This window comes from Pseudorasbora parva, chromosome 12 (assembly GCF_024679245.1).
Source record: "Pseudorasbora parva isolate DD20220531a chromosome 12, ASM2467924v1, whole genome shotgun sequence".
NCBI lineage: Eukaryota > Metazoa > Chordata > Actinopteri > Cypriniformes > Gobionidae > Pseudorasbora > Pseudorasbora parva.
In genome coordinates this window covers 34,745,966-34,862,631 of record NC_090183.1, presented here as the reverse complement: position 1 = coordinate 34,862,631, position 116,666 = coordinate 34,745,966, and the positions used below count along the sequence as shown (strand labels likewise).

At 37.3% G+C, this 116,666-nt stretch overlaps 1 protein-coding gene across 2 annotated transcripts; it reads right to left on the bottom strand.

The window, feature by feature from the left end:
* Positions 1-28,575: 28,575 nt before the first annotated feature.
* On the bottom strand, positions 28,576-101,639 carry atp10a (ATPase phospholipid transporting 10A). Of its 2 annotated transcripts, none has more exons than XM_067459968.1 (21): positions 101,026-101,639; positions 78,179-78,383; positions 73,214-73,299; positions 66,956-67,062; positions 65,279-65,410; positions 64,543-64,673; positions 64,067-64,319; positions 62,214-62,431; positions 61,925-62,119; positions 57,574-58,135; positions 51,024-51,127; positions 49,523-49,649; positions 48,535-48,719; positions 44,702-45,041; positions 40,025-40,101; positions 38,059-38,184; positions 36,038-36,238; positions 35,383-35,463; positions 34,726-34,830; positions 31,182-31,369; positions 28,576-30,188 (listed from the first exon to the last, which is right to left on the bottom strand). In XM_067459968.1, exons 1-21 carry the CDS (start codon positions 101,451-101,453, stop codon positions 29,453-29,455), a joined length of 4,587 nt encoding a protein of 1,528 aa, XP_067316069.1. In that variant the 5' UTR covers positions 101,454-101,639; the 3' UTR covers positions 28,576-29,452. The 2 variants fall into 2 exon arrangements, with proteins under 2 accessions (XP_067316069.1, XP_067316070.1); XM_067459969.1 differs by having other exon boundaries at positions 64,067-64,247.
* Between the last annotated feature and the right edge of the window lie 15,027 nt (positions 101,640-116,666).

Genomic DNA, 116,666 nt, shown 5'->3' with positions numbered 1-116,666 from the left:
TTTATGTAGTTGATGTTTTTGTAGTGATGAAAGAAAATGTTCAAAGAAGCAACATGGAACGTCCTCATGAGCTATTGTTTTTTTAAACGGTCTTTTAATGAGTCATTGAATCATTTACATCATGTGTTATGAGTTTCTGAATCATTTGCTCAACTGATTTATTAAAAAAACACATTTGCACATTCACAAGAGAAATAAGTCTTTGCGTATTTACAAATCTACTGAGAGGCTTTAGGTTCTTAATAACTGTCAATGTTTGTACTGCGCATCAGCTAGAAAAAAAATCGTACTGAAAGTGATTCTAAAAATATTGTTCCTTTGTTCCTTTGTGTCTTTATCTTTATAGTTGTGGACTTCCCTGTTCTCAATCTTTTTAATGATTATTTTAACATCATTACTGTTATAATCATCATCCTTGGTGTAAGGTCAATGGAATATTCTCAGAATTTAATTTATACACCATATTGCCAAAAGTATTAGGACACCCCTCCAAATCATTGAATTCAGGTGTTCCAATCACTTCAATGGCCACAGGTGTATAAAATCAAGCACTAGGCATGCAGACTGCTTCAAACATTTATGAAAGAATGGGTCGCTCTCAGGAGCTCAGTGAATTTAAGTGTGATACTGTGATAGGTTGCCAGCCACCTGTGCAATAATTCATTCATGAAATATACTCACTACTAAATATTTAATGATAAACTTTAAATATATGATACTACATAAAATCACAGAGCAGGGTCAGCGCATGCTGAGGCACACAGTGTGCAAAAGTCACCAACTTTCTGCAGAGTCAATAGCTACAGACCTCCAAACTTTGTGTGACCTTCAGATTAGCTCAATAACAATGTGTAGAGAGCTTAATGGAATGGGTTTCCATGGCCGAGCAGTTGTATCCAATGTTTACATCACCAAGTGCAATTGAATGCGTCGGATGCGGTGGTGTAAAGCATGCCACACTAGACTTCAGAGCAGAGGCCACGTGTTCTTTGGAGTGACAAATAACGATTTTCTGTCTGGGTTTGGCGGTTGCCAGAAGAACGGTACTTGCCTGACTGCAATGTTCCAAGTGTAAAGTTTGGTGGAGGGGGGGGGGGATAATTGTGTGTGGGTTGTTTTTTCAGGGGTTTGACTTGGCCTCTTAGTTCTAGTGAAAGGAACTCTTAATGCTTCAGCATACCAAGACATTTTGTGCAAGTAAAGGCAGGCGTTCCAAAATGTTTGGCAATATAGTGTGTGTAGCCTACAGAGTTCGGAAGATTACTTTTAAAATGCATTTCACTACAGATTACAAAATGCATACTTTAAAAAGTAACTTGAAATGTATTTTGTTAGATTACACAAGTTTTGTAACTTAATCTACTTCAGAATACTAATAAGGCAATGTAAAGTCAAGTCAATTTAATTTATATAGCGCTTTTTACAATACAGATTGTTTCAAAGCAGCTTCATAGTGCTAACAGGAAAATAAACAACAGAATTTGATTCGGCTGTACAGCCATTCTGGAGAAAACGGTGATGTCATCAGCTCATTTCAATTATCATACAGTGACAATGTAACACAAAGGGACCACCAAACATAAAACTTAGTTTTCCACTGCATATTATTTTAATCAACATTCATTGTCAGTATTTATTGAAGCAAAAAGAGCAAAGAAAAAGTACTGAATGAATGCTCTCTGCATATTATAGTATAAATTCATAAAATACTTTCACCTCAAACCCACTAAATCCCAGCCTCAGCCCATTCAGAAGTACCAGTACTTAAAAACCTATATAGAAGCCTGACAACAATTCTTTTTTAAAAGAAAAAACGTCAGACGGACTTAGAGGCTTTTTTAGTCTTTATTATGTGAAATAGCTTATTCAGTACTAAAACAAAGTAACATGCAATTTTTTATTTTGTTAAAAGTATTTCTATTTTGCATATTCTGCAAGGGCTATGAAACTTATGAGCAGAAATGTAGCTTAGAATATTTGCTTGCCAGTTACAGTTTAAATGAATGTTTAAAAGTAATCACTTCGGTAATCTAAAATACTTATTTTGATTACCACCCTTTTAAAATGTAACTGTAATGAATTACATTTATTGAAATTTTGTATTTTAAATAGGAAACTAAGTTACGTGTATTTTGTTACTCCCCAACTTGCCTATATTATTGAAATGGATCAAATTACATAAAGTTTGAATAGTCTACATGTTGGTTCAGGCTGCATTTAGTGATTTAGAAGAAGAAGAAAAAAACCTAACTAGAATGTTTAAGGATGAATAAAACATTTCCTTGCAAGCACTGTAATAGAAGCTGTAAATAACCCAGTTTGAATAAAGGAAGCACAAACTGAATAGCTTCCTATATTTACTGCTTTCCATAAGACTGTCTGTTCCTGTATTGACAACCTATCACGTCACTAGACCCTGTTCACATCTATAGCCTTTTACAGCTGCAAGAAGCGGCAGCAGCTGCGAAAGACTTCATTACCATTTATTGATCTGGACTTTTGTTCTTCATCTAACGCTGTAACACTGATTTATCAATTTGCTCAGACATTTCTTAACAAAAAATCACAAAGCATGTAAGCCGTCACTGAATGCAAGATCCGTGTATCACAATAACACGACGGAACGACTGCAGTACTCAGAATTTTATTTTAGAGTCAGCACAGTTCTACATGGAGAAATGATTAGATATTGGAACTTCTAACTCTTATCCCAAGCTATTCATCACTGTAAAATGCATGAACATCACCCGTTAGATTACACATGCAACCCACTGTGTGTTTTGCTTATCTCACAGACTTACAAGAAAAGCACTTTTTTTCTCTCCCCGAAAAGAAACAAGAGGCATCCTGTAAAGTCAGAGGAAGCTCTTGTAGGCTTGAATAATGGAAAAGGTTAGTGTTTATGATGCTGCAGCTGCGGAGAGTGAGGATCTCATGAATATAGACAGCTGTTTAGCCTGGAGTCAACATGGTTGGAGATCCCACCCCACTCATACAAATCTGCCGAAGCATTATGAGATGGAAAGACTGAACTAATCTAAAGAGTGCCGTTGTTGTGCTGCATTTCTATGGAAGACAAGACAACAGGAGAAAACGATTTACATCTTCATATGTTCTTGAGATGCCCTAAAGCACTGAAATATTTTGGCCTCAATTAAAAGAAAAATTATATTTACGTTTAGTGTAGTCTGCAAAATATACTTAAAATGTAAACACAGTAAAACCGTAATATTGTGAGATACTACAATTTAAAATTACTTTTTGCTATTTTAACATATTTTGTGATATCTTTTTTTACTGCGATGACAAAGATGAATTTTCAGTATCTTAAAGGGATAGTTTCCCCAAAATTTAAAATTACCCCATGATTTACTCACCCTCGTATCATCTTAGGTGACAAATGCAATCTGAGTTATATTAAATAATATCCTGGCTATGGCTCCAAGCTTTATGGGAGTGAACAATTTTAAGACCAAAAAAGTGCATCCATCCATTATAAAAGTAATCTAATTACAAAATGATCTTCTGCCGAACCGCCTTCCATATTTAACTTAAGAAACACCTCTCACAGGAAATGCTTACGCTATGTCCAACGGCATCGTCTCTCCAGTTTTGTAATTTACAAATCCCATCGATTCGCTTCAGAAGGCCTTTATTAACCCCCCAGATCCTTGCAAATTATTTTTTATAATGGATGGATGTACTTTTTTTGGGCTTCAGATTTTATATTTAGAATGGCTTATCCAAGCTTGGATTAGCCAGGACATTTAAAAAAAAATATATAACTCTGATTGTATTTGTCTGAAAGAAGAATATGATAGACTTGAGGGTGAATGAATCGTGTGTAAATTTTCATGTTTATTTTAAATGTGGGTACTATTCAACAGATAGCTTTCTATTCATAAAAGAATCCTTAGAAATGTTTACAAAGGTGTTTTTCAACATTGATGTTGATAAGAAATGTTTCTTGAGCACTAAATCAGCATATTAGAATGATTTCTGAAAGATGTGACTCTGGCTGGCGTAATGATGAAAATGTAGGAATAGATGACATTATATATGATGTTAAAATAGCAAACAGTTATTTTATTAGTGAGCATAAGAGACTTTTTTTCTAAAACATTTAAAAAAAGTTTCCAAACTTAAACTATTTCTGAAGTTAGCAACTTCGAGGGGACATTGTAAGGTGGAGGCTGTTTTTTCACCACAAGCCTTTGGCCAGGTTGGCCACGTCAAGCGAAAGCCCATGGGATAAAGATGAAACCCAGAGCATTTCAGGCCCTTTTGTGAGATTAAAAAGTGCCAAAGCCTTGGGAAACTCACTGCAGAACATAAACAAGCTATACCAGTGAAAGAGATGGTCGTTATTTGACACACACAAATAGTCCATTTCACATGCTATCTAAGGGTTCATTTCAGCCGAGAGTAAGCACACAGAGCTCCACAGGGACTGCTGTGAAATACTCTCACACAGCTGACATGCAGTCAAGGTCTCTCTGACGTTGTGTTCACTTTCTAGACTGATGGTTAGGATTTAGGGCATGGGGTGATGAAGCACTGTTCAACGCATTGATTTGTGGGGTTGGAAATGCAAGATCACAATCATTTGACAGATTTAATTTTAAACCAGATTTATAATGCATTCACACATTAATATATATACTGTATTCTTGAATATTTTGAAAAGCTGATCTCATCAGAATGTTTGTCTTCACACTGAAGAAAATTGTCCTTTATCCATTCATTTAATTTTCATTCCTGCAGCCTTTTTAAATACCAGAGGTCTAAAAAATGAATGACTGAAGAATCCGATTTTTAAATGTGAGAATGTTGGGGGGGGGGGGGGGGGGGGGATTCTGATTCTGTGGAGAGAAAAAAAGGCCATCATACAATTAATGGCTACATACCTTGAATGATTCCATTTCAAGGAAAAATAGACATTATATAGCTCCCACAAACCAATAAACAAACAGTAAGTGAATTGTCAATGTCTGAGGAGTCCTTTCCTTTCCCTGTCCATGTGTGCAAATAGCATCAATCTTCCGAGCTGTACCCTTGAGCCACACAAAGACTGAGAACAAACAGGATTTGCAGCAAGTGTGATAACCGAACAAATGGAAGCAAACATTGTGGTCACAGTTGAGGTGATTTCACCATCAATTTGTCAAAAGATAAGATCTCTTCTTTGTGAAATGGAACAGTATAGGCACAATACTGTATTTAAGTAATAACCGGTTAGACAGATATTTATGGTAATATAATGGATTTTTTTTCAGATGAAAATATGTATTCAGGCTATATTATAGGATGTTTTCTATCAAATGAAAGATGAAATTGTCTATAACATGGCTTACCCCAAATGTGCCCTGTCAAGAGGTAAGTTGAATAGGGAACATGTGAAAATGTAACATTTTAAATAATAATAAACAATTTATGAATGCCCAAACTCTTATTTTGATGTGTATTATTGCCATTTTTTTATTATTTACTCAGGAAAAGGCTCAATATTCAGAAAATGCAGTAAGTAATAATTTTAGGCCTAATTCCTTTGATCTTTTTCTTTATTTTTTATTACTAATATATTTTATTTCAATTAATTTATAATCAATTATTATTATTATTATTTGTTTGGCTAGCAATACTGTAATATAATATGTGACCCTAGACCCAAATTTTTATTATTATTTTTTAAATTGAGATTTATACATGCAAAAAAATCTAAATATTGAGAAAATATTACCTTTAAAGTTGTCCAAATGAAGTCCTTAGCAATGCATATTACTACTACTAATATTTTTTAAATATATTTTTACAAAATAAATTTACAAATTATCTTAACGGAACATGACAATTTTTGATAATCGATAATTTTGACCAATACAATGTATTGTTGGCTATTGTTATTGGCCAATATAATATAATATAATATAATATAATATAATATAATATAATATAATATAATATAATATAATATAATATAATATAATATAATATAATATAATATAATATAATATAATATAATATAATATAATATTAGAGAATGAATGTGGATATATTAATAGTTTTATATTACTATTAATAGCTTTATTAAGATTTGTGTATTATTGTAAAGGAAAAACTTATGCGTAGCTATAAATAGTACGAGTGTGCAATGTCGTATACGCCAAAACTCATTTTGGCGTGCATATGATACGCTGTTTTTCGCGTGCATAATGATACGCACTTTTATGGCGTATATATGACACGCTCTCTTGGGTAGGTTTAGGGTAGTGGGGTGGGGGGTTTGTATGTATAATATGCCATAAAGTGCGTATCATATGCACGCAAAAAACAATGGCGTATACATTCCACGACATTGCACACTCGTACTATTTATATGCATTTTTCTTGAGTTAAATGGGTATATAAAATCAAACCAATCATTCAGGCTATTGTATTGGCTGGCCAGATGTGTAGGACCAGCTGGCATGTGTTGAGAGAGAGAGGACAATATGTTACATAATTCTGATTGAAAAACATCTCACTTCCACTGACCATTTAGAAAGTCCCCATGGGGCTCAATCTTCATCTCATGTTTAAAATGCATAAGGAATATATTCCCGTTGACCTTTGGAAGAGCAAGGAGGTCCAGTTATTTTGTAATATAACTGTCCCCTGATCGCCTGGCTCCCTGTGACCTTTTCAACAGGTCTGTTTAACAGGATGATAAACTGCAGCTTTAGTAGCAATGCTAGCTGCTATAGTGAAATCATTTTGAAATGATAAAGAGCAGATAGAAAGGGTTCTGGAAAATGTTGCTGTATTTTCTTCAGTGTGGCAACTAGAAAATAAAATAAAATAAAAATTCCTCCTCTATTTTTCTCTTTTCCCTCTCTATTCTAGCTTTTGTTACTCTTTTTGTTAGCTTTTGCACTTTTTGCGTTTATTCGCCTCTTAATGACAGATTCCTGTACTTCTCAGTTGTAAGTCGCTTTGGATAAAAGTGTCTGCTAAATGCATAAATGTAAATTCTGATGTATTGCCTTACTTGTACACATAAAAATCAATGCTAAAAAAAGAGATACACCTATAAACTTATTTCCACTCAGCTGTTCTTAATGGCATTGTGAAATTTACATACAGTGCATCTGGAAAGCGCTTTACTTTTTCACATTTTATTCCAAAATGGATTAAATTCCTTATTTTCCTAAAAAATCTACAAGCAATACCCCATAATGACAGCATGAAAGAATTTAGTTTGAGATCTTTGCAAATGTATATATAATAAAATAAAAATACATAGCCTTTGCCATGACACTCAAAATTGAGCTCAGGTGCTGTTTCCACTGATCGTCCTTGAGATGTTTCTACAACATGATTGAAGTCCACCTGTATTATATTCAGTTGATTGGACATGATTTGGAAAGGCACACACCTGTCTATATAAGGTCCCACAGTTAACACTGCAGGTCAAGTCAGAGCACAAACCTAGCCATGAAGACAGAGGAATTGTCTATAAACCTCCAAGACAGGATTGTATCAACGCACAGATCTGGGGAATGGCACAGAAAAAATTCTGCAGCATTGAAGGTCCCAATGAGCACAGTGGCGTCCATCATTTATAAATGGAAAAGGTTTGGAACCACCAGGGCTCTAGAGCTGGCCAGGCGGAGTAAGCTGAACTGAGCAATCATACCTACAGTGAAGTATGGTGGTGGCAGCATCATGCTGTGGAACTGTGAGACTATTCAGGATCGAGGGAAAGATGAATGCTGCAATGCACAGAGACATCCTTAATGTAAACCTGCTCTAGAGCACTCTGGATCTCAGACTGGGGTGAAGGTTTATCTTCCAACAGATCAACGACCTTAAGCACACAGCCAAGATAACAAAGGAGTGGCTACAGGACAACTCTGGGAATGTCCTTGAGTGGCCCAGACTTAAACCCGATTAAACATCTCTGGAGATATCTGAAAATAGCTGTGCACAGATGCTCCCCATTCAACCCGATGGAGCTTGAGAGGTCCTGCAAAGAAGAACGGGAGAAATTGTCTCAAAAAATTGTTGTGCTAAGCTTGTAGCATCATACTCAAAAAGACTTGAGGCTGTAATTGGTGCCAAGGGTGCTTAAACAAAGCATTGAGACAAGGGTGTGAATACTTTTGTACATTTGATTTTTTTCATTTTTTAATATTTTTGCAAATATTTCAAACAAACTTCTTTCACAATGTCATTATGGGGTATTGTTTGTAGAATTTAAAGGAAAATTATGAATTTAATCCCTTTTGGAATAAAGCTATAACATAACAAAAGGTGGAAAAAGTGAAACGCTGTGAATACTTTCTGGATGCATTGGTCATTCATTTTCACACAAAAAAACAAGCAAAATGAAAATGTCAGAATGAGGCATTTTATGTATTGACATTCAGCAAGCATGTATCAACAACAAACCCTTCTTGTCTTTTTTGTGAGAGCAAAGACATTACTTCAGGTTTACTGTTTTAAAGCAGCCAGTGCTTTTGCTATAATTTAAATGGATTTTGTCTTCCTGAGAAAATCCATAAATAAGTATTCCTGATTAGGTTGTAATTGCTTCTTCTAAAATGACCAGTAGAAAGCATTCGCTTGAGTGATTTTAGCAAAAACACATTTTATCCAGTCTCAGAAAAGATGTACTTGTAGACATCATCATAATTCATATGGAGGGATACTAAAAGGTGCTTTATAGTGTTCTCAGCGTGCTTAATTGACATTTGATACCAGCACATGACAAATTAGGCATGAACAACATCTGTCCTCTCTTCCCCTGCTTTAATCTTAAAAAAGAAGCACTTCAAGTCAACATGAAATAGAAGCTGCAATAGCCTTTTCTTCTATATGACATACAGGGGTTGGACAATGAAACTAAAACACTTGCCAATAAAGTGTTGGAGGTTTCATATGCGCGGCCTGGTGGCCATTCTTCACTGACTTTAAATTCCATCAGTAAGAGCAGAGTGTGAAGGTTGAATTAGCAGAGCACAGCTACATAAAATATTGTAATCCACAAAACATAATGGGAGACATATCAGTTCAAAATAGGACATTGTTGGTGTGCGTCACGCTGGTTTATCTGTGACTAGGACAGCAAGTCTGCTGGATCTGAATCCTACCTCGCCCCCCCGATGGATCTCATGTATGCCCAATTTAATGCAAACCTCGACTCTCCTGTTTCCCCAAAACTGTTAGTTGGGAGCTCCACAGAGTTAATATTCATGTTCGAGCTGCTATAGCCAAAGCTTTGGTTACTCGTTCCAATTCCAAATGTCAGTTTCATTGTGGATGATGTGAAACGTGTTGTTCTCTGATAAGTCAAACATCTGGGAGAGTTACGGTATGGAGAAGCTGCAAAGAGGCTTAAAGGGGTGGTTCCGTGTTTTTTTTTCTAGGCTTGGTTGTGTTTATGGGGCGCAATATAACATGTCTTAATACTTCTTCTTTTTTTAAATGCCGTTTTTTTCTTATATTTGACCTTTATTCCACACCGCTGTCTCCCCTGTCCTTTGAACAACGTGTTTGCTTCCTGCTTCTATGAAGTCCATCCCTCCGAAAAACGCAATGGTCTTAGATTGGTTAGATGGCCAAATGTAGTTTCATGTATTTTTATTGGCTGAAGTGCCAAGCACATGTTGTCCGGAAACGCCACGCCCCTTACCATTACGGGCAGAAGTCACATCTGGGGCAGTGTTATGTTAATATCAAGGGTTTATGATGTCACCAACCCAGGAAGAAGCTTGTTGTAGTCCAAACCGGACGTTTTTGTAGACCATAAACTGCCATAAGTTTAAAAGACAATATCTCTGTTTGCATTGAACTTTCAGTGCTGTAACTTTGCATATACTGTTTAGGCTCAAGCAGCAACATTACACAACAACAAAGTTAAAAAATTGAAATCACATGCAACCACCCCTTTAACACCCAGACTGTTGTGTGCCCAGAGTGAAGCACAAGGGTGTGTCAGTGATGATTTGGGCTGCAATATCATGGTATTTCAAACTATGTTTGATGGGCGAGTCACTTCCATCGACTACCGAACCAATCTGAAGGACCGTGTGCACCGAATGGTTCAAACATTGTCCCCTGAAGGGGGTGCCGTGTATCAGCACGGTAATTCACCAGTACACACAGCAAGACTTGTGACAGGATGGTTTGATGAACACGAAAGTGAAGTTGAACAACCTGCACAGTCACCAGATCTAAATATTTTTGAGGCACTTTGGGGTATCTTTCAGGAGCAAGCAATGGCATAGTGATCGGGCCCCTGTTCTGGAAGAGGAATGGCTCACAATCCCTCGGGCCACCGTGGAGGACTTGTAGTTGTATCTGTCATTCCCAAGACAGACTGATGCTGTATTGGCCGCAAAAGGAGGCCCTACACCATACTAATTACTTATTGTGTTCTAAATCCAGGTGTTTCAGTTTTTTATATCCTGTATATCCGAGTTAAGAAGCTTCTCAAACAAGAAAAATGTGGGACTTAATTTTGTCCATCGCGAGTGGTTGGATGGTTGTGGTTTGCTGTTGCTGTGATCATATGTGAGTGACAGGTTTTCCCAACCTCACATTATAAATAATTTATAATAAATACCGCAATTTAAAAAAAAAAAAAAAATTCCATTAAAAAAATATATATTGTTCATTTTGACTTTATGTGGACTCTGAAGGTTAAAATGTAACAGATTGAAGAGTTCTAATCATTGGAGTAATAAGTTAATTAATGGCTCTTGTTCAAGCAAAAGCGGCGAGGAGCTGTTTAACAGCAGCAGTGTTCAGATCAGCACATGATAGTTCATCGCTCAGTGCTTTCCTTCTCATCAGCTTTAGAATCTGGTTAAATGGCACTGACGAAGAAACGCTCATCAATCAGCCAGCCCCTGAGCCTTTCTCTCTTAATTCATTTTAATCTTGGACGGAAGCCATCAAAGTCACTCTCTCAAAGGCCTAATGGGCAAACAACTTTGCTAAGATCAGCACAAGACCCTTTTCAAAGGCAGAATGATACTGTTGTTGTAATCAACTGACTGAGAAGAAAAAGAACCACAGAAAGTGTTGATTCTTCATGTGTCTCTTGTCTGTGTTAATACAGGGGAGAGTAGGGTAAGCAGTGAGACTTTTTACTTAAATTATCCTCTAGGCAAGGAGAAATGAGGTAAAACTAATGTGTTTAATTACAGAATGCCTGCTATACAGCTATAAATAAAATGAGAAGAAGTCTATAACACAGACCCAGGGTAAGCTGTGCCATGTCAAGAAGAAAGTTGAATCATTGACATATTCAGTGATTCAGCTTGCTTCTTGACATGGCACAGCTTAACAGTTAACACTTTTGGTTTCTCAGAAGTGGAAGTCTTCATAGCGGTGATGAATGAGAGAGATTTCTTTTGTGTTCAAATTTGCTCAAATAACAGCAGAAAAACTCCACAATACTGTTTTCACAACTTTCAAGAGGGATTGATAATGGCAGCATGAAGAGAGAAATATGCCAATTTTAGCAGCAGATGTAGTTTGTTGAGAGATGGGCACACTGCTAATGCTTAAATGCTAATTCTAAATTCATGGATAATATTTAGCCAAATTATTTATAAGTTGTCAACACAGACAAATTCACTTTCAAAACTAAACGTATACCCTGAGAAACATTCACTGATGTTCGTGGGCTGCATACTAATACATTTGTGAATCCGAACTGTACCAATGCCAGATAAATCACATTCATTCAATGTATTACATTCTGAATTTTGTTTATCATCTCATGTAAGAACATATCAACTTGAGTCTGGCTTTAAAGTATATATATATATTAAATAATGTTTGGTTTCTTCTAGCTGATATATACACATTTACCATGTGGCCTTGAGAGTGTCATTATTCTGTAATTGTATTGAATTGGAAATAGAGTCGTAGATTCACTGCGCCGTTTGGTTTAGGCAGATGTCATTGGTATTTGTGGCTGAAATGCTGCAGACTCTAAATCAAAGACAGAAATCATAAGATTTGAGTTATATATTACAGAAGCGGGACTGCTGAACCCTGGTGTGGGCCTCAGCTCATACACATGTTCAAAGACAAATATCTTCATCAAAAAAGAAGCAGACTAACAGCATGGTATATTAAATCACGTATAGATGAATTATTGCTGGCCGCTGCTGTGATCTATGGCCACAACTGAATTTAAAATGAATAGTTATACAGGCAAGTTGAATGCAATGTGCTTGAGAAGGGAAGTGATGCCTTTGCATATTTCATCAAACTGCAGAACGCTGGTGTTTCTGCTATTACTCAGTTGAACACTGGGAGTCTCTGTAATCTCACTCATGCCTTATAATGCCTACATTCCTTTACTCAGTGTCTGCTTGAGAGTCATTGTGCTCCTTTAAAATTGACAGAGAGAGAGAGAGAGAGAGAGAGAGAGAGAGAGAGAGAGAGAGAGAGAGAGAGAGAGAGAGAGAGAGAGAGAGAGAGAGAGAGAGAGAGAGAGAGAGAGAGAGAGAGAGAGAGAGAGAGAGAGAGAGAGAGAGAGAGAGAGAGAGAGAGAGAGAACATTGTGGCTTTAATTAAATGTATCTATACGTGTTTGTTTCAGCTATTGCTTATATATTTTTACATATTGAGTTGTGAAAATGTACTTGATATTGTGTATCTTAAGTCGATGTAGCATTTGCAGAAACGTGACTGCTTTTGTAAGGAAAGAAATTAAACAAAAATAATATAAAATATAACTAAATGAATAAATATAATATAATACATATAATTGATATAATATAATTAATATATAATAATACAAATAATTCATAAAATAAATAAATAAAATAAAAGCATGACAAAAATGGGCAATTTAGCATTTTTAACAGATTTTTCATGAACCATCTGATATAAAGTGAGTAAGCAAATGGAAGCTTGTCCTATAAAACAACTCATGGGACTCGCAAGGGCAAAAAAATGCTAAACTACAGTTAAATGGTCAGCAAATAACGGCGGTACATTTTATATGCTGCCCTTGAAAACTTTGATTCTAGCATTTAAGGTTTACAATGAATGTGGAGTGTGTGTTTAGTGCAGAATTTATATATATATATATATATATATATATATATATATATATATATATATATATATATATATATATATATATATATATATATATATATGCTATATATATAAAATAAATAATCGGTAGGCCTATATTATTAACATTATTTACTGTGATTATTTTCTCATCCAGTTTTTTGAGCCCCTGTAACCAACATCATGTAGCTAAGGTTTTATTGATTTAAAATATGTCATGAAAATGTGATTATATAGGTGCTGTATACAAGGATTGAAAATAGCTGCCTGAGTGCGTTCCCAAGATGGCCACATATACAAAAGGACATTTTACTATCCCATGAGAGAATTCGTAAATGTACAATTTTATTAGTGTAGGCAGCAGGGTTAGGGGATTATATTTGTTATAGCATAGACCGACTGGTTCGGAGAAGAGAAAAAAACAAACAGACAACAACAACAACAGACCTATAGCTTTGTACTAAGAGCTGCTGTGTAAAACTCTTCAACCACTAATCAGTATACTGTTCTTCATAGTAGAGGCACCGACTAATCGACTAATCGACTAGTCGACCTAAATGCTCTGTCATGACGCTTTAAGCTTGGCGTCGACTAGTCGCTGGCCTATAGAGGGCGCAAAAGGATAAACAATTTCCTGACACGCAGGCTCTGTTTTGAACAGTTAAAAATGACAAATAAAAGCATACTCCGAGAGCTCTCCACAAGACATGTTTGATTATACCATCTGGATGCTCAAAATTGATCGGGAGAATGCACGCTTATGTAAGTTAATCATCGCGCTAAACTGCGTGCTGCATTGCAACTTACACACATAGCCTGATCACGCCGAGATTGTGCACCTTACACAAAACCATTCAGTAGCGCAGAAATGTATTGTCAACACTGTTCTGTGATGTATCAATAAAATAGCTTAGAAACTGAAAAGTTCTAGCATATATTTCTTGATAACTAAAATTTACAGCTTCACTCACTATTAATAGAGAGACGCTGGCAGGTAGAATTAATTCACACACAATCACTAATGCATTCATATACATGTAATCTTTATTGTGCTACTTTATCTGTATCTTATTCAGAACTATGGAGCAGAAATCTGTGAGAAATATAACGATCATAAGACAAAAGAACTGATACAAAAGCTGTTATGCAGTAGGACTAATAACTTTATGGGCAGCGCTGTGTCATATGCCATAACGTTAGCTGTCCTGTGCACAAGTAGAGCTGAGTTCGCGTCTCAGCTCGAGGCTCAGTCTTATTTGTTCATTAATGATGTCATCAGTGACTAGTCGAAGTCGACTTGACTTTCATTACATAAATGTCGACTTCGTTCAACCACTAAGATGTATGTTCTGCTTCCATGATCCTCTTCTGCAGGAATATAATGTTCTCCTTCCTTTTGGTTAAAACACTGACATGAAACCTATCAGGGATGTACCAACTGACTTAAACCCTCTTTAAGAGTTTCATCAGAGATTATCTCGCAAAGTCCTCCTCTTCAGCCAGATGTGTTTCTCCAGGGTTGATCTGTGTCCATTTAATGATTTACAGTTTTCCATCATTTCCTTTGTAAGATCTCCTGCAGTCTTATAAACATTCTGCTCAACGGGACAGACAGTCTCACCAAAAAGCAGCTGAGGTTGCTCCATGAAACACTCTCTTCTCCAGGATCATTGACTTCCATGAACTATGTTTGTCACTGATCATTGTGTTTGCCCTCTTACAGATGAAAAACACCAAACCATGAAGAATTAATTCTTGAACATGTATTTCACTGGTCCTTTCTGATGTTCTTGTTCTTTTGTTTTGCTGAGCAACATGTGACAAAGTTTTTATTTGGGCTTCATCTGTGGAGACAAAGCTTGAGTGCATCCAGATGAGTTCTTTACAGCCTTTTTAAACTCCTTTTTGAAAATAAAAAGGAACCAACAAGTATTTGTGTCTACCTTGATACATGTTAAAGGTATTGCAGTAAGATCACTGAGAGAAGTCAAAATAGCTGAACACATGACGACAGACAACAGGGAGGACAACACAAGCAGACACCCGAACGACTTAGTTAAGTCTCAACATATTTCCTGCTACTTGTCTGGTATTTTTTTGTACAACCATTTGCTGCAACAACATTCAAATCACTTTTCATTTCATACTGGTCTCATCTTGTTGTATAGTTTTTTAAGAATAAAGGCACAATATGTAATTTTCACCACTAGAGGTCGCTCATTCAAAACAGGTGTAGCTTGATGACGCAGAATAATGGGAGTTGTTGTCTTCCCCTCTACACCCAGTGGAAAGAATCTGTCGAGGGACAGAAATCATATTCATGGATGAGGTAATCTAATGTATTAAAGGTTTATTAATGTTTCTGAAGGATGAAGCAGGGTGGGGCTGAAACAAGGCTTCTGCAGCGACCGCTAATGAGAGACAAGCGCGACACATAGCTCGAGAGCAGTGGAGCTTTTATTATGCCACAGACGACCACTTCCGCTTCGTCCAGGTGTCCCAATCACTTCCATGGCCACAGATGTATAAAATCAAGCACTAGCATGCAGACTGCTTCAAACATTTGTGAAAGAAATCGTTCTCAGGAGCTCAATAAATTCAAGCGTGGTACTGTGATAGGTTTTCTCACTAATAAATATTCCGCTGTCAACTGTTAGTGGTATTACAACAAAGTGGAAGCAATTGGGAACAACAGCAGATAGGCCATGTAAAATAACAGAGCGGGTCAGCACATGCTGAGGTGCACAGTGTGCAGAAGTCGCCAACTTTCTGCAGAGTCAATAGCTACAGACCATCAAACTTCATGTGGCCTTCAGATTAGCTCGAGAATAGTGCATAGAGAGCTTCATGGAATGGGTTTCCATGGCCGAGCAGCTACATCCAAGCCTGAGCAGAGACTACGAGCCAGGCCTTCTCGTCCGACATCACTGCCAGATCTCACAAATGCACTTCTAAAAGAATGGTAAAAAAGTCCCATTAACACACTCCTAAACTGTGTGGAAAGCCTTCCCAGAAGAGTTTAAGCTGTTATAGCTACAAAGAGTGGACCAACTCCATATTAAACCCTACAGATTAGAAATGGGATTAAGAATCATTAAAATTCGTGTGCATGTAAAGGCAGACGTCCCAAAACATTTGGCAATAGTGTGTTATAATGCTACTCTGTGCGTTCGGTCAGCGGCTACTACGAGACACTTGATGCACACTGCAGTAAGCTAGATCAGGAGTAGCATGGTAAAACATGGTACTCGTGGTAAATCAAGAAAACAAAAGATTTAAAGTTTTTAAGATTGAAAGATTTGGACCCACTTTATATTAGGCGGCCATAACTACTATGTACTAACATTGTAATCAATAATTTGATACAATGCACTTATTGTGTATATACATGTTTTTACACTGTACTTACATTTAAAAAAATACCTGCATGTAATTACGTCTGTAATTAATTTCTGTAATTACACAGTTGGCACTTCCTCTTACACCTAACCCTACTCTTAAACTTACCCATCCCACCACACCTGTCCCTAACTCTACCCGTATCCCACCTCAATATCAGCAAAGGTGTTTTGCAATACATTTTGAACACAGTAACTACATTGTACTTATTTTTTCGCTGGGAAGATGAATCTGTATTTAAACTGGGTCATCAATGAAGTAGAAATGTGAAATTATTTTTGAATTTGGTGCCTTCTAGACTGAGAAAAGACTTTTGTCTCATGGGGATGAAAGACTACAATTCCCAGAATGCTTCGCTGCCCTGTGAGGCCATTCCCAAAGACACCTACTGAATTACTGTGACTGATTTGGAGAAGACACTACAATTAAAAACTGAACGTGTCTGTTCAATATAATGAGTGAGTCATCGCGCGAGTATCACAGCACTGAGCACTAACTGCAGGAGTGAGATAAATGAGCTGATGAGCTCTCGTGATGACAGCTGAGGTAATCGCGACTACACTCGCGGCATACATTCACAACGCGAGTCCAGTCTGACGCATTTCAGTTCATGCCTTTGCAAGCTTAACTTTCATAGAAATTAATTTGAGAAGTTAAAAGACTTACATTGCTCACCATAGCTCCGTTTAAATGAGTGCCTGTAGCTGCCAGCTGAGCTCTGAGTGTGATCTCCATCCCCCATGCGCAAGTTCAAAACATGTGGAAATGGCTCCCTCTGCTGGCTGTAGTCTTTAGCCTTTGGCCAAACATTCCTCCTATGATGCAAATATCGTCAATTTGCATCATAGGAGGAATTTTTCCAGAAATAAAATGCAATAATCTCTTGTCTCAGGGGGATATGAGGGGGGAAAGCACAATCATTTGAATATACTCCAGGGTTTCTACTGATACAAAGCCTTATGCTAATCGCTGAAGTAACCCTTTATGGCCACCTAATACAAAGTGGGGCCAAAGATTTAAAGACTGTGTTGAGCTATATATGATTTGTTTTCTGTCGATGAATGTATCCTAACAGTTGCTCACCTGTCTAATAAAACACATAATATATTAATGCGTCTTTGGTGTTTCCATGGTTTCTACAAGATAAAACCGTAAATTGAGGTTAACACAGGTATGTTGTCATTCATAGGCGATGGTCCATTTGTGGTTAAACTTTCTTGGAAACATTTGGGATAATGTAAGTACACACGTCAAAAAATATATAAGATTGGTCTAGTGGTTTGTGGATATTTTAATCGAAAAATCTTACATATTGTGCCTTTAAACAACAACAAAAACACTTATTGGTTGCTTTACATGTTGGTCAAATTTCCTCTCCTGACTAAGTGGGTGGCTCGTGACCAGATGAAGTTGCAATGTGGACCAGACCTTGTCGTTTAGTCAAAGGCCTGTCACAAGCTCTGCTCTTTGTGCACAGATACGCTTAGGTTTGTTTCTCAGTCATACAATAAGCTGATTTCACAGGCATTGATGAATGACTGTACCGCACTGATACCGTGGCTGATTTACGGAGGTCTTTAGCAAGGCTGCTTGATTTGTAGCGTGCAAGGGCATTCCACAACAGTAAAGGCGAGCACAAACCTTTCAAAACACTACATTCATGCATTATTTAAGGATAATGTCCAACACCTATCACACAATCTGATGTCCTGACCTCCCATACGCAGGATGCACATTAAACACCAAGGAGCCAAATGTCCCTGCATGGTTGTAATGAATATTCATGTGCCTGCCCATCATGCCCCACCCCCAGGGGTGGGGTGGGACAGGGGAGTGTTAATGAAGGTTGCTGAATGGGCTCAGGAAATATTAAGAGCTCTGATCATTAAGTGAATTTTGGAAAGGTGCCACAGTTACAGTGAAAGAGGGTGTGTGTGTGTGTGGTGAGGGACAAAAAGGCAATTAGGAGAGTGTCAGCGTGTGTCATGGTCTTAATAAAACCTTCCCTTCCACATACCTGAGGCAGGCTGTCACTCAGCAGGTGTCCTGTCTCATTTGTTTAATTGCAATCACATTTTAAGCTTACAAACATGCTCAATGTCACGTTCCAAGACAATTCTTTGGGGATTGGACTCTCACACTCTTAAGTTAGAATGTAATGCAGTTTAGTCTTGAGCGGCCATTAGAGTCAGTTCCAATTCCTATTTTTTTTTATTTTATGAAATATTGCATTAATGAATATTTATTATGAATTATTCATCCATGCACATCATTATTTAAACTCATGTGCTCTCGTCATCTTTTCTCTTATGAAGTGTTTTTTGGCTTGAGGGCGCCGTGTCACATGACATAACAGCAATAGCAAATCACAGCCATCCAAAAATCCAAATGAATTCCCGATTGATAAAATCAAGTTCTGCCCTACATTTCTTCTTGTCAGAGAAGCCGCTTCACTTGCGTCTGACTGGTGGAGAGGAGAACGAGTGACGAAGCCAATCAGTATATGGGGATGCAAACATGGGCTTTTAGTATGAATATTTTAGCCTTACTGTTATCTATAAACTAGTGTGCTCCAAAACAATGACAACATTTGCATTTAGAAGATATAAGCCTTCAAATCTAAGGCCCCCGTTTACACGATGAGAAAACACAGATATTTCCCTGCGTTTTGGAATGTCATTTACACATTGTTGTGTGTTGTATGCCTTCTTTTTTGTATGGTTCTGTTATCAGCAATAAAAAAAATAAAATTAAAATAAACATTATTTTCAGAATGTTACATCACTCCGGCGCGCAAGGGTGAGCAATTTCACCATAACTGGATATAGTTTTAACTCCATGACAGTGGGTGGCGCCGGAGAGCCGTCTGTCACCCGTATCCGTTTAAGACGGTGACTAAAACAGGCTTTTATGTTTTTAAAATAATCCATCGATATATCAAAAACAGATCGATCGCCCTTGTGAAACGGATACGCGTCAAAACTACTTTTGATAAAGGATATCATACGGGTTTAAGAGCTGTTAGCAATGTAGCATGCGCTGCTAAGCTAAACCACATTTTTATCCTAGAAAACGATTATTTCTAAAAACTCCGGCCAAAGTGGAGATTTCTGAAAACGCCGGTTATGTGTTGCCGTGTGAACTAGAAGAAACAGGGTTTTAGGTCCTCAAACGTCACATATGTGCCAGAAAACGCTTACGTCATGTTAACCCCCTATTTTAGAGTTTGTTTGATCATGGACGCAGTTAAGGTTGTACTCATTTACACTTTTGTGCACACACCTTTAACTCCACTTCGCTGTCTAACCACACAAAGAAACCTTGCGTCATGTCTGTTGTTTCGAAAGGAACAGGAAGTCGCTAGTGCTATTCGTTGTTGTCGATTTTGAGGTTTCTGATCTTCTCCCTACACTGCCGCCCATAGGTTTGGCATAGTTATGATGGCGTATTTATGCGGGTTGATGTAAACGACAACTTTTTGAAAACGGGAGGGGAGGAAATATTCATTTCTCTACATACCCAGCTGGCCAAAGTCTCTTACTTCCGCAAATTGGATCAATGATTTTGATGACATCACTCTGTACTTCTCATCAGAATTCCTGTCCAATCAAATGCTCTCTAAAAAGAGTCCCACCCCTAGATTATAAACAGATGCTGCGCACACTGTCTTTTCCAGTCCAGAGACACGATAGCACAGAGCAGATCTAGGCACACAGACCACAATTATCGGACCCATTAAAATCCTGCACAGTATATTTTAAATCGATATGGACAAGATTAGCAGGAGGAAACTGCAGCTTTAACAAGCTCAACAGTCGAGCTGTGATAAAAAAAATAAATATGCTATTGGCTATTTTTTAAAAGGGGAAGAGCTGTTCATGTCCCGCCCTGTCTTCCTGTTTCAGTGGAAATTACGTCAACATGTTGAATAATGCGGCGCCTTTCAAGGCACTTCAGTGGGCCTTTAAAGGTATAGTTCACCCCAAACATTTAAATTCTGTCATCATTTACTCACCCTTAAAGGGTTAGTTCACCCAAAAATTTTAATTCTGTCATTAATTACTTGCCTTTATGTCGTTTGACACCCATAAGACCTCCGTTCATCTCCGGAACTAAGATATTTTGAAATCCGATGGCTCAGAAAGGCCTTCATTGACACCAATATAATTTCCTCTCTCAAGATAAAAGGCACTAAAGACGTCGATACAAAATCCATTTCACTACAGCGGCTCTACAATAATTTTATAAAGAAACGAGAATAGTTTTTGTGCGCATAAAAGAACAACTAAGTAACGACATATAGTGATGGGCCGATTTCAAAACAAAAGATTCAAACCCTTATGAATCAGTTTATTGATTCAGGATTCGGATCGCCAATGTCACATGATTTCAGCAGTTTGGCGGTTTGACATGCGAATCAACTTATCGATTCATGATTCGGCAATCATGAATCGATAAGTTGATTCATAACTGTTTGAAGCTTTGTTTTGAAATCGGCCCATCAATATACAAGTTATTTAGTTTTTTTTGCACACAAAAACTATTCTCGTCTGCTAAAAAAATTATTGTAGAACCATGTAGTGAGATGGACTTTGTATCGACCTCTTTAGTGCCTTTTAGGGGTCTTGAGAGAGGAAATGACATTGGTGTCATTGAAGGCCTTTCTGAGCAGACCGTAAAGTCAGAGCCATTGGATTTTAAAGGTCCCGTTCTTCGCAATTCCATCTTTCAAACTTTAGTTAGTGTGTAATGTTGCTGTTAAAGCATAAATAATACCTGTAAAATTATAAAGCTCAAAGTTCAATGCCAAGCGAGATATTTTATTTAACAGAAGTTCCCTTTCAAAGCCTACAGCGAACGGCCGGTTTGGACTACACCGCTGCACTTCCTTCAGGAATGATGTCACTAGAACCGTTGACTAACCCTCCGCCCACAAGAACACGCAAAATAGGGTCAACTGTTTGGTTACTGACATTCTTCGAAATATTTCTGTGCTCAGCAGAAGAAAGAAATTCATACAGGTTTGAAACAACTTGCAGATTAGTAAATGATGAGAGGTTTCATAAGGTTACTTTTATACTGAGTTACTAAAAAAGTAATTGTTACCTGGTTACTTTTTTATGGAAAGTAATATGTTGCATTACTTTTATGTTTCACCTGCGGGCTTGCTTGTTTGTTTAAAAAAAAAAAAAGTTCTAGTTTGGCAAATCCTTGCTACATAATGTAAATTTCTAATAAAAAAAAAAAAAGAAGTTTTGCAGGCATATATAAATATTTGACAACTGAAGCCACAGTCAAGTATCCCAGAGACATAATATGGATTGTTAATGGATATCGATGATTTCTACATTCTTCTACATTTTGCATGGTAAATATTATATTCATAAACAAAAATTTGCCAAATGCATCCCTAAATGTAATTTATTTTTTAAAAGAGATGGAATCGCTGACCAAGTCATTATATAGATGAATTCTTTATATTGTAATGTCCCCACTATGTTTAACAAATTATATGAATCTTGAATTTGTCAATAAGAAAAAGGAAGAAATATTTGTCTTTATTGTTATTATAAATTTTTTTCTTCTTCTTTTTCTTGTTAATCTCGCTGACAATATGTAACTACTGTCCTGTGAAGCTTTGTTGTTGTATGTTGAATTCAATGTTGTGAATCATTTGTTTTGTTAATAAAAAAAAACAAAAAACAAAAAAAAACATTCTGTTTATAAATGCACTGCACATTATTCCGATCATGTCAGTTTTCTCTTATAGGCTACCAGAAACTCTTTCTATTTTGCTTCAAAAACTTCCATCTTCACAAACACAACTAAAAAGGTAATGAAAAAAAAAGATGAAGCAGATAGATGGTGCAGTTCTTCTGGAGGTTCGCTGTGAGATTTGGAATGTGAGATTTAAATGCAACGCGAATCATTATTCATCTCTTTTACAGGTGTGTATCTTCAATTTCTTATGCAGCCTTGTAAAACAAGCTACTGCGGCATTTGTCTTCTTCACAGTTTCGCTTCAGGCTGCCTGTGAGAATCTTTCACTTGGGAGCACATATAGGACTCATCCCGAGTTCACGGTCAGAGCTTCACTTTAATAACCTGCAGAACGGCTCTGGAAAAGTTGCTAATCATTTCATGAAATTTCACTTGATCGTTGTCATTTTTCACCACTTTTTCAATTTATTTTTAGTAGCCTACTTGCTAAGTAATTCATCATCTTTTTGCATGGAGCCTGGAGGCTGAAATCTTCTAAAATTCCTAATACTTTACAATGAAATAGTCGCCATTTATACGTTTTATATTTGCTTGCAAAAGTTGCAATGCACTGATACTTTTTGATATGTGTAATGGGTAACTTCAAAGGATTAAATTCTATTTTAAAATATATATGAAAATTCATTATTTTATTTAGAAATACATTTTTTATTATTTTGTTATAATTACAGTTATTATTATATTCAATGGCTAGGCCTACATGCATCTATCACTCTACTCACATCTTATACTAGGCCTATCAAATCATATCAATATTTCATGTCCATTAATTCTGTTTGGCAAGTAATGATAAAAGCATTAAAGCCCAGTCAGCTGGTCATTACTGCAAAATAAACCCCTTTAGGACAATAAGAGACACCCGGGTCATCACATCGGGGTCCTGATTTGCCTGTTGGGGTTTATTTTGCAATAACCATCAGCTGACTGGACATTATTTCTTACTTAAGAGTTTAGTGGCCGTTTATGACGAACTGCGTGAACCCCTTCAGTCCAGATTTCACAGCTGGTCTCTGAGGGACAAATAATAGTGGTGCAACGGCAAAACAAACTTCATCACCACGAATAGACCGTCAAGAAGAACCCAGTGCACAAGAGAGAACGAAGTAAAAACAGAAAGGGAAAGATAGTGGTAAGATCTCTAGTGTGCTGTGCTAACCTCTGAAAAGAGACAACGTTAGCAAGTAAAGGAAGATCATTATCTCCCTGTCTGGATGACGGAAGTTGATTTTGAAAAGTGCAAAGAAGGCGGCCAGTAATTTGCTAGTGGCAGGAGCCGGAGGGAAACTGTACGGCAGCATCAGCATCAGCACAACCTCCCCCCTCCATCGCTCTTTAAAGGAAATTCATTAATAACCTCTTTCCTGCCTCCTGAAGAGGGACCACAGATGCTAAATGTACCACCCAATGACCAGAAAGAGCAGATATCATCCATCTTCCATCTACACTTTCTAAAGGCCTTGCCAAATCCTGCTGAGGATAAAATTGTACAGTATTTCCTCCACAAGTCTTGATTCAGGAGAGAAAAGTTGATCCAGCAAAAAACAGAGAATAAAATTAAGTTGTTTTGGACAGCTGGGCAAGTTTGTAATCATACTTTGGAGGAACACACACACACACACACACACACACACACACACACACACACACACACACACACACACACACGTTAATTTTTTGGAAAGGTAAAAGGACGCAGGTGATTCATTCTCTGCATTATTAATTATTACTTACTCGATTTTTAGATATGTATATTATATGATATGATAATTTATGAGTAAATGAGCAAATCCAATATTCATTCTTGAAATGCATATACACAAGGCTAAATTATCAATCCAACATTTGTCAATTAATTACTATCCGTGTTTTGGACAAAATTAAATGTATTAAAACCTTATTTATAAATATGAACAACTAATTAACTATATCACATTTTTATTAATCTAAAAGTTGACTCAAAATATTTTTTTAACGGTTTTTATCTTCTTTTTTTTTACAGTATGGCTGATATAAATTATAAATGATATTGCTGAAACACTCAAAAAATGAGATACATTGGATCTTGTCCATCAAGACTTGATAAGCTGGATGAACATTAAGTGTCAACTCAGCCATTTTGTAACACTAGTAAAAGGGCATTAGAAAACAAAAAACAAAAAAAAAAATACTAACAAAACACCATCATGCCTTTGGGTGACCAAGCACTTATTGAGCTGACAGATGCTTCCAGCCACTGCTAGTTGTGTATATCATTCCCAAGAGAAATGGCTCCAGCTGTGCCCTGAGGTGAGTGCATCCACTCAGCTGTCATGTCCAATAGCCATTCTAAAGATCCTATTGCGAGGGAGCAATTACAATGCGCTGGAATACTTGTGCCTTCCTGTAGAGTTGAAAAAAAAGGAAGTCTCTGAGGTGCACTACAGGGCAAGAGGCTTAGAGGAATAGCTCAACCAAAAAAAAAAAAAAAAAAAAAAAAAAAAAAAAAAATTCATCATTTACCCTCACACCGTTCCAAACCCATGACTTATTTTGTAGAATCGAGCACCAAAACCGATCCATTACCATGATTATATTCTATTGAACATGCTGCATCAAAATGCATAACACACCAAGATGGATGTCAATGAGCCTCATGAGAATCATAAATCTGCCTCGACACACCATTCGAACGAATGAATGCACGCGCGCACACACGACCAAATTTGGCGGTTTAACCAGAAGGGAAAACTTTTCTGTGAATAATGACTAAGTTCCTCAAAGAAAAGCTCAATAAAACTTTGAATATAAGCCGTACGGACCTATTTTATAACGCATTTGTACTTTTGGAGTGTTCACGGAAGAAAAACAGAATGAGAGCACAAGAAAAATTAGCTCAGCATTTATTTTACTTTTATGACATAAAGAGTTGTTCTTGTCAAGAAACAAACACAGAACGAGTGAACAATTTAACCCCCCTCCACTTGAAACAGGTGTTTTTATGAATTAAGGGCTGACAATGTAGCGAGTCTTCAGTGAGAACATGCTGAACCTTTGTGTAACACCAATTACAGTACAATGAGCCAGAAAAAGTCAAGGCAGCGACAGTGACAAAAGTCATGCAAAAAAACAAAAAACAAAGTCCACCTAATGTGTGTTACGACAAACTCTGGAGGACGGCATTCCTGCTGGTGATCTGCCCTGAAGTTAAGGAAAGGCTCTGGAATGCAGCCGTGAATGGATTCTATTACAGCATGTGATGCTCGGCCAACAACTTGACAGACTTGAAACCTGGGATCCAAGTACTGGCACTTTCCAATCTAAAAACAACAAAACAGAGTATGGAAGAAAAAATACAGCATATTCTCTTAAATTCCTTAAAAACCAGAGGTTTTTCTTTTATTAAACCTCATTCATAAACCTCAACTCCAAACAACTTTACACATAGGCTAGCCTAATGCACGTATATAAAATTCACTGCATGTATTTCCGTCTACATATGTGTTTTCCAGTGTTAAGGCACGTAACATATTCAATTTTTCTTGCATATATACTAAAGCACTTCAAGCACATACAAAAGTCGCTACGGTAATGGCAAAGTCCAGGTTGCAATAAACATTACAATTTTAACGAGACAAAAATATTGCTCAAAAGCAGCAAATGCTGAACCTGAGCAGTGCAGAAGAGAAACCCAAGAGGCAAAGTACTTGTGTGCTTCATATTAGCTTCATTAGGGTTTTACTATAGTATGCAGACAGTCAGTCATTTTCTCCCAATCGCACCCAGCTTAATACTGCATCGCCCTTTATATGCAACCCTACGTTTATTAAACAGGAAAGTATGATCCGAGGAGCTTTCAAATAAAGCACCCTTGTTTTTTTGGTCCGAGCGCATTCTGTTCACACCATTCATTGTGTAATGAGCACAATAGATCTCATAATCCTCCTGGTAGGCTGTTCATAAATCAGCGGTTTTGATAGCGACCGCCCGAATGAGATCCCGAACGAACAGATTGGCGAGGCCTCGAGGTTATGCGAGCACAGCGTGACAAATCATCTCATAAAAACTATTTTAGCATCTCTCTGGGGACTCTTTGATACGCCACACCCCTGACATTTGCAGAATCGTGCAATATTCTATTGCGGAACAAAAGCATAACCGTCCATGCGCTCGCCGGCTCCGTCCATTACACATATTACAGCTTTAAAATAATGAGAAGTCACACGGTCACAGTCTAGTCCATTAGTTCCCTTAGAACAGACTGATCAAAACGGAAGGTTTCATGAATAGATGCTGGCGGTTCCTGAGGGCTAGCAAGTCACGAGTGGATACAATACACAGCGCTTCCTGTAATTAACAAATAGGACCAGTTTGGGGCCGTTAGGGCACAGATATAGGGATAGCTCCACCACACATGACAATCCTGTCATCATTCACTCACTCTCATGCTTTTCCAAACCCATTGAAATCCATGCAATGAAAGTAAGTGTGATCCAATATTGTTTTGGACAACATTGACTTTTATTGCATGGACAAAAAAAAAAAAAAAGTTAAAAATGTAAAAAGAAAAATCATTTTGTGTTCCACAGAAGACGGTCAGACAGGTTTGAAACAAAATGCGGATGAATAATTGATGGCAGAATTGTCAGTTTGGCTGAAATTTAAGAAAGGAGAAGCAACCCTGAGCTGATTAAAATCTCTAAATGATACGCTGATCAGCCAGATCTACCAGTTACAGTACAACAACTCCAGCGGTCATGTGCTTCTTGTATCTTTGGTCAAGGATCATGTACAGAGGAAACAGCAGAAAAATACAATCATAGCAGAAGATGCATATATGAACCGATAAGGCTGTAAAAGCAAACAGTAAAGTGGCATTATCAGCACATTCTTCTGTTTGCACATGCACTGAATCATATCTTCTAAGGCCGCCTGCCAAGATTCTTTGCTGTCAATAAAGACTTAGTAGCTTTATGCGTCGGCCTGTATTTCCTAAAGCACTTTGCACCATGACTGAATGAATATAACTATATATATATATATATGAAAAGGTGAAATACCCTATCCTGCAGGAAAATGTGAAGAAACAAAAGCAGCAGCAAAAAATGAACAAAAAACATATAACAAATACTTGAGATGGAACCTGCCACAAGCACCATCTGTATATGTATGAAAAGCAGGAAAGTGTTCCGTGATGATGCTCGTGTGCGAGTTACTGATATTTTAATGTCTGGTAGATGTCTAAGAACCTCGATAATGGAATGTGATCGAGTAAAAGTATCAAACATACTCCACCTAACAGCAAAAACATAACATCTCAACAAATGTAGAGTGAATCTCTGCATTCGCTAAAATGGTTACGCTTGTCACCAGACCCCTTGTGCGACGAGGAATTTCGCCAACACGTTACAAATAGGGTACATAAATCATGTAATAATACTTGAACAAACCTTTCTTTGAAATGAACTATTGGTGAATGAACTAATCAAGCTAGCACGAGCTACGACTGGAGTCAGAGCGAGTCATGTGAATAATGGCCACCTTAACTACATGTTTAAACAAGTTTGATAGTCATTTGATTGGCTGCACAAAGTATTTTACCCTAATCTTTAGACTTAAATAAATGCGAGAGAATGACAATTTGACAAACTATTAAACAATGTTCTTAACAAACCGGCAGATGTGAACGTAAAGCAAATGTTGTGAAGGCACTATTATGATTTCAAATCATGCCTGATTAGTTTATTTAAAGTCGGTGGAGGGTTTGGCCCATTACATTCTTTGTAAAAGAAATAACCTGATTTCATTTATCGGAAAGTCTTAAAGGGATAGTTGACCCCAAAATGAAAATTGAATGTTTATCTGCTTACCCCCAGTGCATTCAACCTGTAGGTGTGTTTGTTTCTTCAGTAGAACACAAATGAAGATTTTTAACTTCAACCGTTGCTGTGGGCCAGTCATTTAATGCTTGTGAATGGGTAACAATTCTATGAGAGCAAAAAAAAACATGTTAGACAACATGTACAAAGAGCCCTGTGGGTCATCATGACACATTGATAACTTAAGACACAAAAGAATCAGTTTGTGTGTGAAATTGAGCCGTATTTATATATTTTTTTTTACCTCAAATACAACGCTATATCCACCAGTCTGGAGTGCGCTTCACTTCAGGTAAGGTCAATATGCACGCTCTGGCGTTGTGTACGAGATTCACTTCTGGCGTTGACGTAAACTACACCAGATCACGTATACCGGAAGTGATGTCTTTACACATACACGACACCAGAGTGTGTATATTGACCTTATCGGAAGTGACACGCGCTCCAGGCGTTTGGATATAGTGTTGTATTTGATCACAATCATCAAATCTGATCGTTTTGTGTCTTAAGATATCGATGTGTCATTATGAGCACAATCTTTGTGCATAATCTTTGGGCTCTTTGTGCATGTTGTCTAAGCATGTTTTTTTTGCCATTTACATGCATTATATAATTGGCCCACAGCAACGGTTGGAGTTAAAAATCTCCATTTGTGTTCTACTAAAGAAACAAACACACCTACATATTGGATGCACTGGGGGTAAGCAGATAAACATCACATTTTCACTTTTGGGTGAACTATCCCTTTAAAACATGAACTAACATACTACAACACTAAAAAACTCCAGTCACAGCTAAGAACATTGCTAGTTTTTGATTAGATCATAGCTATTCAAAAGTAAGTATTAGTTCAGGTATTAGTAAATGATTTCTTATGGCAAAGTATTGCCGGAATTTCTTTAGCTACTGACAGTGAAGGGTACCATGAACTCTTAAGAGTGGGATGGGAAATACAAGAGTAGTGCTATCAGTAGTGTCTGATGCTAGAAGAAGAAGGTTCTTTAAAGTGCGCCAGAACATCCAGGTTCAAATAAACAGATTAAGGAATGTGTCTGCACTGCGTCTGCCTCTAGAAACAAACCTCCTCTGCTTTTGAGATGGTTTAGAAAAAAACAAATCCAAAAAGTAAAAAATAAGCATACAGTTTGCATATGCTGGCCACTCTCTCTCTCTCAATAAAAAAACAAACAAACTCTAAACTTTATACATCTAATATATATATATATAATATATGTGTAGTACCAACTTATATCTTCATAAAATGATCATGAATATATAATAACATTTCTTAAAGCTAACGTGCAAATTTCAATCAGCGTAACAGGTAGAAAGCATCATAGAAAAGTTGTTTTGAGCGAATGTTCTTGTAGGCAGCTAGATGACTGGGTGTGATCCACCTCCCCGGCCTGTTTCAGCAGGGACTTTTGGTTTGAATGGTCCTCATCGTCTAGGTTTTGTCCCAAAAAACAACTTCTGGGTGGCGACATGAGCTGCATAGTCTCGCTTTGAGGAAGCAACGGAGTGGAGGTGAGCAACCCAACCCGACAGAGGTCCATCGGGCTCAGCGGGGCCTCCAAGCCTGTGCTATCTAAAATAGTCCTGGAGCCAGGAGTGTCTTTGGAGTATGGCAAAGTGCCTGTAATGGGACTTAAAGGTTCCTTTGCGCAGTGCAAGTTCTCAGGTAGGGGGCCATCTGAGCCCTGTCTGCAGGACTGAGCGTTTTCCTGCATTCTGAAGTTGAGTGTGATTTGGTTGTCAGAGTTCTTTGAGCTTAAAGGTGTGTCCGGCATCTCCATGCTCTTTGATGGGATGGGGTTGGCTATAGCTTTCTCCTTCTGTTCGGTGCCACTCATGTGGGCTTTCTTTACCCTGGGCCTGTAATCTTTCTGGAAAGGCCTGCAGAGAGGGAAAAATGGGATGCGGGAGGCAAACAGTGACCCGAGTGAGCCCAGCTTCATCTGGCTTTGACTCAGGAACAGCCTACGCATGTCCACCGGCAGTTTGTCCAGTTGTCTTCCCACTTGGACAGGGCTTGGGAATAGAGTTCCCTGACAAGCTCTATAACAGTATCTGAAAAATTAACACAGTTAAGAGTTAACAAAGTAAACAAGTATACAGTAACAAAGCACTTACAAATCATTTGCAAAGTATTAGTAAATAGTTAATGGTTTATAAACTGTATATAGTCTTTTAATTTATTTACTACAAAAGGGAGTTCTTTATTCATTGTCACTGTAATTAACAAAGTGTTATTGTTAAATTAGCTCATATGTAAAGAGTTATACAAGTTAAATTAACCATAAATAGTTTTCCTTTAAGATTAGGTCACAGAAAATCAGAAAATGTCATTAAGTACTTTAAGCCAACCTTTATTAGACATTCACTGCATTCATATTCAGTGTTCCTTAAAATTAACACCAAAAAATTAAACACACACTCTGGATTGGACACGTTGGGTTTCCATGTTTTATGGGGGCTATCCATAGAAATGATGATTTTTATACTGTACAAACTGTACATTCTGTCCCCTACCCCTAACTGATGTATTTTAACAATCTTATCTAATGAGTATTTGTATTAATTTCATATTGACACCATTATGTTATTTAATTGTTTAAGTGGTTTTGTTTAGTTTTGGGGATAGGCTTTATGTATGGCATAACATTTGAATAAACTCTAAATACTAATGCAATTAATGTCCAAAAAAAGGTTTGCTTAAAGCACTTAATGACATTTTCAGATATTCTGTGACGTAATCTAAAGTGAGAACTATTAATAAGTTGTTAAAGCATTATCTAACTCTTTATATATGAGCTAATTAAACAATAATAATTAGTTAATTACAGTGACAATGAATGAAGAACTCACTGTTTGTATATGGTCTATTAATGTATTAACTACGAATTATTAATTAACTATAAACTAGTAGTTTGAAAATAACTATTACTGTATACTTAATATATCTGTCATCAGCATAAACACAATTAAACTTAAATGGTTAGCTCAAATAATTTGAATTAGATCAAAATACTAACAACAGGGCATATTTGTGTTGAGAAATACCTGGGAAGAAGAGCGGCAACAGGTGTGACAACACACAGCAGGTAGAATGTAGGATCTCCCAGCAGCCTCTGCATGGTCCAGTATGTGTTGGAAGGAGAGAAACAGGTAGGGCAGGAGGCGTTGTAGCACAGGACTACAGTGAAGAAGAGAGCTATACTGAAGCCAATCGATACCCAGTTCATCCATGTCTGTGAAATAATTAAAGACAATCAAGGCTTAGTTAACCAAGAGCTGCTAAATTGCTTATATATTGTACCGCGACTCAAAATGAGAACCAATCTAAAAACGTTTCATACATTATTCACATTGTTATTAGTGAGGATGAAGAAATGCAAGAACACCGGATCAAATGGGTTTCTGGTTATTTCGATGACACGATTCAGTCTCTACACCATGTACTGCAGATAACAGGAAACATTTTTTGACAAAATTAAAACATGTAGTGTGCATGGTGCTTGGTGTAGCAAGAGTAAAGCTGGTTGTTTCAAATCATGAAATGCATCACGTTACGGAACTAAAAAGCAAAAATCCACATGCAACGACCTTCTGATGAGTACATGGCTTCCACACTGACCTCACCTCAAATGACCTGAAAGGAGTTTCACTCACGCTCTCTAGTACATGTGTTTATTTCCCCAGGCAGCATGTGGAACGATGAACCTGCCAGACCGACTATTGGAAACGTTTACTCTCTACTTGAGCCATTTACTGTGAAGAACGGCCTCTTTCACACCAGAAGCCATCATCGTGTCCGGAAAGACAGTGAAGCTGCAGAGGACATTTTTCACGCACCGAAACTTGTCAGCTAAAAATTTACAGCTCCGGTGTAATGGAAAAAGCTCTAATCCAATTCGCTCTCATAAATCTAAAACAGCGACTCGTGAATAGAGGGGAAAATAGAGGAGAAGCAGGTATGGGCTGCACACATATATAAATGCAGTTCGCAATACACCAGAGGACATGCATCGGTAAAATCAACTATTAGCTTTGGCCACCCTGTGTGTGTCGGCCATGTATACGCCACCGTGGTGAGCGAGAGAGACGAGCACAGCGGGCTGAACTCAGGCTGCCTGCATGGGCTGTCAGGCTGATGTATGGCCCCTGATGGTGCAGTATCTCCCGGTTCAAACCAATCATGGAGGCTCCCTGCATAAATGTCTCTGGCCGTGTCAGCATCATCCTGGTCTTCCTTGCTACGGTGTTCGGCCTCATTTCATACTCAGAAAAAGTAAGAAAAGCCTTGCTTTCTCTTACCCCTCGGACATGTGCGCGGGATGGGTTTTTGATTTCAAAAGCTGAAGCACTTTATCATTTCCAATCCCTCAGGTGGATCGTACACAAGACAAATATATACTCATACATATAGTGGCACCCTAATGGATTGTTTTAGACTAAGTTTAAAGGGATAGTTCAACAAAAAATGAAAATTTGATGTTTATCTGCATCCAAGATGTAGGTGTCTTTGTTTCTTTAGTAGAACACAAACAAAGATTTTTGTGTATTTCTATGAGAGTAAAAAACACACAGACATACAAATCCATATTCAACCCTGTGCCTTGTGGCACATTGATGTCTTAAGACACGAAACAATCGGTTTCTGCGAAAACCCGAACAGTATTTATGGCATTTTTTCACCTCATATCAGATGAATATCATCTAATATTCCCAACCCCATTACTTCCATCCATCCATCCAGATGGATTATACATATACATATATATATATATATATATATATATACACATATACACATATACATATATATATACACATATACATATACATATATATATATATACACATATACATATACATATATATATATATATATATATATATATATATTCCTCATTAGTGCCTGCACAGATAGGTTGAATGAGTTGAATCTATGTAAATATATCTATGAAAAAACACCATAAATACTGTTCGGCTTCTCGCAGAAACCGATTGTTTCATGTCTTAAGACATCAATGTATCATCACGAGCCACAGTGTTTAATATGGATTCGTATGTGCTTTTTACTCTCATAGTGGCTCTCATAGAAAACACCCCATGGATATGCATTATACAAGCAATGGCTGGAGTTAAGTCTTCATTTGTGTTCTACTGAAGAAACAAACAAACCTACATCTTGGATGCCCTGGGGGTAAGCAGATAAACATCACATTTTCCTTTTTGGGTGAACGATCCCTTTAAGCAACAATGACAAATATGAAAATGACAAATTCAGTAAATTCAGTATTAGCTACTGTTTTGCCTATTAAATCAAATGCATTAAAGTTGAGGATCTTTTGAACAAATTAAATAAAAACGGTATGTCCAAAAAAAAAAAAAAAAAAAAAAAAAAAAAAAAAAAAAGTACAATAAAATAAGGCTGGGAAATGTACATCAATATACGAAAAAACAACATTTACCTACTTGCATGCAGGGACTTCGATTCTAACTGACTGCATACCGGTAAACAACCTGTTTCCCAACGTTTTTTCAGTCATGGCACCCTTTTTAACAATTTTAACAATTTTGTGGCACCCCCTCGCATACGTTACACTAGAGGTGTAATGGTACAGATGGCTCACGGGTCGGTTTGTATAACGTTTTAGGTTCACGGTTTCAGTACGGTTCGGTATTTGCTATGTTCAGAGAATAAAGGACTAATAAAAATAAAGAAAATAAGAACAAATAACTTGAATACAAGCAGCAGCACGAATAAATACTATTGAGCAAAGATACTGATAAAATGAACAATGTTTTTCAGGTTTTTTAAAGTAGGTCTAACATTAGCTTTTAGGTAGAGAAATTGAATAAATAATCAAATGTAAAATAACTGCATATTTAACTGTTTAAATTAAAGATTAATCCTTATTAGACTTACACAAGCTATTCAATCAAAAGCAGTGAGTGATGTCCTTATCTTTTCTTTGACATTAAAAAGAGGAAAGTTTGCTGCCCCTTTAAGACCTAATATAGGGATATGCGTCGTCTTTCTGTGAGTGCAGAGACAGATCTACACACAGTGCGCGTGCTCTCATTCGTGTCTTCTGGCGAATATATCCCGGGTGATGACGGCGAAATGACTGGTCATACAGCAGCAATCGCATGCATTAAACGTAGTTTATAAAAAGAGATCGTTTTGCCCGTTTTTCTTTTATTATCGCTGTTGCAGGCCTATCACTGAGGAGCCATATTAAAGATGCGTCATCATCAGATGTGAGATGAACCGCGGTGCAAGTGCGTACTGACACCTTTTAGACGGCACCCCCGCTCATGTCAGACGGCACCCCGGTTGGGAAACGCTGAAATAGACATTGATATGATTGACAACAGACTTCACTACTCTTATCTGCATTCTTGCAAATGATGTTTAGGATTAGAAACAGAATAAACAGGCTTAACCAGAGACACTCAAAAATCTAAACTAGCCAACAACCATCTTTACACTGCAAAAAGTGTACAGAAAAACCATGAAGACTGAGTGAGCTTCAAGGTTTTAGCCACTGGATTACACCATCCAATTACATTTTAGATTTTATTAAAAATCACTTACCCAGGTTTTGGTTTCAATGCCCAAGTGCAGCAAAATGGTGAAGAGTGCCAAGGTGGTGATGGGAGTTCCCCACGTAAACAAATCCACATCAGAGTCAACGTAAGCCTGCAAAAATATGACATTCAGACAACACTGTTACTTACTTGTAGACTTGATTTTAAATATTTTAACATCATAATCTGGATTGCATTTAAAATCCAGCACTTCAATTTTAAATACTGTACTAGAATGTTTGGTAACACTTAAAGCTTTAATGTATAATGCACAAAAGCAGTCATCATAATCTACATTGTAATGCATTCTACCTTTTCATAAATAATTGTAACCAAAATTAAAAATGCATTATAATATTTGCAGATTACTTGTTACATCTGGAATTGGTTGCTTGCAATGTGTTTTAATACATTATACTTTCTAGAGGTGTACCAATGAATAGATAAGCATTATAATTGTGATTACAATTATTCATGAGATCTTACAATGCACACAAGGCGCATTACAAGGAATAATTAATGTTTTACATTTTTTTTTATAATGCATTATAAATAAAGGCTTTAGCATTACCAATCTCAAGCAAGGAGTTGGCATGGACATGTTGGCAAAGGCACTAAATAATCAAAACTTGATTATTTAGTGCATTTGATACACAAAACTTACAAAGTAAGGGATGAAGAAACATATGAGGCTTTGGTAGAAGGCATCAATCATGTTCATCCAGAACATGTAGGGTTTATATTCCTGTAAAAGAAATGGGAGACAATCAGGTGCGGGCAAAAACTATTCCACGATTCCAGACGACTGAGTTTTATTGTAATGTTATTAGATGCTCCACTAATGGAGTCATAGAACGTAAAGAAATGGTTTGTGAATAAATCTAAATAAAGGAAGACCTCTGCAGAGGCATATTGTTAGCAAAGCAGAGGCAACCGCAGCAGTTTAATCTTCCCAGGTTGCACAATTTCAGCACTCTGAGGATGATTAGTGGTTTTTTATAAAATGTTTGCTCTTGCTCGTGCTGTTTTCCCCCTCATGAAACTCGGCACAGAATAAAAGACCCATTTTGAAACGGGTCAGCAAAAAACAATCAAAGCAATAACTGTGGCAACCGTTGCATGGGTAATATACTTCATCTGCTTATAGAGGAACTGCTGATGCTGCAAACCGGGGGCAACTCATGTGTGAATACATGTGGCAAAACGCTGTTCATGGGTTTTTATTTACCATTTACATTACACTTTCAATAGTCTCTTCAGTCGCAATTATAATTCCATTTATGCTATTCACGGATGGTGTAATTATATTCCGGCGGTACCTCTGAGTTCTGTCCATTCATGTAGAGCTGCGGCAACTCCTGCAGGGTTTCTGCTGACACATCTTTGTCCAGGGTGCCGGTGATGAGCTGAGGGAAGGCGGAGAACATCAGGTTGAAGAAGATCAGATACCACTGATCAACCATGGCTGACCCAGAGAACCCACAGTAGAACTGATACCAGAAGATGAGGGCAACAAACATCTAGAGAGAGAAAGAGACAATAGAGGAGAAACAGGGTAAGAAAAAGACAAAAAAGGTCTGCAGCTGTTGCCTCATTACAAGTCATGCATCTTCATTACGTCAGGGACGTTTCTAGGACCTTTCCAAGAATAGATCTTCATTAATCAAAGGTTATATGAAGAACAGACAACAACATTTAAGAGCTCCTTATGAATCTCCTGATATGTTTTCCTCTGTCTCAATTCATGCCGTTCGACCGCGTGACGTCACATGGTCAGAGACCCCTCCCACGACTGTTGATTGACAGCAGTGCCCTGAGCAGGCTCATCACAGTCCGCCATTTTTAATACGCTAGAGAATAATGGCATCTAAGCGATTGTGGTGTTCTGTTCTTGGGTGTAATAATGAACACAGCGGTCATTCTGATGTTCCTAAACCCGAACCGCTGAAGACGCAGTGGCTGAGTTTTGTTTTCGAAGGGAACATTACCCTGATCAATGTCAATGCTTTCATGTTTGCGCCACGCAAATCATTTCTCACCAGAATACTTTATAACCGAGGGTTAGTATAAAGCAGGTTTTGCTAAGAAGCTGCTCCTGAACAAAGATCTGTACCAGCTCTTCGTGTTCCTGCTGCACCTCCAGAAGAAGTAAGTGTAGTTTGAAACGAGTGAACGTTTCACAATGAATGCAGATCAAGTTTACAGGGTAAGTTAAACTATGGCATGCTTTCTATGTATGACATTCTCAATATAATTCATAATCCCACATTTATAATGAACAACGCGTTATGGTTATTGTTTTATTACAAACTGTGTACGCTGGTTTTAAAGTTGACATGGACGTGGTAACACTAAGCTTAATTATGTAGATGATTTATAACGGGTGTCTGATACTGTCGTGTTGTAACAGTAATTACAATGCATAGATAATGTTACGCATCACTGACAAACCGACATTAACAGAAAAAAAAACTTTTGTTTTGGCATTAGCTGTAACATCAATCTGTCAATGAACTAACGTATACATCAGTAAACACATAGCATTTGTATCTCAGTATGCTAACTTTTTCCCTCTACTGTTGTCTAGGCAACGCGCCCACGCGGCCCACAGAACAGAGGGGCGGGGTGAGCCAAGCTCATTATCATTTAAAGCCGTATGCACTCAAATGACTTGGTGAAAACAGAACTGTTTTTGACCAGGTAAAATTAGCATTTTCTTACAATACTAATGAGAATTTTTAATCAAAGTTTTCATTTAGACACTAAAGAATCATATTAACTTGTACAAAAATGGCATTACATGATCCCTTGAAGTATAATAGCTGAAGTACAGGGTATCTGTAAGTTTAAACAGTGATACTTTAAGGCATTAAGATGTTCAGAAAAACTTTATGAATTGTGATTAGGGCTGAGTGGTATAGGGATTTTTATTTTATGTTAGATTTTTAACATTTTAATCATTTTGCAGGATTCACAAACACCCAGTAAACTGTGTACTTGACCGTCAACCCTACAACTAATTTCTTCCTTTTATATCACTTGTAGCACTCATTCTCACATTAATAAAATATTTCTAACATAAAATCAATAATTCATTCCCATATATCCATTTATTAGGTAATTAGCCATGTAATAAGCAGGATATTATACAGCAAGCCGGTCATCATCGCAAAATAAACCTCATTCAGGATGCCACTGATCACCATGTCCGAGTTTATTTTGCAATAGTAATAAGCTTATATATTATCTCCGCCATTTAGTTCTTCAGATCCATTTGCAGTAGATCAATCTATCTATTTAAGATAATTAATCAGGAAATGAGCAAACTTCTGGGTCTCACCGCATTTTTGTAGAAGAAGTAGAGGATCATGTTGGCGAGACGAGAGTAACACCAGTGGCCATGAACCAAGAGCAGCTTCTGCAGGTAACGAAACCGTGGCAGGGCAAAGTCACTGGCCATTACCGCCTATAAACACAAAATGAACAGAACAGTAAATGTTAATAAAGGTTTGACAACATTTATACCCACAATGTCAAATACTTATATATGCAAGTAATCTTTAGCATGATTACAGAGTGGGAAAATGTTTTAAATATACAGTTTCCTTATTCTGATGTTACATGTTTGCCCAATGAATTAAAGTGTTCAAACAAATTCTTATAAAATGGATTTTGATGACATCTGCCTTCAGGCCCAAGATCCATCATGTGAGACACACAAACAAAGTGGCACGGCATCCATACACATTCACAAGACAAAAGATTAACATCAGCCTGGTGAAAAAACACTTGTAAGGATATTTTTGCATAAAAGAATTATGAAAAGCCTTCCTGGCTGTGGAATCTGGTGAAACCGATCCTCCGTCCATCACCCATCTATTCTTTATGATATGTTTTCGACAGCTGCACGCGTCAGGCAGTTAACATGTCATCTATCAGCGTGACAGATACTGCCTTGTCGCTTCTAATGGCATTTGGGATTTTAATCAGTCACAATTGGTCTGACAGCACCATCAGCCATGTTCTCCACCCTCACTGTCATTCTCTCAAAATCAAGAAAGTATAAAAAAAGCAGGTGAGACCAGTTATTACCCTGCTGTGTTTGGTACATTATGTCTATGGGACAGTCATAAAAAAGATTCTCATTAGGGTTGTTTATACTGAATGCTGGCCTCAATGAGATCTCGGAAAAGAAGAGCACTTTGGCACACAGCGGAGAGTGGCGCCTCATTGCGTCCAGATCTTTCTCTGAATTAATTAATCTGGATGAGAGAAGGTGTCAAACATATGAGCTCATGGCGGTTTCACGTCTCTCTTCTCACCTCATCAGGATGTAGATTCTGTAGGCTTGCCACTGAGAACGGGGCTGAGGGGGGTGGGTAAGTGTTTTGTGGGCAAAGTTGAGATTTTCTGAGAAACCAGAATGAGATTTGCTGTTCCCAGAGACGGACAAGTGGAGGGCTCTTTATAAATGAACCGCTGAAGCAGCCATATGCTGCATATTACCGGAAAAAAAAACAGCCTGCTGCCACTGCAATACAGTGCATTTAGGTTAACTGCCGTTAAGAAAAGGCATGGGTCAATAATATATCAGTGGTAGAGACAAGTTAATGATAATGTTCTAAGGCAGTGGTTCTCTACCGGTTCTGCTTCATAAATCAAATGGAAAGTTAATACAGCAGTAAAAAAATATATATATCAAAATATCCTAAATACTGATGTACTGATAGTGACTGATAGTGATACTGATGAATATTGAACTGTGCACTTCACATCACATTCCTGCAGATCTTTTTAACATCTAGCATTTTTTCCAAACTTTAGTGTATTTTGCTATCCTATCCTGAATCACAATATGTAAGCACAACAGTGTTTGTCAGATTTGTCAAACACATAAAATCCCATTACTGGTAGTTATAGTCCTTATTTAGCAACTTAGAAAAAACAAAAATGTATGTAAAAATACTCAATAACACGGTTAACTGCACCTTAACATTTGCATTTAGGGGACCTGCGACTCATAATTGGGTTGTGAACCACCAGTTGAGAACCACTGGTGTAAGGCACCATTTATCAACTCACTTCATATCTTGGCCAAAACATCTTCATAAAACATGAATTATGTATATTCGTTTTTCTGGCGCATTAACTCTGCAGTCCTGCTTTGCGATGCTCATTCCTCTTGTACTCTACACTTAAGGCAGAGCCTAAACTGTACTCACACTGCATGCTCTATATTTAGCAAGAATGCAGTCATCTCCCTGTTCTCTTTCAAACAGCATCACTTCTTTTTAGTTTCTCCTCACCTGCATGCCCTCCTGTCCGGAGATCCCCACCCCTACATCAGCCACTTGGATCATACTAACATCATTAGCTCCGTCACCTAGGATGAATGAGAAAAAGAGAGACAAATAAAGGGGGAGTTAGATGGGTAAAGGATTCATTAATTCCAGTTCACTTTGCACAATGTCAGCCTGCATTAATGCAAACATTGCATCTGCAGCAAAGTGCTCTGCTGGCAGAAATAAACAACATAAATTAAACGCAAAAGAGCCCAGAAGCAAGCTGTGGTTTCTGAAATTAACCACAATGACATTAACAGGGAGACATGACTTTACATCAATGTCACCTTTTACTCACCTTTAGCCTGAAAAATGCTTACTAAGTCAAATTACACATAGAACCAAAGTATAAGGGGATGGTCATGCTAAATCTTGCATTAATCAGGTTAAGCGTGGTGAAGCCTGAGCTGCAAATTCATAATTTCAAATATTTTCAAAAAAATAAAATATTTTGGGGTCTTATTCTATATTAGACTGGATAAACCCAGCCTGATCTGCCGGCAATTTGATTTTACCCTGCAGCTCAGTCTGGAAACCCATACATTCATTTCTACTGCTTGTGTTGCACTTTTGCGGTAACCAATCTCAAACTGGCTTATCCACCTGGCAAGCTATTGGCGGGTTTAACGCTATGACCGATAGCGAAATGATGGGTCGTTGCCCATTGATCACGCCTCTTGTGGTCTGATTGGTTGAAAGACTACCCAATTGCGTACAGAGTCATTCAAACAATGCCAGTCGATCATGCCTCTTGCCTAAACTGTATCAGTTAACAGAAACTGTGACATTTCATAAAAATAACAGAGCAGATTCCCCCGACCAATGTTTAATTTTAAATTCAGCTTCTGGTGATAGCTAGATAAATTCAATATGATACTTTTACGTTTTAAAGCACACAAACTTCAATTAAGCACTATTTAAACTAAGCAAAGCACAGTTAAACTAATAAACTGAAACTTCAAGAAAATGGTACAAATGACACAAATGTTGGCTCAAAGATTTCAGACAATTTTAATGGTTATATAGCTTTAAGCCGTGTTAGCCAGATGTGTTTGTTTGTTAGTTTGAAATTATGAACAAGCACTAATAAAAAATTCAAAGTCAGAACGGCCTGAAGGACTGAATTTTTCAGAATATCTGATCACAGTAAAAACAGTTGATCATGGGTTTAAAATAAAATGATAAAAAAGGCTAGTCATGCAGCTTTGTCAATATATATATATATATATATATATATATATATATTAGTATTAAATTATAATTCAAATAAAGTGTGAACACCACTATTATAAAGATGAAAATAAAGATGTGGCCTTTTTAAAATAAAACAAACAAGAACACAGTTACACAATTATGAACTATATTGACATGTGAATCTTTTTAATGGTGAGGCAGAGTATACACCTAATATATTTCTTAAAAGATGTTTGTCTTGGACCTTTGAATCTACCTCGAGGTGTTTTTTAAAATCATCCTCCGCTGCCCGAGGCATAAGGCGCAGTACTGACTTGACCCCAAGCTATCATCAAAAGCTGACTTTCAAACTATAAAGCTAGCAGGCTTTGAAGTATATAGAAAAGTAAAAGCCCGCTGAGACCGTCAGTCGCCTTTGTCTAAACTGAAACAAACAAGCATGGCAGCCAAATTCAACAAGACCACCTTTATTTGAACTACACCAAACAAAGCAAACATGAGAGAGACATTCTTCGCGTGAGAACCGGCAACATCTGCTGTGAACGTGTCTGTACACCACAAATGCTCGTTCATTAGAGACCAGGCTCTGATTCATTCTCTAATGAAGTCTGTCAATTTCGAAGGCAAAGGAGTTTATTTACAGCACTGCTGAGGGTCGTTTCAGCACTCTCGCTCTCATTTTCATCCAAAATGACAGTGCTCATTCTACGCTCCTTTCTTTTCATGAGGCATAAATTAATTACAAAATCTTTAAGGCAGGGGGTGACCTGAGGTAACGCGCTCTTCCTGCAGGCAGGTGGCTCAGTCTTGATGCACCTTGCATCGCTCTCTCTCTCTTTCTCCCTAAAGCCATCTGGATAATTAGCCAGAGTGCTGCGTAGGCTTGTAAATGTGGCATTCTGCACCGGGGAAAGGACAGACACGTGCTGTCCAGTCACAACTGAAATGTTTACTTGGCAACATTGGGTACCATTAATCTCCAAATTCAACTTGCCAAGCAAAAAGTAACAGAACAACAAAAAGAAACATTAATAAAAAAGAACATCTATGTTACCCATTCTGTGCCTCTTACAAAGAAAGAACCATTTTGCTTTAAGGGACAGTTCAACCAAAAATGATTTTCAAACCCGTATGATTTCCTTTTTTTCTGTTGAACTCAAATGAACATATTTTGTACTGGTCATGCTCTTCCATACAATTAAAGTGAACGGAGACTGAAGCTTTGAAGCTTCAAAAAGAATGCAAACATTTTATAAAAGTTGTCAGATCAGTCCGATGCATCAACCAAATTTTGCACTCATGGCTGGTTAGGATAAAAACTGTTCATAACATAGAAAATATCACGTTGATGTAAAAAAGGGCATGGTGTAATCACAACAAATTGTTCACTGTCATTAAAAAGTTTGGGCTTGGTAATATTTTGTATTGTTTTTTTTTTTTAAAAGAAGTCTATTATGCGCACCAAAGCTGCATTTGATAAAAAATACAGCAAAAACAGTAACATTGAAAAATAATATTACAATTTAACCCCTTAACTTAAGTGAAAATGCACTATCCAAACTTAAATGGCTGTAATTTGGAAAGAAATATGGATAAAATATGGAACTTTGAGACTCCAACGATGTTTGTCAAGACTAGAAAAGGTTAAAATAACGGTTTCCTATTTTGCAATATATTTAAAGCTGCAGTCCGTAACTTTTTGCACTCTAGTGGTTAATAAACAGAACTGCATGCATCTTGCGGAAGAACAGCCGGAGCTACTTCTCTCTATTTATGTCTATGGCGGATCACGCAGGGACTGTGCTCCTCCGCAGTGGTACCATACCAGTCTGGCCTGAAATAGTCCCAATATAAACAATTATTCTAAGTGTACCATAATGATTCAGGGTAAGACAAAAACACGGTTGGGAAAATGGCTTCATGTTGTACATTCGCATTATATAATTTCTGTAAATCTTGAACACAAAAACAGTTACGGACAGCAGCTTTAAAAATGTAATCGATTTCTGTGTAAATTCAGCTTTGGCATTACTCCACTCTTCAGTGTCACATTATCCTTCCAAAATAATTCTAATATGATAATATTTTTTTATTAAAGTTGAAAACAATTGTGCTGCTTACTATTTTTGTGGATGTTTTTTCCCCTCAGGATTATTTGAGAAATAGAATGTTTAAAATAGAAATATTTTGTAACATCATTAATGGGGTTGAAATACACAGCTCTGAAAAACATTTCATAAACTACTTTAATGGTGCTTTTGTGACCTTTCTGGAGCTTTCAAAGCTTCAGTCTCTATTTGATTTATGTAATTGCATGGAAAAGAGTATGGAGACATTTTCTGGGCTTGGAACAACATAAGGGTAAGTAAATGATGGCATCTTCAATTCTGGGTAAGCTATTCCTTTAAATCACCAGCGTTTGTGCTGTGGAACACAATGATGTTTGTTTGTGTGTATTGTCTTAGTTTGCAGTTGTGTGATGTTTTGTTTAGGCACTGTACCATAGCCACCGGTTGTCATCCACATTCCATTGATTGTTTTTTTTAATGCATTTTCCTGTACATTTCTGTTAAAATATCACTTCCATCCCAGAAGAGTCACCAAATATGGAACCTTGAAACTCTGACCTTTTCCGACGATATGCATTTGGTCAAGATTAGAAAAGATTAAGATTATGAAGTAGTTCAAATAAATTGTTTAATATGAAACATGAAACAGCCCACTAGGGGAAGAGCCTGCTAGAAGAAATTTAAGCACTGTTTCCATGGAAACACAATGTCCGCTTTCACAGGATGAATTTTTTAGTTTGTAAGCTTTCGAATGATACCTAATTTATGATGATTAATAAAATATAGGTTATGAAAAAAGTCAATTAAAATAAGAGCGCTAAGCATCCCACCTGTGGGACGGTGACGGTTAAAAGAAAGTCCTGGCTAATTCAAGCTTTATAATAGCAGTAGTTATAGCTCTGTTTTTGAAGTCCATAAAATGCAGCTGTCTGTCAAATAACATGCTTCACACGGCTCTGGGTGGCTAATAAAGCCCTTCTGAAGCTAACTGATGTTTTTGTGTAAGAAAATATCCATATTTAAAACTTTATAAAAGTAAAGTTCCGGCCGATCTCCTTCCATTGTAAGCCGTGGTGGTTAAGTGTTTTTCAGTCACAAGATAGCGCCAGGGCGTCAACGACAGCAGAGTCTAGCGATAAGCATATAAGTAGTACCAGTCAAGATAACTCGTAGTACTCGGATGAGCAGTGTGTTATTCAACTTTGGCAGTTGTTATCTGGGAATAACATACCGCTGGAATGCGCAATTGACCAATCAGAATCCAGTATTTCACAGAGCCGTGTAATATACCGTTAAAAACCCACTTGAGATGAAGCAGTTGCAAAAAACACTAGACAGGAGAGAATCGTAAAAGTGACCAATACAATCCTTAACTTACCTATTGCCAAAGTCATGACCTTGAGCTTGTTGCGCACCAACTTGACCACCATGCTCTTCTGCAGGGGCGTCGAGCGACAGCATAGAACGGACCGGCAACTTCGAGCCACCGCCAGGAACTTGTCCTCCAAACTCTTGTCCAGTGCGTAGGCCAAGGTCCGTCCGTCGATCACCAGCCCTAGCCGATGCACCAGGAATGGGCTGGAGTGGCCAGAGGAAGCCGGCGAACACACTGGAGAAGAGAAATGGATGCCAGCATAGTCTCTATCTGGTCGAGGGTTGCAAAGGAACTTGGCCTGAATGTAGTGTAGACTGTTCTCCAACAATACAGCACAGGTCTCCTGGTAAGAGTCCACATTCAGACACAATGAAGATCTCAAAAGGGTAACACAACATCTAACAAACAGATAACTTTACAAAAAAAGATGACTCTGCTAAGAAATGCAACTTACAATTATGACAGAAATCATATAGGCCTAACAAATGTATTGTACCAAATCAACCATAATCAAAAAAGAAAATGTTTACATTGTTCCAAACCTGTATGGAGTGACTTTCTTCTGTGAAACCAAAAAAAAAACCTTCTTTTTTTTACTTTAATGGTAATCCAAACTGTTTGATTACCATTATTCTTCATTCTTTTGTGTTCCACTGATGAAAGAATGTCATACAGGTTTGAAACCATATGAGGGTGAGTAAAAGATGACAACATTTTTCATTTTTGGGTGGACTGTCCCTTTAAGCATGGAGAAAGTTATGACTAATGCAATGAGTCTGTGATTAAGACATTCCTACAGTATATGACAACTCTTTGCCTGTGTGTTTTTTCAAAACAAAACTCATGTATGAGTCACGTGTTCTCTAAGAAGACAAAATTAACCATCACGAGAGCTCATTCAAGTCAGTCCAGCTGCTGTTGACCTGCCCACATTGACACTATATGAGAACTGAACAGAGCTGGAAGACGACATTGTTTTCCCCAGAACGACTTTACAGCCGAATCATTTTATTTTCATTTTAACACTGAACCTGGTTTGAAACTATCTGGATTGTAAAAAGCACTATATAAATAAAGCTGACATGACTTGTGTGGTGGGAAAACATCAACAGTCTAATAGTGGACAAAGTCATGCAGGAGAATATGGATATACTTTGGTACATGGGTGTTTTTTCAACTATAGACACTTTTTGCCCTTTAGGTCTAGAGGACAAATTATGAACATTTTAAAGTTTACAAAATGTGTCTACTAACAACATCCAACAGTGAATAATTACCATATGAATCAAAGAAAAATTCTGTTATTTTTCTGAATTAACAAATCCTATTTTTTTATGCATTTTGCTCATGATATTATGTTGAAGAAATTGCATTTTATGGAATAAAATAGCCATTTTTTATCTAACATAGGTTAATTTTATAGATAATAGTGTTAGTATCTAAAATAAATAAAAATATACAAAATATATTTTAATTAGTATTTGACTATTGGTATGGTAGCCTTGACAAGTCAGACCCACATCAAGATGTTTGGTCTGGAAACTCACCATAGACAGGACTCAATCTGAGGGGCGGGATAAACGGTTGTCTTTCAAACTCCCTCTGCACGCGATAGGATAGCGCTACAACCAACCAGAGCAACGAAGGTGAAGCAGAGCTCGTTGGTAGATTAAACTTTCGCCATATCCGGTCAGCAACAAATCTCAGAACACATCTTCCCTTTTTACGAATGACTTCAGTGCCGTTCTTTGTTCTTTTCTCAGAGAAAAGCTTAACTCCAAGTCTTCCAGAGTCGCGGTCAAAGCTGATTATAAAGACTTATAAAGATTATAAAGACGTTCGCCAGCTTCTGTGTTTACTAGAAGCACACAAGCGCAACTCGGCCGTCATTATGTTAAGCCCTGCCCACCAACTCTATACACGATGTGATTGGCCTGACCAGAGTTTGGTTTTTACAGCTTAGACGTGCATTGAGAGTTGCTAGACGACACTCGCGGCAGATTAGATTTGCTTCCGCAAGGGTGCGTCTAGATTTCTAGGCTACCGGTATGGATTTTTGATTGTGGAAAAAGATATCCTAGAGAGCACGGTGGCTGATATAAAGACAATATGTGATACTACCTTTAAACGAAAAAGTGTGAAAAATCACATGCTCCAATTAAATTTATATTTCACAAATTATTTACTAAATTAGAAATAAATTATTTGAAAATGAACCAATATAAACAAAAAACCCAATTCTAAAATCTTAATATATATTATTGTTTGCAAATAAAGATTTTGTTACAAGCATGACTAAAAAGAAAGCAAACACTGTAACTAACAGTGTACTCTTAAATACGGTAAATAAAGAAATAGCACTACGTCCACTAGAGGGCGCCTATTTAAAACAAAGGCGTAGTTTGATGATGCCAAGTTTGAGCGCAGCATCTTGGGACATGTGGTCTACACCTTACAGCCGGTGGAAAATAGGACTCGGGCAGAAATCATGTTCATGGACGCGATTATTAACATTACTGTAGTATGAAGCAGAGCAGGACCAAGTGGTGAGGAGCCAAGCACGGCCGCTGTAGCGATTGTTAATGAGATGAACAACACACGGCTCGCGAGCAGCAGGACTTTTATTATGATGGGACACAGTCACCGGCGCCATTTCCGCTTTTCTGGTCATGAGTATGAGGTAACGCAGCTCTGTTTATCATATTAGATACATTTAAGTGTATTTAAAATTATGTTATGACGTTACCCTGTGTGTTAGCTCAGCAGCTGCTGTGACATGTTCACACTGCCAAGAGTAAAGCGCTTCTGCAGAATAAAACCGAGGGTAACGAAGATATGATGCAATTGAGAGGCGACTCCCTCAGACGTCCCGTCTCCTTAGTTAAAATAGTAATTTTCTCACAATTTACAATAGCTGGAAACGTTTAGGATATTAAGTACTCAACTGAACAAAACGCATAACACTGGCCTAGTGGTTTTTGGGTATTTTACTGCAAAAACACTACATAGTGTACCTTTAAATATCCATTATATCCATCATTTATTAGACAGAACAGTTAAACAAAGACAGCGCTGATCTACTTGCGCTTTTTATTTTTACATTTCAATTTTTTGCATACTTAAAGTTTACAAAAAGACATTTGACCTTCAAATAAAGTAATTTTTGAGAAAAGCAATACAATTGTATAGCAATAAAAACAAACAAATATATAAATGAATAACTAGCCCCTGGGAGATTAAAGTGCACATAGTGGAATAAACACCCATATGGAATAGATGAGTGGAGAAAAAATAAATAAAATAAAAATACAATAGTGGTAGAAATGGAACTATGGTTTGTTTTTTCAACTGGCAGAATCAGGGCTATAGGTTATGGGCAATACCTTCAGACATTTCTCTCATTCCTGGTAGCAAAAAGGCAAAGCGAGAACAATAATCAAATCAGAGAATGAATAATTAAATACAAGATCAAACATAAACTTCTCTTGAGATAAAATAGAATTATAAAAAGACTTTCAACCCCTAGTGAGAACTGATAGTAAACATTGCAGGAATAGTTGCAGGCGGTACTGGGCAGCGTTCCTAAAATTTGTCAGCTGTAGTGGGCAGTCAGAGTAGTTGGACTTTTCCATAAATTAATTATTTCGAACATTTAAAATTTCAATGAATCAGTTCACAAATATTAATTTAGTGATTCTCTGAAGTCAAAACAGATGTCCTTTTGTGGCCCTCAACTTTTATATTTTTGAGAGATATGGATTCTGATTAAACGCTTAACTAAAGAAATACTCAACAGATGCGAGAGTAGGGCCCATAAGAAGAGACGTTGGGTGTACCTGTGAGTCAGCATTAAGAGTGATTATCTCCTCCTCTGGGTCCAGTAGTTTGCAGGCGTAAGCAATGTTGATGGCTGTCTCTTGTTTATCTCCTGTCAGAACCCAGATCTGAAGGCCAGCTTTTCTCAGAGAGGCGATAGTCTCAGGGACCCCATCCTGAAGCCGGTCCTCAATCCCTGTTGCTCCTATAGAAAAAGGCGGAAAGAAAGGTTTTATGCATATAGCTACTTGTGTATGGCACTAACTAACTTGTGTTTTGAACAAGCGGCAACCTTCCGGCCTCTCTCTGAATCCAACACGGAAGAGCCTAAACTAAAGAAAACCTACGGGGGTCATCACGGACACTTAAGCCGCGTTTCCACCGCTGGAACTTTACCCAGGAACCAGGAACTTTGGGGTGGTACTCAGTGTGTTTTGACCGCAGGAACCAGGGTCTAAATGAAGTTCCGGGTAAATATTTCCCCCTCCAAACGGTCCTGCTCGCGAGGTAGTACTTTTTCAAAGTTCAGGAACTTTCGAGGGCGGGACTTGGACGCTGATCATGCTGATTGGTTTAGCTCACGCAGCATTTTATTTCAACCGTCATTTTTAAAAGTCTTTTGCAAGGTTTGTTCTGCGTTCAGTAAATATCAGTCTTGCTCTCTGTCTGGCGCGCGTTCGTCTCAGCCATCTCACGTTCAATATCCGTAGCCGATAATAAGCAAAAGTGATTACTGGCCGTCACTGACTTGGAGGAGCAGTCGCGCGCAGTCCTACATCACCGGACTAATTTGACTAATCTTCACGGAACTTTAGATCGCGGTGGAAACGCACAGTTTCAGGTCTGGGGGGAGAAAAGTTCCTGTAAAAAAAAGTTCCTGGTACAAATTGTTCCGGTAATTTTGGTGGAAACGGGGCTTTAGTCCATTGTTTTATAGTCTACTATGGTTTTGAATCCTGAGATGTGCCTTAACATTGGGTGTGAATTAGGAACTATTAGTATTTTTACCTAGAAGTTGGAGGTTGGTCTCTAGTCGTAATGCAGACTCAAATAGCAGCTCCTCCCTCTTCTGTATGGCTGTCTCGGCCTCCAGGTGGCACTGTAGCCAACTGGCATACTCCTCTTTACTGAGAACCTGGACCAAACAAAAACTATCATCACATCACTGATAGAGGTGTAACATCAGCTCAATGATGTTTTATAAATATAATTTGCATTAAACAAGTCTGGATAACAGAGGTTGCCAAACTGTAGCACTGTATAAAAATAAAAAAACAATTTGAAGAGAAAAAAGAGAGACAAGGACGCAATAAGGTACTCTGGCTGCTGGCTAAAAAAACAAACAGGTGGGAAAAAATAAATAAAACTAGCACAATAAGAGGATTGTTAAACTTTAAGCAGCTTCATTTATGTATGATTTCACACTTAATTGTGTGAAAAATAATTGTACACAAGCTGTTCAAAGCTTTCCTTCTGTTGAACTATTTAGCAACAGTGAAGCATGCCAGAAAAAAATGGTCATACTTTTATTAAAACATAGGAAGTGTCAAAACTTAGCAGGGAATTAGTGACTAAGAAATGGAGAGAAAGAAGTTACATGTTTTGTTGGTCAAAAGTCTATGACAGCAAAAATCTGTAGGTACTCGGGAGAATGTGAAAGCAATGAAAAATGTTGGGGGACAAAAACAACAATACATCTTATCACATCATCACATCACATCACAATCAGACTCTCACAAAGAGCTCAAGAAACAAGTCAGAGAAGAGAGTAAGAGCATATAGTACAATCCATGAGATAAGAAGAGAACAAAAGATGAGAGAAAGGGTTGTTGATCTGTTCGCACTTTGGGAAACAGCATGCATGAACGCGTTGGTCTATGTGGTTTACAGGGACTCTCCATAGGCGTAATGGTTTTTATACTGTACAAACCGTATTTTCTATCCCCTTACACTGCCCCTACCCCTAAACCTACCCATCACAGGAAACATTCTGCATTTTTACTTTCTCAAAAAAACATCATATAGTATGTTTTTAAAGCTATTTGAAATATGAGGACATTTGAAATGTCCTCAAAGACCACATTTATAGTGTAATACCCATGTAGTTATACAAATGTGTCCTCATAAACCACATAAACAGGCTCTCTCTCACACACACACACACACACACACACACACACACACACACACACACACACACACACACACACACACACACACACACACACACACACACACACACACACACACACACACACACACACACACACACACACACACACACACACACACACACACACACACACACACACACACACACACACACACACACAAATATGCCCAAATTAAGGTAATTCAAAAGTATATATTTCATTAACCACTGATTCACATATTCTCATTTAGTAGATTTTATGTACATCAAATGCATTATGTTTTTTGTGTGTGTTTTGTATATAATTAATTGTTCTTTAAATGCAATTATCTAATTATTAATAAGAGTCAGTGTTACCTTTTTGGCAATACACAGCGTTCTGAGGCCATCTGCAGCATAAAGATTTAAGTAGTTTTGAGTTTTATACAAAAATTTCCTTTGTTGCTTTCCTTTGCAATCATCTGCAAAACAAAAACAAAGAAAAACAAAAAAAGAGAATTAGGCAATTCATCAGAATATTCTAACATTTAGAGTACAATTTATTGAACTAATAATTCTAGGTTGGTTCTCTTTGTTGCCATTGGCTTCCTCAACAAGTGTTTTGACAGAATGCTCCATAGTCAGATTATCCGGTCAACCTGAGGTTTTATCGCTCCTACGTTATTGCTCAGTGCATTGCCTCCTGGCAGGAAGAGCAGAACAAACTGTTTGGGATGAACACTTCCCAATATGGAGGACTGTCAGCCAAGACGAGGGGGTGAGTGCCAAACCTCACATTTTCACCGAATGATTCATCACCACCCCTGCAACTGTGGGACGAATGGACCTGTTTTTCCAGAGACTGATGCACTCACTATTATATGCATTGGGTATTAAAATGCTTTTAATTCTATAGATAGACTAAATCCCCATAGCATGCCCTTACATGAACCTCCAAAGAATGAAAAGAAAAAACGAAATCAATGTCATCAAAATAAGCCACAGTGTTGAAAGGCGAAATTTTAACTAGTGACATAAATGGAGTGGTATCACAAAACAAAGAGTGTGGACAACCTATGAAACTAAGTTTAAATGTTTCATGAACTGGCTTTTTTAATATTTGTATACTGTCGTCTGAGGTCAACTAATGACGTTTGTGTGGTTTTTACATTTAAAAAAATCATAACTAATAAGTGATAGGGTATTTTCTACACTGGTTTTGAGGCTTTGATGGGCGTGCTGCACTGGAGACTTTGAAGTAAACGCCCATGGCTAGGATTGGATAAGATTTGGATATATGAACTTCAGCTCCTCTGTCAGTTCAGTTCACATGAGGGAGGGATTGTTTTGAAAGCGGCAACCGGAATGATTCTCTCGATCACAGGGCTTGTTTCTTTTTTCTCATCCACCCGCGATTGATTGGAATATTATTTTTGTATTACTTGGCCCACCAGATCGGTGGATATAAGCACGAACCACCCGCACACACGCATGCCCGCACGTTTTGGTAGTGCGTCTGGAAAACACATATCCCCGGGACTACTATTACATATAAAATTACTCACATAAGTGTGTTGCACCATTTCTGTCAGATCCAATATAGAAGGCACAGCATTGTGTTTTAATCTCAATGTCTGCAAATCCAGCTCGACCTGACACTTGTTTACAAACGATTCCGCAGTGAAATGAAGCAAACACGCATACAATGTCTTCCCCACGTGAGCTGGATCTTCATTAAAAATAAATGAAGTATCACACATTCCTAATATTATGATCTGAAGGAAGCTTATGCAGCGACTGTTCTTCCACAATATCTAGCTAGCTTCTTCGGCATGCTTATTGCTACTGGCTAACAAGATCCGAACAGCTCCATGAGTCGTTGGGCGGGGCTACTGAATTAGACGTGCTTATGATTCTGTAGAGGCGGTGTTTAGCAACAGATGACGTCAAGATGCGAACACGATCGTTTGATTGGCCTGGTGTCTATGAAAGCTTTTCTTTGACAAATAATTATGTTGAGCTCTGAAACTTACAGGATATTCTTATATTACCATGACCTTTTCTATATCAAAAGCTCAAAGGAAAGTTGATTTCTCAATTCATCACCCCTTTAATACTTTAATACAGTATAAGCAAAAGTAAGTGATGCTTCCAAGCACTATTAAATGACATTAAGTGTTTCTCCAAACACTCCTGCAGATGTTAACACATTGGACTTTCAAAACTAACAAAAAAACAAAAAACAAAAAAAAACTAATCTTCACCTTTAAAAAAAGCACCTTTAAAAAGCTTTACCTAAAACTTAATAAAAATAAATTAATAAAAACTAAAAGAAAACCGACCCCAAAAACTAAAGACAGTAAAACCTAAAAAAAAAAAAAAAAAAAAAAAAAAAAAAAAACATCAAATACGCAACAAAATAATACAATACGCCACCAAAACAAAAACTAAACAGCAACAACACATGACTAGACCTGGCTGCCATGACGGATTGTATAATAACTAACAGCTTTAGTCTGGAAATTTAACCAGAGAGAAGGTTACTCACTAAAATAAAAATTATGCACCAGTTTCACATTACTGAAAGACGGAAATTACTGCCATTCCCACAGCAAAACATGTTGTCCTTTCCAACATTCAGAAACATTGTCTATGCACTTCATTTTAACATGTTACATAATGACTGGATGCACACAGGCACTTTTCCCCCCCAAATCTTTATGGCTGCATGGTCAAAATGGCGTTATGTCAATGAAGGAATAACTTGGTAATAACTCAGTCACAACTATTTACTGGTCAAAACCTTGAAAGCTGTGTGGCCTTGTCTCTTTAGATGAACATGGCAAATGTCCCACTGCTTCTGAAAGAAACTATTGTCCTTTTAAGTTGGTCCACTGTGCTAATTGGAAGCCCACGCCCAGAGGTGAACAATGGTTCTGGATTCAAAAGTACAGGAAAATACACTGAGCACGTGTCTGGGTGCATGAAATCATCCACAGTCTGTAGTGAGGCACAGTCTGGGTGTGTGTTTGCAGTCTCATGCTAACTAACCCCAACATACACTAATAAACCTGGGTCTCTAAAGACATTTCTAGACTGTCAACTAAACACATGGCAGAAAGAGAAAATAAGAGGAAACTACTAATGGTTCATATAATGGTTAAAGTCAGCACTATCGAAATTTTCAATAAAACATGCAACAAAAACGTGTTCAGTGTTACAATTAAAGTCACAATAAAAATGACCAAAGCTTTTCTTCCATATTTTTTTTAAAAGAAAAGAAAAATGTAGGCAAGGTTGATGGTTCTATCCATTGGTTGTCAACTGGATTTTGAGATGTGAGCACTGCACTCAAAAAAGAATGCGAGCTAGTAGTTTAAGTGGACTAAATGCACAGAGAAGTCTGGGATACATCACCAGGGAGTCTGTCGTTATCACTAAGATCGAGTTATGACATTTTGATTATACAAGATAAAAATAATGACATAAAACAGAAACATACATGGATGAATCGCTCACAATAAAATCACTCTGCTTTTTTAGTTATATTTTATTTTGATAATCCACTTTAGACATTCTACTTACTGCAAGTAACTACTGGAACTACATATCAGCTAACTCGTATTACAGACAGCATTAGTAGACTGTTAGGTTAGGGTTGGGTGTTAGGGTTCTGGTTAGTAGAATAGTCAGCAGAATGTCTGTCTGGAGAACATCAAAATATAGTGTTAGCAAATATTAAGCAGACCGTCTACTAACACTTTAATGACAGGTAGTTGACATGTTTCTTATAGTTAGTATAATGTCTAAAGTGTACTATTTAAATAAAGTACATTTAAATAAAAGGACATTTAAATATCCTCGAAACAAGATACATTTACTTTAGAAGCAAAACTGAATTTATTAAAGTTCCCCGTTAATCAATAATTGTACCCCCTAAAACTCTTCTGTGATAGAAAAAACATTTAAATCTGTCATTCTGGCAGTGATTCTTTTTTTATTCATGTCTTAAAATAGCTTGAAAATGTAACCACACCCTTGCTTCATTTATATTCAAATGATCCCCGCCTCCATTCACTCACACAGGCTCGTCTACAAGTCAATGTATCAGAAAGGTAATGCGTTATATGCGTCGCTCTTTACAACATCGACTACACAACAGTAATTAATATGATTAGCCTTTGGCTTGACTACGTTATCAAAGAGCTCATAATGTGTTGCTAATGTTACATAAACAATGTTCCCATGTCCCCAATGTTCCGAAAAATGGAGTTGTATACAATCCTTTCTGCATTTGAAAAACTTTTGAATTTATCACAGGCCTCTAGGGCAGCTTTGTTTCGATCGGCCTCCGTTAACCTCATCTGAAAGCAGCTCGAACTTCATTGGCTGCCGCCGCCTGTGTTTTTTGAGATATGCGAATGTCCTCAAAGGCAGTCTTGACACCTTGAACCAAGACACCGCAAGCCAATTTTCAAGTCAATCAGACTTAGTATTGCGTAATTATGCTTTTTCCATGTTATAGCGGACAAGTGGCTAGTTGGCGAGTGCTTTTTCACTCGACCACTATGTGTGCAGAGTTTGGTAAAAATCTCATTCCTCTCATGAGTTATAGCCAGTTTAGTAAAAGTAGCCCCGACCACTTCAAACATTTTGGCGGCTTTTTTAAAAATAATTATTTTTAATCATTCTCTTGACAATTAGACTCAAGAGAATCAATGAGCAATGCAATGGTTTGGTTGCAGTCGGGCCAAAAACCTAGGACTAGTTTGCAAAAGTAGGTTTTTAAACAAATTCGAAATACCCCAAAATTTCAAATCCGAGGCATGCATTTTTGTCCATTTGAGTCAAGGATTACAACGATAAAATATTATAGTAAAATATTAGGTGAAATGTAATGTTGATAACATTGAATAAATATATTTTTGTCAGGTTAAATACTGATAATTGATCACTCAAACCCCTTTATATAAACCTCTCTACTTAACCATCAGACTTGCACATCCGTCATGTTTGTAGTTTAACATTTTTTATCCACGTTTGTAGTTCTAATCAAATCATCATCCAACTTGCAATGGGTCGTGGGCCATATCAGCCGTTAGAGTGTGTGTTGATCCGCACTTCGAATTCTGACCGGAAATAGTAGACCGGGTACCTTTGGAATATTCTTTTCAACACACTACGATTTGAGACATACCAATTCTATTTTCGAATACTATTTAGTACAGATAGTATGTGACTCTGGATGCAGCATGTGAGTTCTACCAGCCCTCAAAGTTTCATGTCTCTACGAGCTTGAACCCCTAATAATAACAATGATTTTCCACAGTCTGCAGTTGGCAACACATAACCAGACATTTTATTGTCTATGACACTAGACAGTGTCAATTCAACAAAAATATTACCAAAATATTGGTCTGATATCTGTCTGATATTTTTGTATGCATGAATTATATAACATATTTTACAAAAACTTTAACATCATATTTTTGCTTTTTAACCTACCAGAACTGCCATACTGTCGATGTAAAATGCATTACTGTGAATGTTTTAACAAAATGAGTGATAAATAGTTTGCTTTTGTAATTTGCCACATGCCATTTTGTTTTGAAAAAAGAACACCACGTTCTCTGATTTATTTTGCTCTTTCCTCAAAGTCGAGAAACTAGACTGCGTGTGAAATATTCTAAGCCATAGTTTTATCTCTTTTTTTAGGCTGTCGCCTTGACATTTAGATTTAAAGCACAGGGCTGTGAATGTAGTACTTCTGTTCAGTCATTTATGTACACAGCATTAGAGAAAACTGCCACTGAGGCTGTTCTCGTGCCTGGAATACTAACAAGCCAGTCCACCTATACCATTAGGATAGTTTATTACCACTAAAACCCTTGGCTACATCAAGAGCCGGGAACAATCTGGAAGCCATCCAGCAGATGTTTGGGTGAAGGGGACGAAGGGGACGTAACCTTACCATGCTGAATATATGGGAATTAAACGTCTATCAGCATTGATCAATTGTGTAAATCAAAAACCAGGGGCCTCTTTAAGCACTCCAAAGACATGAAATACATGCCCCCCCCCACCTCACTGTCTGCTCTTAGTAGATGGTTGCCATCTCAATTTCTTGGGGGGAAAAGGATCCATTTAATGTTCTGACGAAATCAGATGACTTTCGGCCATTTGGCCGTGAGCCGTTATTCATTAATTTTGCTGGAGTAGGCCTCACCCACTGTCTAACTGGGGCATGGAAAAGAAAACACAGACTTCATTAAAACTTTAGTATGATCAACAAGCGTTCTAAAGCATAATCAACACCGAAGATCAAAATAAACTAACCCAGAATATTTGATTCATTGCATATGGGGGAAGGTTTGACAGCATGCCAGATGTTTGCTAATCTGAATTCCAAATATAAAAGAGAAGTGCCATTAATAAATAAAATGAATAATTCTAAAGTCACAGACAGTTGAAATTATAGCTGGTGAAATTGATAGAAAGTGTCTTTTAGAAAAGTTTCTCATGTCAGAACTGCATCTTCCAACTTTTTCAATTAAATGTTATGAGTTATGATGTTTTTGAGTGGACTGAGTTGTAAAAAAGGAATAATTGACTAAGTGCAGTTGAATTAATGAAAAATAATGCTCCACACTCAAGGTGGTTTTATACACAAGTTGTTTGTTAAAATTATAATAAAATCTCTTTTATTCAGTAACGTTAAATTGATAAAACGTAACAAATACTTTTACATTGTTATTCTGTTCAACATGAACGCACAGTATAGCACGGAAGACCAACGGCTAATATCAGGATTTTCAATGAATAATACATTACATTTTGTTTGCTTTTCTCCAAATCCTATTGAATTGCAGCCCAAATTTTGAACCTTAAAAAAAGTGTGGGAACAGTGTGCACATGAGTACTAGCATACCTGTGGCTGGTCTGATCAAATCCATGATGACCGAATCAGCACCCTTGGTGTAGACAGTGATTTGCTCAGTCAGCGGGTGTTTTACAACCACCGACATTCTCTTTCTTGTGGAGTCAAACCCCAGTGTGTGCAGAAGCTCGAAGCTTAGCTTGCCCAAGTGTGGAAGTTCCACAGTCACTTGATCCGGTAAACGTCCAACGAGAGCACACTTATAGGCCCGAGCAGCATAAACCAGAGCTGCCTCATCCGGTGACTCTGCCTCATATCTGAGCTCGCATTCATCTTGAGCCAAAGCTTTTGTTTTATCAAAGTTGGGTGGGACGGGGCTGAAGGCATGCTGCAGGTCATTCTCCGGACGCTTCTCCTCGTTCAGCTTTGTGAGCGTGCTCTCTGCCGAGGGGGAGGACAGCATGCTGCAGCCCACTTTATGGGAGGACGAGCGGTTGGTGGTCAGACTGGAGGAGCTACTGCTGTTGGAGCCAGAGGTCAGGCGGCTCGGAGTGAAGCGCTTGATAAAGTCCTCGATGGTCTTCACTGGAGACTTCAACTCGTAGCGACGTACCTTGATAAGATCCAAGAAAACATTGTCAAAATAAAACTCCTTAAATATTTGTGTATGATTGAGCCACTTAAATAAGGTCATAAAACAGTTGTTTTTTCAATATGGCAGCCAAACTAAGATGATGATTTGTAAAGCATTCCATAAAAGAAAACAAGGAATGTTTTTCATCTCTCATATGATAACTCCAAGAAGTAGTTGAATACTTAAGCATACTTAACACATGAATTCAGTTGTTTTAAACTAAATATCAAACCAAGTGGCATTTATTTAAAAGGGGTGGTTCTGTGGTTTTTTTCTAGGCTTGGTTGTGTTTATGGGGTGCAGTATAACATGTCTTAATACTTCTTTTTTTTTTAACGTCGTATTTTTCTTATATTTTACCTTTATTCCACACCACTGTCTCCACTGTCCTTTTAATGGCTTGTTTGCTTCCTGCTTCTATGAAGGCCATCCCTCCGAAAAACGCAATGGTTTTAGATTGGTTAGATGGCCAAATGTAGTTTCATGTATTTTTATTGTCTGAAGTGCCAAGCACAGGTCGTCTGGAAAGGCCACGCCCCTTACCATTAAGGGCAGAAGTCACATCTGGGGCAGTGTTTATGTTAATATCAAGGGTTTGTGAGGTCACCTACCCAGGAAGAAGCTTGTAGAAACCAAACATTTTTGTAGACAATAAACTGCCATAACTATAAAAGACAATATCTCTGTTTGCATTGAACTTTTAGCGCTGTAACTGTACTGTTTAGGCTCAAGCAGCAACATTACACACTAACTAAAGTTAAATAAGTGCAATTACATTCAACCACCTCTTAGAATGAAAGATTTACATTAAAGAAATAAATAACATTTTAAAAAGTATGCAGGTCATTTCCTGATGATTGAATGCGAGACAGGGTGGGTTTTGGGGAAAATCTCTTGGCACACATTTGTAGAGGGTAAAGATTACACAATGAAGGACAAGCCACACATCTTTAGCGCGGAAACAGGAAGTTAACTGCGCCCAAAAACCACAGTCATAACTGAGGTAAATATGGTGTGAATGTCAGCTCCAGTTAATTTGAGGTGATCTGTTTGCTAGGAATGTGCAAAACTAGCCGATTAAATTATATTACTGCTGCTGCTAGTTGACTTGTAAATAGTTATTTTAGTTTTTTGCACATTTAGGGGCAGATTTACTTAAAGCTTACCAAGCGCAAACAGTCTTTTGGCGTAAAAAAAAAAAAAAAAAATATTATCAGCATTTACAAAAGATGCGCAGTGAAAAATTAGCACTGAAAAAGTGTGGACAATCTTTTTTGCGGCTGACTTCATATCATATGCATTTTTAGAAGTTCCCCTTTCAGAGACACTTCTGCTCCATTATGTATTGCTCAAAAAAACTTGCCTTAAACCAGACACTAAATTGCACTGCTCTTGGTAGATTGTGTTGTCATTATGGAAATGATCCAGCTACGTCTGTGTTCTTTAATTTTCGCTTTTTAAATTTTTTTATTGCCCTTTTTAGTAAATCTGCCGCTTTATGTTTTGCTTTATATTTTTACAAAGGCTGTGTTTAGATTACCATCAACTTAGTGTAACATTTTTATTGTGACTCTAGACCACAAAACAAGTCATAAGGGTAAATATTTTTTCAGTGAAATGTATACATCTTCTGAAAGCTGAATAAATAATTTGTTAGGATAAGACAATATTTGGTAGCCTAGAAATCTAGATGCACCCTAGCGGCAGTAAATCTAATCTGCCCGCGAGTGTCGTCTAGCAACTCTCAATACCCATCTGAGCTGTATTCGCCTTACTCTTGCCGGGCCAATCACATCGTGTATAGTCGGTGGGCGGGGCCATAATGACGACGATGGCCGAGTTGTGTTTGTGTGCTTCTAGTAAACACAGAAACTGGCGAACGGCGGTCTTTAGAATCAGCTTTTACCATGACTCTGGAAGACTTGGAGTTAAGCTTTTCTCTGAGAAAAGAAGAAAGAACGGCACTGAAGTGATTCTTAAAAAGGGAAGATGTGTTCTGAGTTTTGCCGACCGGACACGGCGAATGTTTAATCTATCAACAAACTCTGTTTCAGCTTCGTTGCTCTGGTTGGTTGTAGCGCTATCCTATCGCGTGCAGAGGGAGTTTGAAAGACAACCGTTTATCCCGCCCCTCAGATTGAGCCCTGTCAATGGTGAGTTTCTAGACCAAACATCTTGATGTGGGTCTGGCTTGTCAGGCTAAATATTTGGCAGAGATACAACTAATTGAAAATCTGGAATCTGAGAGAGTCAAAAAAAAAAAAAAATCTACATTCAGAAAATCACTTTTAAAGTTGTCCAAATGAAGTCCATAGCAATGTATATTACTACCAATAATACATGCGTTATATACTTATGGAAGGAAATTTACAAAATATCTTCATGGAACATGATCTTAATATCTGCTAACACTTTATTTTACAGTATCCTTGATACTTATGTTACATGTACTTACCATAGTAATAACAGTAAAATATGCATTATTACATGTAACTAACCCTAAACCAAACCCTAATCCTACCCTAACCCTATAGCAAGTACACAGTTACTAAATAGTACTCAGCTCATAATTACACTGTAATAATAACAGCTTCAAATAAAGTGTAACCTAATATCCTAGTGATTTTTGGCAAAAAAGAAAAATTGATCATTTTGAACGATGCAATGTATTGTTGGCTATTGCTAAAAATATACCCGTGCGACTTGGGTCCTGGGACTTGTGGTCCAGGGTCACATATTTTAAAAATAACACAATTATTTTTAACTCCTTTATAACAATTAAGCTTGCTAATAAGCATGTGCCGAGCGTTACCAGCGTGTGCCGAGACCAAGACAAGGCAAAGACCAAGGCAGGGCGAGACAGTGACTGAGCACTCCTAAAATTCATTTAAAAGATCCATATCTACTGTCTGAGAAATGACTTATATTTAATGACTAAGTATAATTAGAATAGTAAGACACTATCTAGAGCTGTTACCAATCAAATCAATAACAAAAAATTCATGGCACAGAAGTTACATCTGAATTGGTTCAATTACACCTTCATAACTAATGTAAAGATTAATTTAACATTAAAATATTAACATAATTTAACATTCACAGAATAATTTATTCAAACGATTTGTTCAAAGCAATGGTTTAATAACGAAACGTTGCCGAATTAGCAAATACACAATTTAAAATGTGTCAATTAATATTAACTTCTTGTTTATTGAACGTTTGTATAAATCAGTATCAATTGCAATCATGCTTGTATTCATGGACACAGCTCGCCTGTGATATGTGATATTGCTTATTATATGCTATGTTGTATAAAAAAACGAAATCTCTGAATTTTTGGCCATTTATATAAGTTTTGAGTTTTTTTTAGACAATGCTGCATTGATTTTGAACACTTAAATAATGTAAAGTTGTCAGTACAAGTTGCCTCCAGTCATGTGTACAGTTATATGGGCTAAATTTGTTAATAATAGGCTATTAGGGTTGAACTCATTTCCTATGCTGGCTATTAATTCAGCTGATTTAAATAAATATGTTGATAATGTCTAGCGTTGCTTAAGTTTAATATAGAATGATAAATCAAGGAAAGCACATCACATATGCCTGACCTATTTTTAACGGCATTAGTATGGGATTTAACTGTTCATAGATGAAGTAGAATATTTCAAATGGATCACATATACAGTCTGTCTCCAGAGGGCGGAGGGTGGGTTTCCGTTTAAATGTTAATGAAATGATTAGCTGTGCGCATCCCCACTGTTTGCTTACCTTCTGTCTGGGTTGATTGGGTGAGGACACAACAACAGTGTTGCAGATAGTGAGGGCGATGAAAAAGTCGAAGATGTCACACAGGTCAGGGGGGATCTGGTTTAGTGACGGACTGTGAAAACGCATGAACTCCATTTGACTGCTACATTCATTGACCTTGTCCATGAGCTGGGGATCTGGAGTGATGTCCTTCTCCTGTCAAACAAATAAAATAAAAATGGAAAAAAAATATTAAGCATTGGGTTACTGAGCAATACAAGCTTAATGTGGAATGGAAGCACTTTCTAACCATAGGACTGCTGAAGGCAGTGTGTTTGGACAGAATGCTGGCCCGTTTGGCTTCGGCTCTGCTTCCGGTGCGACGGTGAGATTTGGTGCTCTGTGATCGCAACACCACTTTTCCGCTCTGGTGACTGGTGACGCTGTCCCGCCTTGGGAGAGTTCCACCATGAGATGTACAGTCCTCCTCCTCTGAATCCACCTCCTGGTACATAGCAAGCCTCCTCGCTGTGGGAAAGACACTTTGTCAGACTGTCTGAAACTTTTGGGCTTCATGGAAGACCTAAAGCTTTTCTTCATACTAATCCCATATTTGAATGGTCTAATTGGGGCACAGGCTGTAGAAGGAGCAAACCAGTACATTTAAAGGTGTCATGAAATGGCTTTTTTTGTTCCTTTTCTTTTTTTTACTGTTACTGAGTTCAACTAATGACATTTGTGTGTTTTTTTCAATCAAAAATATCATAACTAATAAGTAATAGGCTATTTTCTACACTGGTTTTGAGGCCGTCTTCTGAACGCTGGGTTTTGATGGGCGTGCTGCACTGGAGACTTGGAAAGTAAACGCCCACGGCTAGGATTGGATCTGCATATTTAAAGAGCTTCAGCTCCCATGGCAGTTCAGTTCACATGAAGGAGGGGTTGTTTTGAAAGCGGCAACCGGAATGATCATCTCGATCACAGGGCTCGTAAACGTCTATATCAAACAAAAACAATGATTTATTTCTCATCCACTCACGATTGATTGGAATATTATTTTTGTATTACATGGCCGACACGATCGGTGGATATAAGCATGAACCGTGCGCACGTGCCTAGATCAAGAAAGGAATATTATTTCACTATTTGAGATTCACCGGCCTGTCGACGGGCATACGTTTTGGTAGCCCGTCTGGAAACTAGTAGCGCCGGGACTGCTATTACATATTTAAAAAAAAAACATTTTACTCATATAAGTGTGCAACACTCAGATCCAACATAGAAGGCAATATCTTGCTATCTTCTTCGGCATGTTTATCGCTGCTGCTTAGCATGATCCGAACAGCTCCATGAGTCAGTGGGCGGGGCTACTGAATTAGATGTTTTCGCAACAGATGATGTAAAGACGCGAACACGATCATTTGCTGGGCTTGGTGTCTATAAAAGTTCTCTTTTACTAATAATTAAGTTGAGCTCTGAAACTTACAGGATATTCTTATATTACCATGACCTTTTATATATCAAAAGCTCAAGGGAAAGTTGATTTCTCAATTCATCACCCCTTTAATATTAAATTATATATGTATTATTTATTATGGCTGCTAAAGCTGCATGTTAATTTAGAAGCACAAGTTATGATATAGATGATTTGTATAAGGTTTTTAATGATTTTAAAAGATTTGTCTTATGCTGATCAAGGCTGTAAACAGTAATATTTTGAAATAATATTACAATTTAAAACAACAGTTTCCTTTTTAAATATATTTTAAATGTCATTTATTTCTGTGATAGCAACGCTAAATTACCGCCATTACTTCAGTCTTCAGTGTCACATGATCAATCAGATTTCATTCTAATATGCTGATTTGATGCTCAATAAAAGCATTTTATGTTCGTGTAGCTTAATATTTTGTGGAAACCACAAAATGTTTCCCTAATTTTCACTCTTTGACTATTCAAAACTAAAAAAAAAATATTTGAAAGAGAAAACGTTTGTAACATTAAAAAAAGGGAGCAATTTAATGCATCCTTCCTTGCTGAAAAAAAAAAAAAAAAAAAAGTATTTAAACAACTTATAGCTCATTTACAGAGAATTAATGTTGTGGCCAAAGAACTACAATAGCCCTTGTGTTGGCACTGAAGATCGATGGCGAGAATCCTAACCGTTGGCATCATGCGAGTACTCGACTCCTGCCACAGTACAGCGGCGAAACACCATCTTGTTTTCCGTGAGTGTGCCGGTCTTATCAGAAAAAATGTACTGCATCTGGCCCAGGTCTTCTGTGATGTTCAGAGCCCTGCACTGAAGATGAGAGTCTGTTTCCTCATCATACAGCTCCATGTCCTGATGGATAAAGTACACCTGGCATATCTTCACTATTTCAATGGAAACAAAGAGTGATATTGGGATCAGCACCTGCATAAGAGAGAACAAGAAATGGAGAGGTTTGGTGTAGATTCATAGGTTACCACTGAGCCTACAATAAGACAGGAATTTAAGGATCAGTTCATTCCAAAATTTTAATTGTGGCATTGTTTAATCGAACGGTTCCTTGAAAAATTTAACAGATTTGAAATTCATCTACATTAAAGAATCTAAAACATACAGCAACATTCCCCTCACACCACATGCTATTCACCTGGAATACTATAATCATGGTCAGGAAGAGATAAATGGCTGAGACCACTGGAGATATGTCTGTTCCTTCTGGGCTCAGGACGTCAAAGACAGGCCTCTTTTCTCCGTACTGAAACATCCACAGGCCATGTCCTAAAGAAGGTTTCAGAGACAAACGCTTGACTATATAAAGCAGGTCAAATGGAATCATGGGTATTGGTATTTAAGAGACACTAAAGATGTTAAAAGGAATCAAAAATGTTCAAGGAAACCAAAAACAGTTAAACCACTGCTTCCTCTCCAAAGCTTCCTCAAGTTAGATACATTCATCAACCGCAGTTGGAGTTTTTTTTAAATTGTGTCACAGGCATTGCAATGTAATTATTTTTGCTTAAAATGCAATTAAAAATGTTTATATAATACATAAAAAGATTGTCCCAAAATAGACATTACCACATGCTTAACTGAATACTTCATCTTGTTTGATTTTTTTTTGTTTTTATTTGGGACTTGATGGATGCAAAGATTATTCATAACAGATGACTCTGGCAACTTCACATGATGTAACAGTTAGACTCAAAACAGTAACTAACAGAACAGTGACTAATATTATACAGACAGTTCAGACTCTGATGAGATTTAAAACAGCCAAAATAAATGCAAAACTATTACAAATCTCAGACATGAAAATATGAATGGCTAACAATACTACATTTTCTAGAAGAAAAAAAATATAGTATTGATGAAGTGTTACATACCAATGGCAGAAAAGAGGCACATGACTAGGAGGATAATGACACACCAGAATACGTCTACGTTCATCTGCCGCTCAAGTTTACTCCGTTTATAACGAGGGCCGTTGTTGTTCAGCATTGCTTTTGTCTCATGACCTGGGAATCAGCACATAAGACACAAAATAATATGAGCTGTACCAGTTAGATGATCAATCACTTCATTTTTGTATACCCCAAATTTTTTTTTTTTTTTTTTTTTTGAATGTACAGGAAACCAAGTAAAATGCTAATTTTGACAAACTGGATCTTTTTTGTTGTTTTAATAGCAGACATTTACCAGAAATGTATTTATTTTTTGCAACTTTTCAAATGCCATATGTAAAGATGTTTTTGTATTTTTTTCATACATTAAAATGTGAAGTTAAAATACTAAAATCCAAGATAAAAATAATACATAAAAAAACTATTAAAATCATGAACCATTTTATTAGATCTTAAAATGTAACACTATTTGCATAGATTTGATCACAAATCAATAATTTTGCTACTAATAAAGGTTTACATCAAAATTTGTTCACAAATAATTAAGTTAATTTGTTACAAATTTGCCATTCAATAACATGACACATGAAGAAAATCAATGTAAATATTACTTTTAAACAAAATATTAAAATGGCACGATATTTCCAATGATTTGTCAGTTGCATAAAAAGTGTGAAAATATTAACCGTGCGTTTTGGAATAGCAATCAAAAAGTCGGACAAAGGAAAGTCAAAGATTGACAGTTCAAAAAGAATGCATTTTCAGGTTTGAAAACGCGAGGCGCACCGCACTACCTTTATTAGAGAAGAGCAGGGGGCTGCCTTTTTTATGTTGCTAGAAAACCCTCAAATCAGTGTGCTGTCAGTCTTATCAAGGTAACGGACAAAAAAAAAAAAAAAAAGTATGGAGATTTTTTTCCCCCAACTTCATGCACATATCACTCACTGCCAACAGAAATATATTCCAAAAAGATGATTCTAGCTGTAAAAACGCATTGTCTGATCAGGGCCTAATGCAGTTTCAGATCGACGGTGTTTCTGACATCACAAACTAACTTTAGGGCTTTAGCATATTAACTATGCTGAAGCAGGGGAGTCTCAAGAGAAGCGAGGTTATCCTGTTATATCGATATGAAAAAAACGAAAGAAAAAAAAAAACGTGGGTACTTTAGCAAAATACCAAGCCAATTATGCATACAATGTATATTACAATTTTATGATGAGTATGCCTTTCTCCACTGACAAGCACTTCTAAGGCTGCTGATTTTTAGAAGGCAGCTGTCTAACTGGAGAACGGGAACATGGTTTATGTAACGTTAGCAATACATTATGAGCTCTTTGATAATGTAGTCAAGCAAAAGAGTAATCATAATAACTGTTGTGTGTCTGATGTTGTAAATAGCATTAACGTTGTGCCGCGTTTAACTTTGGTAAAAGTTGACAGAGTGAGCCTCTGAGCTTGTGTGAGTGAGTGGGGTCAGGGCTAATTTGCGTATTCACGGACCGTGTTTACTAAATGAAGCAAGAGTTAGATTCAAGCTATTTTAAGGGACACAATTATTGACTACAGGGGGACTTTAAACAACTCATAATTTGATAAGTGGTGGAAATGACACTGTAGTGCACATTTCAGTCCTGGTTTGGATAGGAGGCAGCATACCTGCATAGATGACGATTCCTACAGCCTCCTCTGTGTTGCGGATGGTGCAGCCCCTAAGCAGCAGATTGTCTTTGTATAGGCCATCTCTCCTCCCATTGCGATGGATTCTGTCATACACACCAAACAGGCTCATTCGTCACAGTTATAATACAACATACAAGTGAAGACTATACATAATCTAGGTCCAATCTGAATTCCTTTCTCCTCATTTGCTGGAACTAAACAATTGGAAGCAAACAACACTAGTCTCAATAACCATACATTTTGGATATTGCCAAGGGATATCCACATAATTCTGCGTCCCTTGATGTTTACCACATCGATCCATCATCGTTGACAGTCCACAGGGTTTCCCCCAGGATCCCTCTTTCTCAGCACAAAATCGATAGTAAAGCCATGACCTCACTAAAACGGCTCTGCACACAGGTAAAGCCCTGAGGCCAACTGGATTTCGTGTTCAGTCAATGCAGCACTTTTTGTAAAACCCCAAAGCTGCATAATATAAGAACTGAGCAAAGTGAAAAGATTCTCAGGATAAATGAGAGAGGAGTGGCAAGCAGGCAAGGAATGAAATCTTAAATCCAAAGAGACCTCGGATCCAAATGTTTCACGTAATTCCAACACCGGGAAAAAGTTCAAGAGGGCCCAGGGCTAAGCTCATAAAAATGGCGGCAAATGCAAATGAACTCACACTGAATGAGCGCTGAATGTTAAACACCTGTGGTGGAAGCTCAATAAGCTTTAATGCAAGCACTAATCCCAGTGCTAAATTCAGGATTACATCTGTGAACTCTTCATTTTGTCAATTATCTGACACAGCCCCTGGCAAGTTTTATATCCCCTAGTAGTGCATTAATCTTTGAGTTTGGCCCTGGTGTTAAGGCAGACCTGATATATAAGCTGTCTACATGCCCCATGCTGTCAATCACAGTTCCGGTTAAATTCAGAGCGATTGGTCTCTTTTTTAGCTTGCACCAAGGGGTCAAAATTTTGGTCCAGTTAGCCCCTGCTTATATCATATGGAAAAACCTGCAGCACTGAAGATCATTCAAATGCATACGTATTCTGACAAGCAACATATAAACTGCAAATATTTCATTATATTACAGTTGATGATTTACTAATGTACAGTTGTTTGGAGGGCTTATAAAGGCAAATATTTACACAAAATCATTTGCTTACTCTCATGTCATTCTAAACCTGTAAATCATTATTTTTTCTGCCACACACACACACACACACACACACACACACACACACACACACACACACACACAATGGTTTTTATACTGTAAAAACCATATTTTCTATCCCCCTACACTGCCCCTACCCAATCACAGGAAACAATCTGCATTTTTACTTTCTAAAAAAAACCTCATCCTGTATGATTTACAAGCCTTTTGAGAAATGGGGACATGGGTAATGTCCTCATATTTCACCCTCTCTTTGTAAAACCTATGCCATTATACACATTTGTGTTCTTATTTTTTACCAAAACAAGCACGCACGCACACAGACAGACACACACACATCAAATTGTCAACAAAAAATATATCTAAATGTCATAGTATAACGAAAGTCAATATGTTGGAAACCACTGATTGTCTTAATATGAACAAAAGCAGTTTATACATTTTAAAATACCTTATTTATTCAAAATATCTTCTGTGTTTAACAAAAGAGAAGAAAAAGTCATGTTATTTGTAAAATGGGAGGTGAGTAAATCATCATCTTTTTTGGGCAAACCAACTCTTTTAAAATGATGTAATGGAGTGAAATGTTCTTCACTGTCTGCTGACTTTCACAGCTCAGAGTAGCTGTGTATGAACCTGTTCGTGTGACGTCATCTGTCATTCAGCGATGTTATTTTTCTGTGCACTAGAGTAAATATCCTGCCTTGAAGTGCACCTGGGAAACTCATCTTGAGTCGAGTATTCATTATTATTCACACATTCAAGACACAACATGAAGCCTTCCAACGTCACACCTGAAAATAAAAATTCAAATTCGCTTGGCCATTCATGTGTTCGGAACTCAAAATTACAATATTTTTATATATTTTAGTTGCAGTCTTTACAATTAAGGTGACTGGCACACTACAGACATGCCTATGCCCTCCAGATATTATCTCCTTAGCTTACACTGCACATATTCAGCAGCTGGGATGATATGTATCTTAATGCAATAAGCTGTCCCTCAAACAAGGCAGTCCTTGGTGCCCATCGTGCACCATGTTCCCCCTTTTGCTCCAGTAAGCCACTTTGTGGTAACTGGACAAAAAAAGCTGGCAGCACACCAGAAGCATCTGTTCTCCATCATCCAGGGAAATAAATGTCATAATCCTTCTGGTTCCTGTCAGCTGACTCGCTGGCCCTGCTGTCATTACCATACCATGTGCAGCAGGTTTTCTTCCAAACACGGGAGATATACACCAACCTGCACAGCCATGACTGGGCTAAAGTTCCTGTTTCACTACTGCTACAGCAGTCTGCTTGAATATATTATGAATCAAGCCTATGACCTGTATGCATTATCCATTATTTTATTTAAGATATACAGAGAATAATCCGAAACCACAGAGTCTAAAGACCAGATTTACAAACCTTTTTAAAAAGCGAAAATGAAAAGGAATGCATGGATCATTCTATGAAACGGGTGCATTTTACAGTTTGATAAAGTGATTAAAACAACAATTTGTAGGATATTCAACATTTCATTAATTAAATAAATAAATGTATTTATACTGTCAGAAAGGCAACTGGGTTGACTTCTCAAAACTGAACGATGATTTCTCAACAAATATCAACTTTACTATCAAAATCATTTACTCTAGCATGGTAATAGACCAATATCATGTAAACAGGGTTGACATTTCAACCTTACTAATACTCATAACACAAAATAAGATAAATTGAATAACTTATTCAAGTTTCTGTATAGAATAGTACATACAAAAAGGGAAAACATATGACTGTAACAGTGAAAGGCATAACCTGGGGACACAACTTTAAGCCTTATTAATAACACATATCTGCTGGAATATACAAGTATGACATACAGATGATAAAGACTAAATGCTAACTTTTGTTCTCATCAAAGTGTGTATATTTGCAGATGTTTTTATAATCCTTCATTGGAGACCTGAATTTTTTTTACAGTGTAGTAACAATTAAAATTTGGCAACTGGTTACAGTAAATACGATATATGATAATATAAATGAGGGTCACAAATTGCACTCATTTGTAGAATGACCCTTAAAATATCATATTTGCATGCATCTAAAACATTTGGCATACTTCAACAGCAGCATGGCAGCATTATTTATGGCCTCCTTCCATCTACCAATATTAAACACTAGCAAATAACAGACTTTGTGACCCATTCCTACAGATCTCCAACAGAGACACTACTGGTGAGAGGTAGAGTAATTGGGTAGAATAACAGGGTTGCAAAGTCACAAGAATAATGCTGAAGTAAGAGAAATACACACCATTTCTCCTTCACACATATTAAACTGTATCTATGTGGGTCACAAAATAACCATTCATCTGGTTATTTAAATCTCAAGAGATAAATGGAATTTTAATCACTGATAGCAAAACAAAACAATGGGAAGATCTGCTTGATCTAAATGGCTTATGGCGGTGGTCTCAAACTCGGCTCCTGGAGGGCCACTGTCCTACAGAGTTTAGCGCCAACCCTAATTAAACAACTGAATCAGCCAATCAAGGTCTTCAGGATTACTTGAAACTTCCAGGCAGGTGTTTTGGAACATGTTGGAGCTAGACGCCCACAGGACAGCGGCCCTACATGAGATGAGTTTGAGAACCCTGGCTTATGGAATAAAAAAATAATTTTATTTAAAGAGTCTAAAATTTCCAGATGGGATATTACATTATAAGCTACACATATACACTCAAACTTAAAGGATTAATAAGAACACTTGGTCATTTTCTCATTAATGCAATTATCTAATCAACCAATCACATGGCAGTTGCTTCAATGCATTTAGGGGTGTGGTCCTGGTCAAGACAATCTCCTGAACTCCAAACTGAACGTCAGAAAGGGAAAGTACAGTGATTTAAGAAATTGAGCGTGGCATGGTTGTTGGTGCCAGACAGGCCGGTCTGAGTTTGTCACAATCTGCTCAGTTACTGGAATTTTCACACGCAACCATTTCTATGGTTTACAAAGGATGGTGTGAAAAGGGAAAAACATCCAGTATGCGGCAGTCCTGTGGGTGAAAATGCTTTGTTGATGCTAGAGGTCAGATGAGAATGGGCCGACTGATTCAATAGAAGTGCAATAGAAGAGCAACTTTGACTGAAATAACCACTCGTTACAACTGAGGTATGCAGCAAAGCATTTGTGAAGCCACAACATGCACAACCTTGAGGCGGATGGGCTACAACAGCAGAAGACCCCACTGGGTACCACACATCTCCACTACAAATAGGAAAAAGAGGCTACAATTTGCACAAGCTCACCAAAATTGGACAGTTGAAGACTAGAAAAATGTTGCCTGGTCTCATGAGTCTCGATTTCTGTTGAGACATTCAGATGGTAGAATCAGAATTTGGCGTAAACAGAATGAGAACATGGAACCATCATGCCTTGTTACCACTGTGCAGGTTGGTGGTGGTGGTGTAATGGTGTGGGGGATGTTATCTTGGCACACTTTAGGCCCCTTAGTGCAATTGGGAAACGTTTAAATGCCGCATCCTACCTGAGCCTTGTTTCTGACCATGTCCATCCCTTCATGACCACCATGTACCATCTTCTGATGGTTACTTCTAGCAGGATAACGCACCATGTCACAAAGTTCAAATAATTTCAGATTGGTTTCTTGAACATGACAATGAGTTCACTAAATGAGTACTAAAATTTACAGTCACCAGATCTAAACCCAATAGAGCATCTTTGGGATGTGGTTGAACGGGAGTTTCGTGCCCTGGATGTGCATCCCACAAATATCCATCAACTTCAAGATGCTATCCTATCAATATGGGCCAACATTTCTAAAGATTGCTTTCAGCACCTTGTTGAATCAATGCCACGTAGAATTAAGGCAGTTCTGAAGGCGAAGTATTAATATGGTGTTCCTAATAGGAGTGTGCACAAATAGTCGAATATTTTTCTCTGTAATTAATATTCGCAAACTAAAAAATACTATTTAAATTTAACTGCGTTGAATTGCTGGCTGTAAATGCAGTGAATCCATAATAAATCCTTCTAAATCTCGCAGTTATAACCAAATCCACTTGGTGGTGCTGTGGAGTGGGTTAATAAGCTGAATGTATTTGATCACAATGTCGTCATCTGCCTTGCGATGTTTGGAATTACTTAGATGAAAATTGAAAATGATCTTACAAAATGGAGTTACTTTTGATTAAATCAATTATGAAACTGAGTTATCAACAGAGCAATGAGAATCACATGACATCCAAACTCGAGTGAGGAAAGACGGCGATCACTGCATCACGAGTGCAGGTAAGCTCATCTGTACCCCGAGTGAGAGTGAGATAACTTATGATAACAAAATGATCTCGAGAGTCAAATGCTTATTCGTTGAGGGATTCAGAACAGAAAACAAAGTGCTTCACTCAAACTTTACTTAATCGTTACCTTTGTCTCCGCAATGTCTGTCAGCGCTACGCATTTTCTCACCCGAGAATATCATCATCCAATAATATTATAATTTCTCTCAACATGAAAATGTGAAATGATACAAACACCACAACCATATAACGGCTCGCGCGTGCGCGTGCGTGCGTGCGTGCGTGCGTTTACGTTCTGCACGATAAGTGGCGTGCTCTGCTCTGCCTCCGCTCTGTTTTTTCCACTCGTGCTGCTTTAGACATTTTGTTTTACACATACTGTTTAATGTTTTAAAAACTTAAGATATAACGTAAGCGCATTGTGTACATTGCCTAATCATAAGCTTGTTCAGAAATGACAAAGACCTGTTGTTAAAAAAAAAAAACATCTCTTTCTCAAAATAGCTAATTTAAATAATATTCGAATATTCGATTTTTATGAGCCCAAATATTCAAATGCAATATTTTGGGAAAATATCCATCCCTAGTTCCTAATAATCCTTTAGGTGAGTGTATATTGTTAGAGCTAAACTAATTCACAATACACAGATATAACAAAAGACCATGCAACACTGACATGACATTTCCATAACATGAATTGTTAATTTTTTTTTCTTTTTTTTTTTCAAATGATTAGGTTGGCCAGTGCATTTTACTTACATGTATCCACGAAATCTGTTGAGGTCATTGTTGGGCTTCTCACATTCAATAATGCTGTTGTACTTAAACGGATCAAACTCACAGTCCTGCAAATGAAAAACAAAATCGCCATTAAATCGTATCCATTAAGTATCCATTAAATCGCTTTGAGGAACAGACACCATATTCATTTTTGAAATTTCTCTTCCCTTCGCAGCAGCTTGCAAATGTAATTCTCTATTTGGCATTTTCAAACAGCGTGTCGCGTTCAGTTACAAGAGTCAGCATGGTAAAACTCCAAGATGTTCCAATGTTCATCAGGAGTAGAGGACTCAATATAATTCATAATTCACACAGTAAATGCACTCAAAAACTCTCAGTTTTTTAGAAAAAAAATAGTATTACATCTCCCTTTTTAATCAGTGTTCCACACACAGAATATGTATATCATTTTTTGTTCTCTAACTGTTATGAACTTTCATCGCAGATCGAGGGTCTGCCCATAAATTCACGATGCTTTAAGCACATCAAACATTCTGGATGCACATAAGCACTTTTGTGCCGCTTTATATTGAAGCCTTTCATACTGTGATAGATTTGTAAGATAAAATGATCTAATGATATTTATTTATACTATTAATTTGTTATATTGTAGCTATCGTGTCTGTACCATACAATCCAAAAGAAATTACTTTTATTGTGCAAATATTTATGCAGTACGATCACAAATAGAAGAAAATAAGAAGGTTGCCTACTAACACAGTAGTTTGTAACTGCGGCTTTTAAAAATCAAGATTTTACCAGATCTAGGAGTAAGGCGCCTAAACTTACATTAGCTGTGTTTCATCCTCCCATTTTTATGTGCATTTTGGGATATTGCATTTAAACAAATAAAAACAACAACAACATATTAGTGTTGTCACGATACCAAAATTATGACTTCGATACGATATCAGACTAAAATATCGATATATCGATACTAAATCGATACCACAGTAAAAAAATAAATAAATAAATAAATAAGATAAGATGCTTAATATGACAACAGAACTTATTATTCATTGTTATTTTTTACTAAAAATTCATGTGGCCAGCATGTTCCTTAGGGTTGGGCATCGTTTTGATTTGAACAATTATTGATCAATTACTATTAAAATTATCTCACAAATTTTTGCTATCTCAATGTATTTTTTACAATGGGGTAATTGTGTTGCAATAGCTTACACACAGCACAAGAAAGCTTGATTTCGAATGGTAAATTGAATTTAAAAAGACGAGTAAACAGTAATAAAATAAGAACAAATAAACAGATTACAAACAATAGCACAAATAAATGCAATAGAATAGAAGATAAAAATTAAAAAGACTGCTTTATTTTTTCAGGTAGGTCTAACATTCAGATAAGAAACTGAATTTAAAAAATGCATAGTAATTACATTTAAAACAACATTGGATAATGTTCTTTGTAAAAAATTCAATAGCGTACAGATGAAACTATTAAAGTTACACAAGTTGATCAGTCAAGAGCAGTTGATCGTTTGTCTTTTTGTAGTTTGAATAGCAAATGAGTGCCGTCCCTTTAAGACTAACAGATGCATGGATCCTAAACACTGTTCCTGTTACTCGTTCTTCCTGAACTGTTTGGGACTGTGTTTACGTTAATACTCTTCCAGATGTGCACTGATAATTCTTTGAGTGTATTTGACCAATAATATGCTGGAAAAGGAAGCAAATGTTTGCACTTGTATCATGTCAGAGGCGGCTTTATTAGGGTAGGCTGTGTATGTGCGCTTCAGATGTGGAGCACGAAATCTGCGGGCATTAGTAGGCTAGAATTAATTTATGTGCAATCCCGCGCGAAATTCAGACCGATCACACACTAACACTAACACACTGTCATGAGGAAAAAGTCCAGCAGAACGCGCGTTCGCCGTGCTCAGAGGTTAACCGGGCTGAGTGAGAATATGCCGGTGTGTGTCAGCTCGCTGACGGTCAGAGAGGAGAGCGCACCTGATATCGATACTGTAAACACTGAGAATCGTATCGTTTCAGATATTCCAGTATCGATATATATCGAAATATCGATATTTTTGACAACACTACAACATATGCACTTAATTATTTTTCTCTAATAATTTTTTCTCAAATATTTTTCTCTAATAAGTCTGCACATATTGCACAAATTTAGATGGGGAACACATTCACAGAATAAATCCCTCAATGCGCAAAAAAAGAAAAGAAAACATTTAAATGTACTTTATTGCACAACATCTCAAATGTTGGTTTAATCATTCTGAAATGTCTAAGCCAAAGTCTGTCATCAGAATGATTTGGTATAATGACCGCCCTGAACTGTCTCACATGATTGCATTCCCAAACACCAGAGGCCTGTTGCAGAGCTGCACGATTTGGGGAAATATTACCATTACAATACAGAAATATTACCATTACAATAACATTTTCATACAATACTAATTATTATTATCATTATTATTTACAGAAAACTTATTAAAAAAAAAAAAATGCTGGGTTACCTATACATTTTTAGTCACAGACAGCCTATGACTAAAACATTAGAATGGCCTAAGCCTAAGGATTTATTGTAAATAAATAAATAAATAAATAAAAACATGGATTGTCCTATAAATGCATTATTTTTTTAAGTTTATTATGTTTTATTATTTTTCTTCTTATTTATTACCCAAAAATGTAATTCATACTGAAGGCCAGAGGGCGCCCTCGAGCGGAAAACGACATGTTTCCCTCAGAGAAGTAATATAATGACATTCGTTTTCAGGAAATGCTTTATGTGAAGCTATTCAAGCTAACGCTGTAAACAGAAGACAGAAACGCTTTGATTAAACATGACGACAATAAATACGACTGCAGCAAAATATGGTGTATTGAGTTCTTCAAGCCGTTAAGGGTATTTTCATAATAATAAAGTATATTATAATGCAGAGCTGATTGACATAGACTTCATCAATGTATATAATACTATAAAATAATGCATCGTCTGCCTCACTCTGTGATGGGAAGCCACATCAGCTCACAAAAACTCGACTGACGATATGAAGTGAGGAAGAACATTTTATTAAACGTTATCTTTTGTTGAACAGGGTAATTGCCTTTTCAAACGCACGTTATACAACTCGGGGCAGCATTTACTCCTGATCACAGGGCCGCTCTTTCGCTAACACACTGGGCATTTATTTAGTTATTTGATGAATTAAAATCTTTCATAATCGCACATGACCCAAATTGCGATTGCGGTTTGTTTGTTTAAAATAATTATAAATGCATGCATTATTTATATTTTTTATATAAATATTAGACTACTTATGAATTAATATTATAATTATATTAATATAATATATACTTTTTTTTATTAATATATACTTATATAATTAAGTCATTATAATTCATATAATATAAATATAATAAATAAGTAGCACCAAAAGATGAGCAATGTTGTCTCTAAAGTTTTCACTATAAAACTGCTTTAATTTGGAACGAGAGATACAGGGGGTGTGGCTTTGTGTCTTTACTTGCAGGTGATTGGTCCAGTTTGAGTTTGCCATCTGTAACCCAGAATAAAACCTGCTCCAGAGCAGGTTAGCCGTGTAGTGTAAGTTACCATGGTGATGAACACTGTTAAAAACAATCCACCTTCATGAGCCCGAAAAACCAGAGTTTGCTCAAACTAATCTTAAACTTATCTGGATAACAACAGAAACCAGCTTTGTGCAACAGGCCACAGGCATCTGAATGCAAGAACATGACAGAGTTTATTGCGTGTTGTCTGCACGTTTTGAAGCACAAGTCATTAATGATATAGGAAAAAAAGAGCCACAGTGGCTTTCCCAATTGAAGGAACTTCTTTTTTTTATGAGACATTTTGCTCCAATTCTTCAGGAAATTACAATTGTGTTCTCTTGAACACATGGGATGAAACCACTTTATTCACAAATGTTTTAAGTGACATTCAAATTTTGCGCATAAGTATTAAAGGAACTGTATGTAAGAAATGTATTTCAATGAATCATAAAATGGCCCTGATATGTCACTTGACATTAAGAAATCATGCTAATTTCAAATACTTAAATCACTGACAACAGTAGTCTGGCCAGGATATTGTCATTTAAAAGTTGTTGTAGCAGCCCTCAACTGATGTTGATGTTGACATGTTGTGTTTTGGCCTGAAGCTCCACCCTCCACCTATCTACCAATCACAAAGTCAGTAGTGTTTCGGCATATGGGTTGCCTGCTCTGCTTTAGTTAACACAGCTGCAGCTACAAACGTTCCTGCTGGATCCTGCAGCCTATCTGGCAACCTCAAGTTAGAGGGAGGGGGAGGGGGGATACACCGCTCTACAGTCATTTGAAAGTGATTGCAGTACCAGTTTTGGCCACAAACTCACATACACTTCCTTTAAGTATTAAAAGTGCAACTGGACTGGATGGAAGCAGCTTTTCACTAGTTTTTGTCATAGGCAACATCTATGCGTGTATGTGGGTGTGCTTACAATATCGGACATGAAAAAAGTGGTATTGAGCTATCCCTAATTCACCTTCATGTTGCAAAATTTCAGTCTGTTCCTCACATAAATCTTAAGATTTTAGAAGAGTTGGAATATATAGGGCACAAGCTTTGTCCCTTTTGTTGTATGAAACGATAGCAACATGAACATTTATGTTGGATTAAGATAATTTTCTGGGGTGAACTGTTTTAATACGGTCTCTGTTGCCAAACTGTTATCAGATCTCTCTAATTGACATCTTAGGACATAGCATATACAGGATGAGCAGCGCTAGAGAAAATTAATATTTGACTTTGGTGTGAATTGACTAAAGTTATCTCAGTGGGCAAACGCAGACCAGCTGAATACACACATCATCACATTAACTCTTCTTGACACCAGGATGCTTCTATTCAGTTCTTTACTCAACTTTCACAGCAAACACTCCACAGTCCCAAACACTCACCAGGTCGATAAAGCTGCGCACCACCTGCCTCTGTTTGAGGTTGGTTTCGCCGTCCAGTGTGGCCGTCTCGATGTGACACAGGCGGTCCGGGTCGCTGCTGCTGAGCAGAAGAACGTCCGCAGGCAGAATCTCATTGCAGCGCAGACGAATGAAGTCTCCGACACGTACCTCCTTCCAGTATTTCTCCATATACCGTTTCTCACTCCTACAAAGGGCACAAGAAAACATAATAATTGTAAATGTAATTTATTCATATTGATGTAGCCAGGGAAAGAGGCTGTGTTATCTCAGACACCACTGCTTCCTATAGGCATACATGCCCTTCAATATTCAGATGATTCAATTTAATCCTATAGTTAAAATGATAAAATAAGAATCCCCTTACCATTTCTATGTTTGGGGTCAGAGACCATAATGTTGCATGTAAAATATTATCATTACAATATAAATCTTACCAAACAAGTCTGGCATAAACATGTTTGATGTATATTTTGACTTATACAGAATCGCATGCTAAAACTGTAAATCAGTGTTTCGCGACCCACTAGTGGGTCGCGGATCATTCTATAGGGGGTCGCGAGACTTTCTATGCATTCTCCTATTTTCGAATTTTGTATGTTGAATCATTATTGCCGTAACTTCCTAACGCTAATTCTAAACTGTCCTATCACAATACTGTATCACTGCCACGAACGGCTCTTTTTAAACAAGGTCCTACTCTCTTTACGCAAGCGTTTTACCCCGTTGCTTAGTAACGACAGCGACAATATAATTATAATACCTTCTGGATTCAAACCAGACACGAATATCCAGAACTCGCAGATCGCGCAATGAAGTTTCTCTTGCCATTCAGCACCACCTATCTTTGTGAGTCGGGATTTTTAAACAGTGACTGCAATGAAAACAAAAAGCAGGAATAGACCGACAACAGGTAGTTTGAGTGCAACGAGTGGCCCTTGTCCCAACTCCACCGGATATCCACTGGATATCATCGTTTCAGAGCGTCAGTCTCAAATGTCACATTAATGTGAGTAAAAATAAATAAATCAGTTTGCCTCATAGTCAGCGTAATTATTGAAAAAAAAAATATTTTCGTGAAATTAATGGTAAAACTTTACAATATGGTTGATAACATGAACTAATTATGAACTGCACTTTCAATATTTACTAATGCATTATTAAAATCTTGTTAACATAGTTAATGTACTGTGAACTAACATTAACAAACCATGAACAGCTGAATTTTTATAAACTAGCCTAGGTCTAAAATGTATGTAATTTATTTCCAGCCTTAGTGGGTCGAATTACTGGCATACAAAAAAAGTGGGTCGCAGTAAGCAAAAGGTCGAGAAACCCTGCTGTATATAATGTTTGTAACAAACAAATAAACAGTGTCCCGACAATTGGGTTGATTTACCCCAGCGATTGAGCTGTTTTAGCCCAGTGGTTGGGTTGTTTTTGCCCAGCGATTGAGCTGTTTTAGCCCAGCAATTGGGTTGTTTTAGCCCAGCAATTGGGTTGTCCTGTACTGAAAAAAAGTGTTTGATTTACATTATTTAATTGTGTACATCGGCCCCACATTAATCAATTGCGATAAACAAACTATTTTTTCATGTAACTTCAACATGGAATGAATACATTTTTACTGTCTCAATTAAGTAGTTTTAAAATGAATTTTGTGTGACTCCCTGACGTGATTCAGATATTCAATGTCATATATTTATTCCTCCACTTCAAATTTATATACTTTAATTTTACACAACTGAATTATAATACTGCACTAACTAGTTTACAAACTTTTAGCTAGCAATAACACACATTAGCATCTTAAATGCTAAGCATTAAAAGCGTCTTCAGAAAAGCCGTAATGACATTAGTTGTATTAGTCCACAGTCTAAGCAAATGCTCCACTCTTTTCCACAATGGTAACCCATAATCATTTAAATTCTTCTAATAATTAAAATATAATTTAATATTAAACTATTAAACACAATCAAGTCTCCCCTTTCTCCTTTTGGTCAAAAATACATTAAAAAAACGTTTACATACAAAATAACATTTACTCGCTCTTGATTTAGCCATATCCAAATCATACTGGGAACTAACAAGCCACACAGTTTTTTTGACAAAATGTATAGCAATTGTGTTGCTTTAGCTCATTTTAATCAAGCAATTTAAAAAAGGAGTGTATATATATATATATTATATATGTCAGTGTATCTGGATCTATGGGTGGATTACTATACTAAGGTAGAGAACTAAATTTCTTCTAGAAAGCCTCAGATTCATTGATTGAGATAATGGCAAAGAAATAAAAGATACACAGATGCTGGTGAAAAAAATACAAAAATAATTCAGAACAGAATGTACATCAAAAATGTATTCACTTTCACACAGCAATTGCGGAAAATTACCGACACCAGACTGATTTTTTTGGTAAATGCACATATATAAGACACCATTCACACATCAGCACCAACATACCGCTAAATTCTGTGATGTCAGTCATCAGAAATTATGTTTAAAGCTGCACCTTTGTCTTCATTCGCCCGCGTGAGAAAAAGTGCTTTAGTTCCACTATCTGTTCAATTTGACAACTTTTTTTGACGTCTGAGTGACACGAGCAGCATAAGGGGATGATCAAACAGAACATGATTTTGCTCTTAAAAACACGAGACGTGCATAATAATATCCAACTGCAGAGCCGCAGCACTGATGAATGAAAAAGGCAGGGTCTCAAGCGTGACACGCTGAAAAAGCTGTGAGACGTGGGGTAACGGTCAAAGATGTCCAACTAGTGCATATTTACAAAACTATTAAGGCCCCGTCCACACGAAGCCAGCGATTTCCTAATCCAATCTTTTTTTCCCCTCGTTTCAAGAAATATCTGCGTCCACACCAGATTAAGAAAACGGACTAAAAACGATGTAGTTTGCATGCCAGGCCAGTGTGTGGCGCTGTAATTCTGCCACAGAAATACACTAAAAACGGAGAAGAAGAGTTGTGGCTAGCAGGGGTATAGCAATGGTCGGAGGTGAGCCAAAATCTCAATAAAATAACAATAAATACATTTGCTACTTAACAGATGTGTTTTATTAATGCCTACACCTACCCCAACCCAAAACATACCCTTACAATAATGCAGATACGTTAATTAAATGACGCAATATTGATATTAGCTGTATCCGTAGTTGTATCCCTAAACTCTTTCACCTTGCCGGACGTAGTGTGATGACATCACCGTTTCAGAAAATATACGGATTCGCTGTACACACGAAGACGGAAGATGATCGTTTTCAGATTTACCCACTTTGGGACCCGGTTTCGAAAAATATCGGATTCATGCTTCTAAAACACTGGATCCGTGTGGACGAAACGCTGATACGGTACAAAATTTATACGTATACAGCTAAACGCGTCTCCGTGTGGACGGGGCCTAAAAATCAGCGGGGCTTACTGTAAACAACGTGGCATAATCACGATTGGCCCAAAGCAAAAATGTTGTGTCAGCGTGTTCGGAACTCGTATATGCTTCGTACGTGTAATCCTCATTCTGAACTCACACAGCATCATACTGGTAATTTACTGGTAAATTGCCAGAAACAATTTAACTGTAATTTGGAAAAGGTCATGCTCACACATGATCTCTTCCCGGTAATTTACCAGTAAAGACTGTATGTGTGAAAGGGGCTTTTGTTTCCATTCAGAGAGCTGTGCTGAACCATCTCGAAACTCTAAAGACAAGGTGTTCAATTTTTATAATTTGCTTTATTTACCATAAACATATTTTGTCATTTGCCTCTGATGCTTCTGTTGTTTCCTGCATTAACAGTGAACATATCTGTAAGCACTGAAAGTGAAAAACAACAAGACCAAACAAACTCCACACAGGACTGAACAATAAACAAACCACATCTGTGCCGTGTTCAAAAGTGGGAGTAGTGTTCATCATGGTGCAGGCCTAACATGATGGACAACATGACGCCTATTTCAGGAGGACAAAAATAATATTACAGGGCTTTGGCAAACATGGCTGCAGGGACTCTGGCTCTCTGAGACTGCTGCTAAACAAACCTTCCTTCTGTTCCTTTTCCCGCCCTTCCACACACAAGAGTGCTCTTTTACTGCCACAGAGAAACGTGGCAAAAAAACAGTGCACAACTTCTTACACAAAATCGGATTCAATAGTTGTTTACAAGGAAGGACTAATTATCCAATGTTTAAGAGGGAAAAACAGAAAATGTCACCTGTTGGCAAAGAGGAAAGGCCACCAAAATGATGGCCACCAGAAAGTTATTGACCCTCTTGATGAAAAAATTAATAAAAAAATCCCGTCCAACTTGTTTAAATAGCAAATGCACTCACACCCATCTGTTCAGCCATAGGCGTGCTGGTCTGAAAACGAGTGTTGTTCAGGTGCATTGTTGGCGCGTTGATGTTTTGAGGCAACAGAAAATGATGGCATCATTGACCAACAAAATTGCCATTTAAAAAGCACGTTAGTAATATCCACCTATAGGCGGGTACACAACATGCGAACACACTGCTTATTACACACAGGGATGCGCAGCAGCACACAAACAGTTTTTAATATTAAAATAAAAGGACTCCTCTCTGGAGAAGCATTCAGACTTTCCACTCGCAAATAGCGAATCTGTTTTCAAATAACTCTTGGTTGGTTTAATGCACGTTATGCCCAGAATACACCCATGACCAATGTTCCCTCTAATTTCTTTTCTCCCTGAGCAAAACTTCTCTATTGGGCGGACATTTTGATCACCTGAGAAAAAACATTCTTTATACCAACCAGACCCGTACAGCAAATGTAAACGTACACACACACACACAGGTTTCATCATGCAGTTAGAACTTTTAACTTTAAATGTACCATTTCTATTTTTTTTTACTCTTCATGTAACTTAGGTGATATATTAAATGACAACTCCGGTGAAAAATGAAACTTGGGGTATTTAACACATGGTTACTGAGTAGATCTTTCTCTGGGATTCATTTTCATGAAAATCGAATGTAAAGAGTTGTATCTCTAAAAACAGATTAGCTTATGACGCTAGTGTAAGGGGCATTGGACAGGCAAAATTAAAATCGCTAGTTAATACCACTAACAAGGCTCAAAATATGATGAGGGTCCCTACATGCAAACCGAAGCATTGAGAACTTTGTAAGTGTACAAAGAGTTTAATAAGAAGATACTTTATAAAGACAGTACATTACACGTTTACAGACAAATACACGTAGACGTTTACGTTTAATGTACTGTCTTTATAAAGTATCTTCTTATTAAACTCTTACAAAGTTCTCAATGCTTCGGTTTGAATGTAGGGACCGTGTTATTACCCCTAGGTTAATTTTATACTGGAGTTTTCCTTTAAATATATATTTTTTAAAAGCAGTTAATTCATATGTCAAATTAATCACATTTTAATTTGACTGAGAGTTGTTTTTTGTTTTGTTTTTTTACAATGCTGTTGACTGCCTTCTTTACCAAGAAAAACTATTAAAAATCTCCCCCACAATTCTTTAAAATAATATAATATATGGAAAATAGTTACACTGAGATTGATTTTTATTGGTGACAGGCTAATTTAAATGTTTGTTTATTACTTATGAATTTCTAATATTTTCTATATCAGGGTTTAAAAAATAATATTAATAATAATAATAATTTATGGAAAGGATTACTAAACAATCCCCTTGTGAGAAATAATTTATTAGGCTTACAATATAATATAATTATAACAGCCTATAATACAATATAAAAACTAATTGAATAATTTAAAATGATATAGGCCATCATATCGGTTTAAATGCTTCAAGTATATAAAAAAAACTGAAGTCATTAAATAGATCTATTAGCCAAGTATGTTCAAGGGAACACGTGAACTTTTTTATAGTTATCTAAATACCTCTGAAACCCAAACCACACACACATCTATTTAAACTGACATGTTACTGATGTTTTGTTGAGTTTGCAGGCTACACTTGTGGTGTAACATGACGGTACCATTAAAACATGACGGTGTATTTCATGTCTTTGCATTTCATATTGTCTCTCATACTGAAATATTTGGATGGCAAACATGACTCACACGTGACATAATTCTCTCTATGAAACCTGTAAGCCACATTCACCGGGTCTAACACTATAGCAATAACTCAATAGTGGTTGAACAGAGAACTGCAATTATTTCTCATTTAAAGTAGACTACAAACAAATGGATTTCTCCCCTCATTTCACATCTATGTCTGGGAGGCATTTTATTTTTCTGCACGGCCGTGGCATCACAAGTGCGAGACAGGGACAACCCTTTTGGACCGTGCCAACCACTTTCTAGTTGTTAAAGGTCCCGTTCTTCGCGATTCCATCTTTCAAACTTTAGTTAGTGTGTAATGTTACTGTTAGAGCATTAATAATACCTGTAAAATGATAACGCTCAAAGTTTAATGCCAAGCGAGATATTTTATTTAACAAAAGTTCCCTTTCAAAGCCTACAGCGAACGGCCGGTTTGGACTACACCGCTGCCCTTCCTTTAGGAATGATGTCACTAGAACCGTTTGTTGACTAACCCTCCGCCCTTAATATATTAAGAGAATGGTAGCACACAATAAACACAGTTTGTTGCTGGAGTGACATGCATGTTCCTCATGCCTGCATAGATTTGTTCGCTGTGCCGCTGCTCACTGCTCACGGCCAAACATTCACTGCCAAAATGCGCAACGAAGAGGATCCGCAGAGGAAAAAAAAAAAAAGGTTCTTACCAGAAATCATCTTTTCGGGACTATTTTGGCTACATAAAGGAGGATGTTGAACAAAAAGAGGTACTTTGCATGGAGTGTCTTGTGGCCACAAAACAAGAAAACACCACCAATTTGTCTGATCACTTAAAATGGCATCACAACGATCTTTACGACGAATACAAAGCAGGGCACGACATTAATGCTTGTCCGGGACATGTGGATGTTTTGAAGGGACAAGTTAAAGATAATTTTACTTGACTGACGGACAAGAGCCTGATTAAAACAAAAAATAACAAGCGAATCACCAAAATGCAAGAATGTTTGTTCATCAATTTAGTGTAAGTGGCGATCGATTGTGGATAATATATAATGAACTGATGATAATAAGCTCGCGCTGTTCACGCTCGTGCAGCCTCTCAACACTAGAGCGTTTTCCTGAATACCATCACGACTGACAATGACACTGATTTCATATGACAGTTCCATAAACAACTAATTAACATTCACTTAGTCACTTACATTTTAGATGCAATATTTATTGTTTTTGTTCTATTTCAGCAGTGAAAATCGTTCACAGCAGAACCGTAACTCGCCTCACTCATAGCAACAAGTGTGAACGATTCAGCGTTTGAATGAATCGTTTGAATAAACGACTCAGTGACTCACTCATTAAGATGGTCACCTGCTGCCACCTACTGGAGGTTTAGGGTGCTTTCACATCTCTAGTTCGGTTCATTTGGTCCGAACCAAGGGCAAACAATTATACATTGTTGCATTTTTCAGATTTTTGGTTCCTTTTCACACCACACTGATTGCTTTGGTCCGAACAGTTGAAACGAACCAAAACGCAGGCACGTGACAACATCCACATCACTCATTGGCCATGGCGTATTTCCTAAACTGCTGTTTGATTGGTCAGAATTTACATGTGGGAAAATTCCAACAGAAGAGGCAAAGCCAGCAAACTATAATAACACTATGGCGAGACGACTGCGCGGGCCAGTTTTGTCCCTGGCAATATTCTATTACACTGTGTGTATTTACCACAGTATGCGGACAAAACATTTCTATAACGAAGCGCGGATGCGACATGAAAACAACGTTCTAATGCACTGCAGACGGCGAGCGTGCATCGCTCGTCACTTCAAGAGGAGGCGTGCATTAATTATTAACTCTTGAGATGCTCATCTTCCGAAAATATTGCCAACGATCTATCAGGTAATAATATCATGCACACAATGTCAGCGCAGCTAACTACGGCAGCTGGTTCAGTCCAAAAATGATCAGTACTTTTGCAGTTGGTTCTGTTCGAGGTCGGATCACGTTCTCACCACAAACAAACCGCTCCAGAGTTAGTTTGAAATCGTACCGAGACCAGCTCTTCAAGGAGGTCTCGGTACGCTTGTTTGGTCCGCTTTTGGTGCGCACCCGAGTGCGATTGCTGCTTTCAGACCTGACCAAACGAACCGCACCAAAGAGGGAAACGAACTCTAGTACGATTCAACCGAACTAAATGAGGCAGGTGTGAAAGCACCCTCAGTTTCATGTTTGCACATACTTTCCAACATTTCTTTTTGTCACTTGTAATGAAGCTTGCTTATTAGTGAAATTATTTATATCACGGAATGGTAATTATTGACTTTAGCCTGGATTGATGGCTCTTAATAATCGCAATATATATCGTTAGGGAAAAGAATATCGCAATGTAATTTTTTTCCAATATCGTGCAGCCCTACCGTACAGATAAGTAAATTGTGTGAAAAATACTGTTTTTTTACACGCGAAACATGAACTCATGTTATATTGCACACTGTAAAAATAATCAAAGCTTCGAAAACATGCAAAGAACGCGACATTTAATGGGGTGGGTCCTTGTTTTTGTTCTAGGCGTGGTTGTGTTTATGAGGCGCAGTATAACATGTCTTACTTTTTTTTTTTTTTAAATGCCGTATTTTTCTTATATTCCACACCACTGTCTCCGCTGTCCTTTTAATAGCTTGTTTGCTTCCTGCTTCTATGAAGGCCATCCCTCCGAAAAACGCAATGGTCTTAGATTGGTTAGATGGCCAAATGTAGTTTCATGTATTTTTATTGGCTGAAGTGCCAAGCACAGGTCGTCTGGAAACACCACGCCCCTTACCATTACGGGCAGAAGTCACATCTGGAGCAGTGTTTATGTTAATATCAAGGGTTTATGATGTCACCAACCCAGGAAGAAGCTCGTTGTAGTCCAAACCGGACGTTTTTGCAGACAATAAACTGCCATAAGTTTAAAAGACAATATCTCTGTTTGCATTGAACTTTCAGCGCTGTAACTTTGAAAAAAAGTGAAATCACATGCAACCACCTCTTTAAACTCGCAAAAGTGGATTCGGACCCGCCCTAAGTGCACCTGTGGCATGTGGTTCAGTACATGCGCTCAGATAATTAAAATAGAGCCCTAAATTTCTAAAATTATTGGTTATGACAACCAGTAAGCTAAATGCACTACTTAAAATTGTTGTCTCAGAAAAACAAAGACAGAATGACATTTTTGTCAGAATATGGAAAGCTGTGTGCGTAATGATGAATCACAAGTTGCGTGGGAATGCTCCAGAGAGGTATCTTCGAAAATCTGCTGAGAAATATAATAATAAATGTGCCTCTACCACAGTGAAGCACGGAAGAAGAGGTGTCATAATGTGGGGAGCCGTTTTAGATGCAGGCTTTGGTGAGCTACTTCACTGTGAAAAGTAATTTAAAGGTGCCCTAGAATGATTTGAAACTATATTTTAAATTGATCTCTGATATCTACATAGAGGGTATGTGGCTTATTTAAGGTCAAAAATTGTCCAGATACAGTTTTACAGGTCCATTTACAACCCTAGAAATTGTCCCTAGGATGTAATGCTCTGTTTTTGCCTTATTTGGAAGAGTCATGAATATTATTGCAGAGTTCTGCTCTGATTGGCTGTTTCACTGCACTGCTGCTCAATGACAGCTAACACATCTATACCACCCGTCATGGCAATGATTTTACAATAATAGCTTCTTAACTTTGAATGCAAAATAAATAATCATACTTTAATTCTCAAAAATGTATATTTATTTAACAAAATGACTATTGTTTCAACTTAGATGGTGAAGATGAAGTTAGCTACAATGATCAACTGAGCGATCTGTAAGCAACTAAACAGTAGTAGTAAACGTAGTTAGCTTTTGAGTTATGTGTTTATGATGAAATATAGGCAAATTTAGATTAGAAGCTGACATGCAAATGTTGGGGGCGTACATATTAAGGATCCCAGCTATTGCATCACAGTTGGCGTTATGTTGAAAATAGGCTGTTTTTCCGTGATGTTTTCCACAAACAAGATTTATATATGAATTAGGAGGCAATGGTGTTTGAGGCTCACTGTATGTGATGTCCATGTACTGAACTCTTTTTATTTAACTATGGCAAGGTTAGTTAAATTTTTCATTCTAGGGCATCTTTAATGCTTTTGGATTACAGAAGAATGGCTTGCTTCCCACAAATACAAAGTTGTATCTAAAGAGGAATGATCAGATGTTATTTTTCAACTAGATATGCTTCTGCCCATATTGCAAAGACAACAAAGAAGTGGCTTTAGAATAAGTCTATCAGGCTCATGGTTTGGCCTTGGTCTGAGTCCAGATTTGAACCCTATAATATTTGGTCTCGCATTAATCTGAACCTATGTTTAAACGCATTACTGATTATAGGCACATGGCATTGTGGGCCAGTAGTATCAGACAGTGTCCAGCTGTAAGTAGATAAACATGCTCATTGAGAGGAAGCAGAGACATATTAGGGTGGTCATGGGGATGTTGCACAGAGAAAGCAATTCACAATCTAGCTTATATTATAAAAAGAAAGATATATATTAGATTAGAAATGTATGCCATGTTTTATGTCAATATTGGAATACAAATTAAGAACAAAGCCTATAGTTTACATAAATAATAGCATCCAAATACATCACAAATATGGAAACATTTGGATTTGCCTTAAATCAATTTGTTCTGGCTTGAATTTTATATAGCTACTTTTCATTTTTATTCTTATGTTCTGAATACCATTAAATTTAAAGGATTTATTGTGGTGTGAAGGGAACTAATAGCCTAATACCCATGTTTACATTTTTATAATGTTTGCAAACATTCGGCTTTACTTCGGTCTACTGGTATTTTACATTAATATAATAACAAAATGCAACTTAACTTACAGGTCAGTCTCAAAAAATTAGCATATACAAGCGTTATTTTTTGCAGGTGTTATTTTTTATAACGCTTGTATACCACAGCACAATTTTATGTGTATCATATTTTTTTAAACATGTAGCAAACGTTTATAAAGTATCTTAAAAAAAGTTACTTAAATTACTAAATTTCTTTTAAACTGTTTAACTGACAGTAGCCTGTGGACTGTAGACTGTGAGTGTGAAACGCTTTGATTCATGTCCAGGCAATTACAGCACATTCAACCCTGAGGATGAGCTCTACCTTATTGCACTTTCAGAAATAGGGTATGTCTGGATCACATTTGTGGTTGTGAGTTTAATCATTAGAGACGTGGTTCCAAGTTCACATTTTGAACATAACTGAATAGTCTCTCATCAATAAGTTTATATAAAAAAAAATTATAATTAAAAAAAGTAGTAAAATTTGAAATGTGGCCTGCTTTTGGCAAGGTAGGGAGGCTATTACAAAACTACAATAAAGAACAAGCTTATTTTTGGTTCAACTGGGGGGTTGTCATCAAAAAGATGACAAACCATTCATTAGTTTAGAGTAGTAAGATTTTTGATTGTTTCCCTTATGCTCACCAAGGCTGTATTTAATTGGCATTAAATAAATAATAATGTGAAGGAAAAGTAAAATTTCAGAAGCCATTACTTTTAGAAATCATTTTAATATACAGATTTGATGCTTGGATAAATATTTCCTATTATTATTATTATTATTATTACAATTAAAAACTGTATTTAATATTAATATAATATTTTATCTTAATATTTTTGTCGAGACCTTGATAAAAAAAAACATGTTTTATAAATAGAAAGTTAAAAAGTTAATCTTCAACATTAAAATAAACACTAAACGTAAAAAAGTAAATCCCCAACAGTCACTTATATGGTAAACTCTTCAGTCATTGTCAGTCTGAGTCAAATCATTACATTGGGCAACTCAACCAACAATGCAAAGATTCAGGATTCAATGCTTTTATTGTTATTATGCATGACATTGTCTTACTTATGCATCTGTTGTGGTTATTGTATGACTATTTTAATTCCTTTTCAATGCAAAGCATTTTGAATTACCATTGAGTATGAAATGTGCTATAAATAAATTTGCCTTGCCTTAATAAACTCTTTCAACAAAAGTCTATGATCCCTTTAATACTATAATATATGAATAAATCAAGCAAAACTAATTGTATTAGTCCACAAACAGAGATTGAGATTTAGCTCTGCTAAAATGGAAGCATTCATCAGATGGAGAGGCGAATGTATGTGCAGACAGGGTGTGCTTCCTTATGCAATTTTTTTGGCATACTCACAAAGATAATCCCCAAGCATTCTAAATTTAAGTGTCTGGCTCTATGCTAAGTGGCGTGCAGTCATGTGTTACAAACAGCAAACCCCCATGAGGAATCAGGGATAGTTTTTATTTACCTCTGGTGAAAAGGTTGAGGTCATACCCAAGTCTCGTCTACAGAGGGGGGAAAAAGATCAGCGATTATCTGTGGTTATTTTTGCAAATATCCAATAGTTTCATTAGCTGTTATGAGCAATAGCAAACACTGCATTATTTGAAGAGCAGAAACCACGATGAGGGATATATATAAAATATCCTAAAACAGTTAATTTAGGAAGAAATGTGCAAAGAGATGCAGTTGGGAACGGAGACGTGTGGATTTACAAGCACAGTTCTGCATAAAAAAGGCCACTGAGAATGAACTTTCTTAAGGTCATTTCCTTCAGTGAAACAATGTGGAAACGGTCCACCAACAAGACTTCCGAGAGAAAACAAGCAGCTCAGCAGAATAAAGGCTTATGGGTGTATCTTGTCAACAGAAACAAAGGTTGTTCTCTGAAAAGCAGATTGGATCCTCCCTTTACACCATTACTGCAAATCCAGATGGTCCTACATACAAGCCAATAATGCATCACTGCCAAAACTGCCGAAGATACAGTTATCAAAGAAAGAAAATAACTGAACAGACCACCCAAAGCAAGCCTTCTAACCACTGACAGAAACCAGTGTGCATGGAAAAGCTGAGTGGGACAGAAGTGTCATGGGAGCAGATGGGGAAAAAGAAGGAAAATTGTGGATGCCAAAATGTTGCAGCAATAAACGCAGATTATTTGAACACCAGTGTTAATTTTGTGATTTTGTAATTTAAAAACCGTGACAGTGTGTTGTTTTAGTCAGTTTTGTTTGAACGAAAATGTTATTAATTGGGCCCATTCCCCAATTCTGTTTTATACCCCGTTCTCCTTGCCCCTTGAAACAGAGGGGTAGGGCTGAAAATATTCCCCACACCATTAAATGTCATCATATGTAGTCACTAGCTCCTACGTCAGGGGTGGCACCGATATTCATCAAAAAGAAAATGACCTCCTATTTTTTGTTTATGACTCATGACATTAGTTCTATCAAATGAATAAAACTACACGCAGACACACAGGATTCATACACTGAAAAAAAGTGTTGGAGTTACATGATTTAATTGTGTACGTCAATCTCACATGACTCAATTAAGTTAAACAAACATAAATTTGTTCATGTAACTTCAACATCATCAAATTAATACATTTTAAGGGACTTAATTAAGTAGTTTTAAAGTAAATTGTATATGGCTCCCTGACATGATTCAGATGTTTAAAATCATATAGTCATTCATCCACCTCAAATTCATCTATTTGAATGTTACACAGCTGAATTATAATACTGCAATTGACAAACGTTTAGCTAGCAATAGCACATAACATCTTAAATGCTAAGCATTAAAAGCTTTTTCAGCAAAGCCATAATGACATTAGTTATATTAGTCCACAGTCTAAGCAAATATAATTTAAATTATTCTAATAATTCAAACATAATTGAACATTAAACACAATCAAGTCTCCCTCTTTCCAATCTTTCTCAAAAATACATATATTTTATGTATTTTTGACACTTTTACATTTAAAACAACATTTTAACAACTCTTGATTTAGCCATATGCACGCTGGCAACTAACAAGCCCCACCTAGGTTCAGTTATTGCAACAAATCATTCAACACAAAACAAATGGATTAAGTTTGACTTCAATTTGACTTCTATTTAAGTGGACTGAACACAATCAAATTAAGTTCGGACAAATGTATAACAATTGTGTTGCTTTAGCTCAGGGGTCGCCAACTGGCGGACTCCGGTCCGGATCGCGAGATGCATCCATCCGGACCGCGAAGCCGTTTGACACACTGAAATAACTAAATGCCAAATGCGATTTAAAATAAATAAATAAATAATCACATTTATATCAGGCAGCTCAGTAGAACCGTTTTTCCTATGTTGCCACGGTTGCGTTGACAGGATCTCACAGTGGACGCACACATTACGAGCGAGCTCAGTTTTGAATCGACTACTGACAGAAGAAATTCATGATGAGTGTATCTCTTGTAGCACAGGGTGAAATCAGTATGTACATGGAGGATTGGAGGGAAATATAATATAAATGTAATACATCGTGCAGCTCTTCTGTCAGAAGTCGATTCAAAACTGAGCTTGCGCGTATGTGAGCATCCAGTGTGAGATCCTGAGACGCGCCCATGAGCTTCAGTCCGGTGTGCGGCTACGTTACTATGCTCACTACATGTTTAGACGCGCATTGAAGAGACTGAAGAAAACGGCGCGCAAAACAGAGGCTGAATCAGAAATTGGCCCCTTAACCCTCATTCACTATTCCCTACGTTTGTCCACTACAGTTCACTTGAAGGAGTGAATGAAAACGAGTGCGTGAAGTCGGACTGCTGTTGTGTGTACATCGGCTGTACACCCTATTGCGGTGCAACATGTGAGTACACTCAAACATGTCCACTGTGGTTTTGGACGCCACTACAAATGGCTGTCCCCTCAAATAATGCCCTATTTAGGGTATAGGGGCGATTTCTGATTCAGCCATACACATTTTAAAGACCCCTTTATCCTCAGCAGTCTGAGGTAAGGGCGCAGAAAATAAATGAGCCAATTTCTCACATGCACTGAAGTTCAGACAATGTAGCTATATTCACTTTTTTATTATTATTATTTTTATTTTTTTTTGGAACAAGGAATGTTTATGCTTCCATTCCATCTTTAAGTTCAACTCAGCTCAGCCTTTTGAGAGGCTATTTACGTTTTTCTGGATTTAAAGGAACAGTTGAAATAAAGAGATAAAATATTTTGTGGACTTTTTCATTTTTCCAACACTGGTGGCACCTTATTTTTGCCTGTTTGTGTTTCTGGATGATATTGCAAATGATTTTTTACCAGTGCAATTTTAAGCACAGAGAGAGCAGTGCTGAAGATAGTCTCTACCTAACTAAATGTGGGCTATACATGTGAATGAACATAACATTATGTTATGAGATTTCTGTTTTGTTTTTTAACCAGGAGGGTTTGTGTTCATTGATTGTTACTGTTTATCTCAGTTCAGCAGAAAAAGCACTTTAGTTGCTAGTAATGTTGAAATGAATGTATTTTCAGTGCAGATTTAGAGATGAAGGCATTTTTTCATTCATCATATTTTTGTCAGACATGGCTACTGGTTGAATTAGATATTTTGTACCAATGCAAACAGAATAACCTCAAAATTAAATACATTTTTTGAAGGATTACCTATGTTTCCTTTAAAAAAATGAAAAGACATACTTTATCTATATGAGAACATATTATATTTTGTTCAATAAAGACATTTTAATCTACACTAATTTCTTTAGTCTGGCAAAAAGACATCGATTCATGTTTTTAGGTATATAACTGTCCGGACCTCGGCTGGTGAGAAGGTTTTTTTTCTGGACCCCAAGCTATTTTAGTTGAAGACCCCTGCTTTAGCTAATTTTAATTAAGCAATTTGAACAAGCAGTAAAAATATATCTTTTTTCAGTGTATCGCAACAGTCTTTTTGCGGTTTAATATTCACAGACACTATCGCAATTGATTTAAGTGTACCAACTTTTTATTAAGTCATCAAATTTTGACAAGTTCCGTTATACAGTAAATTCAGTTATGACTGGATTCCACAATTTCGTCCGTGTTTTCATAGGGCCCTACATGTTGCCGCTGTATGCATGGTGATTTCTCATACCCTTTGTTTGTAGAAATGTCTTAGTCAATGGTAACTCCGCAAAACAGAAGTGTGTCAAACTGTAGCAACACCAACCTGATCAAAATAATCACTTTATAAAGCCTGCTTTATTATAACTTTAATGGCTTTGCTAAAGACATGAAAAAAAACAAAACAACCCTCAAACTACAGTCAAGGCCTGTGTTGAGGACTTCCATATAGATATCAATTTTCGAATTGTACCAGAGATTTACAATTATCCAAGGTGAACCTGAACCATCTCAGCCTGCAAAAGCTCAAAATTCCTTGAATTCCTGCCTCCTGTCCTCTCTCAACTCCCGAAGAAGTGTTGATATCCAAATCCCCAGGACACCATGTCACACTGTAAACAGACTTTCAGAATAATGGTGCAATATTTTTTGTTATAAGCATTTGAAAAAAAAGCGGCAAGAAACACAATAGAAAATCTTCTGATCCTGCTGCTGCCCACCGAACACAGGAAAGGAGGGGACGCATTCGCTTTCAAGACATTTCTATTGTTTTCTGATCCCTCTGTCTCGCTTGAAAAATGACTTGCATTATTTTACGTGCAACACTCGATACCGCTCTAAAACACACAATAGTCCATGTCAAACTGTCAGAGGGGAGGTTATGAAGGTTTTTAGTCATTTTCCAGAATAAAAAGAAAAGAAAGCCACACATATGTTCCCATCACAATGATCAAAAACAGACTTTACGGTTACATAAAATTATTTTTATCTTACATAACTCTTTGCTCCTGTCATCCAACATGAGCATCTGCCCTGAGTGCTGACATCTCAGAGACCCGGCAATGTTAACAAATCATTGATATGTCTCCAAGTTGTGTTTACCCTGAAGCTAAATAGGAACTCGATTTGTGTAGGTGTCCCCAAAAATAGTCCTGTTTGTTTGAACAGGATGACCCTCGGAAAAAAAAAAGGCATGTACCATAATGCGCACAGCCGATCAGCAAAAAAGTAAATGTCATGGCTTGGCAGAAAAACCTTCAATTTATATCTAATATGGTGAAAATATGAACATAAGCATGTCAAAACAGCATTTCATAACAAGAAGTCACAGAGAGTGCCTGCATCCTCTGCTTACGCCTAAGGTCAGAGTTGGACGCGTTCCTACACACACACACTTCGCTATCTTTGTATATTCTGTAACTGTATATTGTATCCCTTTACATTAACACTATCCATCACTGCATTTTTGCAGTGATGGATAGTCACTGCAAAAATGCTTAAACCCCCACAAATACAGCCGAGTTGTGCTTGCGTGCTTCTAGTAAACACAGAAACTGGCGAACGGCGGCCGCAGCTTTGACTGCGACTCTGGAAAACTTGGAGTTAAGAGTTAAGATTTTCTCTGAGAAAAGAACGGCACTGAAGTCATTCTTAAAAAGATGAAGACGTGTTCTGAGTTTTGCCGAATAGATTAGCACTATCCTATCGCATGCAGAGGGAGTTTGAAAGACAACCGTTTATCCCGCCTCTCGGATTGAGCTCTGTCAAAGGCGAGTTTCCAGTCCAAACATCTTGATGTGGGTCTGACTTGTCAGGCTACCTTTTGTACAGTTGAAAGGTTGCATGGATATTAAAGCTTCTTTATTGAACCATCAACGCCAAAAAAGAACCTTTATTTTTAAGAGTGTAGAGAGAGTGTTTCTAGAGACGAGTCTAAACAGTGACTAAAATTACAAAAAATGAGCAACCATGGAACACACTCGGCTTTACTAATCAACAGACACTTTCAAGAAATGGCACCAAAACATTTTATAATAGGGATGTCCCGATCAAGTGTGTGCCCCCTATCTGATTAGAGTCACTGCATATTGAGTATCTGACAATACACATAACTCAAACCATCATGTACAAGGTTATCCTAAAAGAAAACTTGCTACTCTCTGCCCTGACAATGTTCCCTAAACTGAATTATTTATTTATTTTTTCATCACAGAACAAAGCTCCATGCAACACAGCCAGGCCAATAATGATGTGAATGGAGGAGCACTTCATCAAGACCTTGTTATAGCCAGCCCAAACTCCGGACCTTTCCTGAACCCTATTGAAAACCTCTGGAATGTGATCAAGAGGAAGGACACAAGGCCATCGAACAAAGCAGCGCTTCTTGAGTTTTTGGACCAGGGGTGGCATAAAGTCACCCAACAGCAATGTGACTTGCTGGTAGAGAAGATGGCAAGACACATGAAGGCTGTGACTGAAAATCAGGGTTATTCCACCAAATATTGACTCAACTCTTCTGAACATTAGTAAAATAATTAATACAAACACGTTTTCATTCATTATTCAAGGTCTGAAAACATGGTATTTTTTATATTTTATTCTGACAAGTTGCCATTTTCTGCAATAAATGCTCTGAATGACAAGCCTGACGTGGTCATACTCAATTCTAGTCAGAATATGAGTCTGAAACTGCTCCATTGGGCTGTGATTATGGGGCGTGTTTCAACCGAACCAGGAAAGACCTCAACCGGATAGACCTACAACCAATCAGAGCAACAAAGCGAAGCATTGTGAAATGTCAACAGACAGAGCTCAACTGCACTGTGTTGCCAAGTCCGCGTTTTTTCCCGCGGGTTGAAGCCGAACTATTATGTGATATATAGACCCATGAGTGTGAATATTAGCAGGCAACCTTGCCAAAATAACACACATTTTACCCCCCCCCCCCCCCCCATAAAAAAAAAAAAAAAAAAAAAAAAAGATACACAGAGCACTTACCCAACATGATCATCATTTCTGAGAGAAATTGTGAAGGTGAATGCAGATACAAACAAGCTCTCCGTTTAGGATTTGAACAAATATAATCCAAGCCCCTTTGATGACGTGCATGATTACGTTACTGTTTATCATCTGTCCGTCATCGTCTAAAGCCCGCCCTGATGATTTCATTGGTCCAAACAGTCTCTGTTCAGAGATAATTACTTCTCTATGGAGCGAGGCCAAACCGAACTGCCAGACCTAAAAATGTTGTGGGCGGGGCTAATTTCGGCTGGCATCCAGGCTACTGAATGACAGCTGTTAACATGAAATTTGGAAGAAATGTCAGTGATTTATAGAATAAAATAAAAAATACATTTGACTCATACAAATAGTAAAAAGTAAACCAGAGAAACTGCTAATTTTGTATTGCTCCCTTAATTTTTCAGTATTTAATGTAATAATGGTAGACACTGTAAACAGTTTGGTCCTAATTATGAATATAGGACTACTATAAGCTGAGCTCCTTGTGTTCTGTCTTCCGGTTTGTATTTCCACAGCATAAGGGTAAGCTCTAGATTTATGAATGAACCGCTCATTGAAAAATTTCTACTGGCATTTGTTATGACATCCACTTAAAACATTACAATGCTCATGTGAACTTGCTTTCATACTTAAGTTTGGAAGTAGGAGTACGTTTCACAAATTCTCAGCACTTAAGACTAAAATGGCACTTTGAGAAGCTCGATAAATATGGGCCAGAGTGTTACAAAGATAAAGATATGGTCAATATGGTGACGACCATATTATATAAATATGGTATTGTACCATATTTGTTACATTGTTACAAAACATTTCCATTTCAAATAAATATTTTATCAAAGAATCCTTAAAAATGTACTATGGATTCCACAAAAACATTGATAAAATGTTTCTTGAGAAAAAAAAAAAAAAAAAAAAAAAAAAAAAATCAGCATATTAGAATGATTTCTGACCAATAAAAAAAACTACTGGAGTAATGATGCTAAAAATAAAGAACATTTTAAAATATTCAAGAAGAAAATATTATTCAGAATTTAAACCACCCATAATAATATCCACATTACTTTGAATAAATGACTTCTATTTCTCAGCTGTTTTGAAGTTTGGGTGCATTCAAAAGCTTAATCCATGGATGAGGCAAGATGCAAAGGATGATGAAAGAAAGAAGAAATTGTATAATATTCCTTTATAACGTTCTCCACTTTTACATCATTCTGTTGACCAAATGCACAGTGCTGCAGTGTTCAACAACAAACTGTTTTGAGCACAGAAAGCCTCTCCTATTAACATTAAGATATTAAACTTTTACTTTACTTTAAAAAGGCTAGTTTAAACAGATGTCTGTAGTTATAATGTCGTGCCGGGGTGCCATGCACACATGAAAAAATACTGAGATACAAATCATCCTGTCAAACCCAGTGGAATTGCTAGAGAGAAGAGAAAAATGTGCCAAACCATCGATCAAATCACATTTGCATTCTTCAAAACATCGCACTCATTAAATGGAACAGTGTACTTTACAGTCCAACCAGTGTCTATCAGTTCAAGCATGAGTTCCCAACACGATCTCATGGTAATGCGTATCAATAGTACGTGTGTGAAATCTCCTGGAATGGATACGCCAAATTGAGTTTTGGCGTGCAAATGCTACGCATGCGCGTGCATATGATACGCAATTTATGGCGTGCATATAACACGCTCTTAGGGTAGGATTAGGGTGGTGGAGTGGGGGGGTCCGTATGTGTAATACGCCATAAAGTGTGTATAATATGCACGCGAAAAAACGTGTACCATATGCACGCCAAAACTCATTTTGGCATACATTCCACGAGATTGCACACACTTACTATTTATATGCATTTTCGTGATATCGGGCTCGAGTTCCTGTGACAAACTTTGCAGTCATATTAAAGGTCAAATCAGGTTCATCAGGGATGACATCATACCTCAAATCTGATCTGCCACAATTCAGTGTTGCTTTGTTAGCAATGGGAACAGTTTTCAAAATAGTCATTTGCTTGAGAAAATTCAATCAAGCCTAGCCTTGAGAGCAACACTGACACAGCACAAGCTCAGATTGTGGAGTCTGTGAAACACTGTGGCTTTTGACAGAGTTGATACATAGGCCTTAACATGGCTGACAGAGCAGCTTTTCATCAAGAAATACAGTCTCCAGGCTGACTCTCTGACTCTGAAAAACAAACAAGTGGAAGCCCTCAAAAGTGCAGATGAGAAACAGGAAGGCTGATCTCCAAACAAGGCTGATTTTTCACCAGCAATACTGTCCTTCATGTCTGTACGAAGTGAAATTACTCGACAAGTCTTATCTGCTAAAGGACCAGTAGCTCACGTAGCTGGAGGTGGACATGAATAGTTTGTTCCAGCAAGTTCACACTGTAAGCACACTGTGTTTATAACCAAGGACAAAACTGAACTTAAACGTCACACAAAAAGACGGCCTAACTTGATTATCTGACACACTTTCACAACTAGGGGTAATTATGTTTGCCACACAATGCCAACAATGACAAAGGAGCAGAATGCCACTCACCCCATTTTTTTTAAAATTTGAAGAGGTTTCACTTTATCAACTAAATGAGCAACTAGCTGAAAAAGTATTTAAATATTATAAATTTTAGGTAATCACAATAACCCTGCACTCAACACAACATCCAGAGAATAAAGACATATATGGGGACAGCTACAATTGCATAATACTCCTAATACAAATAACCCTATACTAGATGTACATTACAAATATTTTAGAGACAAACAGTAGACAAACAGATAGCCAGTTACTACACTCATTGAAATTCAGTGACAAAACAAGAGTATAGTATGACCCCTGAAGTGCACAATCATATCCACTACTTTGACAACACTCATTTAAACAGTGTAATATCACTACAGTATGTCCTTATGTGTGTCATATGAGGCATTTTAAACAAAAAAAGTTACCAGATTTAAAATAAAAGTTAGCACTAACACCACCACCACCCAAGATTCCCAGCATGAGTCTCAAAAACCTAGTGAGTTGGCAAACTAGACATTTAACAAATAGCATTTGACACTCAAGGGCTTTTCTCCCACTGCGTTTAACCCTGGGTTAAAGTCAAGTTTAACCCAACCTTGCAGTTTCAGGCTTGTAGCCTACATTTCAAGGCGATTAACCACTTTTTTAAAACCCTTGTTCCAAGAGTTGCAGGGCCAAAGGTATACAAATAAAATGAAATGCTGGAATGTAATTGGTTGTTTTTTGCAACAAACAACCGATCATATGCTGACATCAAGGGGCAAGCATTGAATAAAAATGTATAGCACTCTCTTACATATTGTGAGGTATATTGCAGAGCAAAAAAGCTTATTTAACAAGAAAAAAATTATTGTGGGACTAGGCAAATTTTATTATGTTCACATATCAATTATTTATAATAATGCAATGTTGAATAAAAAAAAGGATCAATTTCGATTTTATTGTGACTTTAAATATGAATTCAATGTTTTGCCTTTAGAAACGTTTCATGTGCTACGTTTATCAACGTTTAAATGTGGAAAACGTTGTGTCATACATGTTACATCGAGTTTTAAAAGTATATTTGAGAAGATTTACGACAGCCAGAGCAGATTTATTGGAGGCTATGCAGCGACAACTGGGTGGTAATTTGACAGGTGATATGTGAAATCTCAGCACCTCAATAACATCCCTGAAGAACGTATGGACAATGTGAGATATGGGAAAAGATATACCAGGACTACTTTGACCCAGGGTTAAAACTTGTAAGTGTGAAAAAGCCCAACAGGTGCGCGTCAAAAAAATGCAGATCCCCAGACTCCTCGGTCAACAGGTAGCCTAGGCAGGCCCACAGGTCGTTAGAAGCAAGGCAACAATCGTAGTAGCAGTTGTGTCCATCGTCGACTAGTTGAATAAAACAAATACACACAGCTTTATGGCAGTTTACTCTGGGTCAGTTTTTAAACACGTGCTTACCTGCTGTAAACGAGACAGTCCATATGATTTATTTCCTTATCTGAACGGTGTCGTCGGTAATCCTCCCATAAATCCTTGATAGCGGTAACGGACAAAATAAAAACCACAGGGGCAAGAGCCAACTCTGGTTGAAAAGCATTGACCACAGGCACAAAATTCAGCAAGGCTATGAAAACAAAATACACGTTGGCAAACCGGTGGAATTGCTCAAATAGGTTCTTCGGTAGGAAAGAAAGCAAAGTGTATTTTGTGGTTTTGATCTTATTGTTTGCATAGTGTCTGTTGGGGTTATCCCCTCCTTTGGTATGGTCATACAAAATGTTGGCGTGTACAATCCTTGTTTTGCTCTCCTTTTTGCTTTTCCTTCTTTTATGCTTTTTCACTTTGGTACTTTTCGTTTCTCCAGACTCTCCAGTCTCTCGCGCCATACTTCGCCCAAAACTTTTGTCTCTTTTCCTTGAACAAATAAAAGATGGTATCTATGTAATCATGCTGATACTCCTTGCTGATGTGGGACCGAATGAAATGCTCTTCACTCTGTTGTATCGTCCTCACCCATCGCGTCAGTTCTCTCCATTTCTCTCGTTAACACTGAAAAGTTTTACAGCGGCATCTTTTTTTCCCCCCTCAGTAAATGAAGATGCTTTAAGGCAGGGCCGAGTGATTGCTCTGTTACACATGTACAACATACATCATTAGGATAAACCTATGGATCAGTATTGCTGTTATAAGTCCATCCATATGATTGTATATGCGGGGTTTCACGCAGACCGTGTTGAAAAAACAAGCCAATCACGGGAGGTACAAAAATAACGTCACCGCTGACGGAAACGAAGCCCCGCCCTCTCACCAATGAAACATCTTTACTGGAAGTGCCACGCGTTACCAACCATTGAGAAAACCGTTTCTCATGAAAGACGCAAGCATAACCAGTTTTTGTTTAGAACACGCCGAAATACAGCGGTTGTATCTAATCAGTAGTTATAATGTTACATTTATATTTCACGAAATTTTTTAAAAATAATTAATTATAATCACTCTTTACTTTATATGTTCTCTTGAACTTCAGAAATGAACCAGGATAGATCTTGCCTGAGATTAGTTTCTGAGAAGATACAGTAAATAAGGCCTACTTATAACGGACATTTCTGGCAAATATTGCTGAATATGTTGCTTAAATGAAACTTAAAACATTCTCAACAACTTGAAACAGAGAAATGAACCATTATTGAATAAAATCGTTTTTTTTTTTTTTTTTTTTTTTTTTTTTACCTGGATATGAAATGCACTGCACATTCACTGAGAGCAGTAACTTATAAAACATACAATTTAACACATGACAGGGAGGATGACACAAGCAGACTACACAAACAGATGACAGGAAGGACGACAATTAAAACAACAGCAATAGCAGTAGACATAGACAAATGTAAACAAAGTCAAAAAAAAAATTGTTGGCACAGACGAAACAGCATCATTTTTACAAAGAAAATTATAATCTTTTTTTATTTTTAGTCTTTATAATGTAAGATTAAACTTGTTAAATTTCGAGAAAAAAGTAGAGATCTGGAGAATAAAGTCATTAAATATCGAGAATAAAGTCATTGTGTTTTGAGAAAAAACTTGTTATATTCCAAGAAAAAAGTTGAAATAAAATATTGAGAATAACGCATTGGATCAGTGTTCATTGCATACTGATAGAGGACATGACAGAGTTGGATCACTTAGTCAAGCTATATTTCAGACTTTCTTTCAGTAACAAAGAAATACTATCAACTTTAGCAAATTATGACAGAATTATAATTAGCATTCGAACTTTAAAGAGAATTTGCAAGCAACTTGACCAGGCAACTGGCATTTAGGTTCTTATTGCCAGACAATTCAGAGGAAGCTGGCTGTGGGTCAGGGGTTCTCCGAGATGTATATAGTACCTTTTGGTAAGAATTCTATGATCGTTGTACAACGAAAGTTCCTGTCATTAGACATGATTTCCAAGCTGACTCTTGGAAAGCTGTTGGCAGAATTTTCCTGAGTTTTTTCTCGGAAAACAAAGACTTTATTCTCAATATTAAATGAGTTTATTCTCGAGATTGTATCTCAACTTTTCCCCCCGAAAGTTTAATCTTGCGTTATAATGACTTTAATCTCGAGATGCTTTTTTTAATTTTTATTTTAAATTTTTATTTTTTTAGCTTGGCCCTAAGCCTCTTCCGTACTAAATGGTGTAAACAAAGAACATCAGCATAATACTAAATTATCTTAAGAATGACTGAAGACAAGGCCAAATGAAAATGACTCATAACATATGGATCCCCAGGGACCAGATAAAATGATTTCAATTTTGTACTGTTTGTGTTAATATGATTTACTTATTTACAGTTACCCTAGTAATTGTTCAAATAATATTTTTTTTAAGTAATTATAGGGCAATTCCAGCGTTATGGATGTGACATTTGAACTCATAATGACAGCTGAAATGTCTCAGTAAAAATCTATTTCTTACAATATTTATATTGGCAATGCATATTCTCAGAGCACCCTATCTGGGGAATTGACAGCAAAAATATTATTTTCTAAATTATATTTAAGACCCCCCAAAAAAGGAATATAGTTGTGCGTTATGGATGTGACAGGAAATGACAGTGTTTTCAGTGTACTGTTCGATTTTCTTTAAAGTCTGTGAACTTTTAAGTCTAATGTATAAATATTGCTATCCACATGAGGAAGGGGTCTTATTTGAAAATAAAAATATCAATGTATAAAATGTATATAAAATTTATGAAGTGTATCATGAGAAAAAACAACGTTATGGATGTGACAAAACCCTGTTATGGATGTGACGAGTCTGAAATACACATAGAATCTGTTTGGAAAATCAACGAACAAACCATCATGGCACATTTGTTGACACATAAAATTACTCTAAATGTTAATTTAATAGTAATCTAGTTATATCAATGACTCATATGAAGTAGCCTGACCTGATTTAGTTGAGATAGCCCATTCTTTCATTGTCTCAGGTAAGATGGGTCTTAATCAACATGTAAATATCATGACAATAAAATGACTAATATATATATATATATATATATATATATATATATATATATATATATATATATATATATAAGGGCTGGGTAAAAATATCGATTCATCAATGCATTGCAATTATTTGTTTCTCAATTCAATATCGATTCATCAAATCCTATGAATCGATTCAGCCCACCGGCCAGTGGCGGCGCTGTGGGCAACACTCTAGTGAGAGCATTCAGCGCTGTACACAAGACGTGCTTTACCAAAACAGCAGCTGCACTCCGTTCAAGCCTGCACCACTAAAGGCTGCAACATACTCCGCAAGAACAAAGAAAGAAGTTCTCGCTCCCAGGGCTGCGAGAACAAAATGACGTCATGTTGTTCTCAGCCCTGGTTTGTGAGTTCTCGCAGGAGTGGAGTGGGAGCGGAGCGAGGAGTGGAGCGGCGAGATTTTGAATGGAGTGAGGAGCGGATTTTTTAAAAGTCGGAGTGTTGTGGTTTTTACTCGCTCCACTACCGCTCCATCACGAGTAGGCTACAATTCATGCCAACGGGCCGGCTCATATTAACTACATTTTTTAGCCAGAACTAGAGCGCTCAAAAAAATAAAGCCCAACCCTACCCGAGCCCATGCACCCCAGAGACCGGCCCTGCCTGACTAATTAGCGGAGCGGAGCCGGTGTGATCAGCTCAATAATCCAGGCGCGCTCATGAACCCACCGGTAAAATTATGTTCGTTCAAATCCAGCTCAGACATGACATAAATCTGTAGCTTACTATACTTGTTGTAGCCATTAAACAATTTTTTTTTCATATTTATGTTTAAATATTATAATATTATTTTTAGATTTCATCTGATTATGATAGGCTATAAGTGCAAAGATGCAAGTGGGTCAGAAATGATTTTGGTGGTTATATTTAGTTTAATATTAAGTTTTGTTTTGTAAAAAGACTTTCTTTCGTTTTGTACAAATTGTCTCTTAATTTAAATAAAGGTTTCTTTGGCCAATTGCATGTATTTAATAAATAAGAAATAAATAAGTAGACTAGGTCGCGGAAGCCATCGCTTTCATTGCTCATGAACTGAAGCGCATCTCAAATAAACTGAAACTCAGCAGGCTTGCCTCACAGACCTGAGAAATATGTAGCCTAATATGTGTAGAAACGAAAAGATTTAAATAAGCATATAGTGCAGTGTTCAGAACTCACACGGTAAACAACCAGCTGGATACAGAAGATCACGGCGATGGGCATGAGCGGGATGTTAAAGTTTAAGGGAATTTTTTTTTTTACCTTCTACTGATATGATCGGCTGAAAGCACATTTTAAACAGGTAGCACTTATTCACACACGTAATCGTTCTCTCTAATGCATTCAAACACATATTGTAGTAGGTACTTACCTGCTTACAGTTATCAGTAGGCTACTGTTATATTCTATTATATGATTTTGAATGAGCAGAAATCTGTATTGATCCGTAGATAAAATAACTGATGAAAACATTCATCTTTCCAAACTTCCAAACAGCATTTGCACTGCAAAAAGCATCAATGATATTTAACTTTTAATGCTGATAAAACCATTAAGTTTGGCATAGGGGAAATGCACACAAATGTTCCAATCGTTGAAACTAGGCTCTTTATCTCCTGTTGTTTATTTTTTATAATTTTATTCAGTTAATGCAGGTTATAAACCAAACTTTATAGTGATATTTCAGAGCTCACTAAAATACTTTAGCAGTTAGCCGCAAATTACCTCGGAGCGAAGATGGAGCGGTGTTTCTGATATCAGTGAGCGAGGAGTGGAGTGCGGAGCGGGAAATTGTGAACCCGGAGCGGAGCTGGAGCGGAGTGAGCCTTGAATGCATAGAGCGTGGAGGGGAAATTTCTGCCGCTCCACTCCGCTCACATACTCTGTTCTCGACACATTGCCTGAGCAGAACTTTTTTCTTGCGGTTGTCCGAGAACTATTGCGTGATTGGTCATACATTTAAAGTGGGTGTGGTTAATGCGGAGAAACGCAGATGATCGGCACCTGCTTTTCTCGTGAAGTATGAATGTACTTCTGCCAGAACGAACTTTGTTCTTGTTCTTACCACCTCGAGAAAACAAACAAATTTCTTTGTTCTTGCAAAGTATGTTCCAAGATTAACGTTAAAAGCCGACGTTTGGGCTCATTTTGGATCAGCTGCTCAGTTGTTCAGTGTTATTGCGCCACAGAATCAACACTGGCCGTGTTGGCGACATGCTTTCATATCGTGGCAACGCGTGCAGTCATGTAGACCACTGCACTCTCAATAGTTGTAAAACAAACCACCGCTCTCAATACATTTGAATGGCCTAAGTGGACAGACAACAGCTTCACTTCACTATACAGTTAATTGCTTTCGAATCTGTGTAATGTTGTAATGTTATAATATCAATCCACTTTGTTTTATGAATATGCACATTTTGTGCTTCTGTTTAAATTTCTTTCATAACTTGAATGTATAGGAAGAAAGAAAAATACTTTCTACTACTTACAGTTACATGCACTTTAGAGGTGTTAATAAAGCACCTGTTTGTAACAGGTGTGGTTTGTATTCAACACATGTAAAATATTGTACAATTTATTCTGCTTGGAAAAATGCTGGGGTCAATTTGTTCTTACACATTGATAATACTGCACACATTATTAAAAAATATACTCAGGTACTTAATTACTTGTGTATTTACATATTAATCAATCGATATCGAAGCTAATAAATCAATATCGAATCGAAATTGAATCGAATTGTGAAATTCCTAACAATACCCAGCCCTAATATATATATATATATATATATATATATATATATATATATATATATATATATATATATATATATATATATATATATATATATATAATATAATATAATATATACACATACATCGAATTTAATCGAATTTATTTATCACATCATTCAGAAAGTGACCATTTGTTTTGTTAACATTTACTTATGATTGTACTTATAGCCTAATAACCTAAGGCTATGTTACAATTCACTGAAACACAGAGGAGAAGTATGTTTATCACTGCCATGCCGCCAGCGACAGAAAAACACATTTATATCACGTGTGGGTTTGATTTTAGAATTTTCTTTATATGTAACGTCACATCCATAACGCAAAAATAAAATGTTTACAAGTAATAAAAGAGCATGAAATGTTCATCACATGATACATTTATATAAGTTAACATTGCACAGAAATGCTGGACATTTTTTTAACAACACTGTATATGTAGCATAAACTTATCCTCTAAAACGTTATGGATGTTACATGGCCCTGGAACTCAACGACACATTTAATAAGAGGCTTATAAATTCATAGAACTTTACTGTTAAAGCATGCTAATTGAACACAGTGCTTAATCATCCCCTTGTTAATCAGGAAATTGCCAAATAATAAACTTTTGCTGAAACATTGAGTCTATATATTTCCTTTTCTTGATAACACTAAAAAACAGATATTTTAAAAACTCTTCTTGCATTGGTACACACCTTATTTATGGTGTAATAAACCAACAAATACCTAAACAATTCAATGAGAATGGTTGCATACAATAAAGTATAGATCCAAGTAAACATTTTAAGAACAAATCTGTTTGTGTGTCACCAACTCTTTTTTTTCATCGTAAAGATGACCTTTGCATGGAATTGCCCTATATTAACAATTTGACAAAGTTTTCTAAGGGGGTCGAAAAATTTAAATGCTCAAAATAGGAGGATTTATGTATTATTAACTATTGTAAATTCTTTAGTATGTGGTAGTAGTAGTAGAGTAGGCTTTATGATGGTTGCCTCCCCACATGACTATTAAACAGGCCACACCAAAAACGTGGATACTTCAGTGCAATTTAAAATAACATGAACATTTCATGACGGGGATCCCACCAAATCTACGCCCTTGTTTGGTGGACATTCCTTTAGCCATGGAACTATTAACGATTCATTATGTTTATATTACCTCCACAAACAAGTTAATCAGCTTCGCTGTGACTCAGAAGCCTGCAATGAGACGAAAGCAAACGTGCCAACTTGTGCAACTCTCTGATATGTATTCCTTGATATCTTCTGATTGAATAAGTCTGTCTTAAGAATGCAGAAAAACAACTTTACAGTGACTCTGTAAGTCAACTTAAGGAATGAAATTAAAAAAATGTTGTCAATTGCATAAGACAGAAAACTGAAGATTATTATAGCTGTTTCATGTAAGTGTATATACGGTTGCCATTGCAGTTGTATAAACAGATATGAGGTTGACATAGATTGAGTACAAACATAGGTGGGTTAATGGCATAGATGTACATAGATCCCACTCCTGACACATTGATGCATCTACCATCTTGGAAAGGTCAACATTTCAGATGCTGTTGTCTTGTCACTCACAGCAAAAATCAATGAGTTTAGCCAAGATGCCATAACATTGTGCAGGGAGAATGTGTTGGTTTGTGTTTTTATATGTACACTTTATTGCCAAAAGTTTTGGGATGCCTGCCTTTACATGCGCATGAACTTTAATAACATCCCATTAACAGCTACAACTCTTCTGGGAAGGCTTTCCAAAAGTTTAAGGAGTGTGTTTATGGGATTTTTTTTTTACCATTATTCTAGAAGCACCTTTGTGAAATCATTTGTGAGGCATTGATGTTGGACGAGAAGGCCTGTCTTGCAGTCTCCACTCTAATTCATCCCAAAGGTGTTCTGTCGGGTTGAGGTCAGTTCGGGTTGTGCTGTCATGTTGGAACAGAAAGGGGCTATCCTCAAACTGTTCCCACAAAGTTCGGAGCATGCAATTGTCCAGAATGTATTGGTATGCCGAAGCATTATGAGTTCCTTTCATTGGTACTAAGGTGCCAGGCCCAACCCATAAAAAACAACCCCACATCATAATCTCCCCTCCACCAAAGTTTACATTTTGCACAATGCAGTCAGGCAAGTACTGTTCTCCTGGGAACCACCAAACCTAGACTCATCCATCGGATTACTAGACAGAGAAGTGTGATTCGTCCCTCCAGAAAACATATGTCCACTGCTTTGGAGTCCAGTAGTGGCGTGCTTTCCACCATTGCATCTGACGCTTTGTACTGCACTTGGTGATGTAAAGCATGGATTCAGCTGCTCGGCCATGGAAAACCATTCTCTGAAGCTCTCTACACACTGTTCTTGAGCTAATCTGAAGGCCACACAAAGTTTGGAGGTCTGTAGCTATTAACTTCTGTGCGCCTCAGCATGCGCTGATCCAACACGATCACATGTGAATGCGTATCAATAGTACGAGTGTGCAATCTCGTGGAATGTATACGCCAAAATGAGTTTTGGCTTGCATATGCTACGCAGTTTTTCACATGCATATGATACGCACTTCATGGCATGTACAGGTCCTTCTCAAAAAATTAGCATATTGTGATAAAGTTCATTATTTTCCATAATGTAATGATAAAAATTAAACTCTCTTTAGATTCATTGCACTCCAACTGAAATATTTCAGGTCTTTTATTGTTTTAATACTGATGATTTTGGCATACAGCTCATGAAAACCCCAAATTCCCAAAAATCTTGAAAAAAATTAGCATATCATGAAAAGGTTCTCTAAACGAGCTATTAACCTAATCATCTGAATCAACTAATTAACTCTAAACACCTGCAAAAGATTCCTGAGGCTTTTAAAAACTCCCAGCCTGGTTCATTACTCAAAACCGCAATCATGGGTAAGACTGCCGACCTGACAGCTGTCCAGAAGGCCATCATTGACTCCCTCAAGCGAGAGGGTAAGACACAGAAAGAAATTTCTGAACAAATAGGCTGTTCCCAGAGTGCTGTATCAAGGCACCTCAGTGGGAAGTCTGTGGAAAGGAAAAACTGTGGCAAAAAACGCTGCACAATGAGAAGAGGTGACCGGACCCTGAGGAAGATTATGGAGAAGGACCGATTCCAGACCTTGGGGGACCTGCGGAAGCAGTGGACTGAGTCTGGAGAAGAAACATCTAGAGCCACCGTGCACAGGCGTGTGCAGGAAATGGGCTACAGGTGCCGCATTCTCCAGGTCAAGACACATTTGGGCTACAGAGAAGCAGAACTGGACTGTTGCTCAGTGGTCCAAAGTACTTTTTTCGGATGAAAGCAAATTGTGTATGTCATTCGGAAATCAAGGTGCCAGAGTCTGGAGGAAGACTGGGAAAAGGAAATGCCAAAATGCCTGAAGTCCAGTGTAAAGTACCCTAACCCTAACCCTAATTTTTATCATTACATTATGGAAAATAATGAACTATATCACAATATGCTAATTTTTTGAGAAGGACCTGTATATGACTTGGGTAAGATGGGGGTGGTGGGGTGGTGGTTTGTGCGTATAATACGGCATAAAAAGTGTGTATCATATGCACGCAAAAAACTGTTTGCGTTTATTCCACGAGATTGCACACTCGTACTATTTACACGCATTTTCGTAAGATCCGGCCTACCACAGAGTGGCTGAGTTGCTGTTTCCAATTGCTTGTGTTAGTTTAGCAGAATCACATGCTGAAATCTTATGCTGATTGATATTCATCCATGCATATAACTATGGTTGCAGATGCACAGCTAATTGCTCTCGAGTGATGACGGACCGGCTTTGGCCATTCCAATATGGCAGACAGCTTATAGCAGCCCATGGAAAAAGCCACTAATGTGGCATCTCTGCATGGGTTACTGGTACACGCTTTGCTCCATGAATGGGAAGAACTGGTTCGAATTTCACTTAGGATACTTCTTTTTTTTCTAGTGTACCCTTGAGCAAAGAAGGGAACAAAGCAAGTCGTCTTTTTGCTAACATCTGTCTGCGGCATACCAGCTGTTGAATTTCTAGTTATCTATAAAATCTAAGAGATAAATCATCATGACAGTGGGATAAGATCTAGTTTTAAATAGATAAACCAGTTGCTATCGCTATTGATCAAATGGGAAAACACATTTTGACATCAGTAGAGGCAAATACATTAGTAACTGTGTTTCGCTTTGTTCTTTTATGAAAATGCTGAGCATAGGTCACAATGTTTTCCCCCTCTGTAATACCTGCTGGTGTAAAGGAAGGATATTTCTGCAGGGATTGTGCTACATGGAGATTTATGTGTCTGGCCGCAAAGTCACAGATCTTAAACTTCTATTTATCTTAAGGGCATTTCAGTGTACCATACTTTAGCTTTTTAAAGTCAGCAAAGGATATTTAATATATTCTCTTGGGTGTAAATGAAAAGCAGCACTGCATTTAGAATAACTCAGAATCTTCTTGTTGTAAAAGTATAATTTTAATTACATTTTTTACTTCGGACAGGCTTTTTGGCATCCAAAGCATGCATGACTGGCCTTGATTAAATTAATTAATAACTTTACTATATGAATTGCTCGGATTTGTCTGAATACATCATTTTTTTCTTTTGCTTGAATAAACATGCAAGCAGTAGCATTAATATTTCCCCCTACATTCAAAACATAAGAAATTGCAAGGTCAGCTTCATCAACATTATTCTTCATTCAAAATAGTCATGTGAAATTGCTTTGGAGAGAGATCCTTTAGTGTATGATAAATGGCTTATTTCCTCATCACTACAGTCAACTTTGTCAACCTTTTTTCGAAAAGCTTGTTTAGAAGACCAGAAAATGAAATGAGATCAATCCGGATCAGAGTTTCCTCAGGCTTTTGGGGACTGTGACACATGGCTTTTTCACTATGGGAAAAGTGCATTATTGCAGTGGCTTTCTGGCAGACAGCTCGGATGACTGGAAACGCTCCCTGTCTCGCTACTGTTTTTCAGGTCTGAGTTGGGTCTGTAGCAGCATGCTGCAGTGTCTCACGACCGGCACTCTTTGACCATCCATCACGGGGAAATTGAATTGTTCCCCAATGCCAAAATGCCACTGAGTCCAATCAGCCATTATTTTTTTCCCAAACCCAACAGCTGGACGCTGGCTCTACAAATCAAGGACGATAGTGGGCTGGATAGGTCCCTGATTGATCTCCTCCTGCCCTGTGCGCTCAGGGCTAAATGACCCAGCACTTGCAAATCTGCTGAGATCTGGAGCTTTGGATAGATGCACCCTCCACTTCCAATAAACCTGGAGAGTGTCCATGTCTGCCGGCTTTTATCCTGATTCAGCATTTGCTACTGTTTTGGCGCTCTACATCATTGTGCTTAGCAAGTGGATTAATTATTGTCATTTAGCAGATCGAATGAATCTTGAATTAGAACATTTAGATGTTGATGGTGTTATGGGTGTTATGTCTGAAAAAGCTGCCCTCTTGTGGTACAGCTGTTATAATTTTTTACAGTCTGTTTTATACGTGCTGATAACTTGTGGTGTCGTCAATGGGAAAGGTTTGTATCACTTATCATTGATTTAATCATTTTACACATCACCCATGTTAACAAATTATAACATCATTTATCAACCGCATGAGCACATGCTAATTAAAGTGATTCATTTGAGTCATCTAATCACCACGGAGGCATGCAATCATAACTAAATGCATCTCCATTACAGTGATAATGTATGTTTAAGGTAACATAATTTATTGTTAAAGATGCAATATAATAATCTTATCCATTAGGGAAGAATTTAACAGTTTGGGAATCAATTGTGTTCTTTTAACATTATCTACACTGGGGGAAAAAAAATCAGCTATACTGCAGACTCCCATTCACACCAAATTCACTAACAATACAATTTTACTCCAAATTAACCACCATTATATTTTGGCAATTCTTCGGGCAACCTCTCAACACATGCTGCCATTCACATCTGATCATTTTGTCCACATCATTATTTGCTTTTTAATACTATAATGATCCATTACAATGAACCAGTGAGCCATGGAAGCTGTGTTTTGAATAACTTCACGTTTCACACCAGAATGCATCTGAAGCGTTGTTATGTTCTGCAGGAGAGATCAATGAGTTGGTGAAACTTTGATATACTCAGAACAGAAGTAATGGACATTAAGGCATTTATTATGTTTATTATGCTGTTTCTCATAAAGTAGGTATTTTTTTCAAGTTATTATTCTTTTGGGGATGTTTAGGACTACGTGGAGAGGAGCAGATGGCATTGTGATGAGTTCCATACACAAAAGTGCTGGCGAGACAAAGGTCCTGTCCTCTGGTGCCTTATTGCGCATATAGCACAACTTCAAAAAATTGCTTTGCACATATTATTCAGCTCTATTTTGGTCTTTTGTACAGCTCACATTCTAAGCACAAGTAATGAATCTGCAGTATAGACAGTGGTTTTCATTTTTCTTTGTTTTGTCCTGCATGTCAAATTTTGCCCTTTCAGCAAATAAAACAATGCACACCCTCTCAGAACTACAATTACTGGTTAAATACAGGGGATAGTTCAATCAAAAAGGATAATTCTGTAATCATTTCTCAGCTTAGACCAACTAGGACTACTTTTAGTGCTTTTTGTCCTTTTTGGAGTTTGATCGTTAACATAAAAAAATCTGCTAAATACACAGATTTGAGCTACGTGAGGATGAGTCAATGAGAGAATTTTTATTTTTGGGTGAACTATCCAGGTGCACTCTGTAAATGTAGTACTTACAGAAGTGTTAGCGTTCCTATTCATCTTAATGGCAGCTTCTTGGCCGGCGCAGGAACCCTCGGAAGTGTGCGAACTGGATCCTGTCTTTGCACATAGGTGTTCAGTTCCAGGAGCATTTATCATGTGACTGATCACACATCTGGAGAAAAAGCGCTATAAAAATAAGCCTATTTCATACTTTCCATAATTGAATCCTCCAATGTTACTGAAGAAATGTTATGTTTAATATTTTCCAATCTTGGTGGGGACTTTCCATTGACTACTGTTGTTTTTATACTGAGCTAATCATATTTTATATCTCCTAACGCTAAACCTTAACCTAGCATTTCCACATTTTTATTTAGGTATCATTTATTATGTTCACTATGCTGTTTTACTTCAGGTTTTACTGTACTTAAGGGAACATTTGGTGTCCATGATGTGAGCAAAACTTGAACAACACACACATAAAGCAAACATGTGTCCCCTGAGAAATGATAAATGCCTTTTTTAGTTGACAATGTGAAAAAGAGAAAAAACTATTAAATGGATATCTGCGACATTATTTTCCACAATGACAACAAGGTCAACAGTTCAGCATGGTTCATCTTCTCTAGCTCAGTCTGTGTATCATGCGCAATGCTGCAGAAGTGCTCTTTAGATAAACAACTCTTCGAATTCAATACTTTTTTGCATCATGAGAGCACATTTTGTTTTCATTATTTGTCCATGGCTGCTTTAATGAGTAAAAGAGGGCAAGCTGTGTCGATAGTAACACACTCATATCCCAATCACTGCTACTCTTTTACAAGCAGAGCTCTGAAACACTACGATGTGCTTTCTGAGCCACTCTCAAGAGGATGCAGCAGTATCTGTTAAAGATGAGATATCGGGGAGTGGTCAGGTGGCAAGAACAGAAATAGAGCGACACTGGGGTTTGATCAAAAAACAGATTGTCCATGATTACACTCAAAAAAAGTAAAATACATTTATTGTCAATATGTTGAAGAAAATAATATACATAAAATAACTCACAATAATGCACCCCCCCCTTTGTTTTTACTTTTAAAGCAAATAAAAACATTGAATTTCAAGCAGGATTGTTTTCTTTTAGTCCCATGTATGCTACATTTAGCTCTTTAGTAGTGATGTATAGCTGACTTCAGTTGTGCTGCAGTCTAGAAATGACAAGACTATCTCTCTCTCTCTCTCTCTCTCTCTCTCTCTCTCTCTCTCTCTCTCTCACACACACACACACACACACACACACACACACACACACACACACACACACACACACACACACACACACACACACACACACACACACACACACACACACACACACACACACACACACACACACACACACACACACAAGACTTATCAGCAGAGGGAGCTAGACTCCATCCAGTACACTCAGAATATCAAGCTGCCTCAAGAGTCTTTGGCTGTGTTCAAAATAGAATACTATCTTAATGCCTACTGCATGCACAGTATACATTGAATGTTGCATACTATTTCCCAAAAATACTGTTATGCAACAAACATTTAATTTCAGCAGCAGTTTTGCATTATGTTCCTTTAAAATTTTTGGTAACACTTCACAATAAGGCTCCATGTTAACTTACACGACTGAAAAAATACAATGAAAAGCATGTATTGATGTCAAAATTAAAAGTTTCATCTGTTAATATTAGTTAATCTAAAAACATAAACTAACAATTAATTTATTTGTAATAATGTTAACAAAGATAAATAAATACTATAGCAAATATATTGCTCATCGTGCAGTTAATGCATTGAATTCAGTTAATGCATCGTCATTGAATACTAACTTGCATAAATTGTGTTTATTAAATTTTGTGTAACTCTTGGAAATCCCAATAATGAATAATTATGAATGGATATTAATGATAGATGAAAAAACAGATTGTGGTGGAGATTGCAACCGGTTCATTCATGACAGGAATTTTTTGATTGAATTGCATTGTGGGATTACAGTGTTCAATGCACACTTTTGTTCTGCTCATATGTCCTCTGGGGTTTAATATGCTGTGCACAGTATACATATAGTGCAGAAATGCTAAGATTAGCATTCTAATATGCCGTTTCAAAAAGCCTTTGTGTGTGTGCGCGAGAAAAAGGAGTTAGTAGCCTACTGTACAAGTGTGAGCGCTTTGAGACACAGAGCAATATACAACCTCAAAAGTGTTAACCTCTTTAGCGAGATTCAATCCTATGTTGTCTCACTAATTCACTGCAGGCCGTTTTGGTGCAGTGAGGAAAACGAGGTTATTTTGAACCCATAAGTGTTATACTGCGAGGGGCATCGCATTTCAAAAACCCAGACCGCTCATTTCTTTTCCTGCTTTCATGATCAACAAGCTGTTGAAGGAGTATTACTGAGACAATCAATGCTAGGTAAAAGCCAATTGTAATAGCCAGCAATGAGACAAGCTCTTATGATATTACATTCATCTGGTGGGGAAGATCTAGGAGGAACAGAAAGTTCACAGTCCGGAGACGGTCCTGTCAGACACCTTACAATGCTCTAAACAGTTAGATAACATCCTAAATCTGGTCCTGGTTGCCTGGAGACAGGAGTATGATTTGGATGGTGTTGATATGGGAGACAAAGTGCCACACTCTGCCTGCACGGAGAAGCTCTAATATCATCCGAGGGTACTCGAAAATGCCCTTTAAACGAATTAAATAATAAAATTGACTAATGGCATGGGAAAACCGCACTGCTATTTCTCCCCCATGTAAATATCAAGCATACATCTATTTTGGCTCTGATCGTAAGGAGATGTCAAACAACTCGAGCATCTCAAAACAGAAGAACAGGTTAACTGATAGCAGAGCTTTTGACTACAAGGTGCCAATTTATTCTGGTACCTAACCACGTAACATTTCCTTTCAGACAATGATAAAGAGTCGAATAAAAATATAATCATCCGCACAACGCTCTCCGCCGATCTGCCCACACAGCCATCTGCAGACATTTGATGCTTTCGCAAGGCTC

Excerpts from the sequence above, each read along its gene's own strand:
- atp10a (XM_067459968.1), bottom strand. The coding sequence starts at position 101,453 with ATGGCGCGAGAGACTGGAGAGTCTGGAGAAACGAAAAGTACCAAAGTG. Across the intron at positions 38,185-40,024 it reads CCGGACAGGAGGGCATGCAG|GCGGTAATGGCCAGTGACTT; the intron begins GTGAGGAGAAAC and ends TTGTGTTTATAG. Across the intron at positions 34,831-35,382 it reads GTTTCTTCATCCCTTACTTT|GCTTACGTTGACTCTGATGT; the intron begins GTAAGTTTTGTG and ends ATATTTTTGCAG.